A 143,114-nucleotide genomic window follows, 5' to 3' on the forward strand; every position below is an offset into this window, starting at 1 on the left:
TAAAAAATAATCCATTAATAACTAAGTAATATAACTTATTACGTCCATATATAAATCATATTCCAAGGAAATTATGTAATAACCAGAACGAATTAATTAGGAATCAGGATAATATCTTATTAGGATATTAATTAATATTCAGTGTTTTTGTAATTGTATGGAACTACTTCACATATAACTACTGCCCTTTTAAAAATAGGTTACTTATAACTCATTATATATATATATATATATATATATATATATTTTCGAAAATATGTTATCAATGAAGTTAAAGAAAGTTCTATAATAATTATGATTAAATTGATAATAATATCTTTATAACGCTGAATTATGTAGATCAGATACACAGCGATACAAGCGTGTGAAATAATTTTCTTATCACTACTATCTACTAATGTCACGTATTAAAAAATAAGCACGAAGAGGTCAGAAATTCTAATAGATTGATTGGATGAATCATTTTTAGATTGCTTATTAACTCAAACATACTGCAGGTATGTAATATCGTAATATACTACTGAACTTTTGGATTTCGCTAAGGTTCTAAATTGAAGTACTATAGTAAAACGAATATTATAGTTTTATTCCAGACGAAAATATATTTATAAAGAAATCTCTTCTGAAATTTTACAGTTCGAACTTTTTGATAGACCTCATAGAGAGATGAAATTTAGGCGTTATTTATGACGATAAATTCTCGTTTGTTCTAAATATTCAGTATAGTATTATAAAAATAAAATAAAGTGTATAAGGATTAAATTTATTGTGATTTCCTTCGTGTTTTTGAAAGTGCACGAAGAATAGTTAGATTTAAGTTTTAAAATCAGCAATAATATTGGAAAATCTTGCTTAGGTTTTCATTCTCTACTTCTAGTGCGATAGACTTTATACTCATATGATAATTCTAGAAACCGAGCGGAACCTTTGAGAAAATGAATCAATATAATTGAACTAACTGCGGCGACGCAAACAGCGTTTCGTGCATACGAAATATATCCAACAATTTAAAAATTATATATAGTAATATTGTTAATGTGAAAGTAACTCTGTCTGTCTGTCTATCTGTTGCTCTTTCACTACCAACCACCGAATTTCACGAAATTTGGTATGAAGCAGACTTGAACTCCAAGAAAGATTACTTTTTTGTCTAACACATGATAACACACCATAAGCGCGAGCGTAGCCGTGGGCGACTACTAGTATTAAAATAAAACGAAACTAACACATTATTAATGTAATATGAACTTTTATTTGTTATCGACGCCTAATTATTACGCTATTACGCTTAAGTCGTAACTTTTACTTACTTTTTAGTAGAGCATTTCTCCCATCTATTTCCATTACGACAGTGAGTACCTACAATCAGCGATATATGAAACTGTACTAAAATTTCTAAATATTCAGTTAGTTATTACATTTTTGCAGGTGAAGCTTTTTAAGCGGGTAAAATATAAATAGAAATGAAAAGTTCAGTTTTATCGTTTAGAAAAGAAAAAATCTGTCAAATGAAAATAAAAACTACACCTTTATTTTATTTATAATGCCTTTATAATGTAAGCTTTTATATCTATAATGCCTGTGTAGTTATTTAATTCTGTATGTCCGGAAAATATAGGCTAACATAAAATGGCGAAAGTTGCCTTTAAATCGTGATCAGTAACGTTTTTACAAAATGTAGCAAACAATATCTTGTCTTTTCTGGTATAAGATTTTTGTACTTTAGTTTCGTTTTTCTAATTATAAGACAATCAGTCGTGTCGTATTAATAATTAATATAGAGATGATTATTCTAAATATATAATGATATGATATGATTATTTTATTATTATATATAATGAAAGTTTATTTAAAGCATCATTATTTTATTTCTAAACCGTTAAATGTAGAGTTGGAAAGACCACGTAGCCAAGCCATATAATGAAAATTTCAACTTCTTGATTCAATTTAAAAAAATCGCCATATCATCTCTTGTATTATGTGCTGTTAGAACAAGAGAGCGAGCACTTGTTATTTTTAAGCAAAGGTTGGCTGACGTTGCTAATAATTAAATAATTCCAATTAACATAACATATCTAATGGTATAATTTTCAAGTATTTTATGCGTGATAAGACGTGTGCTCAAATAACAACGATTAATTTAAAATTTAAATCTGAAGTTAGATAATCACACAGATTGGATTTACGAAATATATCTTGTCTATATCTATGACTATGATTACATATAATTTAAAATCCGTTTGTATAATTTACATCGAGTTCAATATATATTTTTAACACACCAAAAACAGAGTAAAACCAAAAGAAACTTTTAAAAATAAGGTTTATTTCGAGAAATACATTGTAATTAATATTTCTGTTAAAGAAGAAAGTGCTATTTTTAGGAGTATTGTTTATCTGTGGGAATATCATCAATCATATGTTCAGTTTTTTCGCTTGGAAAAGAACAAAATCTGCCAAAACCCAAGCAAATAGCTGCGAGTAATATATAATAACATGTTTTCATTTTCATGTTTTTAAATTAAGATTAACGTGGATTAAATTATATTATCACAACTTAATTCTAAATATACAAGAATTATTCAAATGAAATGTTATAAACGAATAATCTCTGCAGGACACACAACAAAATGCCTGTTTAAGTTTAACAAATTTAGGCATAAGCGGAATCGAAAACGAGAAAGTTAGGCCAGAAATGGGTCGTAGTGATCACTGCCCCAACTACTGAATCAATTATGGGTAACTGAGTGAAGTCTTTCTAAGACGAACCTCTCGATATTATGAAGCTCTTCATTAGTGAGGATTTACAATTTGCGTTTACCAAGTGACTTAGTATTTCCACTAAATACGATAAATAAGATAAACTTTACTCTGAAGTAATGGTCATTAGGATTAATGTTGCGTTTCTCGATAAAAGTTGTACGTATTCTGACCTGAATAGGGAGTTTATTTCTAGACGAAAGTGACTGTCGCTTTGAAGATTTAATATTAAAGTTGAAGATGACACACTGAAGAGATGGGTTAGTAGAATGTTATTTAATACTATCATTACGATTCATTGAACGTCATAATTGAGAAAAATAGTAACAAACAAACGAATGTGATCTCGAGTGTCATTGTCTCGACTGTCGAGAATGCGACTCGGTAATCGTTTTCATTAGTGCAACAAATCAAAAAATATAAAGACCGGGAGTGATGTAAAAACCGTCATTCACGACGGTGGCGGTCGGATACGGGTTCCCGATGGACTGGCGTAGCGGGCGGGGGCGAGAGGCGCGGGCGCGGGGGGCTGGGAGTGTATCGGGACGTTGACTGTCTGGCTCCTGACTGCGTTATCTGCAGTTGCCCTTTCGTACGATGCACCGTAACCCTCCTTCCACCCCCACCAGCCGGGGACATCAGACTACTGCAAACTCGACATTCTACAATTTGCTATTGACCTGAAATAGCACCGTTAATAAAATGTAAAATTTGGCAAGTCGATGACTTTGTAAATTTTTATTTTTGCTTAATCCAGTAGTTATATCAATGAATTTGTTTTGTCTATATATTTATAATATCACAAGGGTGCGGATAACAGAGATTATTTGATTATTAATTGTAAACATTTATTAATTTCCATATCCAACTTGATTAGTTCTAGTATTTATTTTACATACATAGGAGGAGCTGTCATAAAAAAATTATATAATGCGGCATCACCTTGTTAGATATGATAGTCTGATTGCTACAAGAGCAACTGCGGTTGCGACTCCTTCGGGATGTTTTTATACAAAGTTAGAATAACACTGGCATTACATTTAGTGTGAAGCATAAACAGGACCAGACAAGACAAACTTACAAACACCAAATTTTCGCTTTTGTAAAACGAGTTCATCATTTCTTTCGTTTCGATCATATAAAAAAACTAATGCCCTACTTCATTTGGAAAAATAAGAAAGATAATATTTAATTATTATTTCTTTGGTTAAAAAAAAAACTGGAACCAGGTCAAAGAGAATCACGTATCGGGTGCTATCCAAACCATACAAATACTCAAACACAAAGACGCATGAAAATAGGTCCACCCGTTTTAACGGAATCTTACTTATATAGTATAATTATAATTATATATACTCGCACCGGCTTCGCATTGGTGCAATTTACTTGATAATATTTTAAAATGACCTACAGTAATACCCGGAGCCTGAATGAGTGTGTCTTTCAGTTTTTTTTTAAGAATTATTTCCATATAAAAAATATAAAGTCTTGTATTCCATTTCAATAAATGAATTGTTTTAATTGAGTTTGAAAGATTTTTGTTTTCCTCTAAACGTATACATGAAATGAAAATTAAAAATAGGAAAACATCTACATCGTCATTACCATAACATAATTTTTGTTTAATCGCTTAGTTTATCAAACAGTTTACTGTCTAGATTTTTATTTATGCTGATGCTAATGATTCTATACAAATATTAGGATTATTACTTAAAACTCAAACAAATTTTCAATCCATAAATTGTGATTTTTCAGTATTAAAACGTCTTTATGAAATATAACAACAGTTTCCTCTGATTCGGTATATTCATATAATAAATGCGAATGTAACGTATTATCTTTATATTATATTATCTCTTGACGCTTAAACTTCTGAACCGTTTTAGATCAAATTTTGTACTGAGATAGTTTGATTCGGAAGAGAACCCAGACTTATTAACCCTTCAGGGGAAAAAGTGGAGGTAACGGTTTGTGTGCTATAAGTAAAGTTTTATAAATTTCGCGCAAGTAGATAAATCCGCAGGTTTAACAAGTGTTATTTTATTACTAGTTTATTTAAATAGTATTCATTTCCAATATACTTAGATTTACTTAACTTATATTATAAGAACGTGAACACAATGAACAATGTGTGGGGCATTATGTTCTAGTCGTGGACTTGTGAGATAACGATAACAAATAACTTATAGGCAGTTAAGCCTTGAACTCTTAAGTGTAAGGACCTTCGCGTGCCTCCCCTATTGTTTTAATTAAACTCCTTATTACGAGCTTTGTAAATAAACCTTAAGCAATTCAAATTATAGCCCTGTCAAATAATTTGTACGCTTAAATAAATATGTTATTGAAGAATAACGTATGAAAAAGTGTAATGATTTTATTACTTTTAAAGTTTGTAATTACATAGGACATTTCCTAATAATTAAATGTGTTTTCAGACGTACAAGGTTAGTTAGGTTAGGTTACCCGGTTTTAACATTGTCAAGGTTATTGTGCGTCGGTTTTGACAAAAGTCAAAAAGGACGTTAATTTCTTCGTCCCCTCTACGGTATGAGTAAGTGCATGATGTAAGTTTATGAGTTAGTTATTATTCTGCGATAGGTTTTGATCACGGCTATTTAATTTCTAAGTGGGTTCACACAAGATGTTTATATCATTTAGTTTTATATAATTTTAACGTATAATAAATAATAATAATAATTTAATGAAATATGTTATATTACAATTCAGTTCTTCAGTTACAAACGATTACTACGGTGTATTGATATTAATGGAAATAATAATAGTTTACTATGCTCCTGTTGGCTGAAAATTAATTAGTCAATAAAAACCTTATACCATTAAATATGTTATTTTTATTAGAACGCAAATAGTCCTTTGAACTTTATAATCCTGACACTTAAAAGTATGATTAAAATGTCACTTAGAAAAGGCCTAGGGTGTGCTTTGCGATAATAAATTTTAATATTTAATCTTGATATAACTTTCAACCTTTAGGTAGGTTTTAGGCCAGTATATATTTGTTAGATATATCGGCTATATTTACACTCATAGGTTTTTTAAATCTAAAAATTAACAGCTATCTTTGAACTTGTACTATTATTAAAATGTGAATGAATTATTAGGTCTCTATCTGGTTTAACATAAAATAAATTACTTATTATTTTTATTACCATAACGGCCAAAGGCTACAACGCTTTGTAAATTGAATCTTACCCGATGATTCAGAGTTAAAACCTGGGATAAGCGCTTCTGAAATCATGGACTTCATTTATTTATATATAACATCTCCTGTTCGAAGTTAAAAGAAAACACAAACATTGTGAGAACACCTGCACGTGTTGGTAGAATATGCCATGTGTCCACTAATCCACTAACAGTTAAAGCACCAAACTGAAGTAACCGCCAACAACTTCTCCACAAAAGTCCTCATTTTGTAGTCTTTAGCAGTGGAACATTGAGAGACAGACTGTTACTTTTAAATTCTCAGTGTACTTTTGTTTTTGGTATTATATGGTATACTTACAAAGTTTTTTAAGCAGTCTAAACAAAAAGAATTAAAATGCAGTTGATAACGTGTCTTTAACCGTTTCGGTTTAAAACTTTTTGATAAAGCTATGTGCAGTTTTCGGCAGATCGACCTTGAGATCGCGTCCTCGGGCCGTGTCAACGACAGCGGCCTCGACGCGTGGCCGCCATGCCCCTACCTCATACCCCTGGACCAAACGATTTGAGCCAATGCAACTAAATCTTAATATAATTGCCTAATTATGCGTCAATATAAAATATAAGTAATATAATGCAGAATATTAATCACTCAAAGAGCAACGTATTTAAATAACAAACACTGACTTTGTGTTAGAGAGTTTTAATGTACTTACCAAACAAAAACTTACAAAAAATAAACTCATAACTTGATGCTAAATCACAATGAAAGAACATAAACTAAAATTGCTTTATTATTTTATTTACGGAAAAGGAAGATTTAATAAGTAATGGCCTAGACTAAATTATAATAGCAACGAAACGTAAGACATTAATAAGCTAAATACTTTTTAAATTTTATAACTTTGTAAGTTCGAATGAAATAAACGAGATCAAAATGCCATTATCTACTGTTATATGTTAATAAAATTTAATTCGGTTTACTGATGAGTAGGAGTGAAAAGTTATTCACATTCAAGAAAATTAAAAAAATTCTACTATACAAATTACGAACGCTTAGAATGATGGTAAGAATGCTAACAGCATTTTCCCGTTGAATCGCAATTCCGATGCTCTAAGCCAAAAATGAATCAATCCGCCTGTCTCTAGTGGTGGCAATAATACTTTTACTCTAAGGTTCAAGTGTTTCAACTGCAAACGTAAGTGAAATTAAATTCGTAATTAAAAAACAAAGACGTTATAAAATATTCTGTATTTTACACCAAATATAAAATATGCCAGGCACAAGATATGAATACAAATATAATAATGGCACCAAAGATAAATACAAAGGCAGGTTTACATTTTAAAATAAGCGTATATATACTTAAAAAAGTATATATTTTTAGACTTTAAATCTATCAATGTTTAAATTTAGATTATTTTTAAAATAAGTTTCGAGGATGGTCAATTTATGGGTTATTTTTCAGGTTATAATTTATTTTAATAAATCATATAAAGTCGGAATAACACGTAACGTTTTAAATTGTTAAGTACGAACTATAAAATGTATAACTATTAGACATTATGGATATCCAAGTTAGTAAGATCAAATACTACCAAGTAGAAGACTCGTCCCAAAACCCTTGTGGAAAAAAGTTTCATATAAAGTGAATACTCATCGTTTACTATTATAGTATGTTGATGTAACCAAAAATTACCGAGAAGAAACGCAATAGAAAATTTTTAAATGTATAATTCATTTTAAATGTTTAATTTACTGAAATTAATATGTATTCCTATACAATATGGTTTGTTACTTTTTACATGAGATTCAGCAATCGATGTATCTATTTTCTTTGTGATTATACTAAAGACATTTGGAACTTAGATTAATGCGCTATTTTTAAGAACCTTCTACTACTATTAGTACTTTTGTAATTTCATTTGTACACCGTGTATCTACTATTCAAATTTAAATTTTACATAGCTAAGTTACGGCGCAATTATTATAATTTAGCAGTGTTCGATATTAAAAATATATTTTTTCGCGACAAATATGTATAATGAATTTAATATAAGGTTAATCTGAAATATGTGCTTATTTTTGTTTTTTAGGTTTCATATGTGGTTCATCCGATTTTGTTGAAAAATGGTATAGCAGTTGTTGCGTAAAAGTTTCTTAGAGTAACATTAATTACTACTTGATCGAATGTTTGGCGATGTCTCCATATATTTATAAGCGTTATTTATAGTCTATTCCAACCACAAAAGGACAAAGTCAAATAAACAACATTTGACAGAATTGACGCTATATATTTCTTCGAGAAGATGATTGATGAAATTGATTATTGAATAGCCTATTAGATTCATAATGGATTTGTATATAGCTGTTATTGAAACTTTGAAAGTAAAATTGAAGTGCAAAGCTGTTGTATAAATAAAGACATAAGAATCAAGAAGTGTTAGTAGTGCCGAGCGAATCACATGAAATACGTAAATCTAAGGTTTGGTGGTCTTCATTCCATCTTCGACTGGAATAGACTTAATTCTAATTCTATGTAAAAATAAAATAAATGCATCATCATCAAATAAAACTTATACATCTTATGAAGGTATAAAATTATTTTTAACCTATCTGGGTTATTTTTATCTTTAGGCTTCATTACACACGTTGAAATCATTGAGGTTTTTCGGCCAAAAGACATTGACTCCGAAGCATGGTTACTTACTGACTTTATTTATATACGTGCAACATGCATAACATTATAAAATCTTTGCACGAATGAAACTCACGTAATTATTATTTGATTACAAAACAACAATAATAATTAAACACAATTTTGTACACCAAGAGGAAATTATAGTTAAGAAAAGTAATGTTTTAAGATGTCACAAAAGTAACCTTTTTACTGTGAGCTTGTGACTATGGTACAATTAAATGTTATGTGCTATTAAAATTTGGCAGTAGCCTGCGCCTTCTTGTGATTAGTGATTACATATTTACTCAGTTGCATTCGGTTAAAAGAACCGAGTTGGAATGGGTTGCGGAGGAGCGAAGGAGGCAGGGTAGTGCGAGGGCGACGACTGGCACCTAAAGTCCGACATTGAAATACCCTTGCAAGGGCATTCCACTACAGTCTTCAAGGCTTATAGGGTCGAAACACTTGCGAACTATATTCTGAACTGACTCGCAGGTTACATCGATTCATTGTATTGTAATATATAATTACTACTCTCTGTTTACATTCTATTTATTATAAAATTAAATGTATTTATCTATTGGAAAAGTTTTTTTGTAAATGTTTGTTATTTTTAATTTGATCGAATATTAGTTACGAAACATAAAGTTAATTCTTTACAAAAAATTATATTGATTTTTAATACTGATCCCATTATGTGAAAATTATTTACACTAATAAGTCTAATCTCTGTGACAGACTTATGTTAGTTTTTTTTTTATTTATTAATGTATTAAAATCCTGAAACTAGGTAATTTTACAATTATTTGAACATAATAAAGAAAAAATAAATTGAATTGCCATTTCGCACCGCGTCTGTTTCAATATCCGCAACGAAATAATTGAGCTTTAGGGTTTTATCGGTATTCCTTGTATCCAGGGGAAGAAGTACACGTCTAGCCGGTGCATATTGATCGGCTGAGGTCGCGACGGCGGCTACGCCAGGCGAACTTGGATGCACTTACACCGATACTGCAGGATAATAGAAATTCCTCATTTATTTCATATGTCATCGAAAAATATTGTAATAAATAAATTTACCTTTTATTTAAATTAATTGTGTGGCAAATTATATTATACTTGTCTCTTCCTGAATTAGTAATACTGATTAAGTTGAAAAGTAATATGAATACTTTATATATTTACTTTATATATTCTTTATGTATTAGACAGGCTCTGATGATTTTTTTTTAAGGGAAGATGACTCTGTGAAGTTTGAAAAACATTTTATTTTAATACACATTGTATTAAAATGTTTTTTTTTTTTTTTAATTTAAGGCAATAAAAAAGTTAATGAAGATATGCCTTATCATAAATGTTTTGTCGATGCTATTATAATAACAAGAAATATAGTTGAGGTAGAAATCAAATAAAAAAAGTTTTATACATTGCGTTTTCTGGCCACTCCTAAAAAATCCAAGATATAAACGCATTCTATCCATCCAACAACATCTATTATAGAAATTATTCTTACAGGCAGATTTGAGCATAATATAAATAAACAAAATGTAATGTGCATATGTTGTTTACAAATTTAGATCTTTCAAAATATATTTGCAATAAGTAATGACTGAAAATATTTCATTTCTCATAATAGCTTAAACAAAAATGAAAGCAATTTTTTAAAAGCAATTGTAATATAAGAAATAAATAATTTGTCGGCATGTTCGGTGTTACAGCGGTATAATGCACAATCGTGCATGCGTCGCGCATGCGGACTGCGCCGGATTAGATCGGGAGTCGGGACACCCTCCGACGAGCGCGTGTCCTCGTGCCCTTCCCGGGACAGCCGACTTTCACTCTTTCAACCTTATTATATTGGTGAAATGTAATGTACCTATCTATCTTTTTTCTTAAGCCTTACAAATACAATATACTTATGTATTACATATTACAAATGACCATACATTATATTTCGTAATACAAACCTAATATAAATCATTATAATTGATTTACGATCTTACGAATATTCAAAGCATTTTAGAGGTGAAAAAATAAAACTTAATTATTATTACTTAAATAGAGTATATAAGTAAGTATTATTAAGACAATCCACAAACTCTTAAAAAAAATGCTTCGTAACTTCAAAACTTACTATTTAATGGATATATAAAAATACTTTAGTTTGGTTTCATTGAAACCTGTCATCGAAATAGACAAGAACATCAGAGGCGGCCGTGAGCCGCCGGTGGCAGTGACCCGATCGCGTCGCTGCACCTCCTCCCCAGCCAACACCGCGCACCATACCCCAGTAGACCTACCACGCTGCACCCACTTTTCCAAATTGAAACTCCTAATTATTGTTTTTGGATAACTTCGAAGTAATTATTTTATGAAATACAAATATTTTAAGCGTTAAGTCCTAAAAATAAAGTTCGTAACATTTTAGCGAAGTCGATTTTATCAGCCTTTTTTTCAAAGTCACGAACTGTTATTATTATTTTCTATTTGATTAAACCTTTAATATTATTTAAAAACAGTTTATTATGTATTACTAATAGTATACAAAAAATTAAATAAAAACAATGCATTCTGTTTTCTTTTGTATTGCCGATTACTTCTGTTAAGCCAGGCGACAGATTTTGTTGCGATTTTCACTATTAGAAAGTGCGATTGTGCCCAAATACTTTTTTATCAATTTGCAAAAAATGGCTGAAATATGTTGGTTTTTATTTAATATTTTACTCATGCTGGCTTAAACTTAAGAGATACCTACATTTAAACAATGTAATAGAGAATTGTAGATCTTAAAATAACTCACAGACAACTACGCGACTATCTTCTCATATAAGGTACACTCATAATATTTTTGTCTATTATATATCTAGATTGGTAAAAAATTGTAATTCTGAGCCATTCTCACAAACTCATTATTAATCCTTATGCAGGTAAAAAAAAATATTACAAGTTAGGTACCACTTAAAATAGATTAAAATTTTCTTTTGGATTTTATCATTGGAATGTATACTTAGAAGAAATCACCGATTTCAAATTACATGCAATCAAATAATCCTTCGCTGCAAACGAGCGGTCACACACTGGCAATACAATTTTGACCTTGACAGTTAAAATTATTCAAATTGGAATTTATAAGACGTCGACAATTTTAACCTACGTTTGACAATTGATTTACGCTCCAAAACAATTTTCATTTTATTGACATTTATCTTTTATGACACACATAGATAAAATAAGAAATAAAAAAATAAATAGCATGAAATAAATAAAACACCTTCTTTATGTTTTATTGCAAAGCGCACTTTTATTTTTCTTTATTAATAGTTCTACATTACACGGGTGTAATTCAGGTCGCTAGTGTATTATATTTATCTTTAAAACAAATTTTGCGAGTTCAGGGTCAAATAAAAATCTGTGTAAGCATCATTGCACGTTAGATAAAGATAAGAATATCGTGTATTATCTTCCTCGAGCGATATAAATTAATTACGGTTAAAGCACATAACTGCTACATTCATGTCCAGTTGCTGTGTTATCTGTTAGATGGTTATCAATTGTTATCAGTGAGCGTGCCCAAACGTTCATTAGGCATCGATCGCATATCGCTAGTTCTTTGCGGAAGCGATAGATTTTAAGTTCTGTTTAATTTAATAATTATGTTTATTTTTTTTTAATATATTTACTAAGTAAACTCAAATCTCAATTATCAGGCTTAAAAATAGTTATTGCGTTTTTGTGTCAACATTTTTTGTAGTAGCAACCCAGAGTTTGGAATCTGAGAGTGTTGACATTCATACCGTGGACATATAAAAACAAGAAAACATAAGAAATATGCTACTTCCTCAGTATAATGTATGATTAATTATATAAATAATTGTCTATATAAAATAATATCTGTAGAGGTCTTTACTAAAAAGGCTGAATATATTATCTATCAAATGAGACGCCCAGGCTACGTCAAGCCTTATTTAAAAAAAAAGTTCTTTGGTAATATCATTGTATTACTAATAATAACGTAGAAATGGGATAAAATTGAATAATCGATTGCTTTTGCAAACCACACTTCACAGAATTTCATGAACGGCAAGTACGCGTCGAACACGGAACGACAAGTGTGTAGAGTTTCTTTTAAATTAATTTACACGAATAAGGCAATATCATACTGCTGAGTGCGTAGTACATGCTCGATAAATGTAATATTGAATTGTGACAATATCATGGCCGGATTTTTCAAGGTTAGATTTGACAGACGATAGATATACTATTAGCACTTTAAATGAGAAATATCCTTAAATAATATTTATTTAATTAATTTTTTTTTTATATACAAAATTTGCTTTTTTATTATTTAAGCGAATCCTCCCTCTCTCTAAGCAGTATTTTAATTTTGTTTTAAACATTGCAGTAAATAAACAATAAACAAATAATTAAATAGAGATAGCAATGCTTGACATTAATCTCTTAAAAATGGAAAGCTTTTTTTACTTTTGAAAGTGGAATCTATGATACAATGTATGATTCTTATAATTATTAATTAAGTATTGCTATACTATTAGAATCATATAGGAACTTAAAGAGCATTGCACTGAAGAGGTCAGAATATAAGGTTAAAGTTGACGTCGGGTATGGGTATGTTGCAGGCAACGTGGAGTCGAGTGTTGGGCGGGCGGTGCAGGACACCTGAGGGCGAGGGCGCGCGGGGACGCTGCAGATTCACTTTCGTCCGGCCGCGACCGCCGCCACGCCAGTGAGAGAAAGTTGGCCGCGGCGAGCGAACGAGTCCCGCGAGTGGAGCGGCGCGCGCCGCACCGACCCAGTACGCGCGATACATCGCCGCCCTTGTAAACACACCGATATACACTTGTAGTCGTAGGGAACATCGTGAGCCTGATGAATTGTGAAGATTTGTTCGAATTTTAGAAGAAGCGTAGACTTTGTTTTTAATAAACACTATTCAGTATTAGAGGAAGATGCAGTGCTATCCTAAACTATCGCCGAAGCGCGAACCCTCGGACCATGGATATGAAATAGAGATTGTGGGTGGTGCACGAAGACTTGAACTGCCGGCGCCGCCTGGCAAGGAGTTTCGCGCCCCGTGCTTGTTGCCGGCGCCGGCGCTGCCTCCTCCACCGACGCACTCGGTTATTCAATGCATGCGACCGCCACCGCCGCCGCCACCGCCGCAGCGTCTTCACAAGCCACCACCCTTCGAGGAACCTTCAAGCTCCATTCCAGATCTAGGTTAGTTCTCATTATATTTTTAATTTACGAAAGCGATAAAAGTTTTCATTTTTCGATTGTAAGCAATAGATTTGACCTGGTCATTAAATTAATTACGATTAATTCACGACTTATTTGATTAAAGGTCTCTATAAATAATTAAATAAAAGTCTAGTAATAGTATTGAAATTACATTCCTATATTAGACACAATTTTTCTTTGCCTTGACCATTTCATACTTCCTGTTTAGGAAAATTGTAATACCGCGTTACAGTTACATAGTCATTTCCGGGTGATGACGACGATTGATGAAGGTCGTGTTTATTACAATTACATGTACATATACCGCATTGATTACTCTTGTTATACATATTTATGTAAACAAAGCAAAGTTATGTACGAGTATGTCCACACAGATAATGACGATATGCGAAGATATCGAATGCGGATGCACTATGAAAGATTTTATACGCTCCAATCGAGGTTAACATTCTTAACATATATACCTAAGTTGAATAATAATATTATTGATAGGTCAGTTACATTTGATCAACAAATGCTTGCAATGTTAATTGGTTACCTTATAAAAAAAACAGAAAGTTCCAATAAGAATTTATTAGCCTCTTCTGTCCAGAAGTTATCAGTAGTGGCACGGAGTTTGGAAGTTGGCAGTTGGCTTTACCTCGGAAAGATCATAAAGGGATGGATCCGGCGCCTGATCTCTTTACGCTCGTATCGGTTTTGCCGTCCCACTGGATCACAATAGGAAAGCAGAAGAGAATGCCTACGGATGTAATTGTCCTTTAATTTTGCATAGAAGACTAAATAATTGCCACCACGGCGAATTAAGGGGTAGAACATTTTAAGCACTTTTTAAATTATTACCGTTACTACCATTTGGACTTAGTGAGAGTACAAAAATAATTGAATCTCGTTTCAATTTTTGAGATGAGTGAGTGAGCCAGTGTAACTACAGGCTCAAAGGACATAACATCTTAGTTCCCAAGGTTGGTGGCACATTGACGATGTAAGGAACAGTTAATATTTCTTACAGCGTCATAGTCTATGGGTGATGGTGATCACTTACCATCAGGTGGCCCATATGCTTGTCCGCCAACTTATACCATTAAAAAAATATATACTTAAAAAATCACACAATTTACACATTTCTTTAAAAAATTCTAATAATAATTCTGTTTCGTATTACAATGTAAGTAGCAAGCCATTTTTAGAATATAAAAATGATCACTGTATATAATCTATAAGAGATCGGTACATCCTTGTTATAAATTTAAAAACACATATGCATAAAACTATTAACTCATATATTTACAAAAATATATAATTTTAAACTAAAAATACTAATCCCAATCAAGGCTAACAATAAATTATACCTCCTTATATTCATGGCTAAATGATACATTGACAAAAGGGAATTGTTCTTTTAAAGGTATTTTATATATCAACAAACTTATCAACTAGATACTGATCGCAATAGTAAAATTTTGCTTGTTGAAGTTTAAAATATGAAAAAAAAATGTAAGGCTTTAGCAACAGATTATTTACGCTGGGTTTTTATGTGCCAGGAAATTGCTGTTATGCGAAATTATTGTGATTCGTTTAGATTGTCTTACTACGAAATTTTTAACAAATTGTTTCATCAAAAATTCAATAGCTACAATGATTTCGCGGAAAACGATCGTAGACATATAATAAATTTTAGGGGATGCTATCAGTCTGTTTATGCATTTTTTTTAGAAATTGTATATTTTATGTGAAATAATCGAGTACAACATATGAGGTTTTGATCAATTAGTCGCAACTTAATTTATAATTATTTAATCATATGACAAAACTATTTCTTAATAATTGTATTAGTATTATTTGCTTATTTTTCGTGTTAAATACGTTACCAATGGAAAGAAGTAAAACACGAAAGTAACTCATGCGATGTTCCTGTGACCGATTTCAGCCGCAGCGGTTAATATCCAGAGTCTATATACATATATACGAGTATTATGGACGAGAGCGTGAAACACAGCTCTAATCTCTATCACCAGCATCTCATAGTCTAATAGAACGGAAGTCTCACATCTCAACCAATGACTTTGACCATGTTTCCTGATGGAATAACCTTATAAATTCTAATGGTCGACCCAGGAATTAAACGCTTTTTCAGAAAATTAGATTCTGCTCATAAGATAGACTGGTTATGATGATCAACACATCACACACAAAGTACAGAAGACTTAGATAAAAAGAACTTGATCAATATTTTTGTCTCACGAAAACTCTTAGTTTTATTTACCGCAGATTGTATAATAAGACATTTTTATCTAATAGAAAAACACGTGGAAAAGATTAACAATACAAATAGTATGCTGAAACACAATAAGGATCGCGTCACTCGTTAAATTATTTTGAAATAATTTATGTCATATATAATATTCTAAATATTCACGGTCTTCATTAAAAAAATGCCACTTGTAAAATTGTGCAAATTACAAGGTTCCTAATGTGCGATTAAAAAAGATTTTAAGATTTAGTTTTAAATTCGTAAATTCTAATAACAACAGGGAATAAATATATGCATATATGTATATAAGTTTTTATATTTGTTTGGGATAATGAGAGTATCCTTAGGACAGGTAAATAAACAAATAAGACACCAGACCGCTTATACTTAATATAAATAAGTATTACCACTAAAGATAGGTAAATAAAACAGTAGCAAGCTATGATTACAATATTATTTATAATCTTTAGTGAAATACAATGCTTTGTCAAATTACTATTTCGAATTAAAAAACATTAATAGGAACTATGACGGCATATTATTTTTATTTGCTCGATAATAAAGTAAATATTTAATAATTAATTTATATCTTTGTATGTCCTGGCCTTACTTGTGTGGCAATGTTTCTTATGTGTTCATTGGGGGTATGTACTAAACACTGACGCGTATGAAAAATGAATATGCTAACAAAGTTTTGCGAATGGAAGATTAAATAAATATCGCAAGGTCAGAGCGACGAACGCGTGGTGACGGCGCGTCATTCGATGTCATTAAGGTCACAGTGACATTGGTTCGATAGCAGTGACAAAATAATAGTCCTATCTTATCTCGCAATGTCAGCAGCGCAGGCGCAGGTGCGCGCGACCCCTGCACCCTTATTATTACATTTCTCTCGACGCGACTTTCTTTAAAAACATAGGTAATCTGTTTATGCGGTACCATTCCTAAAGGTATTGTAAGTTATATAAATATTTTAATTATGAAAAAAAAAAAACACAAAAATAAACGAATTTCATAAGCTAGTTAAAGATAAGATATCATAAAGTAAGTCGTTTTGTAGATATATTGGAAATTAAAAGAAAGAAAAAAAGAAAGAATATTATAGATAAGTTTTAACCATACACATACTTCATTCATAAATTTTTGGTTTTGCAATAATGTACAATGCGACTATATATAGATTAAGCCGCTTATATGGCAAGTGTCAACCGTGTGTAATGCGTTATCACCATAACCTTCGGTGAGAGAAAATTACTTCCTACTGATATAAACGATCTATATCTATATAACATTTGATATTTTGAAGATAATAGTATTAATACATTAGCAAATACTACGTTTTGTTTCAAACAAGGAAATGAACTAAGTAAAAATAGACGGATAGCTATTTCCGTGTGATATTAGTAATAAGAAAAGTGATTTGTCAAAACGAACCAAAATAACAAATTTAATTAAATATTTTTATTAATAACTGCTAAAGATTTCCATTTTTCACTTGCCGGCTGCCAGCTCCAGCACATAGGTATCTCCACATCAGATCGATGTGCTGTGCATGTATGTAATGATGCATTGTAATCTATATTATTTTTATATGAATATTATAAAGGTGAAAGTAACCCTTTCTATCTGTTTGTCTGTCGCTCTTTCATCACCATACCGCTGAACCGAATTTGATCAAATTTGGTATGAAGCAAACTTGAATTTCGAGAAAGGACATGGGTTGCGTTTTTGCCTGATACATGACAAGCAACACCCCAAAGTCACGGCCTACTACTAGTACGAGTTATATAAACTGGTACAATTTCATACGATACGACATTTAGAAATCGGATAACATCAACTTCCTAGATATGATATTGTTTCCATAATATTACTTTGGCAGCTACGTCAAAGTATGCACGTTAAAGTATGGAAAAATATTGATCAAGGCGTATTTTTGCATCCCAAAAAAGGCAAACATTTATTACAATTACAAGCATTAATACGTATAAGATATTCTTTATTAAAGCAAAAAATAAAAACTAGTAATTTATTACACAAATAAAAATACTACCTATGTTAAAATTTTTGCTAATTTGATATATCAAGTATGACATCCTTACCTTACTCTATGGGTTAAATATAAACTTGTAAGTTATTATATATTCAATACCTTTTATAATAAACATAATAAATAATAGTGATAAATTACTGCAACTTCGAATTTCCATTATTTTAGTAAAATAATTGAACAAAATCATTCAATCCCCAATGTAAATAAGATTGTAAAAACAATGTAAATTGTTAATAAGATGTATATATGTATTATGTGTAATTACCTACGCATATTTAATATAACGCAAAATAACATACGAACGTTATAAACGATAGAATACACAGGGAAGTGTCGGCTCACAACCTTGCCGGAGGTCACCTCGCGTCACTCGCTACACTTATAATACATAAATTGCTTCATAACACAAACAGCTACATCAAATCAAATTAATTGCTTATATAGGATTTTAAAATGCTTAAAAGAGTAATAGGTAGGCCAGCAATAAATAAATTCGACGAGTTGTGTTCAACCCATCGACCCTGCCTCCGTCGGCCTTCACTTTGATCCCCGCGCCACCCCTTATTAATTTGACCGAGCAGAGGTCACGGCCAAAAGTATTCAACGTCATTGAAATTGAAATAAATCATAGAATACAAAAGATTTTGTAACAAACTTAATTTTTACATAAAACTATGATACCACATTGTACACTTTTAATGTGTTTTTTTAAAAAATAATTTCTAAAATCACCGCTGTATGATTGGATACTATCCAAGTCATTTATAATATAAAACAATTTTCAAACGTAACCGACTCAAATATTATGTAATACATTTCGTCAATTACGTGAACTAAAGTTTTTGTATCTGTAATATTCTAGCAAACTGCGTTGATTTCAATCAAACTGCTATTTTTAGATTTGCGCATCCGTCATTAGAACGAATCGGTTACTCTCACGGTCAAAGAACGCGAATCATAGATACTGCCGCTCTATATAGGAAGTAAAATTAAGCTATCATTCACACAACTCTGCGACTAGCAAGGTCAAGGAACAATTGAAACATCGTCACACGTTCGGCTAACTGCTACTATTGTCACATAGGCCAAAACCCAGTGTGACTAGTGTATAGCTGAATAGATGAATTCATCATAGTCTTAATTGTTATGTCATACATCTACATATTTTTAACTGTCGAACTGTCGAATAATATTGTAATTTTATACAATAATCACTATGAATAGCGTTTATTATTTTTTTTTAATATAACAGCCACATAAATCATCGTGAAAAACAATAACGTAAACATAATTTAAGGTCGTTAGTTATTTCTTATATAAGATACATCTTAAAATATTTTTACTCATTGCGAGTAATTAAGACACCAATCCCAAATCTACCTATATTTTATACAATTATTATTTACGAATCTAATTATACTCTTTAAAACACGTTCAATAAGCATTTGTTGATAATTATCAAGCGGATATATATCAAGATAAATTTACCGTCAATACTTGAAAATTGCCGATCCGATGTGACCTTGGCTACAAAAAACTACAATCGTACCTTTCCCGAACTAGTAATCTTATTAGAAATTTCAATGATTAACCGTAATAAGTACGTGAGTACCTAATAATTATTTAATGAGGTCTAATTCTCATTTTATTATATATATTATTGTTAGGTTATAATTAATGTAAATCAAAACATAAGTTACGGGAATCCCCACACGCGTGCTGGTGGAACGATTTTCCAATAGAACTATTTTCTCTCTTTATCATATTCGACTTCGAAGGAAACCTATCATTGGCCGTTCAGGATCGACAAAAAGCTATTTTAAAATATTTTAATAAAATAAAAAGAAAATTTCCCTTTTCAGATCAATTGCGTTTTATTTAAAGGCGATTTAATATACCGAGTAATGGAAAATATTTCTTTTAAATCAGAATTGAATACGAGTATGAAAGGCATTATTGAATAAAATTGCTTATGACTAAAAATATTGTTTTTACATCTGCGCCGTTGCTGTTGGTGTTGCACTGAAGGTCACTGATAAGAAAACTCTTATATTGCAAACTGCATTCGGCTTATGCATACTACAGGTGTAAAACTACATACGTATATATTTGGATTTAATTGTTTTTTTAGAATTGACTCAAATAATAAGAACATATTAACTACGCGATAAAATATAACGTGTTATATTAATTCCACAAAAAACGTTTAGATACAATCGCTAACCAACTTACTACAACTTATTTTTAATTATTGTTTATTAAAAGTAAGTACTATAACGTCTTTTCTTTTCTAAATCCTGTATTACAGTCGTTTATTTCATCACAATTATTTAATAAAAGTTATAATTAAAATTAGTGTAATTATTTAGTTAACCGAATCAATAAATGCATCGCGGTGTAGAGTGTACAATTCTGATAAATGGTTATAGCACAAAGCGATCACGCCCATGACCCACGCACTCCGCGCGCGTCTCCATGGTCACGGTCGATCGATGCAGGGATGCAACCGGAAGGTTCTCCTACCTACGCTAGATATACATTACCCATTTCGCTCCATATATTTTTATAATCAGCAAATAAATCAGCAATTATACAATTTACAGTTTATTTTATTAGTAGAAATACTACTTATAAAATAATTAATCTTAGTTTCAACTACCATGTGTTTAAACGTTGCGCGTTAATAAGATGCACCAATGATTGTTTCAACGAGTTTCTATAGACGTTGTTTACGTATACACCATATTCAGAGTTATTTTTATTTTTACCCGCGCGTCCATTGACCCAGTCAAGAACGAACCATGTCATCTGTAAAAAAGCATCGACTGAAATATACAGATAACAAACATTAACCAGAATGATAAAACTATACGTATTATATACAGTAACATATAAAATTGTTTTGTTATACCTAAATATAATAATAGACTTTAATTTTTTTCTTACGAGCATTAATTTAAATTTTCGTGGTACTTTGTAAACCATTTACGTACCTTTTAGTGAGGATACCTAAATAATCTTGACCGTACTTCTTAAAATCATATAAACAATTCACGTCACAAATACCTCAAGCGTTTAGTCGTTAAATTAATTATTTTTATGCACATTGCCGTTTTATAGTGCATTGTTAAATACATTGTTAGCAAGGTTAAATAAGAAGAAATATGTCAATTACATCAAATAGAACAAAAATTCTGGGCGTGTAAAACAAATTTTCACTACCAGGGCTGTATGAGCTGCAAGGTGGTGATCGAAGAAACGTTTTCGTCCTGGTTACGTCATTGCAACTGCGCTCTCAGTGGGGTCACTGCACAGGCGTTTAATGTCAAATATTACACTACATTCTTTATCAGGCTATAAATGATGAAATATAAAAAAAAATGTGAAAAACTGTATTATACTCTGTACACTGTTACATAATAGAACGAAGATTTATAATTATAAATGTAAAAATAAAACAATTAACAAGAAATCAAGTAAATTAAATTTATATTCAAATTTCGTATAAAAAAATGACAACGAACAGAGCATACGTAACTATAAATACATACACAAAACAACGTCATAGTTACAGCGGTCACACGTGCATGTTATACAACTATCTCTTTCACTCTCGTTCACTACGATAACTCGGCTAAAATGCATACGATGCATCATGGTATTTTCTTGACGCGTTGAAACTCCTCACTATTTCAGCTATCCTGGTTGATTATATTAAGGTTGAAAGTTTTTAATATGTTAGTTACTTAATAAAAATATTTTTTTAATCTTAATCCGATCTTAAGGAAAAAAGCAATTTAATAACTCTTGTCAGCGATTCCCAAAATGTTAAAAAACGGTTGGTTAAGTTTCTGATAATTTACATTGTTTAAATGAATTTTTGAATTCAGTGGATCTATAATATATAGAATTAACTTAAGGATTAGATAATTAAAGCAGCACTTCTCTTACAAGCTTTATTGTAAGACTAATCTTCCTTAGTGAAATAGAGGTATGTAAAAAGAAGACTCTCTACTTAGTATATTACGAAATTAAGATCTCTTGATGTAGTGATATTAAGTCAAAAAGTTTATATAGAGAAATTATGAAGAGAAATTTATAATTTATTTTATTACTATAAACTTCATTTTGCGGTGCAACTTCTTAAAGAGCAAAAGTGAATAAATATAATGCACTTCGGTGCAACAATGTACCAGGCGATCATAAGACAAAAGTGATATGTATGCACATGAATGATATTCATTTCTGACAAGTGTATTTCAAAATCAGCAAATGTTTATCTATGATATACCTAGTAGCATTTGTGTTTATATGTATATTACTAGGTGAACCTGCGGCTTTACTTTTCCTATAAATCACTAACGTCACCCCCATTTTACCTCCCCGAGGGTGAATTAAAAATAGCCAATGTCATTTCCCGGGATTCAAACTCAAACTGACTCCATACCAAATTTCATCCAAATCGGTTCAGCGATTTAAGCGTGAAGAGGTAACAGACAGAAGTACTTTGGCACTTACATATATATAAACATTTAATATACATAATAATTATAAATAATAATCATTTTCGTGGGTTACGATGTTAGCATATAAATAATGTTATTAAAAATTTAAAAATTTTGAATTACATGTAACTGAATATTATTACAAAGTATAATTTGGTATTTTGTTCAGCGGGGTCATGCACCTTAGCTTAGTTCGCACCGCACAACGAATGACTAAATATTGTTGTTGATTTCAAATCACCAGACAAAACAAAAACTTTGAAGCCGAAGTAGTATTTTCAAAACTATTCATTGAACACTGAATCAAAATGCCGTGCATACATATCGATTTCATAGATTTGTCATAACAATGTCGCTTAAATAATATTTTCTTTATGCACATTAAGATAACATAGTCATTGTATTGTCACTGTATAAAACGTGAGAATATCTACTAAGGATCAAAGTGTTTGCCTTTTAATTTAATGATTTAAAGAGCGAATAATTATGACATCTGAAAGCAAGATATTCCTCTCGCTTTTACTTGATTACCAAGTGCACGCAGCACGCAGTGGTTACGTGCAGTGTGTCGTTGTATGCTGAATGCAATAGTTGTTGCTTTCTAAGCAGTGAAGGTGAGGTGCACGCTCGCTGCACTTGTAGTTCAAGTTTAGTGCAACGCGGGCGCAGGCGCGGCGATAATAGAGATCGTTGCATCTAACGCCCTATGAAGGGGCAACGAACGCGCGCAGCTGCCCGGGAAATGGATCCCGTCTTGACTATTTCAGAACGCACTTGCTTAGATACCAGTCCCTTCACTGCTTGTCCTGCGCCACCCGTAATATAAGAAGCAAAAAGTACACGCAATGAATGATAACATACGTACACACTGATATTTCTAGTATATATAAATGGTACCATATTATGTACCATATATAGCGCTAGTCATTCGAGTCGTAATGCATAAGTGATAATAAATTACCTTTTTTACAAACTTAGAACGTTATTTCGAAATAAAAATAAATTATTATATGACTGAGGTATCTTAGGAGCAAAACTGTTATTCAATTTATTAAATATAGTTTATCAAACGGATAAATATTTATAAATGAAATAATTTGTTTCAAATAACACTGAACGCAATGCACTGTTCATATATGTAAGTTTTCTATTTACTACTGCGCTACCCACCCACTTAGCGAAGTTCAGAAGGACATTGCACTTTCGATGCGAATCTAATGCGCGCGCGTCGAAAGTGATTCACATACTCTCTCCGTGAGATGAGATTTCAAATCACGTTGTTATGTTTAATAACGAAGAATTTATATTACTAGTGCTGATGTGAAATCTGGACGTTGTTCAGGCTATTAAATTAATTAATTAGTCAACCATCTTTAATGTTTGTGTCATACTTAGTTAAATACTCAAACTTGTAATGTTGTTTTCTGACATAATGTAGAGATTAAAAGATTTATTAATTAGGTACAGTTTTTTTAACTCTGAAGCGTAAAAGTTCTCATTTAGGTATTGTTAAAGTATAATGTTAAGTAATTGTTAAATTATAGTATTAAACCTTACCGATTATAAATAATATATTAAACGTTCCTATTATTATTGAAAATCTTTGATTAAATGCGATTGTTTTTACATTCCTTAAAATATGATACTAAAAAATATAAATAAAACTATAGTTTATATTTATACCTTTTAAATCCTATAGGATTTAAAAGTTATTAAGGAAAAACATTTATGAATTTTATATTTAATTTAAAGTTATGTAGAGCATATGAATAATAAAAATATCATTTTCTAATTCATGTTATTTGAAAAATCTAAATCTAAATTCTATTAATCAGGTAAAAGTTATTTGGTGATTCTTTTTAACCCATATATTCAAGAGAAATTTTGATTAAATGGTTTTTTAAGTATACTCGTATTTTCAACAATACTTAGTACGTGATCATCTTCTCAGAACATGTATTTAGTTATAGGTCTAGTTCATTTTATAAATATGGTTGATCGAAAAAAATATCCACAAGCTTGTTGTTTAACCGTTCTCGCGCACAGCGTGGTCTTACGTGGCTAGTTAACTTGTTATTGCTCGGTATAAAAGTGGCATGAACCCAGTTGACTGGGCTGGGAATGTGGCGATAGAAAAAAAACTGCAATGTTAGAAGTATCTAAGTAAGCTGAGTGCAGTGGCCGAGCAGTGCCAGTGACCCGGCTGCTCGTGCACTGCGCGCCCGTAGAGCCGCTACGAAGTGCCTACGAATATTTGTTGCGCGACAAAGCTTATTATGCCTATAAAAGGCTATACTCATAATAGTTGTTAAACGAACTATATCATTTTATATATTGTATATTTATTTAAAGAACATAAGTATACACGATGCATTCTGCAAATTTATTTTGTTTATACAAGTTTAGTTTAAAAATTTATAAACTAGCAACTCTAGGCATTTTTACTACTCACTAAATTAATTATTTGTGTGTCCTTATTTAATTCCGTATAATTAAATAATTATATACGAACCTACATGTATCATTGATGCATACGTTACGTTTTGGGTATCTATTATTCAATGTTGAGTCCAACTTTCATACAAATTAAGCAAAGAACGGTTTTGAAATAGACAAAAAGCATCTGTTGTCCTCTAGGGAGAGCCCATGACGTGTCTTCGAGATCAATAGTACCGGGAATCCCTTCTGAGTGTCCTCAAATAGCTGTGACTCAGAGCTGCATTGTCGTCATACGAGCCTAATATTTATAAGCTACACTATTTAGCCGGAATAGTAGCAAAGTTTTTAACACACAGTTTGAATACAAAATACCATATATTCTCATAAGGGAAACAAGTAATTCTTTTTATAACAAAATGTACAGATTGAAGAATAGCTCTAATAAACAACACAGACTTAGCATGGATCAAATGAAGATTTATTTAATGATCTAAAAAAAAACGATGAAATTCCTACCGACCACAAACAGCATATTATTATATTTCATACAAATCAACAATGAAACAATACCGGCCCCTATACTATTACCTTAATTTTAATTGGACACTTACATGTAATTATATTAAAGGCAAATTAAAACAACATTACAATATCGATCAATGAAATTTTGTGTTATTTCAACTTAGTTTATATCCTTAATACACTTAGTGCTTGACGTATTTAGATAACACCCAACGTCTTACTAATCATACAAATTTACGATACGTTTTATTTCACTAGTTAAAGTGGATCTATTTCAGGTAATCACGTCATAAACTTTTTAATTGATGGTATATTAATGTACCACATGATGTGATATAAAGAATATAGCAACATTTATATAATAATGTTCTGATAATACCAGCAGTAATTACCAAGAGGATGTCTATTTAGTTTTCTGGAAACTTATTTTTCCAGTTTACTCATCCACAAACGTTCATTAGACCCTAGGAACGGGTGTAACTGAAATAGATTAGATTTTATATAGCAATGCATTTATAGAAGTTAAATAAATACGGTCGGCCCATGCCTTGTTCAAAGTTTCGAACGCGAGATTGTTACCGCAACAGTTTTATTCGATGCGTAAATGAACAGGTTCATTATGGTTTTATTAAATTTGATGAAATGCATTTTTTATTGACGTAAACTACATAAATGTTGAAGTATTCATAGCACGAATAAAAGCAAAATAAATCATAAGTTTATTTTAAAAGTAATTAATAGTAATAATAATTAAATATAAATTCAATCATTTTAAGTCTACATTACTGAGTTACGGATAACATTTCAATGGCAGTCTAAATTGTATTGCCATGTGAAATTGCAAAGGTGTTGGAAAATTATTTTTCAACATTGATACTGTTTAGTAAACAAATAAGGCACGCGGAAACGTTAAGCAATACTTACTTCGAATAAAGAAGACGAAAAATAGACGTGTACGTGAAAATAATAAAACGTTATTTAATGTATTCTCGAAATAAACTAAATGAAACTATGGAAAAGCTTTTGAGACCGATGATAATGGAGCAATTTCACGATATTAATTCATATTCAGTGAGAGCGGACACGAGCGGTTTTTGCTTTTCGCTGGAGTTCGCATACGAAATTAGCGATGCGATGCGACCGCGGCGCCGCGACCCGGCCGACGACCCGGCCCGACGCGCGGCGTTTGACCTCCACTGGGCTGCCCTCTGCCACTTGATGCAAGCGCCTGCCTGCCCTTGCTAAGTTCTAGCCTCAAAGGTTAATTTCACAGTAACGAATTACTGAACTCATATACAAATACGTAGAAAAAAATACGTTTATATCGTTTGTTAGAATTATGAGAAATAATTTATTTTTGTTAAAACTACTCGTTGTATTAATATTAAATACAATCGCAAGCGAAACAAGTCTGCACATGGTATGAATTATTTACATTCTCGTTTCATTGCACCTCGGTGTGAAGGCTATATTTATTATTTTCTATTCAATAAACAAGTCAATGAGACAACGACTGCTCTTACCACTCAATAGGATATGTGAAGTTTTATATATCAATAGCGTGAGAAGAATCAAGGGAGGTACAAAAGGTAGTTAGTATGCGAATCGAAATCTCAGTTGTTTATCCCTTTTTTCCCGCTTCGGAGCAAGTGAGAGGCAGACTGATGTATCTCGACTCGTAACGTAGCGAAGAATCGTAATAGGGGCGCAGCACGGGCGAGCAAGTCGACGGCCCCGGCCAAGGCCCTCGCGGTCAGGGACGCGCTATCTAACTCGATTACGATTACCATAGCAGCTTCGCGTTAGAAATATGTATGCAATATTTTTTTATTCGTGGACGTAATCAGCATATTTGTATGTACTATATATATTTATCCCGATTACTTTTTATTAAACATGTAAAACTAAACTATTTTCCTGATTTAGATTTAAGTAAAAAATATCGGCGTATTTTTCTTACTTAAAAATTACTAAATTAATTAATTACACAATTGCAGAATATATTATCCGTGAACAATACATTATCAGCTTCATATTAGAAATATGTATACAATATTTTTAACAAAGGATGTATTCAGTCCATTTTTCTTTACAATAGCTACCATGCCTAAATTATTTTATAAAAATATTATTATTGTAGTTAAATACTTTTTCTCAGGTAAAATATTAAATTATCAATCAACGATACATTAATTTAAATTAATTTTATATAGTTCTCTGGAGTTGGGTAGTATATCTGGTAAGACAAAACCTATGTGCAGCGTATGTTTAATGCATATAAGCGCTTACATAAAATAAAAAATCAGACGTTCATACCCAAAACGTACGAGCACATTCATTCGTATCTTGAAACTTCGCCAAAAATGAAGTATTCATCTCGTCTCATTAAAGTGCTAATGACAGGAAAAAACGTAGCGTTCTTTTACGAGACATCTTAGGGACTTCGTTCAAATAAGCCCTTTAGGGTTTTATAGTCGCACGTAGTACCGCCGTAACAGACGGCATTGTGAGGTGTAATCACACAGCGTGTGTAATGCAAGTCTGGATGTATGTCGACACGTCGGTGCGGAAGCGAGGTGCGTCAGGCTTCTCCCGTCTGGCCTCACACCCTCGCCCGCCCTGTCTGCGAGCCCCCCTCGCCTTCTTTGCACCCGACCCCCTGTAATTCACTCTCACTAACCCACTGCAGCACAGTCAATCATGCATATCGCACAGTCTAATTCAAGGCAATGGTCATATCGTGAACAAATCAAATAAAGATGATGACAAAATTCAGATATATTTACAATTGGAAGTTTATACAGATTTTAACTATTATGTTCTTCATCAGACTTCCCAATTAAGTATCTTAATACCTATTTTTTATGTGCAAGCAAATATATCGTGTATTTGACGTACTAAAAGGAAAGACTATCAAAATATAGTAGATAAAAAAAAATACGCGATGTTTTACGCAATTATATAATATTGCATTGACCTGCACATTTTAATAATAAGATTTACAATTAGGCCACCCGTTTTAAGTAGCGTCTGTTTATGTTTTTTAGAACACAGTATTTTCTCTTGTGTCAGTGATATTTGTAAAATCTTTTGCCAAGAAATGTAGGTAAGTAACATTTATTGCATTCTATAAATCCCGCGTTACGAAGTTGTCTGTAAAAAATATGTAGCACTTAAACCTGAAAATAGGGTTTAATTCTTTATTCTTAAGGGGTTTTTTCATGTCACACACTACATAACTCCAAAGCGTCAATGCATTCTGTTTTTATAATGTCTGCAAGTCGTCGGTGAAAGCGTGAGGGTGGTAGCGGGGGTGCGACGTGCGGGCGGCGGACAGGGGAAGTGCCCCCATGTCTAGACTGGGTCGGTAGTTTTCCGGGATTCAGCCTGCTTTAACTGCAGTCTGTTCACCCACTCACTGCACCATTATACATGTACGTGTACATTTAACCGTCTGAGGACCCTCGTCGCATCAGACGCAGTTTTTGTATTACTTTTTCTTTATGTAAGCGGCTGGCATATTCAGGGTGTAGGAATGAATGCTCTTGTCTAGAAGGGATCCTTGGGGCGGTAGGACAAAAAGAAGCCATGTCGCTCGGCAATATTTGCTATCTGTGCCATTAAAGGGGTAAATATCCGATGAATGTTAAAGTAGGATGTACTAAGTACACCTCTATAATGGCTATCTGCTTAGTCACTTACTTTTGTTCATTCTCCTACCTAATAACGCTTTTAATATTTAGTATCAATACAAATACCTATTAAGGTAGAGGTAAATTTTGATGGACCCTTAAAATAGAAATCGAATTGATGCGTTATGTAGCAACATAACATATAAATTACTTGATTGAATTATATTGTCATGAATTTCAATAAGAAATATATAACTACGTTCAAACTGAAATTAATGGTATCTATAATGAATTAATTCGGTTTCATAAACTCTAGCGAAGTTCGATTCCATGAATTTTCAGTCACTAGAGTCGGGACCGGATCTGTTAAGTTCGCTGTAATGAGGTTTCTAGTTTCTGGCTAAACAATTCATAGTCAGTTCATAAATAGACAGGTCCCATGAACTAGAAACAATAGGCCGTTTACTCCTAATATACCTTTGTGATAATGAAACTGAGAACGCTATTCATTAAACTATTACTGTTGGAATATGAACCACTTAGTATAGATGGGGCAAAAATATATTATCAGACCATAAATACAGTCAATTGATATATTGATAGCGTTCTATTGATTTCTATTAATTCAGTATGTATTTATGATAAGTACATATTATTATGTATTACTTAGCAAACAATATCCATTTACGTATACACTTAAAATAGTTTGTTAGATTACTTCGGCGCGTTGATCCACTTATAGATTCGAAGCTCGAGCAGTTGCTTAGTCTTCCTGCCAACGTCGAACGATTACAGTCTTGAAATAGTCAGGCTAATTGTGTTTCATAACAGCGGTCTGAAGGGTCGTAGGAAGTATATTTAGACGTGCGGTGCGGTGAGGCGGGGGAGAGATGCAGGGGGGTGACGCGGAAGCGTAGGGCGGGCGGAGGGCGTTGACCGTGAACATGGGGCGGCATCGATCGGGCGGCCATACCCTCGCGCAACGGGAAAGTGTACCCTCCTCGCGTCTCGATGCGTCTTCCAACGTCACGTGACTGTTGCAGCCGCTCCGTCATCGACTAATGATGTCATTAATGATATGAACATCGTATAGAATGGAATATATATATAGACGTGAGGGTACACGTAAAGCTCATGCATTTGTAGTTTAATTAATTAAAAAATGATAAGAAATCAGTTTACGTTTGTATAGTTATTTATGAGGTTCTACAATTTTCAATGTACAAACTAAAATGATTGCCTTTCCACTTATTTTCTTTTTTGTGCTAACATAATATTTCAAAATTAATTGTAAAAAAATAACATTGATTAAGTATTACGGATATTTAAAAACCTATTTAATTTTCACGAATCTCAATATGTTACTTTTTAATCTGTACAATATTTTATAAAATGGATAACAAGAAACAACATTTCATAAGTTATCTTAACTTGGAAGACGGCACCCTCCTGCCTTCCTTCCCTCAGTGTAATAACGAAATTAAAGTTAGTAGGGTGCCTTGGTCACGGGGGTACAGAGTAGGTAGTTTTCTCCGTATGGTTGCAGTCTAAGAATTATATTTATAAGAATTTAAGACGTAACATTTGGATCAATAGTAGAAAAAACGAGTTACTAGTTCTGTTGTTTGAAACATTTAATTTAAAAGTACCCTAACTTTAACATTAACAATATATCTATTAGTTTATACATATATACTATAAGCAGGTGATTAAAATAAGCTCAATTCTGTTAAATATTTTTAAATGTCAATTATTTTTTAAAATCGATTTTATAAATATTTAAGACATTTATAAAGTCTCCTCATAATGTCCTTTTATAATGTAGGTTCCCAGTGAAAGAGGAGTGCTGGATATCTGACCTCGGCACGCCTTGGAGAATTTTCAGCATGCTCCTTTTTTTAGACTACGATACGAAAAATATTCATTTATTTTCTTGATTCAAGAAACGTAAATACGTAAAATTGTTTATAGTTTCAAAACCTTGAATAAGAAAAAAGATTATTTCGAATTTCCTAATATTCAAAAGAATATTTTTGAAATAGTATTCCATCAATAAATTTAGATTTCATGGAAAATTATTAGGTATCTAAATCTAAACTAATTTATTGGGATTTCATGATTATCAATTTCTTCTTTATCCAGATCATAACATATTTCAGAAGCGTTTTAATTTCGAACAGTATCTTTTTTATAAAAAATAGAATTATTTTTTAAAATAGTCACTAGCAAGTACTAACGCTAACATTGCCACCGCGCCCCGAATTCCTTATAGACAGCGAGATGCGATAACGCACGGGGCAGAGGGGGCAGTAGGGAGTTGAATGTCGGGCAAGGGCGGCGTGAGTCACGGCCGCGATCAATACTGCAGTAGGAAGTGCGTGCCCCCGCCGCCCGCCACCCACTCGACGGCTAACTGCACTTTGACACTGCCTCTACTGCCCTCGCTGCTGCTATGACTCGATTTTGGCTATATAACAGTGAATCAATGCTGTGCTGCATACTGCGACCATTCGAATTGTATGCTTTATATCGTAACATGTGAACATATTAAGTAGGTACCCATACTGATACACACGAGTACAAGTACCGGTTATCTTAAATGTTTTAGAATAATAAGATATTAGAAACAAATATTGTAATTTATACACTTATTAATAGTGATGTATTTTTGTTTCTATTGTGCCACTATAAATATTATGCAGATAGAAATATTAGTAGGCAAAAACAAAACAGTGACAATACCTTTGTCTCAAATTTGCGAAGCGATTTTCTTTTTTGGAGCGATATATAACAACATTTTGGAAATAAGGGTAAAATAAAGTTTTAGAAACGTAATTATTTTTCAATCATAATTGCTAACAGTTGTCAAATTTGCCACAGAGAATACGGATCACAGTCAATTAACTATCACTGGGTATTAGCATAATATAATGAAACTTTGAATGGCTACAAATTCAGCTTAAAATCAATCCTAAAATATTAAATAAAAAAACAAATTGAAGAAAAAAAATATCTTTATTCCCTAAATAGTATCATTAGTAAATTAATAAGAGCTGAAATGGCCCAGTGGTTAGAACGCGTGAATCTTAACCGATGATTTCGGGTTCAAACCCAGACAAGCACCACTATATATATGTGCTTAATTTGTGTTTATAATTCATCTCATGCTCGGCGGTGAAGGAAAACATCGTGAGGAAACCTGCATGTGTCTAATTTCATCGAAATTCTGCCACATGTGCATTCCACCAACCCGCATTGGAACAGCGTGGTGGAATGTGTTCCAAACCCTCTTCTTAATGGGAGAGGAGGCCTTAGCCCATCAAATTGGGAAATTTACGGGCAGTTACTTTACTTTACTAGTATCATTAGTTTACAGACCACGTTCAATTTATATATTATGTTTGATGATAGATAAGTATTATTACCGTACTTGTTATGGATTAATGAATGTTTATACTCAATTTAATAATATTACTGATTAGGCACAACCAATTAACGCTATACTGATCGAATTACCTATACTATAACATTATAGTATTTTGTTCCTATCTATGCTATTATCTTTTAAAATATGTTTTCCTAATCAGTTTATTTGGTGGTATACAAACCTACTCGGACTAAAACAAATCCCAGTTATCATATACTTCAACTACTTGATTTGAACAATATCTAGTCACATATTCTTTGTCCAAACAGAAATCCCTACGTGTTCTGAAGTTAAGGATGTGTTAGTTTTAAGTGTTGATGATTTATTACTGTATCAATTTTATCATCAGATGAAAATGTGCCATTTTGCAACTTTAATAAGTTAAAATCAGCATATTATTATCGTTATACAAATCATATGGCATACTACCGTACAAAAAACCAAGATTTATTTTAATAAATATTTTATACGTAAGGTGTAACTGAAACTTAAATCACAAAAAAAATTAAACTTCTTATGCTTAAGTATAAAAGTAGATCAACAAAGGTTCCGCCGTTTTACCGATTCAAATGTTAAAAATTATGAAACGTTCGTCAAAACATGTAGGATATATAAACTATAAAATCTTTTTTATGAGACTATATTTTTATTATCCTCTAAGTGGTTTTAATTAGTATCATAAATCAGATCAAATTCTTAATTAATTGAACTAAAACTTTATCTAAAGGTTGAAGTTACAGGTTTATAGCCTTATAATAAAAATTTCAATCAAAAGAGGAAAACCGAATAGGAAGATACGAAATTATAAGTAGAGCGCTTGAATATTCTCTGATATTTCTTATGGATTTTCAGGAAAAATTACTCTTTGAACATCGACTAAACCGTTTTCTTCATTGTGGAAGCAAAATTAAGAATGCAAGTTAAGTTGTATTGTGTTATAAATAATGATACTTATATAAATAAAGAGCTGTAAGTACAGTAAAGCTGAGGTTATTGACCAAATTGCATGGAATACCTAAATCTAAGATCTCTATATTTATTCTATCTTCGATTGAAATAGAAATGTATCTTATACTGAAACCCCTATCGTATCTATATTCATTTAACAATATCTTAACTAAAATTTGATGACAGATTGAAATTTGATAACAGATTCAACATAGAATTAGTAAATGCAATTTTCTATATGTATATTTTTTTTGAGAGGAAATTTATACCATTCACTTTGTTCTAACTCGTCGCTAGATGGCGTTGCAACTGGCAGTACATCAATTTCTGTAGTTCTATATCGTTTAACCGCCGTGAAAATTGGTATACGACAGACCGTCTGCCGGGTTATACTCATTTTAAATATTAGGTAGATGGATGCAAAAATGTAATCGTAAGTGGGATTCTTTCTAGGCAATCCCTAGCAAACTTTTATGTGATTAATTTGTGTTTAGATATTATAACACATCTTAAGTAAATCTGCTTATACCAGCTGAAATCTGTCCGGATGTAACGTCCAAAGTAATGGAGGAAGCTGTTTGTTTTTCCAAGCAATTATACCACCCAGAAATCTTAGTAGTTTTCCTAAAAAAGTGTGCGTCGTAAGCTATTAACATTATTGTAAACATATTATTCACACAACTTTTAGCTGGTAGGTATAATTTTAACCTTTAACAATGATCGTTACGAGGATATTCTTTATTATGCGTTTTTTCCTTATCTAGTATTATCTAATCTTTTTCAACTTGTTATGTTTACGGACAAGGTCAGTGTCAAAAATATTCAATAAAACTGATACATCAAAGCAATGTTTTTGAATTTGAACATTAAGTTTTGTAGGTATACCCATTAAACGTTAATCGTCGAATTGAATTACACGACTTAAGGTGATATTTAGTAAAAAAAATTTAATAAAAAAAGAAGTCAAACAATCCGCTGAGAAAAATAGTTCGAACTCCAAATAGTCGTATTTCTGCCTGACCAGCTCTACGCTATTTATTATACTTGTGTATGTTTAGTGGCATTGAGAACTAATAATAATAGGTGAACTTGACATTGAGAACAGAGGCTCGTCATCGTAACAACACTTGCCGTCTCTACCGCACTGCCCGATTACACTAAGGGTAAACAAGGACAGATAACGAATCTTTCTGTGTACGCGACTGTTTGTAGGTCAGTCGTGTATTTGTTCCGGACGATAGTCAGAAAGTCGACTGGAGGTTACAGTACATAATACATTCATATTTATTTATATTTTTCTTATCACAATTTAAGGTGCTTTTACGATGTATCATCAATTTATACTCTCAAGTAATTATACATAATTATACAAGTGATTACTTTTAATTTTTTTGTTCATGTTTATAAATATTGTTCAGTGATTTTTAATTAAGAAGTATTCATTGGGTTTATTATTCGTTGCGTTGATTTGTTGTATACAATACGAATTTCTAATAGTATGAATTTCATTATTTTAAATATTACCAAACACTTTCATTTTGATGCTAATCAAAAAATATTCTTGTATAAAATAGGTCTAAAATTCGAAGCGGAAAACTCCTGAATTTATAGATATTACAGATAGGTAAATAAAATCTATATTATATATGTTTAAAGCTTTTTTGTCACAAAACAGTTGCCGAAACAAATGACATAAGAAAATAACTACATCAATGTATTTCGTCGTCGCCCACATTTGTTCAACGAGATAAATAGATGAATATTTTTGTCATTGATGTATTTTATATAATTATTTATTCAATTATATTATTGGCCTCGAATTATTATACACCATAAACAATCAAAAAAACCTCAAAAGTAAATGAAAAGTAAAATAATATTTTATCAGAGTTATGACTTGCCTCGTTTTTCACTAGTAATTAAGATATTTAACAAATACTTCAGAAATAAATTTCTTCAAAATTTAGAATGCTCTTTACCAATAAGAATAACATAGTATCTTTTAAGGTTGTTAAATATTTTTTTTAATATTGACTAACCAAGGTTGGTTAAAAGCGTTATCTAGTGGCATTTTCGTGAATTTCTTTGTCACAACAGTGCTTCGAAGCCTCTTTGTTCCGGAAAATTCCGCTAGATGGCGCGCGGTCTGCCTTTAACTTAACACTTTTAAGAACTTTCGCAAGATGGAGCTACTTGGCTGAATTATATGGAAATACAGTTTCAGCTTTTCAAACTTTAAAACCACATACTGTTTCTTTATGTATATTTATTAATAATCGTTAATCGTTTTTTTTAAATAAGTGTCAAGAATATTATTACGGTTTATCTATGGTTTAAAGTGTAAAATTAAAATATTATGATATGATAAGCAATAACATTTGTAATCAAGATTTATCAGCATAAATAATACCTAGGTGTGCACCCGCAGCCGCAGTGACGATGACGCACGAACGAGCTGCTAGCGGTCGTCGCTCTCCTTACAGAAAAATGACGTTCTTGACTCAGTTTGTTTATTGCATATTTACCCGCGCTTACGTCATTTGTTATTTATGTTCGCATAAACCTTTCTACAAAAATTGTTTACAATTTACATATTAAGGCATTTCACAATTTCTTTTGATTTAATAACTGTACATGAGTATTAATACTTATATTTATTTGTTATTTAGACTTACTATTATATAATATAGTATAATAGGTTGTTAAATAGTAATTGCGTTATTATTATTTTGGCCTATTATTTTATTAGTTAATTTTATTAATTTTGTCACTGATATAACAAAAATATAAAAAGATTACTATTGTTGTTCTTTGATTGAAGTTGGTATTACATTTAGTTACAGCTACTCGATTATAGATGGCGCTAAGGGTTACAGACAAGTAAACTCTAGTATAACGAATACATGACTTAGGACAATATTATAATTATTAAATGTGATATGGATTAATAATATTTTAAACTTAATATTGAAATGATTTTAAAAGTAGTTAAGCAAAAATCAATATTGAAATCAAAGGCAGTTGTGAAACAGTCGCCATTGCTTTAAATATTTTGCAAAAAATATATTTAATACCTAAGCCATTATTTGATGTTTATTAAACCCCAAAGTAAAAAAAAATATAATTGTTTATTCAAATAAATTAAATAAAATGACTTTAACTTTTCCTTATAACATATATGTAAATATCAGATTTTAGAATGTTACAGTAAATGAAGGCTACTCGAAAATAAATAAAAATTTGATAACAATAAACCAACAATAACAACTTTTAGTCAAATTTATATTACTCATTCAGCCTTTGTGCGAGTGCTGAGTATAATCTAAAAGACCTTCACCACAATATCGATATGATAGTAATGTAATAAAATAAAACGGTATGTTGGAGAAGGGCGGGCGATATCGTAACTGTAGCTAACGATAGCGGAGTCGCGATGCAACCTTGCAGAGTTTGTTGATCCGGCGGCGGAGAGCGCGGCCCGGGGTTACGGGGGTGCGCGGGGGGGAGGCAGCTCTAACCTCCAGTGACATGCTCCTGCGACAGCAATGACATACCACGATGCACTAATGCCTAAACAGCCTACACCGACACTGCGAATAGGTCAAATATTCGCATAACTTAAGCCTGGCAATATTTAAAGTTTTGTTTTTGTACATGATTCGAAAGCATGTAATCATTTGATTCAATGATCAATAAATTTAAATTCGTATTTAAATCCGAATATTATTCTAATTGCTCAATTTGTACTTCTGTCATTGTCTTATGCGCGCTTGCGTGACTTAACTATTGCTTTGTCTCAATCAACGCGTGTTCTTCTATGCAAATTCATGGATAAACGCCTCTATCAGCTCGACCATATAATGAGATGGTTAATAACAAATCAATAATCGAACATCACTCGTACTTGATGAAGTTTATTGTTCCAATTATAGGTTGTTTACTGCAATCGCATACACGTTACGTACGCGTTTAATGCTAGAACTGAAAACATCAATTGACTGACAAGCCTATACAAACATTTAAATCAAACGTTATGAAAACTACAAAAGTTCGTTGTTAAGTTAGATGAGAAGCGAGGACAAAAATTAATTTTCGAATTTCGAGAATGTTCTTAAACAAAGTTTAACCTAATTCGACTTCATTAAAATGGTGCATTAGTGAGCCAGGCTCGTTTCTTAACAACGCGCCTTATCTTAACTTTTGAGGCGGAGGTCGAACGTGATATGCCTCAAAATAGAATATGTCTCTTTGTTTTCACCAGAGATATAATTTTCACCGCGCTCGAAGCCCGTTTGATCTCGTTGCTCATCCAATGACGTGACCTATATACAAATACAATAGAATTATTCATGAAACTCGTCACTGTAGTGGTTTTAGTAAGCGTAGGACATTGCCGAGTGTGAAAAATAACTTGATGTAATCGTTGTTTAATCAAATTGGTTGTATCTGGGATTCAGACTTAAGCAGCTATTCAGTTCGTTATGTTGCTGTTCTCATGTACTCTTTACTTTTAAACCAAAGTCGAAATTCTTGAATATGTTTGTGATTTTTATTTTATATTTAGTTGAGCCTGGTGTGATGCTGGTTTATATGAGGCAACGACTGTCGGATCTCACGATGGCGATAATTGTGAAGGTCGCGTCGCAGCTGGATTCAGCGTCACACGCCCAACTCCTCGGTGTGATATCAATATACAGTGTGACGATATACTGGCCGCCACGTCTCCACGCTAAAATATTATGTAGTACGCGAGAGATAAGTTTTAATTTTGAATAACAGTCACCTCGGTCGGTGGCCTTACCTCATTAGAGTTCATGCACCCGCGCGAAACTGGGGCACGTACCTCGTGCGCCCCCTCCACCTGCGCTGCCCCTCGCCGTCCTCTTACCTACCAGCTTTCATTGAAATGTTACTATTACTCGAATTTGTAATCTCGTACTACGTTATTAAATACCGACCATCACATCTCGTAACGTTAAATTGGCCGATTTATTAAACCGATTATTCACTCAAACGACTCACTCGGCTTTGCGGCTGATGTCCACTTGTTTATTGTGTACGAGAACGTTCTTTGTTTGTTTCATCATTTATAAGCAGCACTTGAATTTCTGATAAAAAAAATTGAATAACGAAGTTCTTACTACGACAGAATCGGATAAATAAAAATACGCTAACAGTTGAGTATTCGGATAGATAAGTGATGTCATTCTAAAATAAATGGTGTTTACATGATCATTATCGTCCATGACACATTTGGAACGGTGTCACTTGTTTGATTAAAAATTTAATATTAATTAATTCTTGCTGAATCGGTGTCTCTAATTGTAAAAAGAGTTATTTTTAGCAAACAATATATTTATAGCATTCATTGAAATCCTTCGAGAACCGTCACATTATTCTCAATTGACTTCTAGGGAAAAGCTGTCACGGCGACGAGTCCACTGAACCAGTATTGCGCTGTACCTACCGTCAGTGGTTGCGCAAGCGCACGGTGAGAAAGTGCGAGTAAAAGTTGACGCAACCGGCGTCACACCATTCGCTACCACGTCACACGCGTACAAGCGCACATGTAACGTTATTTATACACAAAACATATCGCTTAGACGTGTCATGCGTTGACGACACCCGAATACAATCGAACGAGTTATACAATAGATCTTATTAAAAAAAAAATTGCATTCGCATTTATAAGTCAATAGAATTTAAAGTTCATCTTAGTTGCTACAACTAAATTCGGCGCAGCCAATCTTGTTTTGTTCACTTTTTTTAATTTTACGTTTCGTGTACTAATTATAAATATAATTCTACACACACATTCTTATGTATTTAAAAATAGAATTAATATATTATGTTTTCCCGCCTTTTTGGTTTTTCATCATGAGTCACAGTTGTACATATCAACTCATTATTACTTGTTTGTTTTCCTTATTTTTAACAACGAATTTTAAGGCTATAGAAGATAATGCTATATACGTTTGTGATTTGGATTTCTAAAGTAATAACTACGGTTGCGCTAGCATCTTCAAGGTGTTGAGTCGCCGTTGTTTGTTGACCTTCCTTTGACACGATGTTCAACCAATAGCGTCCACTTTTTAATACCTGGCCTCATCTTCATAAAATCTTAGAACTTAGAGCGAACCACAAATGTTTTAATAGGCACACTAGGTAATAGCAATTAAATTAAATTGTCTATGTTGAAAATCCAAGTTATATATTCGTATCATATAGCAGTCAATTCCAATTTGTATATATCTAATACAAAAGATAGATAACTACAATGAAAAACGAATTTCCTAATTATTATAGACCGGTTGAGATAATGGGACTGAATTTACTGAAACCACAAGTAACAAAAACCCTTTAATAATGAAGTTTATATGTACGTGGATATATTATATATTACAAATGCTATTATTATGTTTCTTCGTATTCAGTAGAAGTCTTAATAAAGTAGGAATATGTAATGAAAAACACATATTATATTTTTTTCGTGTTTTGAAGTAATTTTCAAATGGAGGGTTGCGAGATCTCGGTTGAGGGGTAAGCGGCGAGGGGAGTGCGGGGTGCTCTGTGGCGACAGAAATAGGGCGCGGAGGACAGAGCAAGGCTGCCCCGGTTGCCGTTCGTCGACCCGCGCCCGTACCTACGAGAACGTATCTACGGGCTGCCGTCTGTGCGCGTGTGTGCGTAGTCGTTCGCTACGATTATAATACGGTTCGCGCCATATGCTCCGCCAAACTATTGTTATGAAGGAGTCGGGATAATTGACTTCATGAAACTTATACTATTCGCTTCGACATTCGATAACCATTTACGTAGGAGTCAAAGAGCTCTATTCCTTAACTTTTAATTAAATAAAATATTTTAGGAAGTATTATTTCATAAAAAAAAAAAATATTAGTCGGGGTTGATTATTAAATTTAGTACGAAATTTAGTACGCCATCTACCGCAGAGTAGGGGCAACATTTATACTAAGAAACGCTTAGCAATGGCAGAGCCGTCCTCTCCACCTCTCCCCCGCGATAAGGGCACGAGTTCGTTGCCCCGATAGAGGCTGACCTCAAAAACGAGGACACTGCAAAATTAGGACGGTGACAACGTAACGACTTGAGCGCCAATACTCGGCAAACAATTTTAAGCTTTGACTTATAATAATATGATTGATAATTCTTTGTCATCTAGCATTGAACTACATATATTTGATCAATTAGGCAAATACGCTGACTCCGACAGCAGTGAGCTAGGTTGAAGTATTTCACTCTAGGATAATAATAGGTTCGGTTTTATAAAGTGCTCAAATAATCTCGTCTAGTGCGTAAACGTTTTCACTAGAAATACTAAGGATTTGTATTAGAAAGGGGTAATGAAGGTTTTCATTGCAAAGATTTGCGAAATTATAAAGACTTAATGCAATGATTTATAAAGTTCAGTTTTAAGCAAAATTATGGTTTTGTGGAATAAACAAAAATATAAATATATAATAGATATTCCTGACCTACGTCAATCGACTTCATATTGCACGAACTATTCTATAAATAATCATGAGCGCTCAATCACTTCATGATATCACAATTTTTGACAATTAAATAATTTGTACAATTTATAGGAACCTCAATTGAATTATTCATATTTATGATTTTATAACTTGAAATAAAATGATTTGGGTAATCTCCACATGAGGTCATAAATAAATAATGAATAGTTAATATTGTATGTAATAAACCAAAGACAACTTCACCTCAAGATTTGGACATGAATTATAATTTTTCGCCAGCTTGCTTCGCTCGGTTTTATTTAAATTTTAGTTAGTTTTTTGAGTCATAATCGATTTACATGTTAAGTATTAGAATCCGTGCCAGCGTGATTGAGTAAATGACGCCAAAATCAATAAACTTCTTTATATTCTGTACATTCATTAATATAAATATCATAATAATAAATTAAAGAATACGATGGTAGTAACGCACCGTAGTTACCATTTTAATAATTTGTGTTTTATTTTTGTTGCAGGTAAGATTCTACACAGGATACTAATATTTTTTTATTTTTACTAAGTTATGTCTACAAACTCGTCAGCGCATGTAAGTTTTATAGACTAAGATACTTTTGATTACTTATAATTATTGTCACGAGCAAAATTTCTGCGTTCTCTATAAATTTATTTTAGGATCTCTTTATGCTTAATATTTATAAAAATAAACTTTGATCTTGATTTTTACCTTGATATTTGCGTTAAAATATGTACTACGTAGTTTTTGTTGTGCAATGTTCTTAAAGAATGAAACTTATGAACATTCTAATTTTAAAAACAACACGCGCTTTTTTGTTTTATACTTATTGTTTGCTGAAATGTTATCATGATATTAAATGTTGCCATCTAAATTAACGCTCAATTCAATTAGGACAAGTTTTTCTTGTTATTAACATAAAACGGTAATGCATTAACCCCTTATGTTGTATCGATCAAATATCTTTTTCATATCATTGAGTCATCATAAAATTTAATTTAAATAAATACTAAAATTCGAAGAATCTCAAGTCAATAAAATCTGTGACAAAGTTTAAAAATAGGATCACGTGGCGCCCAGAATATCGTTAGACACGTGAAAGGAAACGAGGTTGAGGGGATTATTCTGAAGCGTTATGTGCGAGTCCGATAACGAATGCAGTGGAAATGTGTTGGATGCACCGATCAGAGCCCGGCTAAATATACAGCGGTCGTCGAACTGCAACTAGGTCGCTCCCTACACCACGACACAACCCTCGGCAGACAGCCGACTACGGGAAACGTTCAACTTTCGCGAATTGTTCGCTTTTTTCTGATGAATATATCATGTTCGTACGAGATGGTTTGCGCTGTTTTGTGTTGAATAACAAAAGTTTATTTTCTAGCGTTTTAATTAAAACTGGTTTGTTTTTTCAGAACAAACTGCATAGTCTCAAAATTTATATGTTTTCAAAATATAAGTACTTTTGACTCTATTTTTATCTGTTATTTGCTTATATAAGAAAGCCAACGGCATATTGGAAATAGCTTCGACCTTCGTAACTGTTGAACGTTCGATGGAAATTAACAACGATCTTTCCTTTACGAGCCAAATACTTTTACCTTACCTTACTTGAATTTGAAATATTATTATACAAGCTTGATGTAGCTTGTTACGGGAAATCTTATATTTTAACATGTTATTTTAATTATAATTGTGAAAGTAAAACAAGCGAAGCTTACTAAAAATCAAGTAATTTATGAAATCTATTAAAGTTATTTTCAGGCTCCGAAGTAAAAAAGCAACGCTCGACTTTGCGATGTCAGAATGGAATTTGTACGTTTATTCAGATCACTATAAGTTAGAATTTTTATTGTATTGCGAATGGGTGTTTTTCCTACGGCTAGGTAGCTAGGTGATTAGGTGTATTATAGAGCTAGGCATAGCGCGGGCGCTAGGCGCAAATCGCGCTCCGCGGTGCGGGGCGGGTGTCGCAAGTGGGGTGCATGGCCGGCCGTCGGCACCGCGCGACCCTGACTGACTTATCTTGCGAACGTGAGCCGCGCGCAAATTCGCATTCTAATGCTGGCGAATTTTACAACCGCGGATTATTTATTACCAACACTATGCCCTATTATTTTTCTTAATGGAAACGAACGTTAAAAACGATCAAATTCTAGAAATATTCGACATTTTACTGTTTCTATAATAATCATATATTAAAAAAACATACATACAAATCCTACTTATATAAAAATACATACTTATAAAATTTTTTTACCATTCCGTTTTACACTACGATATAACCAAGAATACAACTATCATAATGTTAGAATGTGACCGGAATGCTAAATTATGTAACTAAAATTTGCAAAAAATAACTTAGGCAGTATTTTAGTAGAGTAAGATTTTTTATGTATATCGGTGTAATAAAATGATGCATACATTAAAATCTTGCTGTGATTCATCTAAAGCTTTGTAAATAAATAAATTCAACATTCATTGATCAATTTGTTAGGAAAGTGAAACGAGCAATTAGAATAAAAATGCACCAGCAGTTATTTGTAGCTAAGATAGTGTCATTGATGTTATCCTAATAATACCTATTTTCTCAGATTACGGAGAATTAAAAACGGAGAGTTCAATTGTGATTATTATTATTACTTAAAGTATAACTATATGAATACGTATTATAAATCCAAAATTCTTTATTTTCATCAAGTTCAAACAATTTGATGCGATGCAGTAAACGCATTAAATTTTATAGCGCGAATGTTTACGGCTATTATTTGTATGCTTCACACATTAATTTTTCTAATTACTATGAGTCTTACGTAAAATGATATCAAATAATTTATTCATATTAATATTTTATAGTGTTTTCTTAATCAATATCTCGACGCCATAAGCATTTCCGTCTCATACTCTTGCCTAATTACAAGAGATATTACATGATGTTAACACGTTTTTGGAATAATTATAAACATTAAAAAGTAATGATAGATTAATATACTGACTTGGTGGTAGGATTTTGTGCAACCTAGTCTGTGTAGGTACCATCCACTTATCAGATATTCCACCGCCAAACAGCAATACCGAGTATTGTTGTTTCAATGTGGAGGGTGAGTGAGTCAGTGTAAGAACAGGCGCAAGGCCTAGCGCCTTCCAATCTTCCAAGGTTGGTAGTGGCAATTGGCAATGTAAGGAATGGTTTTGATGGTAAGTGGCCAATTACAAATAAAGTATGTGTCAGTCATTTCGTAGACTAAAGACTAAAACTGACACAATAATGACTGACTGACTTATACCTTGATTAATTTGTAAAACAAGACTTGTCTTTAAAATTAGCTTTAGTAGTTCGAAATATGTATGTTTATAACTGTCTGAAATTGTGTTTAACATTCCACAAATATAATTTGTGCGACGAAGGCGAAGTTGAAACAAGTGGCGTCGTGTGTTGCCATTTAAAATGGGCTTATTTCACCTTGATGTAACGAACTACAGGTAGCCTTTTGGTATCGTAGTAAGAGGTGAGCCTAGGATCTCAAAAGCAGAGTGGCAGGGAGCGGCCGCGGGCCGCGGTCGACTCGGACTTTGTAATACAATCGGCCTAGTCAGCGTTCGTTGCCCCGCGACGTCGAGGCCGCCACTCAGCGCCGAGCGCGCCCGAATACCAACGGAAATCGCAGATCGAAGTGTTGGCGCTGAATTCAAATTTGCTTGCACAATGCACAGGTTGCACTGCGCTCGATAAGGTCCCCGTATACGATACCACGATAATGATATGGTCAATGCACGTGATACGGTCCTTTAGATACCGACGTTTTTTATAATATTAAGAGTGACGATGCGTTGCGACCAATTTCAATACTCATTTATAAATTTACAGCGTATTTAAAGTTTACTATCAATGAGGATGCTCATAAATATTCTTATGTAAGCATTTGCTGTAACCTCCACTGGAGCTCCGAGCTTATTCTTTGATAGAAGATTATACATAAGATAAAAACAGGTTGTTGTTGTTTTAAAACTGAATTTAATAAAACAGCTAATTTTAATAAAGCGTACTACAAGTCTTAATCTGATATTACATGTTTTTTCCAACAACCTTTAAATGCTTCGATTGGAGCAATAAACTTGTCAAGTAAACTCTGTAATGTGTTAAACTATCATTGAATATTCAATGCAATTTATCAAAGTTTTAATATACTTTGATCTTAACAGTCACATATTTGTGTCAAAATTAGAGGAGATATTTCATTATTTTTTAGTCTTGATAATTATATACTTCGGTCACAAATACGACCTTATGTTATATGTGACTTTAGAAACATAAATATTTATAGTATAGTAGTAGTATTACAACGAGGTATAATACGATGATGGCTTATATTGTGTCAGCTTTATAATAGCTAGCATCAGTAAGTGAATATAGGCAACGTGGACGATATAAACAATGTTTGTATACAAAAGCAAAAGTTAAATATTGCGTAATGTCAGTCAGAAAGCAGTCTCATGACACTTTAACCCAGTGCGGCGGATTCCGGAGACGGCAATGCGTCGCCCGATCGCGCTCATTAGTATGGAGACAGTGGCTGGCCACTTTCACTCTCACCAACAACAAGTGTTACGCAAGCCGCAGCTCGACAACTCTCTACTCGGCCGACTGCTATCTCCGCGACGCGCTGCCCCACCTGCCATGCGCTAAACGAGATGAGAGCATAACTCTCGCAAGAATGGTGCAACAGCTTCGCGAGTCGACGTAAGACGCATCCTCGTACCTAATGACGAACACAGAAATGAAAGTGTTTCGATTTGTTCATAGTAGGTCAGCGGAGTAGGGCAACCGGGGTCGACGCCCGCGCAGCCTCGCCAGGTGAAAGTGGCCCTCCTCGTCCCCGCGCCCTCCCCCTCCTCCAATGGCGGTAAAGCGCGTCGGCAACTTACCTGCGCACGCGCATGTTTTTTGCAACTTGGCCATGGGGCCTATTACGATAACTGCGAAACAGTGCTCCAGCTGCAAATATGTAAACGCATGGCCTTTATTGTCAATCACATGACATCATACACAGTTGTAAAATCACTAAGTTTGCAATGAGGTGACTGGTAAATGGACTTCCTGAAAGGTGCGATTTATTTTAAGATTAACTTTGTTATTTTGACGACAAGGTTAATTATTTTATAGTTACAACAACAATAATAATTGCCAATTATATTTTAATTACCTAGTCGTTTATAATATAAATCCAAAAAACGTAAACACGTTACTCAGAAAGAAGTAACATTTCTAATAAGTTAAACTTTATGTGGCTATTCAGGTCTCTTTAACAATGAGAAAAAAAAAGAAAAGTCGACGATTTCCCTTTTCAAATGTGTTATTAATTCCATTTCCCACTTGGAACAATTTTAAAACAAATAAAGCAAAAGTAACATTGTTATTTGTATAACATCATACGAAACGAACGCACTTATTGTTAGAGTATCATACATGGAACACTTTATGTAATCGTCAGACGGCACTAACTAACGATTGAATAGACTCATCTTACGTAAATATAACGTACTTACATACGTAATAAAAAAGCATTATATAACTAAACGTATTCCAGGTGTTTTTGTTCGATTTTATTACGTTTCAATTGTATTGCGAGCATAAAATAGTATTGCACTGATATCATAAACATCTTTTTGCCATAAATTGATATTTAAGTTTTTTTTTTTTAATTCGTTTGTAAAATACAATTACATATATTTTTCAGACGTAAATAGTCTCTTGTAATTCATTGGGTATTCCTGTTACCTCCCAATTTGTTAGATATACAAAAAAAAAAACTAAAGATATAAACTAAATAATTACATGAAATATAGTCGCTTTAAAACCCATGTAACTTAATAGTTATTAATTTAGATTAAATAAGTAATTAATAATAGTAATCTATTATTAATCTTATTTAATCTTACTATTACTTTTATAAAAAAAGTGAAAACTTGCCAAAACCCTTAAAGAATACGAGAAATAATTATGAACTAAACATGAAATGAAGGTTACATGACCCATTAGAACACGGTGATTCTAATCTAAGATGGTGGATTATGATTCGACCCAGGACAAATTTTTCGGGTACTAATTTGTGTTTATAATTCATTTCGTACTCATGAGTGAAGGAAAACTTCTCAAGAAAACCTACGTCTGTCGAATTGACTTCTGTCTAGCACTAGAGCAGTACTCCCAACTCTTAGTATACGTCAAAGATATGTCCTTTACCCATTGATGAGCCATATACGAATAATAAAGTTTTATTAAACAATTATTCACTTCAACGGAAAATCTAATAACAATCACAAATACATAGACCACCTAATATAATACTTATGTAGTATTGTTGTGATCCATTTCGTATTCATATTTAAAATTCTAATGAAACGAATTCATATTGAAACGCGAAATATTCCATTGAAATATATTACAAAGCTATTAATTTAATAACGTCTCTTTGATATGCAAGATACTGAGAACATCTTAATCGAACATTCATTCGATATGAGAGAGATTATAATATTTACGAGCTGTGACTTAGATGGGTGAACGCTTGATAAAGCGAGCCGAGGTTACTGCTAGCCCGTGTGGAGCGGGTTGCGACAGCTCAAACAAAGAAAGCGGCAACGGCTCGGCCTTGAGGAGTTCGTCGACCGACTTTTGCGCGTCGCAAGGTTTCGCCAATCGGACTTCTCGCAGCTCCAGGATATTGCCAATTTTATTCAGCGCTCTCAAGGCTGCCTTGTCCGGGGCAGGCCTCTTACTTTTCAATTTTGCCGGGGGAAAATATAGCTTAGGAATACTTTATCAATGTAGAGACTAGATTCTTAATTGAATAGAACTTATGTAATAAATGTAGTAAAATGCGTATTCAATCGTTTTATTTTAAACGGGTCAGCAAAGAGATTCGATTTTATGTAATTGCTTCTGTTGATTTAAATATACATCAAAATGTCGGTGTAATCTAAAGTATCGTAGTATATTCGATACACATTTAACACATGCAGCTTGTCACGGTGGTATTTTAACCGTCACAGTTCAAACAGGCGTTTGTAGTATATAATATATACATATTTTTTGCATTTTGTGAGATATAATGTTCGTAACCTTCTTCTACAATCTCATCGTTGCAGTTTCAGGTAGAAGTAAAAAAAACATTAATTTAAACGTAGCCGCCAGTGCCCTCAATACATTTTGACATACTTATACGTTTACATTTATGCATACCTACAAAATTACGTACTCAAAACCTAGATCCCGTCTAGCGACACGGTTAGCTTTATCTGACAATCGGTCTGAAAAGGGTAGCTCCTATTTACTTCGCCCCAGTATCGATATGTCGTATCCCGGTTTGTTATTGATAAATACGATTGATGTAAACATTTCATTAGGTTCATTAAACAATCCTCATTTTTAATACATTATATTTCACCGTCGCGATAGTTGTTGTTAAGCCATTATGTGCTTGAAAACTAATCCAATTATTAGCCGCCTTCGCTTAACAATTATCTCAGCAAATAGATAAATCTCAGTATCCGAAGTCATAAAATGTTATTAGATAAGTCTTCAATAGTGACAAATTGTTCAAATACTTTCTATTATGTGCGTCTAAACTTATAGAAATTGAAAAACAGATTGTGTCTATTAACTATTATGTAACAAGTTGTATAAGTGTGTGACGAATTTGACGAGATACCATTCAGTGGGCCAGTTAATACAAAAGAAGGCACTAATGTTATTAATTCGTTTGAAAGTTTTCATTAACGTAACTTAAAAATCATAATAATGTGAAAGCATTTAAATATACAATTAGTGGTTACATAAATATGTCATCCATTTTGTACTATTATAAGTTTTCCCTCTTTTGGAGCTATTCCATCGGTCTCCTAAAATGAAGCTTTGTATATACACACGTGGAAGAATTTCATTTATATATGCAGGTTCACGAAATCTATTATAATTTGAATTGACTTGTCACTCAATTAAACTGAGAAAATATACAAGTACCAAAATTGTTAAAAATGTAGATACGATATAAATTCTAATAAGAACGACCGCTAAGAATATCAATGATTACTTTTATCTCTAACAAATTACATTGCCAACTTTGTGAAACTTTTACTAATTTTTAATTCAAAAGCATACAATAAGAATATAAATGCCTCTTTAACATTTATATAATTGGAAGCTTCTAAATGGTTTATTAGAATTGAATTTTTTTTTTAATCGATTACCATAACGTATTAATTCTTATAATCATTGGCGATATAGAAATGTAATGGAAATATGAAAACAAAAGTTTGAAAATGTAATTAGATTAAAAAAAAACCATTAAAAACATAAATCAAAGATATCGGAGCAGAGAGATCGCTTCACAATGCTGGTGTACTAATTAAATATTTTCAATAATACTGTTGTTTTTATCTCTTTATTTATTTAAAATATGTAAATCCAATTCAATTGAAGTGCTATAAAAGTATAATTTAGTTATTTTGTCTGATTTTTTATTGGCTAAAATAATTAAACAGAAATTTTAATTATTGATAATTTAAGCTATTTATTTTCTTACAGCTAATATGTGGCTATGAGAGTTAATCAGTTTTATCTTTGAGATTATTTGTTCGAACGTTCGTCATAAATTACGTAAATCAAAACATGTCCAAAGTCAATAAAGGTTTTACGACGGACACGGTAAATTGTCCGTTCGACCCTGAATTCTAAACAAAGCGACCGTAGAGTACCGTTATTTACGAGCTGACTCTTATCTGTATGTTGTTAACTTTATGTAAAACATTGATTATGAAAATTTGTATTGGTTAGAACGCGTGCGTCTTAACCGATGATTGCGGGTTCAAACCCAGGCAAGCGCCGCTGATTCATGTGCTTAATTTGTCTATAATTCATCTCGTGCTCAGCGGTGAAGGAAAACATCGTGAGGAATCTTGCATGTGACAAATTTCATAGAATTTATGCCACATGTGTATTCCACCAACCCGCATTGGAACAGCGTGGTGGAATAAGTTCCTAACCTTCTCCTCAAAAGGAGAGGAAGCCTTTAGAACAGCAGTGGGAATTTACAGGCTGTTGTTGTAACGTTATATATATTTACTAGTAGTCGACCTCGGTTTCGCTCGAGTTTTATGGTGTTGGTTGTTATGACTCACGCAAAAAAGTAGCCTATGTCTTGTCTTGGAGTTCAAGTTTGCTTCATACTAAATTTCATCAAATTCTGTTCAGCGGTTTGGTCGTGATAAAAGACAGATAGACAGACCGTTACTTTCACATTTATAATATTAATAAAGGTTATAATCAAAATATTATTGCTCTATCTAGTTTAAGGTGTTACTGTTCATCGTAATGTATATAAACTTTTTGCATGTTATTATGCTGTGTAGGAATAACAATCACTTATATTATATAATTGTAATCGTCAGGTCAAACCTGACTGACTATCAACGTAAGACAACACTAATGAGTATAGAAAGCTGAAATTTCAAACATAATTTCATTTTGTAACGTAAGCATAAATTACTATACATTGCTATATTTTTTTTGGAAATTATAACTTATAGAGGAAGATTTTATTTGTACGATATCGAAACCTTAGCTAGTTATTTATTATGACTTCATCTCTTTGGTAGAGTTTTGACTTAAGATCATCTGCATTTATGTATAATAACAAGTAAACAGAACCTTGATTAACCAAAAATTTTTTACTTATTTGAATCAGGAAGGGAATAATTTAGACCTTATTATTAGTAAGACCACGAGGCAACTCAAGTAATTATATGATCTTCGTTACTTTATGAATAAACTGATATGTAATTTAGTTCTGACCCGTGGCAGGTTAACACCAACATGGCAATGTCATATTAATTATAAACGCTGTGCCTGCCTCATTAACATACTTTGTATTCTCAATTATATTCCTATTAAACTTGATTACTGTCATCTTATAAGAAATGCAATATAAATGAAATTCATCGTTAACTATTAATAATATGTACGGAACAATCAATAGAGAACTTTCGGTTTTTACCTTAATCGATTTATATCTTGAAGACTTTTGTTATTGGCCTCATTATTTGTTTTTTCCGTTTATTTAAAAAACAATTGTTTAATTCAATTCCGTTTGTTAAAAAGTGACAACAGGAGTTTATTGAAAGCAGTTTTTGCCTTCATTCATAATGTGATCTATGTAATGCCCTATAGGAAATTGTTTATCGCCCCAATATTTTTAACTGTTAACTAATATTTAAAAAAAAACTTCGAGTTTACTAAGGACATTTAAAAATCGATTAAGTTAACATATTGTGACATATACGTAAACACATTTGTTGTTATTTTATGTAAATACATACAAAGCTTGTGCTCCTTACTGTGTATACAATTATGATGTTATCCTAAGCATGTTCAGAATGACAACTAAGAACTGTCCCAAGAGTCCTCGATTGAGAGTGACTTTCTTGAAAGTAGAGTACTTAGATGATCAATAAATGTCAGTCACACTGCGATTACAATGCAATTAGAAAGCGAATGCTACAAGTTCCAGCGCAGCTCGTAGTTGTATCAGAAGAAAGCGTGCAACGTAGGAAAGTTGGCTGAGGGGGGCGGAGTGGGGCATGCGCGCACGCAGCACCAAAAGTGGTACACTTTCGATCTTAACTCGCGTTGGTGAGAGTTGCGCGAAAATGAAAGTGGTGTGTCATTATGGTCCACTTTCCACGCCGAGGTCAAAAACCCCGTGGACCCGGGTATGCTCTAAGCAAGTTAATTGACAGTCACCAGATCACCGCGCGTTGTTGCTACACCGGCTTGCTTTAGCTGCTTACGATGAATGTGGTAATCGAGTAGAAGTGACAATCCTTTACAATAGACATAGACTGCGTTAAACAATAATCTAAGACAAGATATTTAAAAATTTAATTAAACTTATAAATATTCAGTACATTTGGTTAACGCTGAATGGTTATATTTTTATGTTATGTTAAAGTGTTTAAGAACATTAACAGCGAAAGGAACAAACGTATCGCTATAAAGAGTTATGATTTTCCATTTCAACGTAAGGCGATGTAGGTGAAGTATCATTACTGAATATGGGACGAGGGTGGATACAGGGTGATAGGTGAATGACCTCGTGTGACGTCAGTGCGACCTGATGCTGCCCGGACTCTAGAGCGAGCTTAACCCGAACTTTGACCTGATCAAAGTCTGTATTTACATAAATATTATTTATATATATATTTAAACGTAAGCATGCTCTGTATTGTTTATTACATAAATACGTTCATGAAATGTTTAATATTTCTCAGTAATTTTGTACGAGGACGTATTTTGTTTTATATCAAAATCATGCAGCTGCAGGTGCAATCATTTTTACTACTTCATAAAAACAGATTACATAGTTATGTAAATATATTAACAAAAGTGAAATTATTAATTATTTAAGATTATGAATAAAGTTTCTTTAGAATATCAAACATTGTGCGAACTGTAATATTAAGAAAATTCAATTGCACGAAATATTATTCTACTATGATCACATAGAGTAAATATATTTTATTTTAAATCGTTTTTCAAAATTATTAAATATATAACTATTTAAAAACATACGTCATTATTCCTTGCTAACACGAATATGTGATTATTATACGACAGGAACAATGGCATAGTATTATACTTTTTTTAATAAAACTAATAGATAATTAACTTGGTGGGTAGGTCTTTGTTTAAGCCCGTCTGGGTATTATTCGTCATATAATTTACCGCTGAAGTGTAATACTGTTCATTGCAGCGTTCTGGTTTGAAGGGTGGGAGAACTGGTGTAATTACCAGCATAAGGGACATAATAACTTAGTTTCCAAGGTTGGTGAAGTATAGGAGATGTGAGGAATGAATAAAATTTCTTACGGCGCCAACGTACGCTAACTTCCTTTTTTACTACACAGATTACAAATCACTTTATATTTCAGTAAATTTTTTTAGTCTTCATTTTACTTATCAATGAATTAAGAGAATGAACACAATGACGCAAACCTACTTTAAATTTCCTACGATATTTTGTAATATAAACTCTATTTAAATATACATAAAACTTAAATCAATAATAAAGATTAAGTAGTCGACGGACCTTCGGATGTTAAAAAACTATAATAGTAGTTACACAAGTACTATTGTTGAACAAAACGTCGTTGTAAGTAAGGTTACAACTGACGCATCAAAGGGATATGTTAGTGCTTCTTTTCATAGAATTATCGACGCTCATAAAAATGTCGTGTTTACGGCAGCTTGCGAGCTCTTAGCGGTAAATTAGTCGCCTTGGCCTAAAAACTGGTCTCCGCTCACCAACCGATTCGCCAATTCTAGATTTAGGTTTTCAGTTCAGTGGGTTGAGATGGACGCTTCCGATTCGGTAAGCGATGTTTTCGTCTAACGCATTATTTCGCCCAATCGGACGTTTATAGCAATATCTTTAGATTAAATAAAGGCGAGGCGATTCCGATTGAATTCGGTTGAAATTGTTTGCTTTGTCTTCATAGGATTGCGTCGCAATGATGAGGTCAGGCCGACGTGAATTGTTGACAAACCACAATTAAAAATAGCCTTATAGTATTTTAAATAAGTTTCTATTTAGGTAAATATTTATTGTTTACATTTGTTTAAGAACATTATACTTTCAATAAGTGAAAATAGACAACTACGAGAGCAACCGCCTGAAAAGAATGCCAAGGTTTTGTATTTTCATATTATTGATCCAGACCTGCCTTAGTTATTTCGAAATACTAATTTTGTGGCTTAAAAATATATGTTTTCAAAATTTCTTACAACTTTTTTAATTTAATAATAGATTTTTTGTTAGTTTATAAAACCGAAGAGCTCTTATCGATTTGATCATTTTAGTTACCTGTATTTCCGCCTGTCAATTACATATTTATAATTAAATAAAATTTGATTTCTTCATAATTTCTTACTCGCTCACTTCATCGATAGCACACTTTTAACATACCACCAGTAATTAATTTATTCCATAGAATGTGAAAAAAGCAACAATTTAAGCTTTCGCTTTCACACACTCGACAGAACTCTCTATAAATTAAAAATAATATTACTTTGCGATACAGATTGACATAATAACATAAGCATTTGTTAAATAATAGTGGGAAAGGGTATATACCGAAACTATCTGTCCATTAATAAGATGGATTTCTGAAAACAGACAATAACATTTAACATTGCCGCTTGACATTACTTATGGTAAAGACATCGGTATCATCAGTTACGTAGTTACTTCATAAAAAGTAAACAATTTTAAAATTTGGTGAAGGTAAGTTGAATACACCAAAGGGATCACGTAGGGGCGGGCGGCGCGTAGAACTTCTACACGCGCCCCTGCAGCGTGCGGCGGCGTAGCGCGGCCGCGCCATTCGCGCTGACGCCGCCGCCGGTCGCACGCGCCCCTCTCGCGTCGGCTCATGCGTCTCCCGTTAGATATGACTGTGACCGAGTGCCGCCGCCAGCAACTGGAACCCGTGGACCCACCCCAACCACCTACCAACGATGCCGACGTCCTGCTCGGCAGGGTCCTAGCAGGTGAGCCTTAACGATCTGATCGCATCACTGCTGCAGCCATTGTTTACCACGGCGCGTACAATGTTTATGTCGTTTTTTTTCTCATAAGTTTGTTTAAACATAATTCCTGCATTGCTTGCAATAACATGCTGCATTTCATTGTTTTATTTTCACACTAAAGTCGCAGCCGTTTGTCAGCGTTTATTTTGTTGTATTGCAAGTCTATCTAATCGGCGATAACTTACGTGTCCTTTATGCATATTGTTTATTGCATATTGTTTTATTAATAGTTAAGGATGTAAATGTCCTTTTCACTTTCTTACGCGTCGAGACATTCAGCGGAGGCGCGGGGGGCAGGCCGCGTATCTGGGTCAAGCGGAGTTCATTGCCCTCGGCCTTCCCGGCTATATTCGATGTAGCTAGCTAATCACCGCCGCCTGTATCGCACTACTTACGCTTATATTATTAAGCTTATATATTTCTAATTAAGAATTAAATAAACAGCATTTAATTTAAATGATCAAAATTTATTGATATAACATAATTTTAAACACAATTCTTTTTAAGTTAACTTCTTTAGTTTTAACGTAATTCTGCTCAATTACTTTAACTCTTTTATGAAAGCGAGCAATATGATCCTTTTTAATTCAGAAGTATGCAATATGTGAAACTTTCAAATCAGTCAGGCTGCTTAAAGTTGGAAACTCAATATGGGACATACAAACGGATAAGTACGATATTACATGTGAGTCTACGTTGGATAGTCGACATCATGGTCGAGTCGGGTTTCGCAAGTAGAGCCCATCGTTGAATGCCATTTTATTTTGGAGGCCGTATGCGCGCTCGGAGGGCCCGCGGTCAACGGCCCCAAGCGCTATCTAGGTCGCCTCAGAATAACCTAGCGCCGATACTCTAATAATAATCTAAGCCGAGCCTTGGGACATACTGTTGTCCTACTCTAGCCAGTGTTAAGCACAGTTCACACAAATAGCGACAATGCATGTTTCGCAATATCTACCGTAAAGGCAGCAGCTAACAAGATTTCACTGTCTCTTTCTCTCTTGAAAGCGAAGCTCACTTGACAGAACTAGTTGAATAAGATTCTAGACTCTTTCGAACTTAGCTAATCATGCAATTTTACATAACAAGCGACTTGCGCTCGGATCGAAGCTTATAATTATGATTAAAAAATGTAAACACATTCAACTTGTCCCGATTTTTTACTATAAAATTAAAATCGGAATCTATTAATTATTCATAATTAATGAATCAGATTAACTCATAAGCGGTCCCTTAGAACTTAAACAATTAAGAGTAGTATTAACAATTACATATTTAGACTCTCGATATAGATTCACCTTCAAAATTAAGGTCTCATATGAATGTTAATCATAATTAATAACACAAAAATCATATGACGTAATATTCTTAAATTTTAATGAGTCGAACGTAGGCGAAGTTACATACGAATCAAATACGATCACAAATGACAATGAATATTTAATGAGCAGTGATTTTAAAAAAAAATAGTGAAACAATGCGCTCATGTGACGTAGTCGCTCGCGCTTGTGGCGAGGCGAGCAGGCACGGGCGGTCGCGGGTAAAGGCAGCGCGGGGGGAGCGGTGCGAGCGGCGCGCGGACTCAGTATTGCGATCAAGGCCTCGAGTTCGTTCACCCGCTTGCAATTGGGTCACGCTCGCTGCCCTGCCCCGCGCACCCCACACAAATAACTGTATTAAACTCACACTAAATCCGTCCCTGTAATGTCACAATAACTAACAACTTGCATAATTACCTTAATTGTTTGGGAATTATTAAAACACTGCTGCGATCGATGACCTGTCTCTTAAAATCTAACCAGCCTTTGTGAGGGTCTGTTTATTGATAGTTTGTATTGAAAAACTAACAATGATAGCTTTGGTCTTACTTAAAACAAACAATATGTAGGATATGTAGTCTAATTACATGATAGGATGTTCGACGATGTAGCGTAATTGAGTATTACGTTGCTAAAGACAACTCGCGTCATCAATAGTTACATGAATGCTCATAAAACGGTCGTCGTCTTCAGCGAAAGTTGTCGGGGAAAAGTTGTAACTACTTGTCAGAAATATTCAGCAAGAAGCCGCGGTCTTAGGGACCTTTTTTTAAAGAGGTTATTTGGAACGTAGCCCACATCGCGCTCGTATATAGGCCGATTTCAAAATGAGGTTCAGAAACTCCTGTGCGAAATGAGGCTTCATGATTTTTGCTTTTTCTGATTAAAAATAAAATCTATTTATACGCGTTCAATCAGAATACTTGTGTATTTACAATCTTTTTGCATACATTTAAAAATAACGGGGACCATTCCAGATGCATTGAAGCGAAGGCACGAGATATCAATGGACCCAGTTGTTAGGCAACTGTGGCTTTAATTAGCTTAACCCGGTCAGGAGTTTGACCCGCGTATTCGTTATTCCATATAATAATCGATATTTAAATTACACTTAAAACTATATATTTTTTTTCTTTTTATGACCAGATTTTTTTATTTAATTACATACCTACATACAAATTAACTCAGGGCCATATATCTATTTAAGTTTTTGTGTCAGTGATTTTATACGTAAAAAACAACTTATTATTCATTATGTAACCGTAATGTTTAAATGTAGGGGTAGAGACACCAGGGGTATAACCGCGTGAAGAGGTGAGGAGGGAAGGGGGACGAGGCTGTAGGTCGACGCCCGCGCCGCCCTGACCCCAATACATTCAGCGCTCGCGTCACACCGCGCGGACCTCGCGTCCAGGCACATTGAGCGGAAAAAACCCATTGATTGTTACCACATCGACATTTCATAAAGCTATTGCAAAAACTTTAAGCATACATTTTACTTTAATATCTTACAAATTTCTCGAGCGATATATATCTATAAATATAATGTATTCGTGGTTGCTAAGACACATCTGCGTCAATTTTTATATTCACTTTTCATGTGCATGTTACTTGATTAGCTATATCATGAATAGAGGCTTTGACGAATTGTTTTTAAGTGGTTAGTTCGTTTAATTTTAAAATATTTACTAAAGAAATATTGTCGTATAGAAGTGAATGCAATACTGTTAGGACATCAAAATTCTATGAGTTTCAAAAGAATACAAAAAATTAGCCACTCATAAAATAATGCAATATGCCAAGGACAGCTGTATTGAAGGAGGGTGTTAAACAATTTGTCTTTATGTAATTTTTAATGAGGACACGTGTTGTCATTCTAAAAATAATTGTGGTCTACAAAACTGACAGTCCGAGAACACTAACGATAATAGCGCCAAAACCGCACTAAGTGTGTCAGTGACCTTATACAATGAGTTGTGGTTAGATTTTTTTAATTCTCGTAATATTTTCCTCTTAACCTGCTAACATGGCCGTTCTATACTCGTTCGTTTTGAGAACACTGAATCGGCTTGGTTCAGTTTTTTCTTTAATTTAGATCAGACGGAGCACACTTTAACAATATACACCATAGATATGTATTTGTATAATATTAATAGCTTATATCTAAACATCTAAAACCGTACCATTTTATTGGATCAAGATTCGAAAGATTAAAGACGTAACTATTACTTTTAGTAGTTTTCAATATATTTAATTGTTACTTAACAGCTGACCCCGATTTATACATAATATTTGAACAGATTAATTAATAAGAACATAAAAAATATGAGGCTTGAGTAAGTTACTTATTTTGAATATTACGATGTTAATTCGAAAAATGACTCGAATTGATAGAAAATTTCATTTGTGTAAAGAAATATGCGATTTAAAATCGACTCTAAAAGTTTTTAATACTAACAACCTTCAGGTACATCTTATTTTTACTAATAATAACAATCGGATTAAATAATCAGACATCTATACGATAATCGTGGGCACGAAATGACATGTTTTAATCGTTTTGACAGTTCGAATATCAAATTGGCTATACAATTTAGGACGTATGATTACATGTGTATGACTACGCAATTGTTACGCTTACACTAAGCTGAATTTGATGATTAACTCCGCTTGAGTCAGCGTTGACCCAGATGTGGTAGGCCGTGTTGACGGTAAGAGGGAATCTACGTGCTCCAAATACTCCGATAGTAGGTTAGGGAGCGGGGTCAACGAACTAAGCTGACTCTGCCCTCGACTGTTTCCGGGCGCTGTTGAATTTTGACATATACATAGTCTTACACATAAAACTTAAGAGCTCAAGGTAATAGAATGTTTATTAACAAAAATAAAAAAAATCCTGTATTAAATTATATATGTTCACGACGGCGCTATGTTATTATTTATATTACTAATTGTAATAAATTTGTTTTTGCAAGATGATTAAAAGTAGAACTTACTATCAAAGTATTATATTATTCGTATATCTAATAGAAAAAATATTAAGTCCAAATCATAAGAGAACTTTGTCGCGTTAACGCCATCTAGTGTCGAGTAGAATGTTGAAAAGAGATCCAATAGATGTCGCTTGCCTCCAGTAAATAACTCGTAACGAAAATATAAATTGAAAAACTTCTATACCTTTGTTATACATAGTTTACTATAACATTATTATATTTTGTTGTTTGATATTAAAACTTTTGAAATACTTACCTTACTTAAATACAAATATTATTATAATTTATTAAAAGTATCTAAGAAAACGAAGTAAAATAACTCGTAGTTTATAGTAAGTAAAAGTAATAATTAAATTTTTTGTTTTTTAATATATTTTACTACCTATATAATGATAATAAAAAAAATTAAATTGAGCTGACTAAACATTTTTTTCATATTTTATTTATATTGACTTATTGTACGCATTGCTGAAATATAAAATTCATTTTATAATACATTTCTATTAAAAAAAGAACCTAAAAATAGCGGGGTAGGAGAGCTCAGGCAGCTGTGGGCGTAGGGTGGTAGCGGGTGAGGCGGCATATGACCGTGAACTCGGCCGACCCCTGCCCCGTACTACGTCCCACACATTTCATTTCCCCAACATTGAATCCATTACGAGTGAAATACAGTTTCGAGATATAATTAGAACAATAAAATCTCCTTTATTTATTCGTAATTTTGTCTAGTTTCTGATCTTAATTATATATAATTGAGAATAATAATATGACTAATTTAGTTAGTTTTAACTTTTTACAGTGTTTATCAATACTGAATTCGATAAGGCTATATCAATTTTCAGGATACAATAAGTGACAATCAAAGAATATTTTCTGTGGTTCACTTTTATTGTGTTGTTGTTTACGACTCTTTTTCATTTCGCTATATTAATATCATCATAATGTGTAACAACAAATCAAAACACTTAGGGTCTAAATATAATAGGGGTTGTGAAACGAAGAAGGGGCTAATTATAAATTAAGGCAGACGGGGGCGGTAGGGGGTTAAATTGACGTCAGAGGGCGCATGCGCGACGGTCGCCCACGCGTTCGCACCGCGTCCTGACACCGCTTTCGCGCCAAACTGTTGTCGGTTGCGCGCCGCGCGGCGGTCATAATCAAAACCTATCCGTCAACATCATGGAAGCCAGACGCGTTGACAATAATATGTTGCCACCTAATCGAGTAGCAGGTAAGACATAAACATTTACAATTTGAATCCATCGACAATTTTTTATTATTATTTGACCCGGCGGTCATTCAACTTCGACCTCGATCTTAATAGCGCGTCGAATCACGGTTTTACTCTTACGTTATTTAGCATATTATTAGGTCTAGAAGGGTTTTCCGAATCGATGCGTTGCATACGTTATTCACTGAAACGGGCCCTGTCGGTGTTTTCCCAGCTTGCAGATTGAGTTCGTAGCTTTGTATATCGTTTCATATTTATAGAAAATTGTAGTGTAGTTCTCGATAAACACTGTTACATAACAATTTGATTGACGGTGATTTATTATTATAATCCGTTTGACAAAGCTTTATCGATCATTTCTACAAAAAATGAAATACTGTTTACATTCCTTCGAGACTAGAAGTATCAAATACAAATGTCTAGCTAACTACTTCCCATTAAAATAAACTTGCAATGAAAACCAAAATGGAACACGGTTATTAATTGCACAAATTATCAATTGATAAATATATTTTTATTTATATTGACAAAAACACTTTGGTATAATAAATGATAAAGCTATATGTTTTTGGTAGCGTTGACCGAGTGTGTGCTGACATGCATGTCGTATTCAGACCGGAACCTGCTAGCTCAGTCCTCAGCCCTGCAGCGGTCGCCGCGCTCCATCGCGCCCATGCGCCACGCGGCCATGCATATTGCATCGTGCACTCACATCCGTTCCACTTTTACGCATATCCTCTCCGACATATATGTAACTTCTGAACTCTGAATATCGATTTATATAAATAATACGAGCTATACCGCGATCTTGTTTACCTATACATTGTTTGTAACTTAAGGATAATTTCATTCTTGGCGTACAAAGTTCTACAAGTTGAGCCATGTTGCGAACATTATTATGTCAAATTTCAATCAAATTTATTCAGTTGCTTGTACCAGTTACATGTAAACTGAATAAATATAGTTTCGTGTATATACCGACACTAAAACAAAAAATAGTCATTATAAAAAATATATATACATGTTTTGCTTCGCTTAATATATGATATCCGTCTTCAATATACATAGCCTCGAAAATGTTTTATTAGAAGTAAAGTAAGTCAGATTAAAACGATGGTATATTTGTGAAAAATGGATCTATGATTTTTGTAAACAAAGGCCATTATTTAAATAAGCCCCATCTCGCAATCGAATTTACAATCAATATTACTCAAACGGTTGAATTAAATCCCCTATTACACACGTGGTAAATGTTGTTAAAACATCTCATCTTAACTGATTCCAAAGTGCTTCATTCCGAAGAGCTTTTTTATTAAATTAACTTAAAAACAATATACAGAGTAATTTATAAAGTTGTTTAAGTATGACTGACAACTGCAAAGATATCAGTTAATCAATTTAAAAAGTACTTCTAAACGAGAACTTTCACATTTCGTACCTTGAAGTCAATTAGATAAATTGCTTTTTAAGAAAGTATAAGAAAAATCAATATGTTTTTTAAAATAATTACGTAATCACAAGTTTTACAAAGTATTCAGTTTAAAGTCCAACAAGAATGAAGGAAATAGGACCCCAGGCAATTCTAATAACGAATTTCTATTACACGAGCGCTTAGACAATCTTCTTACAAGAATACCAAATATATGCCATAGAAGTTTTACTTTCTAAGGCGGCTTATCATTTTCTACACATATCTTAATGGGAACGTTATGGTCTTTAGAGTGTAAATTTTCCTTAAAATAAAGCCGGCGTATTGCACAGGATGGTTTCAATCTGCTTCAGCTCGAGGGCTCCTTTCAAGAAATTGTAAAGCGAGACTCGACGTCGCCCTACACAGCTGCAGAGGAAAAAATAGGTGTGTGACTGAGTGTGCGTCTAGTACGCGACTATGTACTTAGAGTGCATCGCTCCCGGGCGGGTGTCGTCGCACTGCATATAGGCCAGTGCACGCGGTGCCCGAGCCCCCCGCGCGCCCGCTCCCCGCTGCACCTCGCGATTTTCCATTTCCATCGTCCCGCTCGCTAATTTCAGTGCGCCGCGACGCGCGATGTCGTAATGCAGAGAAATTCCACAAACCTTTCTCCGAACGTGTCTATTGCCTTCCGCTTTAGGGCGCCTGACCCGACTCGGATAGACAGGGAAACTGCTGTTATGCAACTCCATTACACCAGCTTATTAGTTAAGTCCGCTTCGTATGTATTGAGAAGCATTTTTCCATATTTTATATTTTAAGTGTCGGCTTATAATATTATGTACTCGTAAAGCTTCTTATTAAATTATAAGTCGTCTAAATTTATTATAATTTTTTAACGTTATCATAATATTATAGGTGATCAAAGTGGGCCAGTTAAATTAAACAATCGTTTACTTTTATATTTATTGCTTTAATTTTTACTTTTCCATATTATAAATAACCTGCTACGTTTCGAAATCTAATTACACAAACCTTTCAAGTTGAAGATTAATTGTAACGATCAACCTTAATTACCAGAATGATATCGATATTGCAAAGAACGCCTTTGGCCTGTCATATATGGGTTCAAAGCGCTCAGTGACGCAGTTGCATGTCAAGAACGTCGTATGAGCGCAGTGTGAGTGGGTGAGTTACGGCATTATGGTGGCGAGTGCGCGGATGTAGTTACAAGTTCCCGCGGTCGTTGGCCGAGCGATGCGTGCGCGACTCCCCTATATCGGCTAACTGTGGCGCGGAAACTAATTCTCGCGTCCCACAGTCGCCAGTCGGCTACGATCCTCGCACTCTTACTTTATTCAAATTCGAATCCATAACTTGTTGACTATGAATGAGACCTACATACGAGTCTCGTTCCTATAGTTCAGACGATTCGCGCCAAAAGGTATTTCGTTTTTACTGTCTTAAAATTTAATATGAAGCCTTCAAATATGAATAAGTAATAATAATGCAGAGCGAATGCGTGAACGCGGAAACGGTTTGTGCCGTTAGGTAACTGTACAGGTCTAGTCTAGAACAATCCTGTGCGGGCTCGCTGATAGGATCGGACGACACGTCCTGAATTGATGAGCATTTTCGTAACATTACATACTTTCAAAAACCTATACAAGATACTATTTAATGTAAAGACAGATTTCACACACACAAACAAACACACCAAGTAAATACAACATCTATATTCACATAATACTATTATATTCATTTCACGGTATTTAAGTTACAGTGTTTATTTTATTACAAGACTCAAACTATTTTTATAACGCAAATATTTCTAATATTGGAGATATAATCAAAGTCAAAGGTAAAATCCATCATAATATTAGTAGAAAGAATAAAAATATTAATGCCATATCACAAATCTACTTAAGTAAATTATAACAGCATTATAAATGTAAACAGTGCAATATCAAAACAGCAATTTTCATTTATAAAACGTATCGTAGCAAGCAATTTTCGAACTATTTATAGCCTAGGCAAAGGTAAGGGATATAAACCGGGGTGTAAGGTGAATGACCGTGGTCGTCGCATTGTCGTACGAGTGTCGCCACAAGTGACACTTCACATAAGTTCTGTCCGCTGCATGCAAATTCGTCCTTATGACATCATAAACTTTCTACGATATTGCTCAATCGATTATAAAACTATACTCAGAAAGTAACACCTAATTTCTATTATATTACACTTTGTAGAACATTTCAAAAACTTTGATTTAATTTCTAATATAATAATTAAATATAAAAAAATATATTTTTATCAGCATATTTCCTATACTGACGTAAATAGCGTCCTTGAAGCGATACAATTGAATAAATATCGTATAAGGAGGGGTCAGTCACCCTTTTATTGTTTAGTAGTCAGACTGTTTATAATGTGCTATCGATGTAATATTCCTTAATACTATTCAATATCTCATAGTCATTATACAACAGACATATTCACCGAATTCTAGTAATAACATTGTAAGCGTCGGCAACAATTAATAACATGCGGCCTGCCTAGCAAGGGCATTGCCCTTCCGTAACGAGCTATCGTGCTATGATCATCGACTACGATGTTTAGTTTACTTGTACGTAATCTAAATCCAAGACAAAAATGGAACAATAGAATAAAACAAAAATAATATAAAGTTCATTCTTATATTTGAATGCTGATAAAATTAAATATTTTTGTTCTTTTAAATTTGATAGTGTAAAAAATTCAAATTTTTAAGTATGATTTTTTTTATAAGATAAAACGTTTTTTATGCTCTTCGTTAATATTCTTTTATCTTTTATATAAAAAAATTTGTTTCGTCTTTCCTTAGAAGTCAAAACGCGTGACTCTAACTGTGATGTCTCGATGTTTCACGCGCTCCGGAACACTGACTCACTCCGTCATTTAACACACAGAGCAATAACACTTGGCTTTTTGAAAGATTGCTCACAGCTTTACTAGAAACTATTTAAATATTGCTTTAGAAGCACGCTAATAAATTGAAAAAAGCGATGCGGTTTTTTATCTCTACTCGGAACCCGTATGCGAATATAAGGTCTAAACTTTAATGAGTTAGGAAACGAGTAGGATAAACCGAATCGTTGGACATTCTTTTAACACACAGAACTCCTTTGTTTAGTACAAACAAACGGTGAAGCGACTGCATTATCAGTGACATACATAGCTCACTCGATAGCACAGCGACGATAAGCCGAACAAAACATCGTTTCGGTACATTGACCCAGAATTATATAAAAAAGCCCTCGATTTTGATAACGACGTGACAATGACATTTCGTGTTGACCACGCGTATAGTGAATGGTATAATAAAAGTCTTTGTCATCGAAATCGATTATTTACATAAGGAATTTTGCAGTTATAAATAAATATCAACAGTACCTAGAGTACGGCCCCGGATATTTGATATATTAATTACTTTCATCATAATTATTCGGGATGTTATTAAGGTATTCAACACGTGGCCAATTTGAATCAAGCGGTGCGTGGTGTGCGAGCGGCTACGGGTGTCAGGCGGATAGTCGGATACATGTCAACTTTCTCGCGGTTACGTAACGCGGCTCGCGGAGAGATGTACTAGAACGTTCGGAGTCATCGACCACGGAACTTACGACACTCGCTTGTGTACATTCGAACTTCGAGAAATTTAAAATTAAATATTGTTATAAAGAATTTGGAAGTACATTTAAAGTGTTCTTCGGTAGTATCTTCTTGATGAAATCAAAATAAATATTTGATATAAGAAATTAAGTCAATTACCTGCTTTGATTTGGTACACACGTGATAATATTAAACGTCTTAAGAAAACAGTCATGTCAGTTTTACTTATTTCTAGTTTACGTCAAAGTGTTTTTCAATAAATATTTATAGAATACAAAAGAAAAAGTGAATAAAATCGTTTGCCACAGCTTACTGTATTATTAAACCAAGTCAGTAGAGTCCACATGATCGCTTGCGATTTAGCGCTCTACATCTCATGATCTCATTCTGCAAGTTGCAACATCCTGCGGCCAGTATAATGGCAATAGTTCTGTCGACATTTATACATTGCGTGGCGATGCTGCGTTGACAGAATGATGATAGGTATAATTCTGATATCTGTTGGCATCCGTAGCCGTAGCCCGTGGGTCGTCGCTCGCACAGAGGTCAACGCGCGGCGCCATCTCCAGATGAGCTTAGCGTTCGAGACTGTATCAGCGATTAATATCAATACTTGTCTTATTTAGTATTACCATCATTTATTTTTTCATCTTCAATTAACGTTAATTAGTGGCCAGTGGTTTAGATCGAAGTACACTTATTTGTTCCTTATTTTGTGTGAGATTTGAGATTTTTATGAAATATTTATATATTTTGTATCTAACATCAGTAAGTCAATGTCATGCTAACACATCTACTTCGAATTTAAAGATAGTTGTAAATAGGTCAATATCAAAACAATGTTATTATTTATTTTGGACATGAATTATTTATTTATTTGCTTTGTTTATTTATCCGATATCTGTTATGTCGGTCAGGAGAAAAGTAAATATTCGTCGGTCGCCCTTTAAATGATATCTTTCTTAAGCTAAGAAATGTTTAAAAAATCATTATATAAAATACGCGGAACAAAGAGCGGATAGACGGAAAAAAGAGCAAAGTTTAAGAATTGGCGAAACAAATTGCATGATTTTGGATTAGTTACGTGGACAGTATCATTAACATTAGCGGACGGCTAACACAAGTGAAGGGGCGGAGGTAAGCCATGACACATCAGCAATTATAAGTGTGGAGGCGTCATTGAACCCGTGTTATTGCGAAACAACGGAAACCAGTCCAGTGCCCCCCCCCCTCGCTCCCTCCCCGCAAGACCCGCTGCTCCTCGCGCACTACTCTACACCTGCTGCGAATTTTTAAAATCCTAGATTATAGTTGACATGCGGTCACCTCCGATATGGACGTGATTGGCATTAATGGTATGCCGATTATATCATCTAAAGCTGTATTCCAATATATTAAGATTTGGTAGCGACAACCCAAAATATCAACTGCTAACGATCCCAACTATGTCAATAAAAACAAAAGTTTGATGTAAAGTAGGAGTAAGAAAAGAGTTTATCACTAACATACACATCAATCGTTCTTCGAATTAGTCATGTAGAACAACACAAGTTGAAGATAAAAGAAAAACGAGTTGTTTTTGCTCAGTAGTGTAAATAATAATTATGTCATAGAATGGTTATGCTGTCGTTACATCGAACAGCAGCGACCTAAAAAATGACGTGGCCGATAGTGGTATAGTCAGGGACAACGGCCGCGCTGCCTCATTCGCAGGAATTGCAGGTAGGCTAAGGGGTTAAAGAACTCTAGTGCACTATATCAAATACCATTGAACTCGCTCTGTCCCACTCGCACTATGCACCCCGATGCATCGCTCGCACGCCTCATCGTGCGAATCCTGTCCGATTACGCGCTACGCATGCGTATGACATGATCTACAGATACTTAACTACTATTCACAGAGCAATGCGCCATACCTGTTTCAAAATAAAAATACAGCCGCACATGTTAAACTTCATTCAAAGTATCATCCTGTTATGCATTATTGAACATTATTATATTATGCAACTTCAATTTTTGTACACCATTTGCAATTTCGTTGTGCAAACATAATAACAATCATTAAGTGTCACATACATAGTATCCAATTCAATTACCTAAACCACTCACTTACCTACTTTACAACTATTATTTTATTACGTTCAAATTACAATATCGACTGACATTACTTAATTCAAAACATGTAAATTGAACACAACTAATTAAATTGAAATACTTTATGCGTGTATTCGTATTCGGGCGCTAATTGTTATAGAATAACATCGTAGTTATCGTACGAAAACAAAATGTCATGTCCGAAAGTAATTCCACGTCCTTTGTTTAGAAGTTTAGCACTAACCATATGTCAATAATCAAGTGTAACGAGTGGAAAGTTCAAAGAGGGCATCGACTCGTAGCTAGCCTGCGAGCCGGTCGGCGGTCTTTGCCGCGCACTCGCTAGAAAATCGAGTTAATTCGCATTGCGCACGACATTTGATCGGCCAGCGTCGATGTCGCCTCGATCAGGAAGAGATAACCCGAGATAATCTCGCGATCAAGGTTGCTTTGCATAAAAACATTCGAGTTTACCAATTACCTTAAACTATCGCAAAACCTGTTTAGAACTCTTTTCAATAACTTATTATTGATAACACACTTACGGAGATTTTGTTTCTTAGTAATTATTAGTTTTGACTTGTATAAATATTACATTAAGATTATTACAAAGATGTCCATTTCTTTCTGTATGAGATATTTCGAAGTAAAGAATAAAAAAATCTATATTTTAGTGCAAATGCTGACCTTGCGAAGCTAAGATATGACAAGATACAGAAGAAAACATGATTACGATAGCAATGTCAGTCAAAATATTAAATTCCGCTAATCTGCACTCATGAAAATTATTAAAAACATTTTTTGGTAGTCCTTCGTAAGAAAAGTAAGGTTAAAACATTTAATTCTGCTTATAATATTTTTCATTCATTCTTATTTATATAAAAAAAATCGATGGAATGTATTGTATCTCAGACGGATATAATAATATATGACAAAATATTGCTATGAATAAGAAACAAACATTATATAAAAGAAAAATAGAATTATAAAGACAATAACTATATAAGAACACGAGCAAACCGTGACTTTAAAAAGACAATGATAACTTCAAGGTAAAATGATAAAATGTCAATGAACTTGATAAAGAGAAATTTAATTGCACGTAGGCGATATACAATATATTATTTTATTTGAAGCGATTTAATCTTTGTAAACATTCTCCCGCCTGTACCCAACTGTGAAACATTTAAATTTTTAATTTATTAGCGTTATGTTAATTTAATTGTCAAATTTGTACCCAAGTGACCGAAATTATGCATACTGTTTTGGTATTGGGGATACAAACTGAAGACGCTTATATAAATAATGCCAGGCAAATTGAAGCCTGATCACGCGCCCTGGTGGCCAATGTGGTGTGGCCAAACTGAGAACCTTTTGCACAAACCACGTGCTTGCATTTCTCGTAGACTTAAAAGATTGCTACAAACCTCCTTAATGCTTGCAACAAAGCTAAAAATGCTTGCTAATGTATATTTTTATTAAAAGAAGTCGGCATTTATATAAGAGTAATTATAATGTTACTAAAATACAAAATCATTCGTTTTACATATTTATAACTTTTTTTTTTGTAATTAAATTATAATTATAAAATATATTTTTTTATATTTTATAAGATTTATTCCTGTACGAATAAAAAACCAACCGTTTTATTATGTTAAGTCAATATTTCGTCGAAACACTTTTAAAACTAAATTAGAATTTGAATGAAAAAAAATTGGCAGATATCTCTGCCAAATATCCACTTCGGATAATATGACATTTTTTAAAATACGTGTTACATTTTTAAATTATTCTAAACGTAGTTGAAATATGACTATTATTCAGCACTATTTTGTCAAAATACTTCATGTATAAGCAATCGCAAATGATTAGCATGCGATATCGAACTTTCGATGAGACTATTTTCAATTCAAGGATATATATCCAAGTATTCATGCTTTAGTCGTAAGCAAGGATGTATGATGTTTTACAAATAATATTTTGTTTATTTCATGTACATATAGATTACGTCACTCTCAAAACATATTAGCTTATAATATTATTTACATTATGTTCTTAATATTATGCACGCGATTGAAAATTTTCTGGACAAGTTATTTGGATAGCATAGCTATAAAAAAACAGTATCCATATTATAAATATTATATGTGTTATAAAGGAATACCGGATAGTAATTTTGAAAAACAACATCACAGTGACACAGTAAGACGAGTAATAATTATGATTTTAAAAAGTAACTCTACTATAGAGCAGTAATATTCAATAATATGACAAGCGTTTTGAACAAAAGGAATGTCTTATAAATTGGTGAAAAAGGCCAGCTTGTATGTAGGTAGTGTATTTTCGCTTTGTTAGCGACTGCGTGGTGTGTATCTAGCCGTAAGCCGACTATCAACGTCGACACTTGTTTACTACGTCGCTCGCAGACCTTGAGATTCGGCAGCGGTCACTGGCCCGAGCCTTCACGCCAATATTATACATTTTTTATTATCAACCACTCAACTATTTGCACTGGTAAGCTAGAATTACAGAAATCGACTAATCTACCTCTCATTTGATAATTATAACATATTTATTAATTATTGTTATTTAATTCTCTGACATTGGTAAAGCTATATTATTTAATAAAATTAAAAATAATTTTCACTCAATAGCGTTTAAAATAGAAGACACAGTAACGTGGTTTACTTTTTTTTGGTAGACTATAAAAACGATTGTCTAATTACATTAAATAAATAACTATCATTAATGTTTCGTTCTCTTTCGTACATATTCCGAGGAAAGTTAATTTAAAATTATACTCGCATGTGTTAATGAGCGCTTTTAACACATTTCAGGCTACATTGTGTGGGTTACAATAACGAGAACACACAGACGTAGCGTCGTGTTGTGTTGGTCATTGCCGATTTTGGTGGAAGTTTCAAGGACGACAAGCTCGGGTTCAGTAGCCACCTTCGACTGTGAATGACACCATTTCGTGCATTGACCTTATACATTTCCTGTGCGGCAAATAAAACTCAGTGTCGATATGTTAACGTGACTTCATTTATAATACATACTTAATGCGCCATGTATTTAAGTTTTAAATAATTCCGAAACAGAAAACTAATGTATTTATTTAAATAGAACTAGTTAATCTAATTTTTATTACGCAAAAACCAAGATTGTTCCACTTGATATACTTCTACATAAATTATTTATACAGATACTTGGTATGCAACCTATTTAATGGTTTTGTTTTTATTTTGTTACAGGTAAGTGAATGATACGACATCGGAGTTAACCTCGTGCTATCAGCGAGTATCGGTAAGATTCGGCCGACGCAAGTTATGATTGCACGTAATGCGTTCTCGTTAGAGCACAATGCACCAGGTAGCAGGCTGCAGTGGTGAAGTCAGTCACCCCGTCCTAACGGCGCTCGCCCTATAGCCGCTTGACTCGCGAACAGCTACTCCCGTCATCGCGCCGCAATTGTCGTGCAATCGCTTACTAATGCAACTGCAACTGTACTCCTAATGCATACGTAATATCTTCGACCGCATCCATAAATTCTCGCGCCTTCCCGGCCTCTACCCCTAGAAATTGTGTATTCATTTATTCGTCATAAATCAAACAACTAAGTTAAGTTACATTATACTTTGAAAAGCGTTAATGATGTCCGAATGTCCTGCTGAGTCCTCGGCGGTAAACCGACCGCAAACAAAATCGCCGCAGTCGTGCATTGTTACAGCAATAAACGTCAACGTTACAGCTGAATTGAACAATTGACGTCTGAGTTTTGGACGTAACAATGTTATTCTTGTGCAAAAAACGTACGATCCTGAGAACTATTTCCTTCAACATACAATTTTACTTAGTATAAACAGAGTTGTTAAAAAATGACTTGATTTATATACGCGATTAATCAAAAAGAGTGCAAACTTTAAGCTATCTTTTAAACCTACAACTGAACTATGATTGTCAAAATTGTGAATATATTGCAAGATATCCCGCTGATATTTTATCATTAACACTAAATATTTGAATGAGGGTCCTTCGTTTATATCGTTTAGCGAAGACACAATGCAACTTCAATCTGGGAATGTCGGTTACGAACCGTCCCAACAAAAGGAAGCTCAAAAAAGTAATCTTAAAAAGTTCAGACCCTCGTTTTTGTCCCAAAAAGGTTTAGATTAAACAATAATTTATTTTTTCCAACTTCACAAAAGAGTTGTATCGCGAAAATCGTAAGAAGATACACATATTCGGGCAAAAAATTGGACGCATTACCTGTTAGTGAAATCTGAGATGAAAAGAAAGGGTAGGTCGATTCGCGCCGTGGATTTTTTGCGAGCGGTAGTTTTTGTACAATTCTTTTAGTAAAAAACTTATAAAATGGTATCCTTTAAAATCGAAATTAAAAGGAAGTCAGCTTAAGGGTTAAAAAATTTGTATTGAAACACATTGTTCTCCTGGCAGATGGTTTAATTTTCTTGATGCTCGATGCCCTCACGATGATATAGGTCAAAAATAATCATTCCTTCGTAGATCTTTTAGGATATAAATAAAAAAAATATGTTTGTCGTCACTTTGATATTCAACAATTAAACCACATTGCCTGATATAGGCAACATGAATAGTAAAACTTCAGTTGAATATAAAGTTGTTCTGTTTTGCATTTTGTAATAAGTACGCTATCCTTGTTTTACTAAAACAATGAACAAAAAAAATATAAACGAAATAAAAATAACGTTCAACATTGAACTACTTAAAGTCTAAAAGTCTTTATTATTTTCATTAAACGTGCATAAAATGTTGATCATGATTGCAAGCATTGGCGCGCTCTGACACATAAATACCTATGTGTTGATTTTTCGCTAAATAAAATTACTCGCTGTATTTTGTATTTAATACTAATTCGTTTTAATCAAGATGTAGTTATATTTTTTGAGAATTGAAAATCATTTATATATTGAACGATGGCAATGTAGTACAGACGCGGTGGGAACCGTTACACGCACTCGCGGAGTTGAGTGCACGCGCGCGCGGTCGCCGACACCACTAGTTATTACCGTCCCCACTCCTCGACTATAGAAAATTCTTTGCCACTATTCTCTCTTACATAAGATAGCAACTGTTGTTAAATAACCTCTTAAATATTACTCGTGATATGATTATAGGGTAGGAATTCCGATCGACCATATGCATGCCTCACACATTCGTGGAGACGTGGCACGCGCGAACATGTGCGAATGTACACCCATACACGCGTACTAAAAAACTATCATCCCGCCCCGTCATTATAGAAATAAGAAATGTAAAAAACTTCCGTATACCTACCTTTCGACTTTTACTAACAACGAGATACCAGGAGGCGGCTTCGTTTCACCGCCAGCTGGAAAACGAGGAAGTGCACACAATAGTACGCGAGCCACGAAAAATTATTATTCCCGATTGCCAAAAATCGAAACCACCCAAAAATAACCAACGCTATACAATTATTAAACTTTCCGCCGTATGTTATTTAATTATATAAATTATTTAACGTTTAACGACTACTTCATTGTTAAACATTTTTTACACGGATGAAATTATTTAGAGAAAGCAATGTATACTTTCCATTCCTTTTTGAATGATAGCTTTATAAATAATATATCTTTAACTGTAGACTTCAAATTGAACTGGATGTATATGCCACCGAACGCATCGTTATCAATAAAATAATTGCCTCAAAGGAGTTATAGTTTAGGATCAGCATAAATTTATGGCATTACATTTATACAACAATAATCTGCAGGCTTATGGCAACACTGAAACATTTATGACATTATAGAATAATCTGTAATATTCATATATTTTATAGAAGCCATTTTGATCTGTTATTATTAGTTTTCAGTGTCAAATTTATGATAAACACTTAAAGTAAGCTGTTTTGTGGCACACTCTGCGCATGACTTTGTTGTAAGGTTTATTATTAGCATAATACATGTAATTCCTAAAATATAGAGGAAATTACTTCACACACATTGCATCAGAGTGGGGGCACCATGCGGTAGAAAAAAGTGATACAAACCGGTTTGTGATGAAATGAAAGTCGGCTACCTATAGGTATTACATATTACTTTCTCTTGCCTCGCAATATGCACTCGAAGTTCAAATAATTCTGTTGATTGCATGGATGAAAAATGCACAGTGTTATATATTAAGCGATTATACTTGTTAGTTAATCTATAGTAGATTTTTTAAAAAAATCAAACACTATAATAAGTGGGTTTGTTACTAATTAATTACTAACAAAAAATTTAACTTATATGATAAACAGAATGAGGACTCCAATCTACCCCACTTTATTTAACTTATTCTCCAATATGCGTCACGTTTTAAAAATATCTAGGGGGAAGGTATTAGGTAGGTAGTGATTTAAATAAAGTCAAGGATCATTTGCGTCGCAAACAACGACGGGGTCAGTAGACTTCAGCGCGCAACCGCCGAAATTATCGCGGCTTTACACGCGCCGTGCGGCCAACGAACGCACCAAGGCCATGGTGGGTACTCGCCCCTCCCCGCGAGCCCCTCGCGATTATCTCCTCACAAACCATTGCTCCAGCCTCGGAAACTGCGCACTTATTACCAAATCCCGCCAACCAACAAAAAATTCAAGGAAATATATTTCAAAGTCCAACCAGAGTAGCAGGTCGTATTAAAAAGATAACTTCAAAATAACATGTCTTTCAATGTTGATTAATATTGCTTTAGTCAGTCAAAAAGTGATGGCCTCATTTTAATCGAAAATAGTGACATATAATGTATTAAACATTTAAACATTACTAGGTATATAAAGTACATTTTCTATATTTGTCGGTAAACGTTTAATAAATGCGTAATGAAAGCTTTTATAGTGTTAGCAGTAAGGACAAGGGGTGTTCGGTTTATCAGTGTGGGCGAGGTGAGAGCGCGGAAGGTGACGCGGGTGCGGAAGCGGAGGCGGGGAGCGGAGCGCGGGAGGCGGCAGGTGGTGGCGTCAACGCGCGGCCGTGAACTTTCTTCGGACACGTTTTCAGAATCGAATGCTGCGCAATATTCCGCTCCACAGCCTGACGAAACTCATGTAGCCCCTCATGTCTGCGCCTACTTTTTATCTGGCATTTGTCTAATCACTGCCTCCTAATTCTGAAAATACACTTTAGATCTCGGTAGTTAAATTTTAAATAAACGAGTGAGAAAACTTTGGATATAAAAAAACACAAATTGTTTTCAAGAAACACTGATCAAAATGTATTTGGTTCGAGTTCAAATGTATTTGTTTTTTTCCCGTATATATGCGTCTTTTGCCAAAAAACAGGACAAAGATGTATAATGGGCTACTAAAAATTCATATGAGAACTCGTTCAAATATAAATCATGGACTTGACTAAAAACTATTTACAAAAGAGCTAAGAGAACGACTCGAGTCAATTTCAAGAAAGAAAATATGACACAGTGTAAAATGTTTGCCGCGATGACTTGTCGTTCGGCTATCTACGGCTAATGAGACCAAGTAAATGTAACAGTAGGAAACGAAAACGCGATAAACTTCCTCATTCTCGTCCCTGTTGTGTAGTAGTAAGTAATGCAACGTAACGTGCGCGGTGCATTATACAACCGAGTGCATCACCAACCAGCTCGCGCCCGCGCCGCTCTGATTACACACACCGCCTCGCTGCTCTAACGTTTACAAGCTATTACATCTTCTATTATTATTATATCGCACTCAGTCTTGGTTTAGTTCTCGATTCCCGAGTGAAGAGCCGATTTCAATGGTCCAGTTACCTTTCTTGCGTTGTATTTTGTTTCGGTCTAAAGATTGCACACAAACCATATCCATTCCATTTAATCATTGACTAATTGTTCGAATTAACTTTTTGTTAAACTTTTTTGTTGACAATAATTCGCTGACTTTATTCCTATCTTTTATACCTAGTCGTCCTTTATCACGAGCAGGAAGTCTCACTTCGGCGTAAATATCAAGGTAAATTGCACGCAAAACGATGTATGAGAGAAAGGAACTTGCATTTTTAATTATGTTTCTAGTATTCTGGATACTTCCTCAAATACAAATTTATTCAGTTCATATAATTTTACACATTTTATTTATAAAGCATACGGTAAATATGCAATTTCAATACAGGCGCATTAAATATTTCCTATGGTTTATATATTGCATTTATTGGTTAGTGTGAATTACACACATGTATCACAAATACACATTACTCTGAATGCTTCCTCGAGTTGATTTTGCCTTGACGATACCGACATTGCGGTTAATTCGGTACTATTTGACATTGACACGCTCCTATATTTGCACCAGGAAATCTGTCTACGTTTTATTATATATTTTATTAGGTAGGCCAGTATTTCAATTCATTACGAGTATATAACCTACCTGTTTCAACAATCATGACCAAAGTCATTATATTTTTATAATGAAATGTTATTGTCATGTTATATTTTGGTAACGATTATATAGGTTTGATATAATTATATATGTAGGGAATAAATCTAAAATGTTAAATATGTTTATAAATTTACGATAAATTTGACTTTGATCATCGATTAAAAGGTAGAAATAATGTAAGAAAAAACAAAGCATTAAATAGAACCTCCATAGAAGTCTGTTCTCAACACGTCTTGTAGGTATATAATGTATAAATTGTATTCGCCGTCAACACATTAATTCCTTATCTTCCTATACATTGTAGGATGAAATAATTGTATGTTAGTTAATGTCGACGTCTGAAGGTCGATTACGTTAGCAGTCATGTTTCGGTTGTCAGTCTGTCTATGCTGTTTGCTACTTGATGTAAATATAATTTGTAACTAATAATTTAACTATTTTTCCTTTGTTACTCAAGATGTATATTACAATATATATAGATACGGGAAATTATATATTTCATATATTATCATGATAATATTGTTATTATTGCAGTATAAGTGATTATTATTCAGTGATGAGCATTTTTGATATAGCTAATGATTAAAAAGAAATTTACATCAGAATTACAAAACACGTCTGCGGTATCTTACACCGAGATTACTTACTATACATGCAGGTGCATGACTTTTGTGTACGAACGCTCGGGGCGCGGGGCCCCAGCGTCCGTCGCGGAGTCATGTAGCTAGCTATTAATTGAGCGCACCCGACGAATTGACCTTGGCCTTGGCACGGGTTGCCGAATCGGCCGAGGTCGGAACGATTGAACGCGTCCGGATCACACGGCCTGTATGTCATGCTTGCTTATTCATTCTAATAATATTAACACATCAGCTCACGTCACATCAACACTCGCCGCGCCAATTAGTAATCATGTCCACTGCCCCGATGTATCAGAGCAACATGTTCGATAACGCATTCGTTGCTAATTGCTATATACGAGTACTTACCTACCGTATATATAACGATATTTAGTGTAAAGAGTCGGAAGACTTAGAGAGTACGTAATTAAACGTGTTATTACAAAACAAAATTGACCAAGAAATACCTGATACATTTATATTTGATTATTAGCATAACCTGAATACTCAATAAAAATGACATATGATCGTAAAATATGGTGTGCAAGCGCAGTGTCATCATCAACGGCGCAACAGCAAGCCCGGGGTAATTGACTCTGGCTGACCTCGCGCTGCTTCGGAAAAACTCGCTGATACTCGGTACTCGTCGCCGCTCCCAAATATTTGTGCACGTTCAATGTCAATTGAATTAGATGTTTTCAAAAAAACTAATTCATTAAGTAGTAAACGAACAACAGACAATGCGTATAAGCCTTCTAACGTATACTTTCCACTTGTACATATAATGCACACGTGATTTCATGCTTTGTTTTAGTTCAGTATAAAAACACAACACTTTCGGGTTCGTGTTTCGATTGCGCATCGGATAACCGCTTGTCTCAGCGAGGCCTTGACCGAGCCACTCGTCCGCACTCCGCACCGCAAACATTCGGCACACCAACCGACACGCGGCCGGAGTGTCGACGAAGCACCACGTGACTTATTTAACTTATTACAAGTTTCCTTCGTATGCACTACAGCCATCCTCCAATTACGACGTCTTGCGTTTTTATATTGAAAATATTTACTCGATTCCACGTGCCCAATGGATTAAAGAATTCATAACACATTACAAAATATGTAATACTTCGCTGTTTGTATTAGGAAACGACTTGTACTATGCAATTGTCATTTTTCTCGTCTAAACTTTGTAAAATAAAAAATGCTAAACGACGCAATTAGTATTTTATGGGTTGTAAAATACAGAGTATAATACACGTGAACCTGTTTGTCCGGTGCGGCCGGGCGCCGGGCATCCCGCCCCCATTGTCCTCGTGTCCTTGGTCTGGAGAAGGCCGCCCGGACCTACAATTGTTTCATTCGATATTTCAAAGGGCGACTGCGTTAGCGAGCGGTCCGAGAACATCAAATTCGACAGTGTTGTAATAATAGCAATCATTTTTGCAATCACGTGTTCCAATTACATTGGTTATGTGATATGTCTGTTTGTTCATTTTAAGTAATTTTTATCGTTGAGTTGAGTTGATTTTTATCTATTACTTTTTAAACTAATAACGAGCATATACACATCCATTACTGATCCGGACATAGAAAAAACGGAAGCCGTAAATTGCAAACAATATGGTAGTCGCTCCTTTTTTATAAATGCAAAAAGTACGTCCGATCTATCAAGATCGTTAAAAGTGAATCGGCTCTGCATCGGCTGTGGTCATGATGAACAATGCCAACTAATACATGTGGCTACCGACAGGCACCAGCTTGTACACACCACAAGCGATTTTACACCCTCCTGCTAAAAGAACAGAATTTAAAATATTTCTTCATCGCATTCATTGTACAATCTACCGTGTAATTTGATATTCGCGTCCCGATATTAAAAAGTGAGGGCAACGGAAGGAAGTAAAAAAATTGGGCACCCATTCACTTTCACACATTTATTCGAAGTGCACATATGGCATTGTTGTTACATTGTTTGTTTATTGGTTTGAAATGTTTACAAAAAATATCATTTGCAATTTAGATTGACTGAAACAAAGTGCTTTATTATTAATAATGATACTTATCTTTAGTAATATTATAAATGCGAAAGTTTATCTATCTGTCTGTAGCGAGCCATTTTCATGTCTAATACCTGACCATCTAAATGGTTAATGATTCCGCAGGCTACAACTTGTATTATATACTAAGTGTTCAAAATAACACAATATAAACTAAGCTAAAAAACACTACGCCTTAGCATTTGGTTATCCTATAAAAGTAATTTAAAATAAACCATTAATTACCTTAGAGCTCTTAGATAGTATTAATTATAATCCGGTTTAATTGTAGCAGGAAGTAATTGTCGCATTAAAAGATATTCAGTTTCGTGTCTATATAAGTTACTGGTTCTGTTATTGGGCAATGATACGTATAAAATAAAAGCATTAAATAGGAAATATTCGAAAACAATATGAATACACAACATATCAGAATCAGTTGGTAGAAAATTATACTCAGATACGCAGGACTAAACTAGGTAGGAAGGTTGACAAAAAACCTTATTTGTCTTGTTGCAAGTCTCCAAGCACCCATCACGTGGGAGGATATATGCGAAACCTATAAAAAGCAGCCCTTTTGTCAAACTTTAAAGGGAAAGTATTGAAGCGAAATAATTTCGACAAAAAGTGTAAATAAAAACCTATAAGCGCACCTTTCAATCAAATGTCGGCTGTGCAACCCTTTTATGCGTTTTGCAAAAGTTTTTATCTACTGGGCATCTGTTAAAGTTATAGCTATACTATATTGAACTTCAAATCTTTATCATCTAACTTAGATTTATATATAACACAACAAGAACCTACTTACTTTTGTATATAAAACCAATCAATATGTTTCCAGTAATACGATGCAGAGAAATCTTAATTAAAAGTTGCATAAGAATTCAGAATAAATATTATCATCTGTCAAATATATATACAATCAAAAAACACCAATAGATCGTAGTATGGTGGTTAATTATGATAGCTTAAAATTTTATCTATCTTGTCTAGCATTCTATAGTATTTTATCTATCTAGTACAGGAAATGACCGAAGCGACGATTCAACACAGTATATGCCAAAAAACGATATATAAAAATTGTTGAAACTTTTTGTCTATTCGTTAAAAGAGTTGTTTACGTCCATTGTTTACGTCAACTTGCAATGGCGCGATTTATGCTTCGAATGAAAAACGTTAATCGGTGATGTATTTATTTTAACGGGGACGTAGGTATAAGTATAGGCTGGTCAGGCTACAATACAGTAGCCACTCAATGCCCCAGAAACACAGAGATTTATATTCTATAGTAATCCCAAAAAAACAAAAACATCAGTGAAGCAGAAAATAAGGAAAGGAATACAGCATACGAGGACGATTTATTTTTACCAACATTTTTTAAACTCTTTATAATTTCAATCCGAAAGTTTCTATCACATAATATAATTGTCAGTAAAACTAATACTTTAATCGCTCACAAATATATTACCTACAAAGTGATAATAAATTTTTAGATTCAGACCAGATCAGTTTAGTGTCGCAAAGCGCCTGCGCGGGTGGTGGCCTTGACCGGCCTGCGCCAAAATTTCCAGGTCGTTCACCCGCTCTGACGCCCACCGCCACTCGTCTTTATCTTACATAAATAACTTAACTTGCAAGCCAATTACAACTCTATGCTGATAATATAAGGTCGAAATATTCCTGACAAATTTAACGTTGAGGACGTTATATAAAATTAAATCATCTATATACCTATCAGATATAGAAACTTGTTTATCAATACGACTACGTGTTGAAAAGACAGTATTTTTGTTTAATTCTGCAACTTATGTTACCTTAATTTATAAGCTCTTTTTGACATTTACATTATATAACTAATAAGTAACAGATAATGAGTTGTTACTTGTACTAACAAGTACAAGTAACAACTATGAACTTCATATAGGTACATTTATTTCTGTTTTAATCGTTAGTTAGTTTATCTCCTATGTAATAACTAGGATAGTTATATTTAAATGTTTGTCAATGTCAAAGAAATTAGTAAGGTATATATAACAGGTAAGGTTGTAGGTGTGAGATAATAGAGCCCATATGTGTTATTACGCGCGATAGGTAACAGCAATGTTTCGGAAATAAAAAATGTTTCATCAGCTTAATAAAATTATCCGGTGGAAAGTTAAAGAGGTTTCAGGAAGCGAGCAGTGTGCTAGGCTAGGAGGCAAGCGGGCCGAGACGGCAGCGGGTCACCCCGTCACGCGGCGACCTACACAGCACTCGCCATCCATTAGCTCGATTTCGTGTTCAAGTTCACTCGCGTTCCATCACCAAAAATATTTTAGTAGTGTGACGCAACCGGCACGGCCGCAGCTGCGTCCCACTCGAACGTTCGGCTGCGCTCTCAGTCCGCACCGCTCTCGCGCGACCTTGGCCGCGGTGCGCCCGCAAGGTTCAGGTCTTCGAACTCGAACGCGCGGTGCGGGTAGCGGGGAACGGGGCCCGAGACCCTCCAATAGCTCGCCGCGCAAGTCTGCGCGCGCTCGCGATTGGTCCACCGACAACGCGGCAATGACCTCGGAGACCGGAGTTCGAAGCGCGCCGAGGCTCGCTTCGAAATACAGACTGACAGGCTTCGTATGCCAATAAAGGCTATTTTCGCTCGGCGGTGTCCGCTTCGTAGTCGAAGCGATTGTATCGCACCGAGCGCTGATCATTTTGCAGACTTTCACTCTTAAGGGGAGACTCGCACGGTAACGAACAGAAGTGCGCGCGGCCCAGCTCAGTTCGTCGTTCGAGCTCGAGTGAGACGCACGCGACGCGTGCAGTGGCAGTTTCGTTAGACGAGCGACCTTCATCCTTCGCGACGTGCCGAGCGCGCATTTCGGTTTATGCACTCCTGTCCTATATTTTCGTTACAGTGATCTGGACATACGTTATATGTTTACGGTTTCAAATGTGGCTTTCGTGTAGTGCAGTGTGAAGGGACTATTAAATTATTTTTGTTTAGTTTTAATCGTATGACTATTAGTGATGTCTCCGGACAGCAGTTATGGGCGTTATGATGCGCCAACAGCAGCCGACAGTATGATGAGTTCGGCTCACAAGGAGCGAGAACCAGAACTGCATATAGGTAGGATATACACAGATGACCATGTCAACAGTTTGTTTACGTTTGGCTCCCGCCAAGGAGACGTGAGATTCACTAAGAATTTCGATTAATCAGAAAACCTGCACAATCTTATTAATCTGGCGATTGTAGCTTTAAACTATTATTATGGTAAAGGCAAAAATATTGATAAATCGTAATATTTAGAAAAAAAATTACTTCAACTTACATTGTTGTGGTTTATTATATATATATAGTATATTATATTACACTAAAAGTATTTTTTTAAATAGTAATATATAAAAAAATCTTATAAATTTACTATAATAAGTATTTTTATCAAATACTATTGTAAAGTAAAAATGTGTCATTTTCCGCAATATATTGTGAAATTGGCAAAAAATATAATAAATATTTACTTTCGTATATTTTCGACGGCTATAAACGTATCTAATAACGACACTCTTTCTGCGATGTTCCAACTGGAAATAGAAAACATTGGAATTTATCTTTTCCAATCTAAAATGACTTTCACTACAGATTTTTTCCGATACAAATTATATAATAAAAAATATAATTGCGGAATAAATTCACTACTATTTTAACATTAATACGACCTGATAAACTCTTAGATGAAAACATAAACATCAGAAAAGAAAGTTAAAGTTGCCTGCAAGATGACTTTGCTGGTAAACAAAACTAACTTATAATAAGTTTACCGGCATAGCGACGTTCGTTTACATTATATAATAATCGGCACAACATAAACGAAAATATACCGTTAATATTAATAATTGTTAATTTTATAACGATGTCACGAGCGATTGAGCAGGGGTTTAGATTCACAACTCTTTTTGATTAATAGTCTCGTAATCGTTAAAGAGAACGGGTATAAATGTACCTTTAGCTATTATTTCCTCGAGATTGTTGCAGAACGAAAGTTTGATGGATTGATTGTTGAGAATTACCGCTGCAGGGCTCGATGAAAACAATTAAAAAAATCATTGTGCTAAATATGTACAGCACTTCAAAGAATAATGCCGTTTCGCCCTCTGTGCGAATCGATGGGGCTCAATGCATCCGCGGGGAACCTATTCTATTGATTTGCGTCGGATTCCTAATGATCTTATCGATTTTTATTGATCGATTTAATACTTTTGAAAGTCAATAACAATAATTGAGTTAACCGTTACGCCTGGGAAGTTACAACCCTTTATATTAATAATCCTTCAATCGATTGTACGATTTTTACGTTTTCGTTAATGATGTTCATTTCGTTTGTTAGTAAAAAATGAAGATAATAACGTGAGTAGAACGGAGCGCCGGCGGGATCAATGTGATGCTAATGCTAGCTTCCGCCTCGCCGTAGTCACCACTTTTACTTTTCTCTCGAGACTTGTTTCTCTAGTTCATTCCACCTTGTCATTATAACTTTTCATTTATATGTAACGCTTAACATAACAAATATTTCTAGTCGCCCGCGAAAGTTTACAATCAGGTTATTAATGTTATAAATTCAAACTCTTACTCTTATCGAAATACGACTATTAATGTAAATAGTAATTATTGTTTTATACAACAAAAATATGAGAACTTTGATGAAATTGAACATAGTATTAGTAAATTACCTTATTCGTTTAATGTTCTTTTGTACAAAATCGCATACAATTTCATTAGTAAAGTAAAGTACGTGCCAAAACAAGAATTCTTTTAAACGGTGTAATAAACCAAGTTATTTGAAATATCTGAATAGACAAATTGTAATGAATAAGGCAAACGTGTTATCCGAATAAAAAGCAACGTGTCGTACGTGATTGGGAGATTCGGCGATCTAATTATTTACAAACAAACATCGCCCTGACACAGATCCGCGGAGAGCGGTCTCGGAGCAGGACGCGTCATGCGGCCCACTCTTCGCTTACACTTGCACGCTTGGGCGCCGTCGCCGCGTTACGTGGAGCCAACACTTTCTAGCGCACTTTCCTCGCCACTTTAATTGACGTAACGAACGAGCGACTCTCACACACGCTCGGCAGAAAAAACGCTCGAGTTGCATCACACGAAAGAAATGGATGCACGAGCATGAATCGCTTGCACTAAATAGAGGGCTATCTAACCATCCGATGCGTTCTCATCGATCCCTGCGCTGTGACGCAACCCGTCGAACGCGAGAGATGAAGCCGAAATATTCAGTCGTAGGCGCCCGTTCACTGCCACTAAAAAAAGAAAGTAACACCATAGAAAGCGACCGCGCCGAACGTCGACCCGAGGCAAGTGGTTGACGCCTGAAATAGAAAGTTCCTTCCTAAAGGCCGGTACGCTCCCTTAACAAATAAACAAATATAGCCGAGGGAAAGTGAGAGCAACCGGAGGCACCAAACGCATAAACCCGTTCCCGGCGGAGTTCCCGCCATCGACGACCTGTGAACGTCATGCACGATGCACCCATCCGCCATCTTATCTAATACTGCCCTAATAACAAATCGGTTCTGTCATTAAACATTTACCCATTTTAAATGTTTTGTCGTACTATCATTTACTTAATGTATTTTATAATTATTTTCTGAGGAATAATGATTTTATTGATACGGTTCTGATGAAAGCTAATCAAATGTAATTAATGATTGTTAACCAAATTATAAAAAGTTCTTATAGCCAGGAAGAACGTGATTGTAGACTCGTAATGTAAGGGTCAACGACTTCGCTCAAGTGCAGTGGAGAATCTTAGCGCTTTCTAAAATAACTATTCAGTGTCACCAACGCACGCAACATGATGCGCTTGCGTCACTCGCTTTATTAGCGACGTATGAGTACGTGTGCACCTTACGTAACGCCCTCTCATTAGTTATCTATAACAATCACAATTTATATTTTGTTTTAAAAATGAGTATCTCGCTTTGTTTATTTATCCATGTTTTTGTTTGTTATCGAATCTGTACCACCAACTGTTTCGGTTAAGCTTGTACACCGGCAATAAAATAAAATACTATTAATAAACGCAATACGTCACATTTACGTAAGAGAATAATTTTCTCAAGGTGTTCTTTCATTTGTTACAGAGTTCGATGGTACCACGGTGTTGTGCCGAGTCTGTGGAGACAAGGCGAGTGGTTTTCATTACGGCGTGCATTCCTGTGAGGGCTGCAAGGTAAATATTATTCCCTGTTACATATTATGATTTTATTAATTACAATGTGAATTATCGTCGCAATACAGCATCCTCACCAACACGTATAGGATCTATTAGCGCCGCCATGCTCGTGTACCATTCGCTTACTAAATTATATCATAACAATTAATTAGTAAAAATCCTTCAGCTGCATATTTTTCTGATTTATACATACGTACGTTAATTATTGCAATTTCTCACGAAATACGGAATCATTAGTGGATTGTCTTAAAATATTTCAATAAGATAATTACGTTCAATTATAAATGACTACCCTTCTCGAATACTTAACGCTAATTGAGGCGACCGCCTACTTTTACTTACGTGCATAAGAACGGGCTCGAGTTACATATATACATTTATAAATAATATGCCATTTGTGTATAAGCGCCACAACTGGGAGTGTTTCAATGTCCTAGAGTATAAACGGCAAGGTTGCCCTACACGGAAGACAATCTCTCTACAGATAACAAAGTTCGACCGTGATATTTTTGATGCATTCATATACGAATTCTTTGCCTGCTTATTTTTGTCATCTGTGCAATTAATATAGTATTAAGTACATGCTTGATATTATACATTCAAATGCGTTCTTTAATTATGTGGCTATAAGGGAATGTAGGTGAATTATTTACATTTTTTGGGGTCGATGGGTTCGTGAGGTACCTGCTGGCCTCGGTTCAGCGGTCAGTCCCTTCGCCCCAATTTTATAAATCTTATTTTTGTTGTCGATACCTGCTCGTTCGCCCGGAACAATCACACGGGAACGAGTCTGCTTTTTAAATGTTTCGTTATAAATTGCTCCACTTTGTATTTTTTTGCAAAGGGGTCGAGGTCAATCCGAATAACAAAAAGGTTAACCGGCTCTCCTACTTCTATGACGTTATAAAATATTAGACGTTTTTAGAGAGGTTTAGAGCGAGTATTTCACTAAATATTTAAGGTCATTGAATGCACCATCACCCGCATATCTTTTCCACTTGATCTTTTTGTCTCCGAATAGGAGATTTCCTGTATTTGTTTTATTAAGAACACTTGAACTGTCTGAAGACGTTACAAAAAGTACAATCGCGTACAAAAGTTTAAAGTAGTAATTGACATATTCAAATTCTTATAGTAGTAAAAAATATAAGATTGTGTGATCTTATATCGTGCATTTATGTGTATTATAAGTTACATTGTAAATATGTAGTTTTAAAATTTAAATTCTTTATGCATATTATATTGTCCTTAACTTAATTGCATTATAAATCGTCACAATAGTTGCGACTACCGTTCGAGTCTCGACCGGCTAAAGGTCATTTGTATGAACGTGAAAGCGATGCGAGGAAGACGGGAATAGAAGTGCAAGTGTACAATAAAACCGGTTATAACTTACAAGTTTGTCGACAAAGCGCGGCACAATGTGTGTCCTTGTGGATCGCGGTCGTCTGGACCATTGTAGTCGAAATTAGCTTTATACCTATGGCTGACGATCGATGACACGCGGAAACACTTACTCATAACATTCTCAAAAGTCTTTATATTTGTACTGTTTTGTTACCTTATTAAGTGTATATAGTAATATTTTATGTATTTAAACATCTGATCGAAAATATATTTTCGGTTAAATCATTTGCTACAAAAAAATTAAAACAATTTAGGACTGACAAAATAAACAACAACATGCCCATGTTGTTGTTTAAATTTAACCTCGCTACAACTTTTTTTTAAATGTTGATGATAAAATATGTAGACGTAAAGATATGAAGTGATTCTAGCGCCAACTAGTGTCAGAGATATCAAATCTGAAACTATAGTTCGGCTATTCGCCGCGCGGTGGCGCTGTACTGGGCTGTAACAAAGCAGCCTCACATGTTCAACTGCGAACGAAAATCGTGAATGAATGGTTTTTACGGTCTACTACGAGCGGGGCGCGTGTCCGTACGCACTGATGTCAACGAACTCTAGCTTATTACTATTGCACGTTTATTTAATATTTTAAAATAGCTTAAATGCCATACTTACCTTATTATTCAATAGGTTTTGTTACTTTCATTTGTAGTACGAATAATAAGAATGCAGTCGCATGTTTTATTTCAATCTTCTTATCAAACCTAAATGAAGAACTCTTTATTAAATCACTTTAACGTTATTGCTATTGATTTAACTTTAAATAACTTTTTTAATGTTTCAATTAAATATATTACAATAAGTCATTGATAATAAAATTTCTGTAAGCATTGCTTATTATTGTTTATTCAATGCAATCGAGCGCAGTGCTGTGATAGCTATATATTACAAACACGCATATTTCATAGCTATGCGCGTTCTTTGTTCGTCGTGACCGACATATTTCATCGTGTTGTGGGTCGCTTATTTTTCGGCACCGATCTGCAGTGCAGGGCGCGCGGTCGACGACCCCGCCTCACGCCTCTCGTACTGCCGCAGCCTCTTGCCGTAAGAACTTTTACGGTCAACGAATGTATGTACGCAACGTGAACGTAACCCACATTATTTTTGAACTGTCAGCTTAAAAGTTCGTTGATCTCACTGCGTTCATTTTTAATAAGCACATCCCACGGCACGCTGTTACCTCGACAAACGAATTCGATCATTTCAATACGTTAATCTGTCAGTGCAACGTATCTTTATTGGTTAAGCGGATTGAAGAACATTCAAGAACGTGCGAGTTAAAGAAAATTGTAACCGTGTTTTTTTTATAAATCGTTTAGTTTTTTTGTTAGAATGACATAATACTTGTACTTAAAATAGCTTATACTGTCGAAATTAATAAGCATAGCGATAGTTGGCTTTTCGAATCGAATATAGATTCGCGAAATGACGGGAAGTGAATCACAAGTGTGATATGAGTCAGAGGCTTTGTTATCAAGCGAACATCTGCACACCGGCGGGCACGTAGTGGACTGTTAGCTGGAGCGGGGTCGGTCATCGGTCGCCTCGGAAACCCAAGCTGTCGATGCGTCAGCATGTTTTCTTTGAGGTAATGTTAAGTCATTGTCCGCAACACCGTTATCTGTAATAAGTCTTTCTATTCCTCGTACACTGGAAGAAAAAATAACATACATACTATAGGCTCAACTCCTATTATCAATTAAACTATTACTTATTATCTCTTAATTCGTAACAAAGCCAATTTGAAACATCATTGACTCTTTATTATTTCACAAAGATTTTAATAATCATCATTTATAAAATGCGGTTAAATTATTCAATGATACAATTGAAGTATAGCTAACATTAAGTATGTCAAGCGTAAATAGTAAAATATTTTGTTTAGTTTTTAACGAGAGCTGAGCAAGTAACGTCGCTATCGAAAAATCTCGAAGATCGCTTGACCTCCTTCATTTTTAAGATATTGTTTCAATGTTACTTATTGTTGTAAATTACATTGGTGAACGATATATGGATTGCATACAATTACTATCTTGTTGAAAATAGCAAAAGTGTATTTTGAGACTATACACAAATTTATTTATTGTGACAAATATACACAAATAATTAGAAACGCAAGGCGTTTTGATATTTATAAAACAGGGAAAAAGGTATAAATGTTAAATAGGCCAACTAACCTCAATGACATAAGGCAGGTAATTAGAAATTACATATACTTCAGGCGTCATGCGAATATTTCATGTTTATATTTATTAATTAAATTGTACGAAAACATTTTTTGTATTTTTTAACTTGGTTATATAATTGTAAAAGATATTGTAAATAGCATTTATTATTAGGTGTAGGTCATTCTCTAATATCTGCTTATAATTGATTTTAAACAATGTAATTTAGACCGATTAACAAATAATTAACGAAGGTTAATTGTTTTGATGTTACCTCGTTAATTGTTGAACGATTAATGACATAATACTCATAATAGTGGACTTGTGTTGTCATCGAGAATAACTTATCAGTTATTTTAATTACGAAGCAGGGCTGAAATATTTCTTAGGTTAACTTACGCGTATATTTTAATTGAATGATTATGTTGTAACTTATTATAGTACGAACTATGACGTCGTAGTTCTTTCTAGTCGTACGCGCCAGTTGTGAACGTTTGAAAAAGGTTTTGTTTTCGAGTAGCAGGTCAACGACCGTACGGCCGGTCACTGCCCGCGTTGCGACCAATTATGGGCCACTCGCACAGCGCACAATGGATCGATGGCAGCGCGAAATTGGGCCAGCGACCCGAGCGCCTCTTGCCCCGCACACCGCTCCTTCCGCCACTCTTCGCAGCCTCCGCTAGCCACCTAAACGCAGACAGTAGTAAACTGTATCAACTAACAATAAATAAATCGCACACCTGAGTTAGAATGCCGGCACAGTTCTACTCGCGATTATAATATTATTTTTGTAGGAGCATTCGGATAAATGTTTTGACTAAAAATTTATAAACAATTCGGTATAAAAAAGTATCAAGTCGCATTGGATACATCTGCTATGTAGACCTATAAATTAAATTAGATCGGTGCACCCCTAGGTGCAAGGAGCGCGCGCGCATTGAGGTAGGCCGTGACGCATAGCTGACGTCACCGGGCGTAAAGCCGGTCGTCGCCCCGAGCTGCCCGTGTCCTAGCTCCCGGGCGACGAGGAGTAAGAGAGGCGAAGAGGGGCCGATCACGGCTGTTGTGCAATCGAACGGTCGACGACCCGGGGTGAACGGCCTCGTGCCGCGACGCCCGCCGGGATGCGCCCGGCCTATATCCGGCGCACCGGTGCAGTGGCAGCGGCGCATTCTAGAGCGGCGCGGACCGTTAGGAGCGCGATCGGGCTGAGGCGGCGCGCGGGGGCCGAGGCACTCTCACTTTCTCGGGTGGGTCGGCGGCCGGCAAGTAGGTCGCGCGGGTAACTGTGCGCCGTACGCCGCAGCGCCCGCACAGTCCGCTGTCGGCCATCATCCGAGTCGGTGCAGTGCAACTATCGCAAACTTAGCCACGAGACGCGTTCGTACTCGTACGTAACATAGAGTTGTCAGTGAGTAGGACGCGACGGTGCTAGTGTCGAGTGAGTGGTATTGCTCGGTAGTGAATGGTGCTCGGCATGGCTTGCGGCGCAGAGTTGCGCGAGCGACATTCGGTGTTGGTGAGCATGCTGGAAGCCCGCCGAGAGTCCAGTGACTCTGGCTGCTCTAGCGACGAGAGTTCGGACCTCGAACGTGACTCTAACTGTAGCTGTAATCCTCAGGGCTTCTTTCGTCGCTCTATACAACAGAAGATACAATATAGGCCCTGCACTAAAAATCAGCAGTGCTCCATCTTAAGAATAAACAGAAACCGGTGCCAATATTGCCGATTGAAAAAATGCATCGCCGTCGGAATGAGCAGAGATGGTAAGTTTTGAATACTTATTTTTAATATTTGGTTAAAAAATAAAGAGAAAATAAAATATCTAGTAAATTTTTAGATTATCTTTCAGTATGGTAAATTATAATGAATTAAATAAAATACTATCCTTATTTTTTAACCATTATTTTGTATTATATTTATAGTAAAAAACCGCAATAAATGATAAACATATTTTTCCATAGTACATTTACATGTTATCGTTAAGCGCTCAATCAAGTCAATTACAAATTGTGTAGTAAGGTCGATCTCGCATTATTTAATTCAATAATCTGATCGCACCAAGTGGGTCGCGCTCGCAAGTTGCGAGCACGAGCGCGATTGCTACTCCGCGATCAGATCCTATTTCGCGTTGCCGCAAGCGGGGCAGAGGGGCGCGGAGTGCGGGGTCCGGAGGACGTGTGCGGTGTGGGAGGTCGGTTATGCAAGCGCGGGTGAGCGCACGCTAAGCGGGTCGACGCCCGACGGCCGCAAGCCGCTCCGCTCCGCTCATTGCGACACTAACATCGCTTGCGCTTGCCACTTCGAGCCTAAACGCACGGCGCGCGGAGAAAGCGGAGAAAGGTGCATTTCGTAAGCGCGAAAGTGAAATTTGTGTTTTCACTTTCGTAATGCGGTTCATCGTCCTCAAAACATTTTCTCTCATATAAATCGCCGACGTAATAGAGCTAGAAAATGTGACTCTTTTCTATCTGTTCAAAACTGTGTCACATCGGATAAATAACGACTTATGGGTGTCTCGTCAAATGAACAGTATAAACTTTATAGAATGCAAAAAGTATTTGGAATAAATTCGTTTGTTGTAATTATATAACAATTAAATCCATAATTCATAAAAAAAACACCTTAACTTTATAAATATTATTTTTTTAGTTCAAAAGACTTAGAGCAGTTACAATAATAATATATTTATCGATGAGGAAAAAGAAATTGTAATCCAGTCATGCACATTATGTTATTATTTTTATAATAATAATATCACTGCACTGTTTATTTGAGTCTTAAAGATAAACGGGTTCGTATCGACGACATATCAAATATTTAGTTCCGCCACTCGATAGTAGATGGCGCTAATCATTTAGTCTTGTTCGCGATAGACTTTCGTTCAAGCTTAATGAACTCACGATTTGAGTTATTTTGTGTATGACATAGAGAATATTGTATTTTTAAATAAGATTATTTGGTGGGATTTGTCGTTTAAATATTTAAATATAATGTTTATAAATTATTACAATTCAATAAAATTATCATATTCTCTTCGATAATATACAACTTTGTTAAGCATTTTGGAACATTTTAATTTAATCGTGAATAATAAAAAAATAATATCATGTCTAATAAAGTGATATTATAAAAAATATAAAAAACTAAAAAAGTCATAAGTAATAATAATTAGTAATAGATAAATGTATTTTATCTATTACTAATTTTTTATTCTTTATTATTAAACTCTAAATGTACAGAAAAAAGAGTTATATTAAATTAGTGTTATATCGACAATTTGAATCAATAGTACTATAATTTAGTTAATCAATGACAGGATAGGATTTAAGATAGTAGAATTAGAAGTATCAGTAAGGAGTGAGAACGCGCGGAGAGGTATATGCGGGGGCAGGGGCCTGCGCGGAGTTTATTGACGGCGGCCCCCTCCCGCCTCCTACCGCGCGCCCTCCCTCCTCAAGTTCAAGGTTGGCGCGGCGCGCGCCGCGGCGCAGTGCGAGGGAGTCCGGCCCGCGCATCGGTCGTCAGCCCTCCTTACTATCGCTATGTCAGTGCGTCGCTCCGCAGTTCGCCACGAGAACTCGAGGCTCACTCACAGTGGTCGCTCCGTTGCAAACCGCTGACTATAACGCGGTGAACAAATATAACAACAAAACATTGGATTACTACTGCACATTCGGATTACAGTGCTTGTGCTAGATCTTATTTTCGTGCTATGTGACACTTGACTTAAATTAATTATAAACAACTACAGTTACCAAACTTATTTATTAGTGGCCTTTGGCTGTGAATTACTTAGTTAATAGTGAAAAACAGTTATGGTCTCAGATATGGGTGAAGATTTACCGATTCTTAAGGGAATCCTAAACGGAGTCGTGAAATATCACAATGCTCGTATGTATTTGTTTACTTATTTTTATAACAAAATTTAAATTATTAATGTGGTTTAATGAATTAAATGAATATAGATACTTTATTTTGTTTCCATAACATCTGATAGTGCTATTATAATACATTAATAATATAAAACATTAAAAATATGTTGATGGTTAGTTTTAGTAAAAGTAGGTTTTATATTTATTACTATTCTAACATAGTGTTTTAAATTATATTTTATAATATGTATTTTTTGGTTATAATTTATTAATTTATAAAGGGATATTCAACAATTAAAACTGATTCAATCAATCATCGTAAAACATACATACTCTCATTGTTTGAGTAATAAATACACAAAAGGAGAATATTTGCATCAACAACTGCGAACAATAGGTCGTGCATCTGGCGTGACACACTTAGCGCAGGGAAAGTCAGGAGAAATGGCGAGAGGGCGCTCTCCGCTTTCGTTTTCAATCGTGCGCTGAGCGCACAAACACTTTCACCGGCGCACGGGCATGAAGGCCATAAGCGGCGTGTCCGCCCCCGACGCATACTGCCTTTCGATCCGCAGCATACCTAGCACGAGAAAGTTGTAACACTTTTTCACATGACCTCGCGGTTCGCGCATTGTCATTCGTTTCCGAACTAGTTCACTAAATCGCAATAGGTTAGTCGGAATATTTTCAAATCGAGGGTTGGTCGTTGCGGCGACGGGCGATGAACTTTACCCTCTTTTGTCAGCTGCGCGTGCACATGGCTCGATGTGCACCCATACTTACGCGCATGTACTGACAGCTGCAGTCCCACTGTATGTGTATGCGTATACCCTAGCCGTGACCTTGCTTAACAATTTCGTTGTTCAATTGCGGCAATAATTTGAATACTGAGTTTGAGCTTTTTGAATTATTTATTAATTGAAGGTTTCTTTTGTTGCAGCTGTGCGATTTGGGCGCGTTCCGAAACGCGAAAAAGCGCGTATTTTAGCAGCAATGCAACAATCATCTTCGTCACGGGCGCAAGAACAAGCAGCAGCCGCAGAACTAGATGACGCCCCGCGGTTATTGGCCCGAGTGGTGCGCGCTCATCTCGATACCTGCGAGTTCACCCGCGACCGCGTGGCTGCCATGCGTGCCCGCGCTCGTGATTGTCCCACCTATTCTCAACCCACTTTGGTAAGCATTAACTCTTTTTTTAATACATTTTGGAATAATAAATACTAAATATTAATTTACTTAAAAAATATTACTTTTGACACTAGTTTCTAACTTCTTATTTTTTTGTCGTAGGCTTGTCCACTGAATCCAGCGCCAGAGTTGCAGTCTGAGAAAGAGTTTTCTCAGAGATTCGCCCACGTTATTCGCGGTGTGATTGACTTTGCCGGCCTCATACCTGGATTCCAGTTACTCACTCAAGATGACAAGTTTACTTTGTTAAAGAGTGGACTCTTTGACGCTCTATTTGTGCGGCTTATTTGTATGTTTGATGCTCCGCTCAATAGTATAATATGCTTAAATGGTCAACTTATGAAACGTGACTCAATTCAAAGTGGAGCCAACGCACGTTTCCTCGTAGACTCTACGTTTAAATTTGCAGAACGCATGAATTCCATGAATTTAACAGACGCCGAAATCGGCCTCTTCTGCGCTATTGTTTTAATTACACCGGACCGACCAGGTCTTCGCAATATCGAATTAGTAGAGCGAATGCACGCGAGACTGAAAGCGTGTCTACAGACTGTCGTTACTCAAAACAGACCAGACAGACCTGGTTTCCTTCGGGAGTTAATGGACACTCTACCAGACCTTCGTACACTAAGTACGCTTCATACAGAAAAACTGGTCGTGTTCCGTACAGAACATAAGGAACTGCTGAGACAACAGATGTGGGGTGATGAAGAAGGATGCTCCTGGGCAGATTCAGTTGTAGACGAATCGGCTCGCAGTCCTATTGGGTCCGTGTCTAGTAGCGAATCTGGTGAAGTCGTAGGGGACTGTGGCACACCTTTGTTAGCCGCAACCTTAGCCGGACGCCAAAGGTTAGACTCTCGAGGTTCTGTCGATGAAGAAGCTCTCGGTGTCGCTCATTTAGCGCACAACGGACTAACGGTTACACCGGTACGTCCTCCACCGCGGTATCGTAAATTGGATTCCCCAACTGATTCTGGGATCGAATCTGGGAATGAGAAACATGAAAGAATCGTCGGCCCTGGTTCGGGCTGTTCCAGCCCGCGGTCATCGCTCGAGGAACACACGGAAGACAGACGGCCGCCTGCCCTGGCGGACGATATGCCTGTTTTAAAGCGCGCATTAGAAGCACCACCGATTCGTCCATTCGACGCACCGCGTCCGCGTTCGCTCATGGAAGAGGCATATAACCGTCATAAAAAATTCCGTGCTATGCGCCGTGACACTGGAGAAGCTGAAGCGCGACCAATGCAGCTGACGCCGTCGCCGCAGCCCCCGCAGCACCCGCACCCCGCGAGCCCTGCCCATCCGGCGCATTCACCGAGGCCGTTACGTGCGTCTCTCTCTTCTACGCACTCGGTGCTGGCTAAGAGTCTTATGGAGGGCCCTCGTATGACCCCGGAGCAGCTGAAGCGAACAGACATTATCCAACAGTATATGCGACGCGGCGATGTGGCTACGGGTGGCAGTGCGGGCACGGGTGCAACCGAGGGCTGCCCCCTGCGCGCTGGTGGGCTGCTCACATGCTATCGCGGAGCGTCTCCGAAGCCTGAGCCAGTACTGGAGCTGCAGGTCGACGTGGCGGACGCGCCTCTTAACCTCTCGAAGAAGTCACCGTCGCCTCCGCGCTCCTACATGCCGCGCATGCTGGAAGCGTGAGGCCGGCCTGCGGAGCCACACGTCTCCGCTACCCCACCCCGACCTACTTTAAATTGAATAAACTATGTAGTTAATAATCGTTCGCAAATCGGTTTAATATATTATATGTGATAATTCGTTTAAGACGCGTGCGTGTGTGGCCGGTGCCGGACGAGGAGAGCGCAATAGACTGAAAAATAATTTAAGACTATATAAGTATAATTATTTATAATGCAATGCAGCACCGGTCGTGGTGTGTTTGTGAGTGTATTGTATGTGCGTATGTGGGCGTGCTCAGTCATTTGTTTGTTAATATAATGACAGGTTGTCAAATTAAAATAAAACAAACTTGTAAAAATTATGTGGCGATTTTATTTTCTTCATTCCAAACAAAAATAAATTACATTTTTAAGTAAAAAAATATATATTCAAGTCCTTTTTGTTTAACTTAAGAATACTTTTCAAAGATCAAAATATAAAAAACTGCTGCCTCATTAGAGTGATAATTCACTTATTCTTTAACTACAACGTAAATTAATTTACTTTTCACATAATTTGACATAGTTCCATAACGATAGAGTAATAATGAAAACCAATACTAGATATTCGCAATAAAGAAAATTCATTATTAAATTCCATTCAGGATGTCGATGTTTAATTTAATTGTAATATGTTTTATAGAACGTTCATATGCTTTGAGATAGTTGAGAAAAACTTAACTCAAATAAAAAAATGATAATCATGATAACTGACGTAGTAAATCGATGACTACTACAGAACGGTTCAACGGCCGCCCTAGGCCTCGGCCACTCTTCCGTCCAAACAGCTGCCGCCTATGGTGACCCTACAGCGAGCTTCCTTCTTCCGCACGCCACGTGACAACATCGCAGACGCCTGCCGACACTTCCTCAAACGCTTTATAGTTATTTAAATAACTAAATTACGAAATATAATGAAAATATAATGAAAATATCAATGAAATAGCATCTTATAAAAAAAAACACTTATAATATATTCTGCTTCTGAATTAAAATATGATACTAGTAACACTCGATATTATATGACAGTTGAAAGTTTGACATTACAATTACTTTGATTAATTAATTATTTATATATTAAATTACCTAATCATATTTATTTACGAATTACAGTAGGTATCTTGTATATTAATAATTATTGATGGTCGAGAATTTGAAATAGAGATTATTTTCAATGATCTTGTAGTAATGAATTGTATCGTATTGAAACTAGTGAATATTATTTGAATTTCTTCTACAGCACAGAGCTAATGAATAAAACTTTAGCCTATTACTTTTTAACACAGATATTTAAAAAAAAAATGAGATCGAAATGTGACTTGACTTTTTATTTACGTCACGTTCATTGTTATGTATTATTGATTACAGTACTGTATACACCGTTAAAGATACGTGGAAGCAAATTATGACAATATATGTTCTCCAAGAACTTCACAATCGTGTACTTAGTTCTATATAAAAGTCTGTAAGCTATGTACGTTTTAGGATTTTATAATTATAAATATCAACACAAATAATTAATCTATGATGCTTTTTTGAAGAAGAAAATATAACTATTAGAGATATAAATTGTTGGTTAAGCAATTCGTTTCTCTTATATTAATCTAAACAAGACCAATTTTCTTAGTTGATACTACGATCAACGATATATGAGTGGGGTCATTCGTTTTGTAACCTCAGCAGTTATCAAAAAGGAAAATTGTCAATTTCAAATAAGTCATAATATTCAAATTTACATGAGTATATTATTATAGAAAGAGAGCTATTGATTTTTCTAAAGATTAACTGTATTCAAGTGAACAGTTTAAAAATTTTAGTAGTAATACGTTATATCTTTAGTATAGTCTATCTTTAAGTGAAAATAATTATCAATAAAATCGATATCATAAACTTCATTACTTTTATTTATTTAAGCATATAAGAAATAGTGATGAAAGGTTTAAACAATATCGAATAATGAAATTTAATCCGCTATTGTGCAACTTGTACCGGAATGGTATTTGATAGTGGCTATTGACCGACAGCGGAGCGCATGTCGCCGGGGGCGGTGCATCGCGCAGTGCGCGGCGGCGCGGCCCGGCCGTGCACTTGACTCCTGCGGACGGTGCATCGCCCGCCTGCACTCGCTCACACCGCTGCCGCGCCGGCTCCAACGGGGTGGGCCAACAGCCTCCGCGCCACCCACGTAATCCTTTGAAAAGGTCATCCCGCAATAATGTCATGAAAACATGCCTTCTACTACGATCGACGTTCAGATATTCGTGAAACATAAATTATATTTCCGCTATTCTTAAATTATTCTAATAGAATGTTTACATTATAAACCATAATAATACATAATTAAGATAAGATTATCAGCTATTATGCTACATGAAGTGGTTAGCTCAAAATGAAGGTACGATGTAAATATAGGCAATGCGAGAGACCTTCAGGCGACACACGGAAAACCCCGAATGGTTGCCCGCGACCTTGGACGGCGAGGTCGCGCCCGGGCGACGGCTCACGCGGAAACAGGATATCTTATTAAAATTATATTTCATATCAAAATGACTCGTTTACCATTATTATTGCTTAATTGCATTTAATTGAAACCAGGGCTTGATGATGTGACAACAGTCTTCCTATAACTTAATGATTTTCAATATTTATCCTTCGTGACTTATAGTCATGGAGGTCACTAGCAATCCTCATCATGACAATTTGTGCAGCCCAAATTTTTATTTATATGCGACAATGTCTTATACCTCTTAATGACATGCTTATTAAAAGGATTAAAAGTATACTTTTCGTTAGCTTTAGGTGACCAAATGCTTCCCTGCTCTCCAGCTAATACTTGAGGGATATTAAATTTTGCACATGATGGTAGCAATGTAGGCTGTCGAGGGGGTGAGAGATGGTGTGGGCGGGGTGGCGTTAGGGGTGAGGGCGAACGGGCGCGGGAAGCGGGCGGTCGGCTCCAAGGTCGCAGAGTCACAGCCGGGCAAGGTCGCCATGCCCGCGCGTGCCCGCTCGCCCCCCACCGCCGCCCCTCACACCCGATAACACCCTAGATTTGCGTGGGACGCGACCTTTATCCACGCTCCGGAGAAGTAATTGTATACATACATAAATACTTACTTAATGTTTTTTTAAGGATTACGTAACCGTCACCCTACAAGGTTATAGGTTTCTGGAAAATGTGTAAATAATCTAATTGAAGAGAACGGTTATCTTCTTACGTCTCGGCGGCTATCAGTAAATACAGAAGAGGTATACCTCGTCTTTGACATTTAACATTAGCTATATTAAAATGATCATTAAATTATAAATAAAAAAAAATTGACATTAAAATATAGAATCTCCTCCATTTTTGAGGTCGTAAAAAGTAGATTTCATTGCCCACGACAATTATTTTTATAAGTAACATGAAAATATTATTTATCTATCGAATGTGTTAAAGGCTTCAAATGTTCTATAGATAGACACGATTATTTTTCTTGTTCACTACTTATATTTTTTAATAAAAATATATAAATTATTAGTCAATATTTACGCAAACATTTTTAAGAAAAAATATATTTTTATAGTTTCTTTTCTCATGTTATATATTTATAATAAATATAGGCTCTATTTATTCTAAAAGTAGTAACGATAATAGAACGCTTAGCACGGACATTATCGAAATATTAAAGTAAGTACAAGTTTAGTGTTACAAAGAAAGTAGCATAGCGATCTTGATGTAGATTTTACGAAGAGTATTTCGTCCACAAATAATTGAGGTCGTTCGAGTTACTCATGAAATTGGCATCAGTTGCATTTGTATATATGTTACGTGTTACGTCGTCCACAATCAGAGACGAGTTACAACGTAGTACAATAAATATTGTAACTCTATCACTAAATATAAAAAATATATATAAAAAAAAACGTTCTCTTTTTAACAAAATATTTGCTCATTTCTCCTAATTTTGTAATTAAATTAAATACGATATTATTTTAAATATTAATTCTAATGTACACCTTTGTTAAAACTGGACTATTATAAGAAAGTGGTTACCATTTTTAATTATAATATTCTCAGAAGCTAATTGATGACGTTAATTGTAAAGAAATATATTATTTACATAATTACACGAAAAAAATATGACTAAACAATAGTTTCCTCGTGGTGACAATAGGTTTCGAAGCTTATCTGTTACATAAAATGTACATTTATCTGTCCGTATCGTTTGTGGTGCCTTGTCCTCGAACTCCAAATCTATATCGTTACGTATATTGCTAATGATTGCGTAAATACTCAATGTACAATTTTAACCTTGAAAATGTTCTACTCAAATATTGTTTCAATAAATGCGTATTTAGATATTAGTTTACATTAGATTGTTTTCGTATACCTAACATATTACCAGATATTGAAGCGGAAATATGTGTGTTATCATTCATAGTCATTATAATTGGTAGGGATAATAATGTTTCACGTCAATAGTAACTCTCTCAAGCTATAATCCCATTACATTCAGCAATTCGTAATGGCAAATAAACTGTGTATAATATGGGTACATAAAATGTCCTTAACGTTCCCTAAATTCAGAAGGCCTTGATGACAGGCTGTTCGAGTCAGAATCTAGGTTACCTCGTGCGAAGGGATCGAGGACAAACGAAATTATGGCGAATAATGGATTGGCCCAGATACAAGGATCGTGAATATTTATATTGAACAGATTCTTATCATAAAGTAGAATTTTGGTATATAATTCGCTGTCTTCCGTATACACAGTGAATGTTGACGCGTTTTTATTTTTGGATTAAACCCTTTTTTAATTTATTTTATATAATTCATTATTCATATCCATGGCCAACATTACCAACAGACCAAAAAAAGGAACAAAATCATGTAATATTACTTACATTACATTTAATTACATGTCATGTTATATACACATATTTGTAAGTATATTTTCTGTAGGTATTTTTGTATTTACAATTTTAGCAAGACGAACAAAAGAGGATTAAAAATGTACGGATTAAAATTATACAATAGAAGAGATAATGTTATATTCTACCACAATTAAGTGATATCGACAAAGTCAATTGTATGAAACGTTGCTTCATAAAAGTGTATCGTGTAAAAAATACATCGTATTTTTAATATATTATGCAATCAGGAAATAGAAATCATAATTTGAAGCAAATTGAAGCGAAATAGAAAATTATATTCAGTTAAGCGTCCTCTAGGTAGATAGATTATGGAATAACTTTATTCTGGGTCCAGGAGGGATGCTGGGAAGGTCACGACAAGGACGCGGGGTCACGACGCCTAGCGCTTCTATTTAGCACCTTATAATTAACGATTAACAAAGTCTGTGGCGTCTATAGTACCTTATTATAACCTTTTAATAAATACATAGGCAATTAAACTTGCGATTAAGTTATTTATTAGTAAGTACGACAAGTAATTATTATTCCTTTTATAACATTACATTTTAATTATATTGAATATTATCATTCTAATTTGCATATTCAGATATACTTAAATTTAAAAATATATTTGAATAATACAGTAATAAAGTAGTTATGAAAACTATCAATGGTACTTATTGCATTGACATTCTCTTCTGAAATAATATTTAGATGTATTAAATGGGACATGTTTAACGGGCAAGGCTTTGTAAGGGCGCATTAGCAATTAGGTCGGTGAGACTATTCGCCCTTGACCTACGTCAAACCTGCGCCTTTCACAACATTCGCGCTCCAAATACAACAGATGCCAAGACAAGGGCGTGCTGAACTAGGAATAATACTATTGAACCCATTCTTTTTTTTCGATAATAATTTGATATTAATGTGTATTCAATCCGTTGCATATATGCGTATTGGGATAAACTCTCGGTGCGCATTTACTGAACAGTATTTTTTTAATAGGAAAATGATTGCGTGTCATTCTTGTTAGTCATGTAAGCTAATATGTGACCGTGAAAAAGGAATAGAACACGACCAGTACTGAAAATAACAGCTTGACTTACCATGACCTTGCGCAAAAATACGATTGACGTCTCAGTTACCTACTTGTGGGCACAAAGCAAAATAACGTTTTCGCGAATTATTCCGGGAAGTGCTGATAGAGGCGAGTAACGGGTTGGCTGCGATTATTCAGATATCAGAACGCACACCAGCGCGAGTTTTATATCTTCTTATATATATTTTATTCGCAAAGGCGGGATGCTTGTGTGCGTATGTGTGACATTGAACTTCACTCTTCACGCGGCAGCGCACGAGTTGCGTAACCAATCCACATCGCTCCGGGCACTTAGCGAGCTACATCGACTATCGTCTCAATTTGCGAATAACTGGCAATAAGTTCTTTTTAACGCAAAACAGAGTTTAACTACATTTGTTTAATGTGCCTGTCTTATTATGTACAAAATGAATTTCTATTTATAAATTAATGGATGCATAAATAAAATTCAGAGCGCACATGTGAGAAAATTATATTTATATCATATTGTACTGAGGTATAATAACATATAAGTAAACACGGTTATGATGTACGTAAACACAATGTATGCTAGATACTCGTTTTAGTAAGTAATATAATTTTGTAAGACAGTGAAGACTACAAAGTCGTGGCAACAAGAAGTACGTAGGTAGCCTTTTATTTAAAATCGATGAACTAATTACAGAAAGCTTATCGTTAGCCTAATATAGATTCCGCATTCAGATCAAGTACATACATACGTTCAGTCTAGAAGGCACGTGAGTTGGACACGTGTCGATTTTGACATAGACATTGATATTGGTAGTAATAACGCATTTACATTATTCAATTTTATAAACTCCGCCTGTAGCTCGTATCATCGTCACGTATATAAGAAAAAAAGTAGAAATAATGTCGTTTGTTAGCCCAGAAAATAAAACTTAACCACTTTGTTTGAAAAGTAAGAAAACGACACGCAAAATGTAATATATTTATAAGTTTACTTAATTTTTTCGTTTTACATAAATTAATTAATGTACTTAAAAAATTTTAGACAACATTGGGTATATACCTAATAATTTATTTAAAATTCACACAATAAAGGTTACTAGTATTTGTGTGATTAAATACTTAGATACCTATGTATTTAGTTGTAACGAATTATGTAGAGTCAAGTTCGTCCTTGAACAACATTAATTTACAAAGTAGCGCTGAACGCTTCCGCGACACAGCGAGGCCGTTTTGCGTAATAACAATATTTGCAGAAATGCCGACGCCGACGCCTTGCGCTCGGAGCCGCGGTGACCGCGAACTTGTCTTTTATCTCATTTGTTTCCGTATACGGCTGTACTTTTCACAACATAATACTTGAACAATAAAGCAAAATAAAGTCATTGTAAAATAATAAGTCGTCATAATCGTATACGGTTGTTGCAATTGTTTCAAGTATCAACGATATTGCAATTACTTTTTAAACGATTTCTTAAATTATATAAAATGTATATTATGTTTTTATTTAATAAACTTATTAATTAACTGTCATTTTATAGAATCAAATGCATAACTAGTTGTCATGGGCAATTTAACATGTGTTTTCTATAAATAAAAAAACAGTGACGTGATTTTAAGCAAGCGCGACCTGTGGATACGAGCATGTTCGCCTATCTGACTGTACAAATAGCAGCAACCTTGAGATTCGGCGCGCGCGACAAGGTCACCGCGCAAATTGTTATCACAATGACGTCAGTGTGTGACCTCCGAGAGACCTTCGTTGAGGTGCCCGCGCGATAAGACAAGCCGATGGCGACCGATAGCGTCTCGCACATTACCGTCCGCACCGCGACCAGCGCACCGAGCCCTGCTGTGCTTCGCGCGCATGTCGCGCGGTACGAGACGGACACGCTTCTGCCAAACACTTTGTGACAACTTTACATACTCATAACTCGACGCATAAATAACCTTACAAATTAACGTGGTTAACATGTAGTAAAATTTTTAATCTACTTACAATCAAAAGATAAATGCTATCAGCTAATTATGTATCTTAAAATGTCATGTGTTGAGAAGATAAATTAAGGATTTTAATATAGTCTTTTAATAAATTAAATATATATATTTATAAAAAAATATTATTATCAAAATCAAATCAAGTATTACAAACGCATCGTTTGGAATACGGCCAGAAATAAAACATCAGCCGATCGAAATCACTTTCTACGTGCTTATCGTTGCCGTCCGTAAAAATATATTCGGTCGGCCTTGTAATTTCATGGCCGCGCAAAAATATCGACTTGACATTCTAAGCGATTTTCCTATCTTGAGTGGTTAACCAGGAAACACTGATTAACATTGACCACGCCTCAAAGCTACATATTGATATAACAACGATATATAACATTAGACTAGATTAATTTGATTATTTACTTCATAATCATAAAAAAATGATTGTAAATAACTTAAAATTGAAAACGCCTGTAAAATAGAGATAATATTCTGTATGAGGAATTAACTAAAGTCAAGAGTTGAGAAATCGAACTTTTATCTAGATCACTTCACAATCTATAGACGAGTATTAGTTATGAAGGTTTGGCTATGATGTCGATAAACGAATATACAAAACGTAACTGAGCAGATAAAAATTTAAGAAAACAATTGAATAAAAATTTTTAACGGACGGAAATTATAGTTTGTTGCAATAATATATCATTACGTGTATTTTCGAATTAAATTTGATGATTAATTAATTTTTTTGAGACAATAGTTAGTTAACAAAAATATGCACAATTAATTTAACGTTCTTAAGTAATTGATTTTGTGAATCGGTAACAAATTTCGCTTTTTATTAATAACTTTTATTTAATTCCTGTAGTTTATAAACTAAATATTAAAATGGTTACAAATTGTAATTACCATGGCATTGTTTATGTAGAGCAGTGTGTTTGGGCGAGGTGAACTCGACCTGAATCCGAATACGGACATGAGAGAAATCTTAGGTGGCACGGATGCTGTGCGAGAAAGGCATAGCAACTTGCAAGAGAAAGGACTTCGTCCTTTATGGACATCTGGTATATTAATTCATTAAATTATTGTCGATTTCTGATGATGAATGAATTTTCTTGAATGAATAACATATGTATAATGCAACATTGCAATCAAAATTTACTCCTAAGAATTAACATCCTAAATACAAAATACCACGCAAGTAAGCAAAGACTCAAAGATTTAAGTATAGTAAAAATTCTGTGTCGATTGAAAATACTTTTCGAAAAAAAAATATCATTTACTCTTTCAGCGTATATTTACTTTATACTAAAAATAAATGAAACACAAAAATAACTCTGACAATATCGTTACATGTGTTGTATTATTTTATATAAAACGTACAAGGGAATTTTATAAAAGCAAAGTATGTGTACCATCTTTGTTGGTCACTAGGGCATCAAGCACATGTATATTATAAGCGATATCACCTCAATTTCTCTGCGCCAAGCTGGCGAGGGCGCGACGTGAGGCGATCTCGTCGCGGGGACCTTATGATAATTGATACTAAAGGCGGAGAAAATGTATGGATGCTGTCATCGTATTCTCGAATCGCTTGACTTATGACTTACAAAATCTACATACAATCATCATCAATGTGGGTCAGGGCAGTGGGCCGCACAACCACGCATCGCTGCCCGCCGCTCTGTAGACTTGTATGTGGTATTCTAAAATAAACATTAAACAAGTTTTATTCCATTTATTACATTACAGTCATTAAGATTCCTTTCTTTTTTAAATATTTTTGTAAGAAAATCTACATAGTTATATCACTTTCTACGCGAGACGTTTACTCGGCCTTATTTAATTTGTCTCGAAGCAGAGTACCTAAATTCTCCTCATGTTTCATAGCAATTCGAATCTCTATATGGTATTCTCTTTCATTGGTCTCTGACCTGCTTTTCTTGCTTAATTTGTGGCGTCTGATTTCTTCAATTCGTGTGGCTGCTTACTTGAGCATTACTTTCTTTTATGAGTCGTGTATCTGATAGGATATTGAGACAAGCGCGCACGATGACCTTTTTATTCAAACATCAAAGTTTAAAATTAAAGCACATCATTTATCGAAACGATTAAGAACCCAAAACAATATGTTAACAATAAATTTATAATCTGTCTACACTACATTTAGACAGGCTTGTTTTATAATTTAAGAGTTGTTGAGATAATTTCTTGGCAATAGTATAATTCTTAAAGATTTATGGAGAAAGTGATAGTTGCTGAATTATTTTTGTAATTCTCGCAACTCTAAGGTAGCTATGATATATGTCATATGTATACTGGTATGTCCGCACTCAACTGTCAGCAAAATATTTAATGGACGCATTATCATATTATATTCTTAATGTTGGTCGTACTAATGAATTAAAAATTTTGAAATTTGAAATCTTGTTTTTGTCTTCTATTTTGTGTCACTTAAGTTTAACCTCATATTATAAATTAAGGTCTTCTCAGTTGTGTGTCTTCTTACAACTAAGTAGTGAAATATTAAATTACAACTCTAGAAAACAGCCAAGATGATATTATCGGTCGAAGCAATGGTTGCGTATCTACTTTCTACGTCGATAGTCATGGATTCGTTTTGGACTGGTATTTAGACTCGTCATGTAGATATTCGTTGAATTGGGTGTTTTGGGTCTCACTTTATATAAATCCAGAGCACGATAAGTAGTTGGTCACGGTTTTTATCATGATCATCTAGTAATCAAGTGTCAGTTTTGGCAATCATCTAATGTTTCAAACATATTAATATTAAACCTGAGACTACGTTTCTAAACTGTATGGAGACAAAAATATATGACTGATGCTCTTTGTTTATTTTAAGTTTATATAAATGTAAATAATTAATATGTATCAAAGAAATGTTGAAGGTGGAGGGTAACATAAAGTTATTTTAAAATATTAAACCGAAACTGTAATAAAGTCTATGATTTTGATGGTTTTTTTTTATTATTGTAGCTACAGTCAGATTTCAATAAGGTTAAATAATTTTTAATTATTTTACATTTTTTTTTTCATTTTAAAGAAATAAAATTAACAATAAATTTTACACACGTACATATACATCCTCAATGGATATTTATACATATTATAGAATGCCAGTGTGACTGAAGCCCATTTACAATTAAGCTAGCTTATCTTTAATAATATAGTAAATACGAAACTAACTTTGTCTGTCTTTTGCTCTTTCACAGGCTTACTACTGAACACATTTTGATAAATTTGGTATAAAGCCAGCATAAAACCTTTTTTTATGCCTTACGCCAACACTTGACGTGATATATCATGATTACAACTTGTAAGAGATAATTTAATTAATATTGTAGTGGTCATATTATATGAATGTTATTAAAACTACTGTTTTGTGAAATAACTGCAACAATCTTTTTTATTTATATATTTATGACTTTCAGTATGTTTAATGAACACCTTTCGTTCTAGAAATTGCTTGAAATTCCTTTTAATATTATTTATTGATTTTTTAAATCAATTGTGTATTCGGCGATTTGTAAAATGTTTGTGCATTAAAGATTTATTTAAAGTTTCAAAGGAAATGAGAAATTTTCTTGAATAATCGCATGAGTTTTGTATCCAAACGGTACATAATTAATGATAATTTATTAGCTGTTAAACATTGGCTCTGAAAGTCGTTTAGAAAAATTTCAACAATGTCACAAATTTTTTGTGAGGCGCACTTATTTTTATTTGGCGTTTTCACAACAAGTGGGCGGGCGATTTGTTTACAATTGTGATGCATGTGATTTAGTACTTTAAACACGTTCAGTAGTACGGTGCGGTCTGCAAGGTCATGACGTATTTTAGAAGAAATTATTAGAATAAGCTAAAATTGGAAACACCGCAGTATTTATTAAACAGAAAAATTATTATCTAGCGGATAACATTTAACATGTAGTATAGATATTGTAGGTACGTTAAAATAGAAAAAATATATGTATGTAATAAATATTTAATATAATTAATTTTAAATTTTATTATGTGTCATGTTAAAAGTTTTTGGATTGCAAATATTTAACGATAAGCGATACTGCAAAGAATGCTGGATATGTTCACGTTTACCGTAGTTTATTTGGTAAATTGAGGATTCAAACATATAATAGGCTTTAACAATTACAGCAGGTCTTCAAAAATTACGAACTTACGTATTTTCATTTATTTACTCCTTGTAAAATAATTTAATATGAACCAAGAAATTAAGCTAGTAAATTATAAATAATTAATATGGCAACACATTTGCAGACAAAGTCATAGTATAAACAAACACACACTCGTGATATAGATTATCACAAAATCAACAACGAGACAGACCTTGTAGTCAGACTACTAGGAAATGTCTAGATAAATTGTAATACTCAGTATGGGTATTATAAATTGATAAGTTGATTCAAATAACTCTAACCCGGAATAGAGCGGTGACTCTAACAAGAGAGTTAATGTGTTATTGTGTCTTGAAACTAAATAATATTATCGACTCATTTATTTGTAACAAATAATGATGAAATATAGTGAAAGATCTAATTTTCTGCGTCTCTAATAAAGTGCCTAAACGTATGCTATATTTATGAGAAAACTTCAAATTAAATTTTAGTTCTATTTATTTCACAATCTAAAAATTGATGATGTCATAAATAGGATTTCGCGATATGAACCCGTTTCGTAGATTTAATTCCTTATAAGGTGCGTACGGGGGAGGAGTGTTGGCGGCCTTGTGGCAGCATCATGCGATATTTTCGCTCTCTGCGTTAATGCGGAAGACTATTTCAAGAGTCAGGGTCGCCGCGGCGCCCGTCACCCGTACCGCTCCATTCGCTTACCGCTCGTATGACGCGCTAGTATCAGGTTTCCTCAAACACCATCCCCAGGAAAAGAAAACAATATCGTATTATATTCTCATAAAAACAATATCAAGGATACGAGTTATGTTTTGAAAATTAGAAAAAGAATATTTATTTTAAAGTGAATGATCTGACGAACTATCTACTTCACAGCTTTAAACCACAAAAACATAATTTTATTATTCTCACAAGAATTCATCTACAATGGCATGTGTAATATCGGCGTACTTGTAGACCGCTGTTCAGGTGACCTTAGCCCGCTTGTGTGAAGGTAATCTATAGTAATGTAAATAGACAGGAAATCCATTCAATGTCAGGAGTCCAAACCACAAATCATCTTTTGTTCTTAATTCATAATTCCATCCAAATTTAACGCTTGACATATTCTCATATTGTTTTTTTAATTTTTATTTGCTATGCGACTTCTAACTTCGATAATCATTTATCATAGATATATTTAATCATCTTTAACGCCATTTTTCATATTTCGTCCGTTCTTTACAAAATCTACAAAACATTTACTTTTTCCTCCATAAAGTAGTAAGTGTAATTTTATCTATATCAATACTGTAAGAGACAAAAAGTCTACCTGTACTTATGCTACGCGTGTGTAAAGGATTCCACGAACAGGCGAATCATATATAACTTAACACAGTATGAAATTGTGAAGAAATTTCTTGTAAAATATTAAGAGGTTTCCCATATTCATTCATACAATTGTAATTTCTAGTTATAAATATAATATAACTTATTCATCAATCAAAACATTACAATATAGATTTATGATTGAGATTATTACAATTGAGATAGATCTTTAATCAAAATTATATCAAAATAGTATTATCTATTAATAATATTGTTTAGAATATGAAATATTTTTTCTTGTATTTCAAATAATTTTAATATGTCTGGAATATAATGATTTATCTGAGAATATATTTATAGTGATCTATTAATTTATTCGTCTGACAAATTGCTTAGTGGTCAGCGCGGATCGTAAATGTAATTAATATAAATTATATCATTCTAGACAAGAAGTTGACGTGAATACAAATTGGGTTCACTTCACTACAAGGTTTTAAACGCAGGTTAAATGTTGATACTTAAATGTTTTATAATACTATAATTAAAAAATATATATGTAATGAGTATTATCGCATTTTATAGTATCTTTATATTTATAAATTTACAGATTGACAAGACTATTTATTATTATTTGTAATCTTTATTATATTATCATCACAAATTATTATTATCACAAAAATCGTGTTCGTCTCATATTTCATGAACACAAATGAAATATAGGAAATTATGTTGTAATAAGTTTGGAAGACGGGTTGCCACCCATTATTAACGTTACATAAAATTAGTTGAAGGACATTCTGGAACCGGCTTCAAAACCGCTGGTTCACATTGCCAACTAATGTGCCCTCGAGGCAACCTCCACAAGAAAAGTACATCGTTCTACAGTTGTCGTTAGCCAGGGCCTTGAACTTTGAGTGGTCGTCGGTAAACATGTTTGCGCAGTAAGCACTGCGCACTCGATATTGCTCTGACGTCTCACTTCACCCTATAGGTTATAAGTACATTTGTATTTGCTTATATTTTATTTACCGGTCTATTCTGCCACACGTCCGCACGTGATCGTAATTACAAGGACGGCTTTGGTTGGAACGCCCACTTTTGATGTTTATTTAGATTTAATAAAACTTTATGTGGATGTTGCTCTATTCATATAAGTAACGGTAATTAATATTGTAACAAGCTTTGATAGAAATAAACGTGCTGTTTTTTGACAGCTTAAATTTAAGGATATATGTATATATGTACATGTTTAATATATTTTTTTATAATTGCTTATAAAAAAGATAAGTATATATAAAAACTAAAGAGATACATATCGCAATTATGTGATTTCTTACTTCACAATAATCATAAAAATAATAAACAATGATCGAGGAAAACATTCCTATTTGTATACATAGTTGTAGTCCTTTGTGACGTGCTCAACTGTGGTGACCGCGCGGCGGCAGTGGCATGGCGGACGGCGGCGGTGGCCGAGATAATGAGCGAGCCAAGGCCGACGCGTGCTAATTACAATTACCGTGAGTGGACATTCTTTGTTCCAATAATGATTAATGCCGGTCGCGAGTGTCGAGGAGTATCGCAATGAGATAACAGGAAGCGTCCGTGCTCGCCAATGTCACGCGACAAGGTCGCACTGTGCAAGAGAAGCTGTGCGTGTGTGCATCTACGACACGATACTACACCAAATCCTTATTTTTTAATGAGAATAGTTGTAACAAGTGATTCGTTGATATAACATATTCTTAAGAAATTTACGTAATTGTTTTTTTGAGACTTGTGCTTAGATTTGAACATTAATCTTGATATATTACATATATAAAATAACCTTGCTAAATCAACAAAACAGCAAATTTATATTTACTGTTTTTTAATTCTTATATAAACAGCAACGATTGACGAAAAATATGCTTTATTTCGATAATAAAAGATTTTATATTACACTGTTCGTCTCGTTCTTATCGCCATAGTTCTAATCAGAGAAGCGGTAAGACCTTGAGGCTGACCCTGAATATTTTTATCCGGATATTTTGCAAATGTTTGTAATATCTAGATACGTGCACGACGTAATATAATACTTTCGACCTTAGACGACACCACCTGATAAACTCCATACATAGCAAAATTGATTCGATATTACTACAACGATAGTCTTTCAATATTCTCTTATGTCGAAAATCACCAACAGTTAGCTAATTTATGCACTATTTATTATTATATATAATATAAGTGCTTACTAAATTATAGTTTAAATGAGATAAATATTAGTTTTAAAAATTGATAAATTGCTTCCGGGTCTCTACATTTTCAAGAGTAAGCAACTCAATGGCGGACGGTGGCTGGCGAGGCCGGGCTGATCTAGGAAGTCAAACGATATGACCTCGACCTTGCGCGTGCGAAAAATATTCGGCAGCATAGCCCCTCCTCCCTTCGCCCACGCCGACTCTCATCTCTTCTAACCATTTGCTCTACCGCTCTACATACATCATAAAATTATCCAAATAAAGTCGTTCAGGAAATAAAGACACTCAAACAATATTATTACGTTATGTAACATGATGTCCATGCTTTGAGCATAAAATATAATACGTATTGAGTAAACAATTAAACTAAATACCTATTTCAAATTTAAAATAATAATCAATTGTACTAAGTAGTTATTAGATTATTTACGTTACAAAAAATAATTCATCGTCATCGTAAACGAATGACGTATGTGACAACAATTAAATGGTAGAAAATATCCCAACACCAGCTTGGTAGTGAAGTAACTATTTACGGAAATGAGTGAAGGCCAACCATATTTGCGGAAAAAACAGGTTATAGCTACTTATAAATTATTTTAGTACTTTAGTAGTGTAGATATATATGTTAATATTAATTATTTTTTTAACAAATCATTTCTCAAATTTCTGAAGAATAAAAAGACAAAAGATACACTATTCATGTGCAAATAGATATGTATATTATATTTAGGTCACGTAAATTTCCCAGCCCTGTATATATTTAGCGTCGCCCTACCTATACAGCTTAAACAAAATTTATTAATAAGAGGCCAAAACTGCTATCTTAACATACAATATCCAACATTCGAGTATATTTCGTTGATGATAAAATTGTCTTCAATTATTTCGTGTCCGTTACCTGTCATAAATTTCTAGAACGCGTTACATATATGTAATTCATTATTCAGCTAACTCGATGGTTTTCGAAGGAAATACAAGGTGCGAATGTTATGGCAATAACTCTCCATTGTCGCCATTGTACTGGTTTTATTGCGCAACGATATTTGCCAAACATTCGCGTACCTCTCGATCGATATCGCCGGCTATGTAAACAAAACTGCAATGACTTATAAACAATATAGCTATTATAACATTCATCCTTAAGTATAGTGAACATATATGTACTAAGTATATCTGTATGCTGCAGAACATAGAAAGTATGTTGTAATGTGTTGTAGTCAATCTATTTCTTTTGCGAACTATATTGATGTATACCAGTCCAATAATATTAAATATGCAGCGTCCTGGTTTCAACAAATTTTATACATATGTAAAAATAATTATAACGATTACTCATTTACCTGATAAGAATATTTTGTTTTCTTGTCTAACAGTTTTAATAAAGTACGCACGCAAAATAGGTTTTCGATAAAACATAATGATGAAATAAATAAGATACTTATTTAATTTCTTAAAAAAAACATTTAACAAAAAAAATTAAGGAAGCAGCTGATTATAGTATAATATAAATATAAAAAAGTTATTATGGGTATTTACTAAGAAATAAACTTTATTTCATCACTAATGTTAACCGTGCATGTGTATACTATGACGTCATCTACTGATGTTGTAATTAATCTGAAAGTAAAACAAAGTAAATAGTTAGAGTGTGTGCGAGTATCGTGTGCAGGCAAGAGGTAAACATGCTCCACGCAACCTTAGGATGCGATACATACATACATAGATCGTTCGACCTTAATCTTGAACGATAGAGTCGGCGCGTCGGAGCAGCGCCCTTACCTTATCACACTTGTTGTCACATTACACAAGCATTAACAACGCAAATATTATTTAGGCTATTTTCTCATGAAAACTTGCTAAATAAAATGTTAAGAGTAAAACGTTTAAATTATTTTATTGACATGGTCCTATAGAAAGGAAAATAATTAAGATTTATAAATAGCTGTAGATACATTTATAAGGTGATAATGAACAGTAAAATTAATAATTGGCAATAATTAGCGAAAACTGGAGATAATCTGATTGAGGATGAAAATTATGGCGAAAACACGTTTCACGTTTTAAATACACTAAATTGCAATGTAAATCGTTGCATACATTCACGATAAATAATTGATGTTATTTAAATATGTATTACTATATGGAAAAACAGCTTCGCTCAGGTGAAACAAAACAAATACGGTTTATCATTTATTAAAAATAATAATTTATTGAGGTTAAGCTTCAATTTAGTTTACCGTATCAGGGATACATGTATTTGGAATACATTTACTGAACGCACCCGTAAACGTAAAACATGGCCGGCGGCCGCCCATTGAATTTCATCTCATTCTATTTAATGTATTTAATATTGAATTATCGTGATTATACGAAATTCGCGTTATATAATTGTGGATAGAATTCGATTATATAGACCTGCACAAAATTAATAATATATATATGAACAATTCAAGTACATAAACTACTTATTGTTGGAACTAATTTACTATTTATTAACAGAAAATATTCTGTCATCTTAACTATCACATCGATCAAGCGTATTAGGTGATTCTTAGTTTACTCTGATTATTTTTTATTAATCAATTTATTTTAGAAATTTCATACAGGAATAGGTCGCCGATAATCCACTTTCGAATAATCTAGAGTTATCCTTCGATAAATGCTCTATGATTCATATATTTTGCTATAAATATAATTTATTTTATGAACTATTTTATCAGATCCAGACAACGATTGTCCTTAGTCTAATTTTGTTTTTACTGTTACTGTCAACTGGTAACAAAGTGTAGCTGATAATATCAACAATTCTATTAGTATACAACAACAGCCTGTAAATTCCTACTGTTAGGCTAAAGGCCTCCTCTCCTTTTGAGGAGAAGGTTTGGAACATATTCCACCACGCTGTTCCAATGCCGGTTGATGGAATACACATGTGGCAGAATTTCTATGGAATTTGTCACATGCAGATTTCCTCACGATGTTTTCCTTCACCGCTGAGCACGAGATGAATTATAAAGACAAATTAAGCACATGAATCAGAGGTGCTTGCCTGGGTTTGAACCCGCAATCGTCGGTTAAGATCCACGCGTTCTAACCACTGGGCCATCTCGACTCGTTCTATTAGTATAAACATATCTAATTAAATCGTGACGAAATAAAACTTACTTTAATTATTAACATTGCATTCTGCAGTTATAAATGCAAGTTATCTTTGTTTAAGTTTAGATATTATACCTTTTTCAGTAATAATTGACACATAAAACATTTTTTTATAAAATAATAAGATAATGCCTTTCAATTTCAGTCCTTATTGCCAAATGAATTCCTAATCGCGAAATTATTCTAAAGAACGGAGACTTTCAAATTAAAGGAAAATGTTAAGATCTCAAATATAAAATTCATCAAGAGTTTTATTGTAAATTAATAAAAACAAATGTTTTTGTGTTTAATAATTTTTAAAAAGAGTAACAACAATAGCAAAGTCAGACAGTAATAAATTTTATAGCTTCTAGAAAACCTTGGCCTCTAAGAGTTTGCCAATTGTTCTACCCTTGATATTTTTTTCTCTTTTTAGGCTTCGCTTAATCGATAATGTATATATTGAGTTAGCGTTAATTCAATATATACCTACTATATGGAAGTCGGCCTTTTAACTTATCAGAATTTTCTATTGTCAAATCGTATATAATTTTGCTTATAAACAAAAGCTGAAGATTTTAGTTCCTTAAATACCTAATATAAATGACAAATAACATAAATATTGTAATATACTGTGTGGGAAAATAGAATATAAAACGTACTTAGAACTGGGAACAATAAAGTGTTATTTGTATTCAGTATAAATACGTAATAAAGGCGGTATTGTGCCTTTAACAAATAATTGATGTTCTTAGAATATAATATTTGCAGTTCCTTGCTTCAAACGTTATAACATTGTCGAAATATTTTATGCACAACAAAAAAAAAACATTATTTGTCTTTTTTTGTGCAATACAGTTCTTCAAAAAACTACACATTTTGGAACTAACAGATCTGCATCGGCTATTTTAACGCCTTGATCTCGAATGCACCGAGAATTATATAAAATATAAAGTAGCCCATACCCTTTTCTAGGGTGCAAGCTTACTCCGTTCTAAACTTAATCAAAATTTGTTCAGGGGCTTAGCCGTGAAAGCGTAACAGACTAATTAAACAAAAAAAAAAAACAGACACAGAGCATCCTTTGCAATTTGAATATTAGTAAGAATAAATTTATCTTTGTTATTCGTGAAAGAGGTCGAACCTGTAGGTTATTTACTCGTACCTATTAATAAGAACTCATGTAACGTATTGCAGCCATTACTCACTCCATCTGTTACGATATCCACACTTCATAATGACAAACATCTGCCGCTACCAACTGAATCATAATAAGTCTATTAGTCCAAACGTCATTGGCTGGGACGAGCTGGCTTACGAGCCTCAATCAGTTCCTGCCTGAATCATTCCTTGCGTCGCTAGATTGTAGTGACCCTGAAAACTAAACGGCAGTAAAATAACACATCTACATAAAGTTCAATTAATCGCTTCGCAAAATACCCGAGGACTTCCTTGTTTGTCGTTGTGATATTTTACTGTAAAAATAATAATAAAAATACAATTTACCACCAAGGTCACCCCGACCTTGTTTACTAGGAACCGAAGTGTCAGAGTGTGTATTAATATATAGTATCCATCGTATATGCTAAGAGTTTTTCTTACGTTGCTGTCGGCATTTAAATATAACAATGGGATAATATAACTTACAACACATTGTTTTTTTGGTAAAGACAATTGTCAGTTGTCACAAATTAAACATAATTAGCATATTAAGTATTTAAACATTTTTTCTGTAATTAGTAGCAATATTATATTGAAGCTGTTACATTCAAGTAGCATCATATGTGTTATATCTTAATAATAGTTTTCGTTAATATCTAGAGAGATTAAAAAACTGCTAAAAGATACGGGGTGTTTAGGTACGTCAAAAAAGTCCCGTCGGCAATCCGAATTTTGCGTTTGGCAGTGTTAACATTCGCTTAACACGGTTAAGACTTATTCAATCCTTCAACCGAACTCTGTCTGAGTGCATTGGAATAGAGTACACCTGTGTTTGTGCAAACACTTGAGCACTATAGCTTATTTTGCGTAGTTGGCATGGTTGGATTATTCTTCGTCAAGTCTAGCCTTCGTAACCAAAATCGGTCGGGTGAACATGCCCAAGTGACTGTAATTTAATCACGCGATGTCTTCTGATTGAATGGAATCGAAAGAAAAAATATATGTATAAATGTTAATAATGAGACCATAAACATGATAACGAGTTTTAATGAATATTAAAGTAATCCATATTATTCCCACCAAACATATTTTCTAAAATTTATAAAAACTTAAATAAGAAAAAACATGCAAGATAAAATCATTGTAGAAGCGACTAGATAGATGGTCACTTAAATTAAGTTGTGTAAATTTCATGGAACCATTCCAATATTTTTGAGTGTCTTTATATAAATAATACTGTTATAAAGCCAATCTCATGCTAAATCAGTCTATTTTTATACGTCAACGTATATATTCCATACATTCCGGGAAAACCAGTTCGTCAAACGTTAGTCTAAGTATGAAGTTTTATCTAATGGTTTGATATAATATTCTTATTAATACAATATTATTATAAACAACGTATACTTATTATTTTGTTCAGATTGGTTTCAAGATAAAGTGACAAATTTTTTTATTACATTTTTTATATTGTCTTATGTTATTTTGTTAAATTTTAATATTAAGTATTAAATTAAGTTAATTCATAGCTAGAAAAAAAATGGATGCTCTATTCATTTTGCTTGTAAGCAAGTTGACATGACACGTCGAAATAAGCAAGGAGGATTTGCAGATCATGTGGTAATGCTATTATTATTTATATAATGTTCTAAAACTTTTAGTTTAAAAATTACTATTAGTTTACTTACTATTAGTTTACTTTTACATTAAAATACTTATTATATTTGAAATAACACATAACAAAAGTCCATAAGTCGTTTGATAGGACGTGATGACTGTCCGCTTATGCAGAGAAACCACACAATTAATATAATTTTAGTAAACATTTGTATCTTACTGTATTTGTAAGTATTTGTTTAAGTTCAGTTATAACCAAGCCTTAATCCTCGTTATACAATAAAATGTAGATATGTATATATGTAGCAAGTATGTATTTGATTATGCAAAGTTTAAAATAATTGTTGTTTTACGAATATAATCTCGAATACATGAACCAAAGAGTAATCCAATAAATGCACGTGTGTACAGTTCTATTCTAGAAATGTTGGACTTCAATATATATCCTTTGTAAATATGGTGAAAAAGACAGTACAAGACAAATTATGCTGGTAAGGCTAACAACACCCTTTCAAAGAAGACAACTGACACACAATATTTCAACGAAGAAATCTAAAATACAAAATGTAACACATGGGAAAATAAGGATGTAATAAATTTGTCTTGTGATGCTCAAAGCATATAATAAAAAAAGTCAGAACCTAAATCAAAACGAAATATAGATGTAAATATAAATAACGATGCAACTCATTTGTAGAGATTTGAAAATACTTAAACTCAAACTAAAATATATGTAAAGACTTGTATCTTATACGATTGAGATATTTTTTGAGACAAAATCTCAACAATAACAGTTATGAGAAATAACAATAACATGGGCATCCACCCCCCTCTTTAGGATAAGAGGTATGTCATTATAAAACGAGTATTGAAAGTGTAAACTTAAATTATGTCTAGAAAATTAAATGAATGAAATAAAGTAAGTCGTGCATGTTGTTATTAAAGATTAATTAGATTTATTTGAACAAGTGTATGAACGAAGGTTTTTTGAAAAATTATTTTGTATTTTTAAACGTACGATGATATTTCAGCACTTTTTTACGAGTACTGTACGTAGTTTATATCTAAGGAAGCACCACTTAGTTTCTTAGTGTTCTTTATGTCTATTTAATTTCAATGAAAACGTTAGAATATATAAATAAATGAATTGGATAAAATTCTGTAATATACCAGAATTGTTACGGCGTGCTCCGCGCCGTAAGCTCCAACCCTTTATCTAAAGGAGAGAGACCTCTGTCCTGCAGTGGGATATTTATTGGCTGTTACTGTTTTTACTTTTTATGATACATTTAAATACAAATTTAAAAACAAAGGCTGTATAATACCTAGTAACTGTTTTGAAGAGTAATTAAAGATAATCAAATATAAACTATTTTGAGCTCGTTAACACCAACTCATAGTACTTAAAACTTATTTAAAAGTATTTTAATTATAGTTTATCTGATATGATATATAACAGTTATAGTTTTGACGTCAATCAGGTTTTTCATGGTGCAGTCTGACTCTTCAGTTATATGTGAAAAGAAATGTGTTGTATATTAAGATCCCACCAAAAATTAAATGTAAAAAAATGCCAAGTCTCTCGATGCAGTCTTTCCATCGTAGAAAGTTTTGAGATCTCATAGAAACCAAGAAGATACAAATAATCTCATTTATTTTTTGTAAGTGTATTTCTTTCTTTTTTTTAGGTGACTTCATAATTTCTTGGACTTTAGCTACTAACTTTTTGTATTAATTATAGTCTATGTATTACATTTATATTATTATTTTCTATTCTATGTATGTAATCGCCCAATTGAATACTTAAACAACGAACAAAGATAACAATGCAGTCAAAATCCATACACAATATTCTATAATTTTTCCTTTATATGTGGCTAATGACTTACCTTGATGCAAAATTTGAAGTTTCTAAGTCTGCTAGAAGTACCTTAGATTTTTGATGATCAGTCAGTGAGTCAGTGAGTGACAAAATGGTGTAACTTTGATCGACCGTAAATCCTAAACTATTAATTCAATTGGCATGTAATCTCGAACTTAAGCTTGTTCTAATGCCTACTATTAGTCACCGAAAACCCAAACTCCTAGCTTTGTCCACGTCGAAAATATAGGGGTGGCGAAACAGCCGCGAATCGCTCCGAGAAAATATTTATATCTGAGGCAATGCCGTGCCCCCAGATAAATATTAGCTTAATGTTTATAATCACTTGTCTTAAGAAAAAGTTCTATGGCATTTTATCGTCACAATCGTCTTTTTATTATAAGGTCCAAGTATTTTTAAAACGAAAATTTGCTTCACACTAAAGAATAGTTTGTATAGATGTACTAATAAACATTAAATAGTATCCCACTAAAAGATAACATAAGTGCTACTGTCGTACCAAGTTTTTAACCCTATTCTTTTTCCTGATTTTTTCTCATGTTTCTTCAAAGATTGATTATGAACAATTATAGTAATATAAATATAGTAAGTCTGATATTTATGTTACTAAAAATACAATAGGTACAATATTTAATCCATAACAGAAATTGTACAAAATAAATAACAATTATTTAAGGCACTACCTAATATTCCATGGATAAGATAATTACAATACGTGCTTGATTTTGAGTAAAGATTGTTTAAATAATAACCATAAAATTGCAACAGATATTATTTATAAAAATGGTTGTTAATTCCGCAGATTATAATTTATCTATCTCTATCTCGATTGAATTATAGTTGGTGATGTTGTTATTGGAACTGGTAATTAGAATTATCTTATTATACGTCCAAACTGGTATCATTCTTCTAAAAATATTATATGTTTAGATATTTTTCTAAATTTTAGTTTTTTTATATGTTTGGTATGCGTGCTGTGGTTTTCTATTGTCGAAGCTTGTTTTTCAACCTACCCAGCTTGATGCCAGGACCGGTAGTGGCATAATTTATTTATTTATTTATTTATTTATATTTATTTATATATATATATATATATATATATATATATATATATATATATATATATATATATATATATATATATATAATATATTTACTTGATTTTTCTTTCTAAGAACATTACTCATTTTCAAATAATTGCACCTGCTAGAAGCCAGACTGGCTAGTTCAGCCCTGAAATTTTTATTCTAATTTTGTGATGTGTATTTATTTGTTATTTGTTTATTATTGTGTTTGTCAATACATAACATACGTGTACTCAGTTTTATTTCACTTACAAAGCCATGTTAAAGTCTTAATCACCATTTAAAAGAGAAATTAAGATCGATGAAGGCGGGAAAGATTCTCTGAGCTTGTACTTGTATGTATTTTTATTTTATTACATTGTTACTCTCTAAATTGTAGGAAGTAATACCACAAACTTTATATATAAAGATTTAATACTTTTTTTAAGGTTGTTGAACTAAAGCAATAAAAATCTGAGTCGTGTGTTGTTATTTGGAAAATATCTGTATTTACCCTGGTTTACTCGCCCTTCCAACCGGAACACAACAATACTAAGTTTAGCTGTTCAGTGATAGAATATGTGCTAACAGATGGAACATAATAAGAATACAAAGACCAAGTGAACAGAAAAAATATTGCTGAAGACGTTACTATATTAATTTAAATAAGATGTGGTTCAAGCGCCGAAAATGAGGTCAACGTTCTAAGTAAGCTATTGTAATAATGGCTCATAAAACATTGTCCAGACGCTTTATTTTCAAAAATTAAGTTTATATGATTATAACATACGACGTATATATTTAAATCATTCAGTTAGTTTATTGCATTGAAAATAGAAGTTTAATTGAAAATAATAAAAATAAACTTGATATCACAATATATATTATTTTATCAATTCATATTTATATTTGTATGTAAAGGCATTGACTCATAGATATGTAATCAACAAAAAATAACTTTAGAGACATTGAATGGAAATCCGAATGTGTGTCAAGAGTGCGCGACTGGCCGGCTGCGTACGCGCGTTGACCGTCGAGCGCACTGCATCTGCCGCATGGAGCCAGGGCCGGGGGCGTCATTGTTACTACGACCGTTCGACGAAACTTAATTGGCCCGACCTAGCTCGTAAAAGCGTTGTAAAAAGTGTGAAGGTCTGGCGGAGGTAAGGACTCGAAAAGAGGTCAAGTGTAATGCTTCGTGTTCCACTGACCTCATTTAGAACCGAACGACGCCGACGCGGCCGTGCGCCTCGCTTGCTCGCCTTTCGTTTTAAAAGCGTGTAGATGAACAGTTTCCTTTGTTTTTGTACAATGAAGTGTAATACTATATTTTATTAACATTTTCTGCATTATCAATTTGCTCAACATTCGATCACCTAAATACCTAATTTTGAGTTACATAAATATACTTTTAGTTTATAATATATACATATTGAAATTGGATATCTATCTTATTACACGAAATAAATATAATTTCCGAAATAAACTAAATTGAACCCAATTTATTTATAACTAGGCCTTAGCCGTTTCTGCTCTCAGTATATATTTAAATTAAATTTTCATATATTTTTTTTATATGAATAGTTAATAGGATAAGTACCGGAAAGAAAGGTTCAATAGAAAAGTGGATTCGTGAAATACCACGGCGTGATCAAGGCTATTTTTTTTTAATCCGCCCAGTTATTCACAATGCGTTTTACTGTACAATGAGTAATATACTCACATCATTGTTTAATAATAAAATACCAATTCAAATATAAACTAAAAAATAAAATTAAAGAAAATATAGAGGATGTTAATTTGTGCTCTTAATTAAAAATATCCGGAAATTAAATATAGGAGAGTAACCTCTCGAAGACTGACGGGACCTTCAGTGGCTATAATCATCGGTTCGGCCGCGAAGCTTGAATACTGACACATATCCGCGCCCGAATAACACCATAAACTCCATAATTCATAGAAACCTTGGCCCCGATGCCTCGTGTTCAAATCTCCACAGAGGCTTATAACGAGAGGCCATAAAGACAAAAATAATGTCTAGACAAAAACATCGATTGTACATACAATACAAAAGTAGATTGAGTTCTTTACCATACGATCCAATTGACGTGACATTTTTAATTTAAAGGCGGAAATTCCGGTTGTATGACGCATAGATTAATGAAACTTAGTTTTACTGAATTCAAGAATAAAAAATAGCTAGTACAATTTGTATGTAGTAGTTATTTTTTGTTGCTGACATAAGTAATTTTAAACATGTTTAACGTAACTTATATATTAAATATACATAGAAAAAATGAGACGATTAACCTTATTTAGTTTATGAACTGATACATTTTGACAAAGTTACTTTTTTTATATTAGTTTCCGCTTTATGTCTTCGTGGGCGGAGTTTTGTAGGTTTTATATCTATCTCTGTACCAAATTGCATTCAGATCGATTCAGCCGTTATGATATGTTTGTTTAACAAAGGTCCACCCATCAAAACTTCCGCATTCATGATCTCAATAAGACAATAAGATAAATGCAAAAATTATAACGATTTGATTAATATAAAAACTATATTATCGTGTCATTTTTGTATATGATCATGACTAATTGTTGATCTAACTGTGTTCGTCAAAATATCATGTATCAAGGCAAAATAATATGAAGTTAGTCGCCTTCACTATTCTTATATGACCTTTAACTACAGATACCGATTGTTTTTTTTTCAATTGAAATCCTTGTGAATAATGGACGGTGTCCTTAACGACTGAGCAGTTGTATAAACAGAGAAGTAAATTTAAACACTACGATACGTGGTTTTTAGCTTTCAGTCGCAAGGGCATATCGCGTGTACTGAAATGACACCAGGAAATAAGAATAATTTATAATTTTATTATCCTTAACAATAATACAATTTAATTATTGTGATGCATAACTTTGTCATTAATTAAGATTCACAACACGGATACCATTGTTCATTTCCTAAAGTGATAACTTAACACTTCATTCATTAACACTCTGTCAATGTGTAGATATATAAGATACGATGAAATATTATATGCTTGTACATAATTAATGCTTATTGAAAAGATAACATCAGAATTTGTCACTAACACTGTCACAAATTAATAAATTCAATTTTTAAATGTAAGTACGCTTAATATATTTTTATTATAAAGAAACTTCATATATATGAATTAGGTTTTTACATTTTGTAAGTTATTAAGGTTGAAATGATTGAAATTTATAGTAAGATATCAGAGCAATGTACATCTCTGATATCGACTTATACGGAAGTCATTTTGAATTATTGTAGCCAGTGGTAGCTATTGGTCACTAATTGACCGCCATTAAATGCTGGTCAAAATATATACCTAAGGTACATTGATCTGAAAAATAGTAAATGAGGCTCAACAGGACGATACCAATACCATCTGTACAAATTGCCAATTAAAAAAAACAAAGAACTGTCAAAAAATCCGCCAATAATTTTATTTTTGAAATCACCTGTGTGTTCTGTTATTGGCAGTATGAGCGAATGAAACCATAAATGTTGCATATCAATCATGTATATGAGTGTGTGTCGTAAGCATGGTTGGGTGTGTAATGATTTTTAAAATTATTACATGAATTATATTATACACAGTTATTAGCTTTCTGTACTCTTATTCTAAAAGAAAGGCTTGACTGACTGATTCATCATCACTAAGTGCAAACTAATAAAGTCAGGGTCATTAAATTTGTGAATAGGGTCGTTTTATTAATAAGACCCTCTAAAAGAATATTGGAATTTCAACTCCAAACGTGAAACACGGGGTAAAAGCTTGTATGGACCTTTAATTTTGGACTGGTGATTAGAAATGTGCAGATACGTATGTATTTAAGTGTTTCTGGATTCTACCTCTAAGGCGTAAAGGAAATACGGAAAATAACGTATATGGACAAAATGACATAGTCACCTTATTTAAAAACTAGCGAGTTTTAGACACATCTCCGGGACTTTATAATTTAAAAGGAACGATATTTAAATTCCTGTGAGAATTTGAGCACCATGGTCGCAGTCGTATCGCAGTAACCAATTCAAACTTGTTTAGCACCTTTAAATGCTTATTTTACAGATTGGTCTTCGCCTATTTTCTAGTACGTTATTTGTTGTTATTTGTAATTATTTCTATTAAAATCGATGAGCTATTCCAGTACCCGGTGATTTCGATTATCTTTATTGCAATCATTATTTGTTTCGTGAAAGAATGATGTATAATTCGTTTTTGTATACGTTTGGACAAAATAACATACATATACAATGGACTAAATGACATACCATGTCTTAATGTCAACATCTTCGTTTTCATTCTGAAATTGAGCATGAGTTAGTAGAAAGCATAAATTTTTTAGAAACACGACGTTTGGTTTTTCGCGTACATTCAATTCAATCCAAGAGCTTGCTTTTGAACTAGCCGAAAAAAATGCTTTCGATCACCCTTTCAACAAGGACAATAAAACGTGCAGGTCAAGAATGACTTAAATGCTCTCTGAGAAGAAATAGGAAGTTGGATAAGATGTATTTCTTGTTTCCTTTGGATTCATGCATCATGTGCTGATGTCCCAAAGTAGACCACAAACGATTTGTTTGTGAACTGTGTTCCTAAGAATTAGTATGTCATTTTGTCCGTACAATCTGGGTACCATCGTTTTTGTGATTAGTTCCTACTTAATTAAAAGACTGTGTTACTGATAGTCAATGAAACAAAATGCCTAAAACGATTGAGACTGAGGGATTGACATTTTGTGTATATGTTTGTCTGTAAGTCCGTCATTTTTGAAGATAAAAACATGTTTTTTTTTTGTGTTACAGATTAAAAATTAGTAGATATTGCGTTTCTCGATATTTTACCCTTCAGGAGATAAATGCTTATTCTGGAAGTTCGCTTAGGAAGTACATGGTCAAACCTTTAAAATAGGTGGAGTAGACTGAAGCGAAGACTTTTTTCACATGGATAGTTCTATGTAGCCTGTTCGAGAGTGAGCTTCGTAAGTTCGAGGACCTAGAGTACGAAAATCGAATCAAAACTATTGTTTACAAAGAGGTCCTAAGCTAACTTTATATTTTAAATTAATTTACAGATACGAACATTTTGTCTCCATATAAAATTATACCATGCTAAATTTTATACTTTTGCGTCCGGGAAATATTCATAGAAAAGTTATTGTTTCACGTACTTATGTATTATATCTTAGTTTATTTATGATTTTTCAATTACAATTTAATATACATAACAAAATAAATCAATAATATACATACTATATATTTTTTTCAATAGAAAGTTAATTTATTTATAATACAAGGAAATGACCTACAGACTGTTTTTTGTTACTTATTGTAATGTGTAGTGATAAAACAAGCGTTTACATTCAATTTCGTAATAGGTCCTATGTTTCGATTTAATCATTTTATATTTTAAACCAAAAAATATATTTATTTATCTTATTAGACTCCTTTAATTATTTTATAAGACTGTGCACGTAGCATTGTGACAACTGTATCAAAACGACAGCCTGGCAGTAGAAAAACAGAAGTTGGCTATCTCTAAAGAAATATTTCAAAGACAATATCGTTGTAATTCAATAATTTCAGAAATCCAGTCAATAAATTCAGAAAATACTTTTATAGTACTACAGGTACCATTATACCATACCATACATATGACAATATGAATGATGATGATCAAGAGACCTTTAAGAAGTCTCTTATATTTCTTGTTAAAAACTTATCCAATTGGAGTCCAATAACATTTAGTATTTCTATCATAATAAAATTGCCACGTGGATGTAGTCCCAAATAAAGTAACATTCGCATGACATTCAATTAATTTGAAGTTCACGCTAACGACTAAACTTATCTATCGACCTTGTTATAATATTTAAATATATGAAATATAGGAAGTAATAAGAAATATAAGAAACAATAAATTAAATAAATTATAATTTATTAATAATATTTATAGAATTTATATAATACTGCCTACTACCCTAGCAGGTTGATAATGATCATTATTCCTGATATACTCAATTTGATATTTAATTGTGTTTATCGTTATTGTAAGAAATTGTTTGAGTAACCTCGTACTCTAATCGGTAGCCTACATATTGTTACCTACATAATAAGTAAGAAAGTAAACCAGGCAGACGGCAGTGCCGCATCGTTTGATATAATGGTCACGGTAGTTGGATCATCCTCGAATCAAACAACAACTTGAAGTATGTATTGTTGAAATGACCGATAAAAATCGTTCGTCTTTCATTCTGGAGAAGTCGGCGATATTGCTTCAAGGTCTGTTTGACGGGCTGACCTCGGCATATCGGTCGTGGAGGACAGACGGTCGCAAATATTTGCGCGCACTAGAGGCGCGCGGACTGGGGTCGGGGTGTGGGGCGCGGGGCGCGGGCGGCGAGGCGGAGGGAACAGGTGACCTTGCCGCGCGTCTGCCGTGCGACCTTGATCTTGAGACGACCGCGCGCGCGCCCTCGCGGCTTCTTGAACGACGACACCTATGCTCCGCTCGGTAACTATATCTGCCATTGTAATGGCCCATTACTAATGTGGACTCGACTCACCAACTGAAGCTACCTACTTCCTTAAGTGGTCACACAATTGATAAATACATTTCCAATTTATTTGTTGACGATGTTTCACACTATGCATAGTCGGAAAACTCAACCTTTCTATAAGCTTGGATTATATATAATAATACTCAGTAAAGTAAATATTTATATCTTTAAAAAAGGCCTTAAGATTTTTTTTTATTATTGTTGCATAAAGGAATTAAAAGTTATCAGACTTGGTGGTAGGGCTTTCTGGACTAGATGTCATATACCTACTCATCTCTTACTCGTACACTGAACAACACTACTTAGTATTGTTGTGTTTCGATTTCAACGTTGAATCAGCTATATAATTATAGAGGGAACATAGTGTCGAAGATTGTAAGGAACGGTTAAAATTTCATACAGCACAATGTCTATGGGCGGTGATATCTACTTACTTATACATACCAGGTGGCCAACTTAACAGTCTGCTTGTCTGCCTTCCTGTTATTTCTTGTAAAAATATGATAATATGGAAGTATGACAGAAACACAACTTTAAGAAAAGCTTTTAATGTATTTAATTAGATATCTTACAACTTGCAAAATAAACGTTCTTTTAAGTCGCCACACAGCGGCTGCACATTTTTTTTTTCTTCGACCGTCTATAACTAGCTTGCATAGTAACGCAAGTACGTAGGTATCAATTTGGCACAGTTTTATATCGAGCTCGAATCTCAAGCTTATCTTAAATTTCAATTAGATACTCTTTCGAATAAAAAAAAATTTATATTTAATGTGAAATGAGACATTGAGGACAAAAGCGTTTAAATAAATTATACCTGTAATAATTACAATTATATTTACATTCGAAATAAAGGCTACTAAAGGCTAAATCGATGGAATGGTCAGCAGCACGTGGACGCAGCAACCTTGCGATAACGGCATCCGCTGATAGCATGCGCTGACGCAGCACCCGCACATTTCTCCACGATGCATCTCCCTCCCCCGCGCCCGCTGCCCGCGCCCTCCGCCGACGTCCTTCAGCACGCGTGCGCTGCAATAAACTTACACGTGGATAGTGCAATTGCATTTATAGCTTAGCGATTTGACGACGAGAATACTACTTGTTCATAAAATTACATTGATAACGTAGTTTAATAACCACGTATCTTGGAACACGATGTTTACCGCATCTGCGACGTAGAAAACGTTTTATACGTTTGTTTTTCAACGAGGATGCAATGTTTATATTTATACCGAGTGTGATAATTACTTATAAGCATTTAATTTTAATAAGAATGTTAAATGTGTCCTTTAAAAATATATTTCGAGATAAGATCTTTGCTATAGTAATAATATGAACGTTATTATAAATAAACAAGCTACACTTGTATTTAGTCAAAAGTGACTGCGATAGTCCACCTCAATTTATTCGGATTAGGATGGAACTGGCATAAAAATCATTTGCTAGATTTGACCCACTCATAGTAACAGACAAGCTCATACATATTATTAAAATAGCACGAAATTTATTTAGTTCCTGGATAACGTAGAATACGGTTTTATAATAGATCTGGTACAGAGTACAGAAGAATGAATGAAAAATTTTATTGTTTCGATCCGGTACCTACGGATGTTGCAAGCAATGTTACCACTTACTAAAAATAAAACTGTAGCTAATTAAAAAAGGAGTAATATGTATATATATAATTTCCCGATAAATTAAATAATAATACAATTAATTTATATACTACATTATTGACTTGGTATCTACTACCAAGTTAAATTTAAGCCCGCTGGGTTTCTATCCATACTATTACTACCATTACTACATGCTACCCACTAATCTTATATTCCAGCAGCTACGAGGTATTCTTGGAAACAGTTCCCAAGGGTGGTGACACATTAGTAAAGTAAAATTGACGCCAATGTCAGTGTTGGACCACTTACTATCAGGTTAGGCCCATTTACCATATCTTATTTTGATATTAAAAAACACCATATATATGTACATTACGAATAACGTTCCATTTTTTCAGTATATACATTTTTAAGCTTTTACTTTCACGTAGCTTGCGTTTTGATAAAAAAATACATACATTTGTAGTAGTTACATAAAAATAAATTAAAATTATAATTGTGTCATTAATATCGTATACTTCCTACTAACTATTCGTTAGTACCTAATTCAAATTACTAGCGAATTTTTAGTGTTCATAGAATTGTATATCTTACAAATTGACTCAGGTATACCGAAGGTTTGTTTACGTGGTTATATAAAATGAGCCTATTTTTTGCTATAAGAATTGAAGGACATTTAATGACACCTTCAAAAAGGTTTTTGCAAGCAGATACAATTTTACATTTACTTTAGGTTTTTATGATATTATAGTCATTTTATAAAGAGGTAAGCTGTGTCTGTTCGTTTTATCCGAAGAATGGATGAATGAAAAAAAATATTTTCCGATAAATACAGAACTTAGATGGAAACAACACCATATGTTCTATAAAAATTTATTATACTAAACGGTTCGCTTTTCGCAATACGGTTAATTGTTGTTTTTAATAAAAAAATAGTACTATAGTACTAATTAAAACAACATAATACTTGGTCTCAATTGTATAATTTAAACCAGTATTTGTTTTAATCCCACGTGGGCTTGCGACATATTTCGACATATTCAAAAATCTAAATTTTGCAGAAAGAAAATCTTAATTGTCCACGCACATGACAAAATCCGGGTCCAATAACTATTAATATTCTTTTATAATTTTTGTTTTCTTTCATTATAATGCGTTTAAGCGACAAATTAAAAAATATTTATTGCATTAAATGGCATTGGATTATTTTTGTATAAATATTATTTTTAAAATTAAATAATACTTAACTATGTATGTATTTAAAATAACATAGTAACGTTTACAATGTTTACAATTTATATCGTCCTATAAAACTGGAGTATGTGTATATAAGTAGCTCAAAAAGTCCATGACATGATTTTTACGGCTACCTACTGTGCACGGAAATCTAGCAATTTACTCGGCCACGTGACAGCGGCAGGTGGGTCGGCAATGCAACGCGTTGAATGTGACTGGCGGTGCAGACTGCAGAGCACGTCGCGGGCGTCGTGTCCCTACAGGAAGGGGATGACATTGCATGACCGACACGATTTTTTTCACAAGCAAAATGCTTTGATGCAATGACGTCAACCGTCTGACACGCAGAAACTAACAAGGTCATATTTCAATAATGTATAATTGTTTGTTCAATGTTTACGTTGAAACGTTAATATCTTTATTACATCGTATGACAGCTAGAACGTCTGCTACTGTCGGACGTTATAATTATCAGGCGATTTTAACTTTATTACGATATGGTTTTTTTTTATAAAACATTAGATTAGCTAATGAAAAGTGCTACATTATACTAAATTAGGACAATAAGTAACAGTCTGTAAATTTCCCACTGCTGAGATAAGGCCTCCTCTTCCATTAAGGAGAGGGTATGGAACATATTCCACCACGCTGTTCCAATACGGGTTGGTGGAATGCACATGTGGCAGAATTTCGATGAAATTAGACACATGCAGGTTTCCTCACGATGTTTTCCTTCACCGCCGAGCACGAGATGAATAATAAACACAAATTAAGCACATATAAATAGTGGTGCTTGCCTGGGTTTGAACCCGCAATCATCGGTTAAGATGCACGCGTTCTAATCACTGGGCCATCTCAGCTCACAATTAGGACAATGGTCTCAAAGATTTTATTTGAGATAAAGAATGCTTATTTTTTTTATTCTAATACATATATTCTTAGATTCCTTAGCCTTCTACATTTTACACAATAAAAATTATCTTAAAACATTTTATATTTTATCATATAAAATGCACAGTATTTTGCGTTGTATATACAACTTGTTATACATTTTGCACATACACAATTAAAACAGTTGATATTAAATGTATTTTACATGTGATTAAAATATGCAGCTAAAAGTATGTCGTCAACTTCCTACTAACCCTTTTGACCTCCACTCTCTTTGGACGTTGCAAAATATTTAAATATAATATACTTTTATAAGCTTACATTATTGAAACAAAATGTTTACAATGTTTTATTAATACAATTGAAGCAGTGTTACATTTAAAATGGCATGATATCATGGATAAGAAAATAAGGCACCTCCTTCTCCCAAACTTTTTTAGAAAATCAAACTAAATATTTAAGTTTTGTTTTTTTTATTTACTTAATTAGAACCAAACTTACATCCTCCATTAACGAAATTTTTCATTGATTTTAAGATTATTATTTTACATTTAATGGTACTTTGATTAATCAAAATATGCTGAACTATTAGACTTTTAAAGAACAAGTTTATAATATATTTAAAATAATTTCATCGGTAAGTAAATATTACGTAACACACATACATAATTATTCCTTGTCATTCGAATAGTGACAATAGAGTAAGAGATATCATCATTTCATCTAGAGTATTGTAAACCGTATTTCATTTAATCATTTTTTCTAAGAGCAACGATCATTTAAACATGTATCTTTAATCAATCATGTGGTAGAGTTTACAAATAACGCCGAATCCAACCAATAAATAAAAAAAGTTTGCAGATATTTTTGGCTCAGACAGTGGCGGATTTACAAATCTGCCGCTAATAGGCTATTCAATTTTTACCGCCCCTACTATTTTTTTTACAACATTTATGATTTGTGTTCTATCGTCCTCATTACATGGGCTTTTTCCCGTTATTTGTATGATTATAAAGTAGGTAATAGTTCTGTCAGTTACTAGATTATTTTTATAGTGGCGAGTATAAGGATTGCGGACGTACTGTGTATACATGTAATTATAAGTCATTTTTTTAAGTTCTGTAAGACAAATTGGGGCTAAATTTGCCGCCCCTCTAAATCTGCCGCTCTAGGTTCCAGCCTACTTAACCTATTGGTAAATCCGCCACTGGGCTACGAAGAGATAAAGATTAATTTTACATTTTGCATACTTCGATCTACTAGCCATCTAATCGTGGTATTTCAATGTTAATTGAGTAATCACTGTGAAATCAAAGTTTAATGACTTTATCGTACAATATTATCAATGTGCCGGTGACATATAATGTGTAATTATAATGTGTTTTTTTTTTAACAAATACCTTAAGTAGAGTCTACGGAATAATCTGAGGCCAGTAGCAGTAGTAGCAAAGGATACCAAAGAGTCAATACATTTTTTAATGATAAATTAATACGTTAATGAAAATAATATTGGCATATTACTACTACTACTACATACAAGAATATGTTCCTAGCCTTATTCTCAAAGGGAGAGGAGGCCTTAACCCACCAGTGGGAAATTTACAGGCTGTTGTTGTATACTAATTTAGCCATCTACGCACACTTAAATAATTATTACTTTACTTTTTCGGTAAAACTATAAATAATCACAAAATAAATAACGGCAGCAAAAAAGTTAATAATAAAAAAATAGTATAGTTATAGAACAGAAAGACAAGTCACAATTATTTAAATGATAATTATTATAAATAATTATTCACTATATTTTAACAATATAACCAATAAAGAATAATTTAAGTTATTATAATATTTTAAGTACATGACTTTTATAAAACAATAATATGTTATTTAATTTCCTTCTTAATCGTAAACCCTACCGCATATACAGATAATTAATTATGAATAAAAGTAAAGTTGTGGTTAGCAAAATTCGCAGGGATTAACCTTAAAGCTACACACGTCTCGGGGCCCGAATAACCTTTTCAAACTTCCCTAAAGACACATTTTCAACCACATCGTAATGTTATTTTTAATTGCAATGATTGACTTAGTTACAAAGCTATGTTATGAACCTGTTCAAATGGGAGAAATATGATACATAATCCAAATCTTTGACTCCTGCCTTGGGGCCATAGTCTATCCGGAGTCCATAGGCACTTGCTCACACTGCCTAGTAGATAATTTGTCGCTGAATATTAGTCTAACCGCCAACTCCATCCGCTACACGTAGACTTTATAGGATATGCTTGCGACTATCAATAAAATATAATTGATAATTGTCTGTTTTACTTATGTTTGTGATGTATTTAAGTATTCTATCGCAAATTTGTTAACATCATTTAATCATAATCGCAAGCCCTTGTTGATCAATGACGGATATGAAGTATATTACTTATTCGATAAAACAATATTGTGAATTAATTAACTTTCTTGTATTTTTAGTTTACGACTGATTCAAATTAATTAGAAATAGAACTAGTCGTTCGCTGCAGTGCAACGACGTTTTATAATTAGCGATGCACAAATGAAGTGGCTTCGAAGGAATTAGGTCGGTGCGAGGTGCAAGCGCGGGGGGGTGGTCGGAATTCGCGTAACGTTACGTCAGCGGGCATCGGCCTCGCATCGGTCGCTGACCCGCGGCTATCTCTAGCCGCTGCTCGCTAGTCGCACGCGCATGCCGCCGCCCTCGCTCAACGCTCACACGCTGGCGCCTCTCACGCAATACCCGCGCCACCCTTGCACAGGCCGCTGACCCGTCAATAGTATTGCACTCATTATTCAAGTCTCTCTATGTTTTATTACAAATAGGTGCATTGTTCATTGAGACTGATAGCTTATAGAGCTGAGACAGTTGAGCGAATTGTAAATCAAAAGCGATTGTTGTATTTCGTAGTGATTGAACATTTTAGTTATGTGGTTTAAATTAATCAACATGCCAAAAGATATAATTTAATTTTGTTAGATGAAGAACCGTTGTGAACTACACATATTAAAATCGTGTCATGCAACGTATTCGAGGTTGTCGACCTCGTTCAGTATCTCCCCACGCCTTCTCTGAAGGTATACATTGTTTAAAACGGGAAATAATACGGTTCATTCCATTTGAGGGCAGTCATACTAACATAGACAAAGTTTACGTTAACCACAAATGGTATATAATGCTCCGAATTTAAAACAATAAAATATATCGCACTATCTTCTCTCTCCCTCTCGATCTCTCTGTCTCTCTCTACTCAAGAAATGTGTATAAAAAAATCAATAAAAATACCTTAATATTAAAACTGTATCAATAATGAATACTATTTTTAATACATAATTGTAAGCTTAACATAAAATGTTAGTTACGTATGTGTATGATGACAATATTTTTCCGAGATGCAAGACAAAGTTTAATAATTGATTAAAAAACAAACGTAAAATGTATTTTTTTCAAGCTCATTATATTTTTCCACGTTTATATTTATCTGAATATTGCTTACAATAACTATAACTATTTCAAACTTTGAATAAATATCGAAATGACAAAAAATATATTGTTTTACTTAATAATCATACAACATATTCTAATTGTGCGACCCAGAACCATTAGATACCTATATGAAATAAGTAACTTTACAGATATAAATTTAATATCGTATATGTAGCGGTTTTAAAAATAAATGCTGACCAAATATTAACAGGGCAAACCCATGACAAATTATGTTTATTAATTTTTGCAAGCAACTATTTTATGCAAGTTTGTTTACATATATTATGCTATATTATGTTTAAAAAAAAGCCATTGCTTAATGTAACATTCACATTCACATTGAACAATAGAAAAGTTACTATTCCAATCATTAAATCTTCTTTAATAAAACCATTACCAAATTCACACTAGTAAGCACCAAAAGTAACTAATAACATAAATCATTAAAAATAAAAAGTCTAAATTGAAATTTAAAAAACGAGAGAAAGCGAGAGGAGCGGCGCGCGGGCGCGGGTCTAAGTAGGCCACTTTCATTTTCATTAATTTCTTTTCGGATGCAGCGCGTCGAACGTTTGCCACACTATTTAGTTTTTATCCATAATGCCAATCCTCTTTTCTACATGTTACAGTTGAAGCTGATATTACTTACAATATTTTGAAAGGAATATCACCATTTATTTTATATGGTCAAGCCCATATGTTATTGTTCGATATATAGTTACTCACTGTTGTTTACAAAATGTATAAAATCATTGAAAACAAGCGTGCTAGTATGAGTTCATGTAATACTTTTCGTTTATATATGCCACTGGGTTTTTTCATTGGAGTGAAACGTAGAGAACTGATTTCAGAACCATTGAAGCGTTAAAACTATTACAGAAAACTTTTCACTTCGTGTTCCACATTTATTAAAAAAAAATTGAAGCTCACTTAAATCGTTGTTGTTGTTTTATTAAAACAGCCTTCAGTATTATTAATAATCGGAAAAAATACATATCAACATTTCCCTTGAATTTACTTCATTACAATAATATATAAAGTATTTTTATAAAATAACATTTTACAAAAATAGTTTTTATTACATTTGTATCAAATAATTAACTAATGAAATAAAAATTATCAAATATATAAAGTCACTTTATGTATGTGAACCGGATTTTAGGCAAATGGGCGCCAAAATAAAGAATAAGGCGGGCGCGCAAACAACGAAAGTTTTAACTTTCTAGGCCACTCTTCACCGGCACGCTAATCACGCATTTTTATAACGCAGGAGTTTTCTAATGGCATATTCAGTAGCAAAATATTTAATATGCCTTTTATGGTTGTATATTGTATAATTCTAAACAATGTATTTAAATTAAACTAACCTAATTTGAACGTTTAAGTTGCGACCCATATTAATACGTAAAAATGTTTAAAGTACTCTCTGTTTATGCAGCCATTTCAGTCGTTTTGATGTGGAGATAGAAACTTTCATGATCTTTATCGTTTAAATTTATGTTCAACATACTTAATATATATTTTTCTAAATAATTGTTAAAGTGAAATAAAAAAAATATCTCGTTGATACATAATAATCAAGAAACAAATTGTTGTATAAAAAAATGTTAAGCAAAAGTTGTGGATACGATAATTATAACGACTTTTTACGTGATGACACACCCTGGGAATTAAATAATTGCCTCGAGGCGTTAAATAAAGTATTTGATGTATTTAATTTTTTCAAAGCATCAACTAAGAAAAACGAATCACTTTCTTTTGTCGGTTCCTCTCAGATCTGATATTTATATAATATTTATTTCCGAATCGGTGGTAAACTTTCGATATTCGTCAATAAGGAAGTGAAATGCTTCTATGTTGATGCTTTGCAAGCAAATTATGTCGACACTAATAAATACCTTTAAAAATCATTGTAGTGTTTAGAAAAAAAAACGTAAATATTACGTTTATTTTATTATGAATAGACATTGATATATTTTATTGTAATACATATGCAATGAAGTAATGCATATAATCATTATAAATCGTTCAGCTGATTTCTAACAAAACGTCATAGCAAGTGTTCGCCCCATTTGGGCTACAACCTGCATGCAATCAATAAACATTATCCTTGTAACATTATCTCTGTTTCTTCTTTGTACATGATAATTAAATATGTATGTCAAAGAAAGCAAAAATATGCTTTCGTGACGTAAATAAAACTCTTTACCTTACAAACTTAAAGATGAGATAACAACATGAGATTAAATTTAATGTAGTATATACGTTTAATGTCTTGTAACGATCTCGGTGTAAGGTCTGGCCTAATTTCCTTTTTGAACTTGAAACAAAAAAAGATTGAATCAATACTAATAAAAACAAGCTAACGAACACCCAAAAAGCTATCGACTTTCTACCGACGGTCTGCGAGATAGCGAGCAGGTCAACCCGCGCAAGTATAATAGAGTGGAAAAGGTGAAATTTAGCGGAGCGAGAAATCGACGGGATGCAATGTTTATTGTAACGAGTCCACGATGAAGCGTGCGCGCAAGAGAAACTGAAAGTAATGGCGCCGCACTCAACCCACTTTCACTGCTCTGCTGCGCGAGCGCCCACAGTCGAGTGTCGTACGTCCGCACGATGCCGCATTCGCACTGCAATCCCGACCTCTTTTAATTGCTCTTACATAATGTAGATATACGAGCCACACTTATTTTACTATGCCCTAAATCAAAGAGGTATACAAAAACAAACATGCATCACCTACTCTTTAGCACATTATACTGAAATCAGGTGCTTTGTTATGTACAATTAGTACGTTGATATCAATCCAAAGCGGTTTGACGTTCTCCTGTATAAAAATAGCATAAAAGTAGATACAATATTAAACAAATATTAAATTTCAAACGAATTTTGACAGGTCATTATGTCTTAAGAACACTAATATACTATTTAATAATATATATCATCAATCTTGAAATAAAGTACTATAATAGTATAATGATGCTTTGCAGTGTGTGATAAAAATAAAAGTAAAATTCTAAGATGCATTGATCTAGTTTTAGATTATACACGAGTTTCCAGTTTAAGCATATATTGCGTATCTTAAATGCGTTACTTATAAATATAGAATGCGTTAGCGTTGTCATACTGATATTTCTAATAGTATTTTAGACTGACAAAATAAAACAACTAGAATCAATTATAGTGGTGGTTGGTAGCGGTTATTTAAAAAGTACCATAACAACGTTTACTCATACTTTCAATTGAAATTAATATTTTTATAAATTAATTAAACGAATATTTCTTTACATTTCGATATGCAATCGGTTTCATTATTAACTATGTAAATGCTCAATTCCAAAATAATATGTTCATTGGGCCTTGTTAACGAGGCATGAGTTTATAATTTAAAATGTATGCCAATTAAACCGTGCACCGCGGTTTCACTCCTAGTAATATTTAATTATTATTCAGGTAATATATTAAAAGATGAGCATTGCCTCCAAACCACCAATACGTATTTTTTTTAAATCTCAAGGCTTGTGGAAAAACCTATTCTTAATTAGAAATATAATATACTTAATCGTATTGTTTATACCATATACATAGAATGCTATCAATTGAAATGCTTATAGAGCGTATAGACGCTATTGAAAGGCTTAAAACATCTGGGTCGTTTAAATAGTTTAGGATTGTACGCGAGAGAAATTTCTCCAAGAACTTTATCTATAGAAAACGACTTTCAATACCATTCAAGTGAAATTTCTCTTTCTTTCGTTATAAATACATATTTATCAAATAAAATGTAACACTGCGATAATTATATACATTTTACAAATATTTTATGTTACAACTTTATGGTACAAGTTCAAGTAGTGTATTTTTAATGTAATCAACAAATGAAAAAGATACACAATAACAATAATTTGAATCTATATCTAAATTCGTGATAGTGAAAACGTAACCAATACTAACATATTATATACGTTGGATAGGACAAAATAATAAACATGTACTTGATCTAAAAATCTGACTATTTGTTATATAGAGTATTATGAGAAACAGTTTTTAAACGATTTCACGCAGAGAGCTGTGTTGTTTATTTGCTTGGTTTTCAGGAAAATTTGACGCAGCAAGAAACTTTCTAATGTAACTGCAGGGTTTGATATTGAATGTAATTCCTTCCTAGGATGAGTGTTATTAGTTATATTATATATATATGAAATTGTTACTACGATACGCATACTACGGTCGTCGCTGAGAAGTAATCGTCGCTTTCGTCATACAGGGAGATGAAGACGGCACATCATTTACATTGATTTTGATAAAGTGATATTGAATTTGTCACATACTAAACTTGTTAAAATTAGCTTCTTACAAAATAAATTACATGAAATTATTATTTCTATTTTGAGGTTTGATATCATAATTACAAAATCACCAACTCACTGATTCTGTAAAAGACGAAAAAGTTTGAAAGCTACTTCCAAATGCCTAAAACAATCGTTAATAATATTAGATGATATAAATCAAGAATTGGAAAATATATTATAGGTGATAATGTCTTTAGTGTAACGAATCAAAATACTTCATAAAAACAAATACTCATTCGTAGATAGATTGCCGTAAGCCTTCGTAAATCAATAAAAATCCGATTAATACTTGTCCACAGGGAAAATCTTAAGGCTTGCAGTTACAAAATTAACAAACAACAGTCGAGTTATGGTAAGCTCGAAACATGCTGTTCATTTTTCATTAGTTGGCCCTATTAGTTATAACAAGAAAATATAGTACTCTATTAGATTTATAACGTATTGTTTTGTTGCGGAACCCAGAATACGAGTGGTTCACTCGCTCTCACTGATGTTGATAGCAGAAAACATTGAATTACTTTTACTTCTCGGTGGTAGGGCTTTGTGCAAGCCCGCCTGGGAAGGTACCACCCACTCTTCAGATATTCCACCGCTAAACAACAGTAGGTACGCAGTATTGTTGCGTTCTGGTTTGAAGGGTGAGTAAGCCAGTGCAGGCACAAGGGACATAGCATCTTAGTTCCCAGGGTTAGTGGCGCATTGACGATGTAAGGAATAGTTAATATTTCGTCATTGTCTATGGGTGATGGTGACCACTTACCATCAGGTGGCCCATATGCTCATTCGCCAACCTATTCCATAAAAAAAAAAAAAAAACTTTAGCCAATGAAAATGTAAAGAAGGACAAATTTTAAGGAAATTTTATAAGTTTTATTAATGAGTTGAACAAAAATTAAAATGTAAATAGTATAAAATTGCTAAACAGCATATATTGATATAATTAAGATGAATAAACGATTTTTCTTACCTGCTAATCATTAATAAATGTAAAACATGTTTATAAAACACAACAGCTGTTACAGCTTAGTGGATAATGAACGACAAACAAGCTGTGAGCGTAAGGTGCACTAAGGCCGTGGCCGAGCGGCTGTTGCACGTCGTGCGGTGTGCGTTGCGGTCGGAAAGGCGCGCGCTGCGCGGCGAGGCGCGACGGTGTCAGGCGGTGTCGCTGAACTCGTGCGAGTCAAGGGCCTCGGTCGACGACCGCCCGCGGCCTGCGTTTCGCCCGCATTATACACAAACGGACAGTTTACTTCAAATGTGCCCAACTGCATTAACTAACACCTTTACGATGTTTACTAACATATTATTTGCATATCATCGATTAAATAAGGTTGTTTAGTTATAGAAATACAACACGAATAATTTTATAAACATGCAGTTATTAATCGCAATACCAGTATTATAACGTGTTTTAAGGTCGTGTTGCTTTACTAATTTTTTAAACTTCATTAATTCCTTGATTATAATCAATAATAAGCAACTAAAGTATTTTTTTAACAAATTAACATTTAATTACCTAAAGATACGATTTAAATTTCAATTACAACACACATAATAAGTGCAGTGGTATGCGTGTCAACGCTCTTAATATACATGTAATAGGCACATGAATTGCAACAATTTCATTGAAAAAAAACAATAATCGCCTCTATATGTGGGTTTCGTACCTACAAGCGTCAGGTTGTCACGGTCGGTCGTCGAACCCACTACGATACACGCAACACGTCATGCCCCTTAAATAACGCTTTAAATTTACAAATAAACCTAACAATAATTGCAGTGTGACATACATAAGCCCCCAAAAATAATTATATTTGTTATTTCTAAAAATAACAAAACAAAGTGTTCCTCTAGAACTATAATAGCCCATACATTTACGGGTATAGATACATGTTTTTGGAAATAGTATTTGAAAAATTACGACTCTTAATCATCATAGTCGATTATATTAAAATTGGAAAGTAAGTGTTTACCTCTGAATATGTCATCGCACATTTAACGCTATCGATTGGAGCACCACAGTCAGAAGCAATTAAAATGTCAGTTACATTTTTTATTACTATCATTAGTATTTATCACTTTCATTAAATTATTCGTATTAAATACTAAAAAGGAGCAGGAAGACAATGATGACTGAATCTCTGTTTTTTTTTTTCGAATTTAATTATCACTACGGAAATATTGTAATAATTTATCGTTTTATTGTAATGGATTCTTTAATATTACTTTATAGCAAATCATTATCATATTGTCTTTAACAAGTATACGAGTAGAAACTACGAAAGAACATGTTTTTAGATTAAATTTACATTGTTGATTTTACGTTTTACCTAAATATTTATTAATATCCACTTATGCGCATTGGACCAGCCTGGTCCAATGGACTCCAAATGTTCTACTCTAAGAGGCCTTAGCATAGCCGTGGGCCATTTATAGGCTGTTACTTTACTTCTTTAATTATAATATTTTTAGAACATCAATAAAAAAATAAAAATAAATTATAACATAATTTCATTGTGTAATTGCAATACGATTTATAACATATTGGCTAAGTTATAGTGCCACTTTTCAATTATATGTTCATTACATAATTTACATTTTTTGCCCTCATTTGTAGCGACATCTTTATAAAATCAACTTTCGAAGATATATAGGAATATCAACAAAGTGGAGAAAGGACAATGAAGATACATGTCAACAATTCGTCACAAGTTTTATTGTTGAACTGTACTCGTAAGGTGTCTGAAAGATATTCGTAACAAAAATAGCGTTGATTCGGCGCTTCGGCTTAAGAATAATTTCGGCTAACGACCGTTCGGTGAGAGGTTGATAGTCGTTCACCTGCCTTTAACTGTCAGTGGAATGTGACTGCCGCTTTGTTTATCACATCATGTTCGCTGATCGCTCGTGTTTCCGCAACTCTGGCCGTGAACGTGGTCGCTCACCGCTCAGTAAAGTTTCGAGCTTTATTGGGCGGGGGCGGTTAACTGTCGACAAGATTTGTGTTATGTTGTTGACTTTAAAATATAGTACATACTACATACATCTGTAATCAATGGGCCTCTTGACCCGACAAAGGGAAGGTCGAAATAATGTATAGACGAGTAAATGTCTTGATTTTACCTTGTACTTGCACATATCTGTGTCATATCGTTATAGGAATGCAACACAACATAACATATTTTTAGAAAAGAATGTAAAATTCTATCAAATTAAAATATATCAAGTGATTTAATATACATATATAAAATATAAAGTACCGATAAAATACGACAATATAGCAAAAAAACTACTAGTGAGTCGCCCAGGCTTCGCACGGATGCAATGCTGATACTAAATAAACTATAGAATTTGTTTATTTATGACATAACATTAGAAACTTCTAAAATTATCAGTGTTTCTTTACTATATTGTCCTTGTTTTATATACAAAAATCTTTCTTTCGAATCACTATTAAAAAAAACTGCATCAAAATCCATTGCGCAATTTTAAAGAAGTACACATGACACATGATACATGACTAAGTATACATGACAGGGACAGACAGTGGTAAGCGAATTTGTTTTTTATACTATGTAATGATGATTTCCATGCTTATTTATATTTCTTATAGGAATCTTTAAATAATATCACAACCCAATCAATTCTTCACAAATAAGTCAAACACAATTCTTAAAATAGCGGATTGTTCATCCAGTAACAGCAGAAATAATAAATTAATGACAAGTAATTAATTAAAATTGAATGCAAAGACAATACTGATTAATATTTTTTTGAGATAACCCGTTTTACAAGTATTTTACAAATATTAAATCAGATCAGACTTTCGAGTCAACATTATAATGGAGGATGAATAATCTAAATACAAGCTATTTTGTCTAAAAATATATTTACCTACATTCGATAGGTCAAGATCACTACATATGTAATCACCTATATGCTATACTTAGTAAAACATTAATTTACTTTTTCCGTAATAACGTAGGGTAATGGGTTTTTACTTAATGATATTACAAATATTTAGTTTTTATTAGAATATTCATTTTAATATAATCCAAAGGAGTATTTGTACTATTTAATTGATATAAAATTATAATTTAGGTAGTATATACCATATTTCCTTTTACTCAGCTTTTATACACCTTGCTATATGCTCAATCTAATTGCCAGTAATTAGAACAAAAAAAAAAAACATGGAAGTTGCAGCAATAAGAATAAAGTGTTCTCACTTTCTCACTTTGCATTGCAATGCATCTCACTATAACATTTAAAATAAGATACCACCTTGTTTTACATTTGCTAAAATTTAAAAACAAAAAGGTCAAAATACGTAACCACATGTAATGTAAACGGTGATAACGGTTAATAATTTCAATAAATAATATTGTAAAGCATCTAATAATCATATTATTTTAGGCATTAACCCCGCTTATGAGAAATATAAAACAGTTAAGACTAAAAGGTTGAGCAGGGTCTAATGTAAGAGTGACAGGTTCACGCATTTTTATGTATTGTTAACATAATATCGTTCTCCTCACTTTTATAGTTGTCAAAGCCTGAAAACCTTATTTTTACAATAGAACAAGTTTTTTGAATTTTCATTAAATAAACATTTATGTTTAATGTATCAATTTAAAAGAAATATAAAGTGAAAAAAACTATCTTATTTAAAATTAATTAAAGTATTTTTGCGACTTTGATTACGTGCATGTATTATTGACGGATTGTACAGCTATAATTAGCTCAGAGTGTCTTGAAATTTTCCTTCTGATGGTGGATGGTGATGGGTGATTATGAAATTATCGGTAAAACATATTGGGCTGCATTAGTCTCGTGTTCACATAAAAATGTCAGTCTTTAGCCAAATATATCCGTAAATAAATATTACTATGTTATAGATAACAAGGTTCAGCTATTGCGTCGAACACGTCCAATATATTTGCATATTCTTTTCTCTATGCAAACAATGCAAATATAATCAAATAGATAGAGTTCGGACAAGTAATGCAAATACGCAACTATACCCAGTAAAATTAAGTACCACAATTAGTGCAACGATTTGTTCAGAATTACACAAAACACTTTGGCAGGTAAACCAAATTATAATTAGGTAATGAGGCACTGCTTAGATAAATAAATATTTATAATTGCCAGTTGACACAACTTTTGACTTTGTTAAATTTCTTTATTCAATTAAACAAACTATTGAAATAACTTTCAACTATTTTAGTTCCGTCCCAGCTTTGCAACTA

The 143,114-nt window shown here is 33.7% G+C and overlaps 1 protein-coding gene and 1 long non-coding RNA gene across 5 annotated transcripts; one reads left to right on the plus strand and one right to left on the minus strand.

Annotated features, from left to right (window-relative positions):
* The first annotated feature begins 13,354 nt into the window (after positions 1–13,354).
* On the plus strand, positions 13,355–95,437 carry LOC124533912 (ecdysone-inducible protein E75). 4 transcript variants are annotated; one of them, XM_047109494.1, is made up of 5 exons: positions 13,355–13,841; positions 84,706–84,794; positions 89,997–90,141; positions 93,191–93,426; positions 93,541–95,437. In XM_047109494.1, exons 1-5 carry the CDS (start codon positions 13,571–13,573, stop codon positions 95,095–95,097), a joined length of 2,298 nt encoding a protein of 765 aa, XP_046965450.1. In that variant the 5' UTR covers positions 13,355–13,570; the 3' UTR covers positions 95,098–95,437. The 4 variants fall into 4 exon arrangements, with proteins under 4 accessions (XP_046965450.1, XP_046965451.1, XP_046965452.1 ...); XM_047109495.1 differs by lacking the exon at positions 13,355–13,841 and adding an exon at positions 54,588–54,757; XM_047109496.1 differs by lacking the exon at positions 13,355–13,841 and adding an exon at positions 81,315–81,670.
* A 1,563-nt stretch (positions 95,438–97,000) lies between these two features.
* Positions 97,001–101,431, minus strand: LOC124533913. Its single transcript, XR_006966710.1, has 2 exons — positions 101,117–101,431; positions 97,001–97,305 (listed from the first exon to the last, which is right to left on the minus strand). It is a non-coding gene; the product is annotated as an uncharacterized LOC124533913 (long non-coding RNA).
* Positions 101,432–143,114: the final 41,683 nt, after the last annotated feature.

The sequence above is a fragment of the Vanessa cardui genome, chromosome 11 (genome assembly GCF_905220365.1).
Source record: "Vanessa cardui chromosome 11, ilVanCard2.1, whole genome shotgun sequence".
Classification (NCBI taxonomy): Eukaryota; Metazoa; Arthropoda; class Insecta; order Lepidoptera; family Nymphalidae; genus Vanessa; species Vanessa cardui.

What these genes read in the sequence shown, in the direction of transcription:
- LOC124533912 (XM_047109494.1), top strand. Translation starts at nt 13,571, where the DNA reads ATGCAGTGCTATCCTAAACTATCGCCGAAGCGCGAACCCTCGGACCAT. An exon ending in CGTCGGAATGAGCAGAGATG is followed by an intron (nt 90,142 to 93,190) that starts GTAAGTTTTGAA and finishes CTTTTGTTGCAG; the next exon opens with CTGTGCGATTTGGGCGCGTT. An exon ending in CCTATTCTCAACCCACTTTG is followed by an intron (nt 93,427 to 93,540) that starts GTAAGCATTAAC and finishes TTTTTGTCGTAG; the next exon opens with GCTTGTCCACTGAATCCAGC.